This window comes from Lytechinus pictus, chromosome 19, assembly GCF_037042905.1.
Source record: "Lytechinus pictus isolate F3 Inbred chromosome 19, Lp3.0, whole genome shotgun sequence".
Classification (NCBI taxonomy): Eukaryota; Metazoa; Echinodermata; class Echinoidea; order Temnopleuroida; family Toxopneustidae; genus Lytechinus; species Lytechinus pictus.
In genome coordinates, this window is record NC_087263.1 from 9,742,590 (window position 1) to 9,886,768 (window position 144,179).

The 144,179-nt window shown below is 35.5% G+C and overlaps 6 protein-coding genes and 2 long non-coding RNA genes across 8 annotated transcripts in view; all 8 read left to right on the forward strand.

Annotated features, from left to right (window-relative positions):
• The first annotated feature begins 37,331 nt into the window (after positions 1–37,331).
• Positions 37,332–40,806, forward strand: LOC129282719 (ankyrin repeat domain-containing protein 50-like). Its single transcript, XM_064113835.1, has one exon. The coding sequence runs from the start codon at positions 37,377–37,379 to the stop codon at positions 39,477–39,479; it is 2,103 nt and encodes a 700-aa protein (XP_063969905.1). The 5' UTR covers positions 37,332–37,376; the 3' UTR covers positions 39,480–40,806.
• Positions 40,807–43,835: 3,029 nt separating this feature from the next.
• LOC129283140 (putative ankyrin repeat protein RF_0381) lies at positions 43,836–44,454 on the forward strand. Its single transcript, XM_054918979.2, has one exon. The coding sequence runs from the start codon at positions 43,836–43,838 to the stop codon at positions 44,445–44,447; it is 612 nt and encodes a 203-aa protein (XP_054774954.2). The 3' UTR covers positions 44,448–44,454.
• Positions 44,455–44,891: 437 nt separating this feature from the next.
• On the forward strand, positions 44,892–45,608 carry LOC129282707 (protein fem-1 homolog A-like). The gene has a single exon (XM_054918577.2). It carries the CDS (start codon positions 44,892–44,894, stop codon positions 45,606–45,608), a length of 717 nt encoding a protein of 238 aa, XP_054774552.2.
• Positions 45,609–45,710: 102 nt separating this feature from the next.
• Positions 45,711–47,546, forward strand: LOC129282708 (ankyrin-2-like). The gene has a single exon (XM_054918578.2). The coding sequence runs from the start codon at positions 45,711–45,713 to the stop codon at positions 47,544–47,546; it is 1,836 nt and encodes a 611-aa protein (XP_054774553.2).
• A 1,006-nt stretch (positions 47,547–48,552) lies between these two features.
• Positions 48,553–49,428, forward strand: LOC135157637 (uncharacterized). The gene is made up of 3 exons (XR_010296623.1): positions 48,553–48,609; positions 48,945–49,059; positions 49,364–49,428. It is a non-coding gene; the product is annotated as an uncharacterized LOC135157637 (long non-coding RNA).
• A 4,964-nt stretch (positions 49,429–54,392) lies between these two features.
• Positions 54,393–65,109, forward strand: LOC129278366 (uncharacterized). Its single transcript, XM_064113931.1, has one exon. The coding sequence runs from the start codon at positions 56,149–56,151 to the stop codon at positions 57,142–57,144; it is 996 nt and encodes a 331-aa protein (XP_063970001.1). The 5' UTR covers positions 54,393–56,148; the 3' UTR covers positions 57,145–65,109.
• A 15,675-nt stretch (positions 65,110–80,784) lies between these two features.
• Positions 80,785–107,290, forward strand: LOC129282720 (uncharacterized). Its single transcript, XM_064113983.1, has 24 exons — positions 80,785–80,946; positions 84,886–84,961; positions 90,206–90,281; positions 96,030–96,449; positions 96,836–96,950; positions 97,262–97,323; positions 97,710–97,824; positions 98,136–98,197; positions 98,670–98,784; positions 99,096–99,157; positions 99,542–99,656; positions 99,968–100,029; positions 100,502–100,617; positions 100,929–100,990; positions 101,375–101,489; positions 101,801–101,862; positions 102,335–102,449; positions 102,761–102,822; positions 103,207–103,321; positions 103,633–103,694; positions 104,166–104,280; positions 104,591–104,655; positions 105,341–105,455; positions 105,957–107,290. Exons 10-24 carry the CDS (start codon positions 99,136–99,138, stop codon positions 106,905–106,907), a joined length of 2,154 nt encoding a protein of 717 aa, XP_063970053.1. The 5' UTR covers positions 80,785–80,946; positions 84,886–84,961; positions 90,206–90,281; positions 96,030–96,449; positions 96,836–96,950; positions 97,262–97,323; positions 97,710–97,824; positions 98,136–98,197; positions 98,670–98,784; positions 99,096–99,135; the 3' UTR covers positions 106,908–107,290.
• A 30,419-nt stretch (positions 107,291–137,709) lies between these two features.
• The window catches only part of LOC135157584 (uncharacterized), an 8,675-nt gene continuing 2,205 nt past the window's right edge, over positions 137,710–144,179 (forward strand). The window contains exon 1 of the long non-coding RNA XR_010296578.1: positions 137,710–137,834. This is a non-coding gene — a long non-coding RNA (uncharacterized LOC135157584). The remainder of the gene's footprint in view (positions 137,835–144,179) is intronic.

Sequence of the window (144,179 nt, forward strand, 5' to 3'; positions counted from 1 at the left end):
TCCCAGCTGAGGGGGCTCGGGATTCACGATCAAGTTGTCTGATTAACCTTCTGCTCCCCGATCCCTGCTCGGATTGATAACAGAACCTATGTTCACTACCCTGCCCCTCCTCCTCACCCATTTGGCATTCGTATCGCCCTCTCTGACTGACACTCCTTTTTTTTCTTCCCATTCTCTTCGCAACTTTTTTCCTCCTCCTTTTGGAGACGGAGGTGTTAGATCTTTACGCACAACAATGCGGCTGGTTTCCTCATAGTTTTTTAGCTTGCTAGCTGATTTCAGAACAACATCTCTTTCTGCAGCAGTTGATGTGCTGAACCGGAGAGGTCTTGGTTTCCTACTCGCAGACTCTCGCTTATATGGGCCAAGACGCCTGCAATCCACAATGGTGCAGTCCACCTCAATTTGAGCAAGGATTGCCTTCATTTTCTGCAGAAACTTTATTCATTGAAATTAGTGATCGTGATAACAGAAAAACTGTATTGGGAGTTGTTTACAAGCCCCCTCGCAGCAAGAGTGCTGATTTTCTAGACACTATGAATAATAATTCTACATTATCATTCTGTTCAAAACAAAAGATGTATCATAATGGGAGACTTTAACTATGACCTGTTAGCGAGTGATACTAATATTTTTGCAAATGACTTTTCAGAGACATACCTTTCTGCCTCCTTTTTGCCACTTATTTCTAGACCCACTAGAATTACTAATACTTCCGCAACTCTGATTGACAATTTTTTCTCCAATATACGTTCAGAATTTAAAGCTGGTATAATTATCTCAGACATGTCTGATCATTTCCCAATTTTTATGTATTGTTCTAATCAATATCAGCCAAACAACTTTCCCGATTATGTACCTAAGAGGCGTGTATATAGTGATATAAATATATCTCGTTTGAAACAGAGTTTAGAAGAAGAAACTTGGAATGATGTATTTAGTACAGAATGTGTTGACGACTCCTACGAAACATTTATTGATATCTTCATGAGTCATGTTAATGAAAATATCCCTTTCGCAAAGCCCAAGTCCAAAAATTATAAAAGATCACCTAGATTACCTTGGATAACGAATTCAATTCTTCGTTCGATAAATAAAAGAAATTGATTATACTATAGATATATATCAAAACTAACTGAGAATACTCGGAGCCAATATACTAATTATAAGAATATACTAACCATGCTAACAGGGGTCATCCGTACTGCTAAAAAGGCATATTACCGTGATCAATTTAATCAATGCAAGAATGATCTTAAAAAACATGGAAATTGATCAATTCTACCATCAATAATGGACCAAAGTTTTCAAAGATAACTAAGCTTATACATAATGATTCTATTATTGAAGATAAAGTTCAGATGGCAAATATTTTCAATAATTATTTTTCACAAGTTGGATATGAGCTCTCTAGAAGTATACCAACAAATTCCCTTTCATTTCATCAATATCTGGGGGATAGAAATCAAAGTTCTATGTTTTTCTCTCCTACGAACGCACAGGAGATAATTAAAATTATATCTAGCCTAAAATTAAATACAAGTGCAGGATTTGATAACATTGATAACAACCTTCTACAGAAAACTATGAATTATATAATTGACCCTCTTATTTATATATTCAATTTGTCATTATCATCGGGAAATATTCCCAAATCAATGAAAATTTCTAAGATAATACCAGTCTTTAAAAAGGGTGATAGTTCTTTAGCAAGTAACTACAGACACATTTCATTGCTTACAAACTTATCTAAATTTCTTGAAAAATTGGTTCACATACGAACCATATGTTTTTTTTAAAAAGCACAACATCCTATCCGATACTCAATTTGGTTTCAGGGAAAAGGGTAGCACTTCCCATGCAATACTTTCTTTAGTTCAAACAGTTGCCAAAGCTTATGACAAGTCTTCGAATACGATTGGTTTGTTCTTAGATTTTTCAAAAGCATTCGATACAGTTGATCATAACATTCTCCTTTATAAACTTTCTCATTATGGAATAAAGAGGGCAACCACTAAAGTGGTTCAAGAATTATCTAACCGGGCGTTCACAGTTCGTTTCACTTGATCAATGTTGATGGTAATATTTCTGAACGTAAACCTGTCCTTTGTGGAGTTCTACAAGGCAGCATTCTTGGCCCACTTTTGTTCATTACTTATATAAATGATATTGATATGTCATCAAGATTGCTTCAATTTATACTTTTTGCTGATGACTCTAATATATTTCTGTCGCACCCCGACCCAGAGCAATCGACGCAAATATTCAATGACGAATTAAAAAATGTTTCTAATTTGATAACAGCTAACAAACTCTCTCTTAACCTAGAAAAAACTAGCTACATGCTATTTAGCAACAAGATTACGACTGTACCAAAAGATGTAATTTTAAATGATACTGTTATTCAGAGAGTGCGATCTACTAAATTTTTGGGACTGATCATTGACGAAAACCTTTCTTGGAAAACACATATTGATAATATTTGTAAAATCATTGCTCGCAACATTGGTGTCATTAGAAAATTAAGCCACTTCCTACCCCAACATATATTGTTATTATATTCAACGTTAATTTTACCTTATCTGAATTACGGAGTTGTTGCATGGGGTAACGCAGCGAATTCTCAAATTAATAGTCTTTTTATATTACAAAAAAGAGCGATTCGTATTATTAGTCATGCAGAATTCAGGGCACATACAAATATTCTGTTTTTGAAAAATAAAGTCTTGAAGGTTAAAGATTTATATTCTTTTCAACTCGGACAGTTAATGTACAAGTTTATCAATAAACAATGACCTTTACATAATATGTTTGTAAAAAATGATACAATTCATAAGCACTTCACTCGCCAGGCGAGTTCCTTTCATTTACCTCTGTATAGAACATCGTTTGCACAGAAGACATTTGTTTTTACTGGTCCAAAATTATGGAATGTTTTTTCAAAGGATATTATACAATGTAATTCAATACAAAATTTCAAAGGAAAACTTAAAAAATATCTTCTGAATTCATACTAGATTATTGTTTTTTCACAAAGTAATGTAATTCAGAACTTAATATGTAAATGTATTTATTAATTTCTCTTTGTGTATATGTTTAATCGTTTTATGATTTCTGTATACAGTGTATACTGAATCATTTATTTTTATTATTATTATTATTATCATAATTTTTTTTTTAAATTCAAGATATATATATATTGTTTATTTCTTTATTTTATCTTATTTTTTTATTCATAAAATGTACTTCTGAAAGGGGGCCTTCACCCTACAAGCTCTGCTTTTTAGTTGGTCTCCTTCTCTTTCGATTTCATAGTATTATTGTATTATAGAAATGATTTAAATGTTATATTTTGTAAATATGTATTTTGAACTATCATTGTAAATGTATAAAGATTGAAAGAGAAAATAAATGAATTGTATTTTGTCAGTGTCTTCCTGCTTCCTTGTACTGCCGTCGGCGCTATCACTCTCTGCGACGTTAAAAGCAATTGCATTCAGTTTCCTCTCATCCCTTGCTTCCTTCTCTCTCACACACGTGTCTAATTGTTTGTCTATGTCTTGATGTTGTTTAGTTTTAACTAACTCTAGCTCAGACTGAACTTCCTCCAGTTTAGTGGTAAGTGATTCAATTTCAGACCTGTCTGCTTTTTGATCAATTTTCTCTGCCATCACTTTGAAACTATTACTAAACATTTGCATTGCCTGGTCTAACCTTTTTCAATGCTATCAAGCCTAGCTAGCTGCTGGCCATGTCAGATTATCCTTTGTCGGATAAGAAGTCTAAAAACCGGAGGTTTTTTGAGACAATCTGGACACCTCCATTGAACTTCTAGTTTACTTAGTAATTTATTTTCTCTGATCTATTGTATGGCAAGCAGCCAAAACACATTAATCCTTTACAGTCTGGGCCAATGAAGACAAGCGGCTTAGAATGACCAACACTAGCAACAGCACCTCTGCTGATGAAGGCATTTCTTGAAACTTTGAAATATCAGTCATATTTTCAACATCTAACTAAACCTCAAATAACGAATTCAGTGATTAAAATAATCAGAGAAAAGAGAAGTGAAGACAAAATCAAAAGACACACTCAAATACACAACCACAAAAGTACACAACACTCCCGAACCGGATGCCACATGAATAAAAAACACTACAGGAAATTCAATACATGGGACCAGTGTAAAAAAAAAAGATGCTGCCATGTGTAATCACATCCCCATAATGGAGAGTTCAAAGCTTATGAATAAGCTAAAATCCACTGAAATTAGAATAATGACATCACCAACATAAAAAATAGTAATTTATACCAGATATGAGAAACAACTAAAAGCATGAACCTGAGAAATCCGCCTAATACAAACCACAATCTACATGCTAAACTTTCCCACAATCCACATGCTCATTTGAAACAGAAAATAAATCGTCAAACCAATCATCCAACAATTAAATCTATAAAGCAAATTACAAAATTTAGTGACCAGACGTAAGTTTTGTCTTAAAGTTATTTAAAGTTGATGCATTTCTGATGTCTGTAGGCAGTGGCGGACCGTGACCCGAGGAGACAAAGCATTGGAGGGGCACTGTATTGTTTGTGAACAATGCTGTGCCCCTCCAATGCTTTGTCTCCTCGGGGTCACGGTCCGCCACTGTCTGTAGGTAAATTGTTCCACTTTTTTGACATATAAAACGAATATTATGTTGATAAGAACAGGTCCTGTGTCGTGGCAAATGAATTAATACAGAGGAGCGTGTATTGTATTTATATGAATTCTGATTTGTATCAAACAAGTGAGAAGAATTATGAGGCATAAGCCGATTGATATACTGATAAATAAAAATAGATTGCTGGTAGGTTGTAATATCTTCTAAAGTAAGCAGTTTAAACTCAGAGTATAATGTGCTAACTATAGATATTGGGCTTTCTCCAGCTATGATTCTAAACTATTTTATTTTGTTTTGTAACAAGTTTCTTAAGGTTAGACGGAAAAGTACTACCCCAAACTTAGTTACAATAAGACAAATGTGGCAATATAAGTGTGGAATACAACATTCGCAATACATAAGCTGGTAAAAAGTAACTTAATCTGGATATACCAATATTCTTTGATATTTTCTTCTCTATATTTTGTATGTGAAATTTCCGAGTTAATTTTTAATCAATGGTTACTGACACCAAGAAATTTTGTTTTTTCAACCTTATGAATCTCAATGCTATTCATTTGTAATTTAAAACAATCAGTGTCATATTGCTGGTTACGATTACTGAAAACAATGAAGTTACACTTATGGGGGTGACAGATAGCCTATTTGCCTGGAACCATGCACATGCCCAGTTTGAAGAGATTATCATTTACTTGTTCTTCCAAGGAACTTATATATCTTTACCACTAAACAGTATTTGTATCATCCGCATATAATATGAATGATGGGATATTTGACACATTTGCAATATCATTTATGTACAATATAAATAACAAAGGCCCTAACAAGGACCCTTGCGGAACTCCACACACTATTTTCTTAGGTTCTGACAAGCAGGTATTATATTTAGTACATTGAAATCGATTTGAGAGGTAGCTACTAAACCAACTATGTGCTAGTCCTCGTTAAATTAACATGATCTCATGATTAAAAGTGTCAAAAGCCTTTGAAAAATCAACAAAAGCACCAACAAGAAAATAATTACGTTTAAACGTGTCCACAATCTTGTTTACGATATCAGTAAGAGCCATACTTGTTGAATATTTTTTTCGAAAGCCATACTGATAGCTACCCAAAATATTACATCTATCTAGGAGCTTGGCAGTGCGTTTAAAAATAAACAATCTTTTCCAAAACCTTTGAAAAACAAGATAGAACAAATATAGCACGGTAGTAAAAATTCACATTTATCAATATCACCACTCTTAAATATAGGAGTTACCCAAGCAGTTTTTAGTTTATCTGGAAAGATTCCCTTCGAAAGAGATACAAAAAAATCAGTAAAAGAACAGATTTCAAAGAGAGCATTTTATATCTAATACCCCGAAACCAAGGCGACAGGGGGTACCCGCCCCTTTTAGTTTGTAAGTAGTGAAGAAGTTGGGAGGGGGGGGGGGGCTGAAAAAAAAACCTGGGAAAAGAATGGAAGAAAGAAGAAAGAAGACTACGAAATAACTTGTTGATTTTTTGGGGGAGGGGGCGGGGGGGGGGGTGATGTCATCTTTATTAAAGAGTATTTGACGTCTTCTACACATTTCAAACTACCATTGCCATTCTGTCAATATTAGCCATTCTGAGAAAATAAAGTTTTTTTAATTTCATTTTGTGCACTTGTTTCTAAACGTTAAATAACGGAAAATCAACAAGGGAAAATAAAATCAAATTTAGAAAAACCAAATCCACCAGTCTTCAGCTTTTTCTTCTTTTCTAATTGTCATTTCTTTTCACGAAACCTCTTTTGGACATAAACTGGATCAAACCGTTTGTGTGTGTGTGTTTGTGTGTTGGTGAGTGTGGGGGTGATGGTGCGTGCTTGCGCGTGTGTGTAGCTCGAAGGAGTAGCTGAATTACGCATATCATGCTCAGCTGTAATTTAACAGTCATCAGTTTGAACCAATCGATGGAAAGATCTGCGAAATAAGACAGCCAGGAAAGGAGAATAATTTTCGTTAAGGCCTTGTCACATCGTTCCGTGCAAGCCTTTCGGGCGACTTGCGGGTAACTATTTTGGCTACCCGCAGATCGCACGCAAGGCTTGCACGGAACGATGTGACAGGGCCTTTAGTAATGTTTCTATGATTTCATATTGTATGACAAAAACCCCGATGCTTTGATGATTCATGTGTCAATACTGGTAAAGGGATTCCAGGGATCATGGGCACAATAAAGGCAATGCCGTGATGAAAAGGCAACTATAGTATCAAAAGAGTCACATAACTACACGTAGTTATTTTCTTTCACCCTAGCACAAGAAAGCCAGTCGAGAGTAAGTAAATCAACTGGCGCTTAACGTAGTTAGATCCCATCATAGACAATCATTCTTGGCTAATAGGATTCGAAAATTGTGGAGTGTCTTTTCGTTTTCCAAGTTATGTTCAAAGTTATAGTTAAGCTGGTGAGTGAAAATATCATTAGGTTATGGAATAAAGATATGGGCAGATTAGCATGCGCCCTAGTACATCAAAACAAAATTGCAATGTAAGATTCATTCAACCTCCATTTTTGTCATACACTTTTTCATGAACTAAATACCACAGGACAATTCAATTGACGCTATATTATTGGTCATGAAGTTTTTAAAACATTAACACACCAAGGTAACATTCACACAAACACACATCAAACACCCTTCCTCGTAACATGCATTTATACCGTCTATATATACATGTACATTAAGGAACACTGTCCTACTCTCACACTCATGCGCTCACACAAAAAACACACACACGCACACCCTCACACACACACACACTGTCACACATGATTGTATACAGAAGCATACCACACATCCACACGCAATCACACATAATACAGAAACACACGTGTACACTCGCACCAACCCACATGAACGGTAATTTGTCTGTGTACTATACTAGTTTGGGAACTTGGTCATTCATGGAACCAAATGTTACTCCCTTTTATGCGATCCTCATACCACTGGCGTAAATCCCGGGGGGGATGGGGGGATATATCCCCCCCACTTTTCGAGGAGGGGGGGGGGATGGCCTGTACAAACACCCCCCACTTTTTACGAAAGAAATGAAAAAAAAATCACAAGAGATAATTGTTTTATTGGTGAAAATTCTTCCAAAAATACCGCTTAACAAATAAAATAATATTATTGAATCATAAAATGCAAATAAAGAGCCAGTTTACCATTTCCAAACGAAATACTTATGTCATTATTATAACATTGAAGAGAAACCCCCGGTTTCTTCCAATTCATCAATGTTGGGGTCTTTGGGAAGGGATTAAGATGCCAAATGTCAAAATTTTTTGAATGTAATCTCTAATAAAACCATTAAACCATCATGGGGTAAAAAAGATAATAATAATTGGAGGTGTAACTACGGGGGACATGGGGGGCACATCCCCCCCATCAGCTGACCAAAAAAAAAAACGGGGAAAGGGGGAAAAGGAGAAAAGAGGGGGAAAGGAAGAGAAACGTAGTGGGAAAGAACAAAATATTATTCATTACAATGTTATATTATATTATAATTATGTTAAGTTACATTACATAAGAAACATTTTTTATTTTTTATGTTAAGGTCTTCGTATATATGAAATATTTCCTGTCCGTGATTACGTTCGCATTAGTGGATTGGTGAGATATGTCTGCTCTTCATGAATTCCTGAAATCAGTCCTTAAAATGTCCCTTCTTCTGATCTAAATATCAAAAATTTTCAGCTCGCATCATTTGGTTAATGAAATACGTATGGTCCTAGTTAGTTCCTACAAAGAAACCTTAGAATGCCCCAATTCAGGTCTGAATTATCTAAGTTTTCAGCTCGCACTTCGTGCTCGCATTCTTAAGCGAGACAGGTACCTATCATGATTACACAGATTTGATTATAATGTCCCTTTTTATGTGTGAATATAAAAAAATTTCAGCTCGCGCTTCGCGCTCGCATTATTTGATCAGTGAGATACATCCGTTTAATGACATTGTCCTTAAAATGTCTCTATTAGGTCACTCACTCAGTCATTCAAACATTTTGCTGGTGCCCCCCCCCCATGCCGTGACCCACGGTACGCCACTGTGGACATATCAATGACAATTCCTTGCATATCTAAAAACATGATTGCAAAAATATGCCAAAATATTTCAGTCATCCCCCCACCCATCAACACGGACTTACGCCAGTGCCTCATACTGTACCTTCCCTTTCTTAAATCAACTGGTTTCAACTGGTTTCAGAATACAGTGGAATCATCTGTGGGTGCGACAGATGAGTAGATAGAAACTTGCTTTCCCATAAATGCACTGCATAATTTGAAAATCGGTGAAAAAGATTTTTAACGCATATAGCTTACATAGGTTTTAAAGGGATACTCCAGGCTGGAAACTATTATATTTAAATAAATAAGGTAAAATTTACAAAGTTAAATACTGAGAATTACGTCAAAATCTGATATCAAATAAGGAAGTTATTTAATCGTAATCTTTAGCAATATTTTGTGAAAAACAGCTATATGCACGTCGTCTTGAACATTCCCTTTATGATTATTACATGAAATCATTATTATTACATATTTGTTCACTCATGTGTGTATGATATGCATTTCTTGTAATGAATTTAGTTGCAACAATGTGTATCGAATGCATTAAATCAGTTGTCAATTCATCTAATTCTTGAAGGTAAAAATTTGAATAAACATAATTTAATATAAGGAAATACAAAACAACAAGTAGGGATGTGACAATTTATTTGTTATATATTCGTAAAGACATGCGTAGAACTGTTTAATCGAAATAATGCAAATCTTTAAAATATTATAACGTTGTTATTCCTTATCCAATTTGATCAAATTTTCAGTGTTTTGTTTGTCTGATTTTCCTTGATCTATTCAAATCATATTATTTTCAGCTTGGAGTACCCCTTTAGATTTGAGGAGAAGCGAACTAGGTACAAGAAATTTGTTTTTTTTGTTATATTTATATGATTTATTTTTGTTCTATATCATTATGCAATGAAAGCATTCTTTTTATATACATACAATACCTGGGGTGAAATTGATAATGATTAATAAGGTAAAAGTAAAAGCCCATAACATAGGATTGAAACGTAAAGGTGCATATCAATCTAATTTTTACATGATGAGTTTCCCATTGGTTTGGTTACCTTAAAGGAACAGACTAATAATGATTCGATTTGTAAAAAGTCTGAGTTGCAAGGTTCCATTTGTCACCTGAATCTGTAAAAGTTATAAAAAACTAAAGCTCAGAAAAAAAATCGCGTCGCCCAGAGCACTTATTTCGGACATGAAGACGGTGAAATAGAAAAAGACCGGAACTGACATGTGTTAGTAATCTTCCCATCAGGAGATAATGATGATTTTTAAGTCCCAGATATCGAATTTAATTTGTTTCTTCCGTAGTTATAGGCAGGCCCTATCTTTTAAACAAAACATCTGTGATGTTCGCCACAAGCAAAGCGAGTGAGTGCCGCCAGACAGGCTATTCGATTCTATTCTTCCTCGTTTTTTCTTTACATCTCTTTCTTTCTTTCTCCCCCTCTTTTTTAAATACCCGCACTCGCCCCTCCCCCAATACGCCTTAATTTGTGCATGAGCAGATTCAATCCGCTGTAAAGCTCTGAATAGCCAGTTCTTGTATATTTCAACGTCATTTGAATTCGTTTAGGATTAAAAAAGTGACATTTATGGTTCTGTTCATCGATATAAGTCTTATCAGATTTACAATGATTTTTTTTACGATTTAATTTGTCTTTGTTTAAGCTATTCGAAGCAACCCGATATGTACATTGTCATCTGGTCATAAACATGCCTACAAAATTATATTTACCCAACTATTGATTTTCTTTTGCTACAGTAAATTTTTATGAACACATTTTGCTGACTCTGTCGTCATCAATACAACCACATTTGGTATCAGAAAATAAAAAGGACCGTCAGGTTCGCTGTAAAAATAGTGTTTACCAAATCATGTACATTTAAGGATGAATACACACCACCAATTATTTCTCCGCCATGATATCTCGAGACTTGGTTGCACCGGTGAAAAGTATTCTTGGGCAATTAATTAACTCCCTAAAAAGAGACTTGGTTGCACCGGCGATAGGTTTTCTTGGGCAACTAATAAAGTCCCCAACAAAACTCATAGGATCGAATCATACTACAACATTATAATTACCTGGAGCAGTAAGAGTCCCCATTTATGTTCGTGCTTTAAAAGAAATCTTCTAATAAGCATAATTGATTTTGTATCAATTCATTTATCAGTGGAATCTGTGTACGGGTCGGGGGATTCCCCGACAGAGTCAACGACGGAGAAGGACGTTGCGCGAAGTGTTATCTGACTGAAAAGTTGACAAACGTAATAGTACTCCAACGCTGGATGAACATAGGACAAAAGCATTTCCAAAGACCACCTGAGTGCTCCTTAAAAGTAAGTATCATCAGAATTTTATCTTGTAAATTATATACTCACAGATTCTGAAAACAGCAGCTCCATGAAAGGATGCAGAAACATTTTTTTAATTCAATGTTCACCGGTAGAGCCAATGAAAATGGTCGTCAGTAGAAATGATTGCTATCGATACCGATTTCGAATAACATTTATTTATTTGAAGAAGAAAATAATAAGAATAGTTACACATAGCACATATTTCTATGCCATTATTTAATAAAATGAAAACTTCTGAGAATGCCTGATTTATATACTAATTAAGTTGCAATTTTTATGTACTCATTTTATTAAAAAAAAATCCTACCAGGTACTCTGTTACAATATTTGCAATTGAATAAAAATGTTCATGGATATCAAACAGGGTATTCAAATAATTTTCTCATTCCCTTTTAGCAAAAACATCAATTTCTTCAAACAATGTATTTTTGTTGTGTCCCAAAATTTGGAATTCTATACCGTTAGAGATAAAACTATGTCCATCATAACATAGTTTCAAAAGGAAAATGAAATTTTATTTACTTCGAAACTTATACACGTGTGCATTTATTCTTATTCAATAACACGTATGTGGTGTGGGTGTGTTTGTGTGTGTGTGTGAGCTGGTGTGTGTATTTGCGTGTGAAACGTAAATAAGGATGTTTGTAAACTTGTGAAAAGGTGTTCATTATTGCATACATGCATTACCCAAATTTTATATTTTTGTCTATTTCTGTTATAATCTATTTTAATGTACATGATTTAGTTTATTTTTTGGAGCTTGGCTTCTAATAAGGCACAGCATTCCTGCCTCGCCTTTCTCCACTCTTGTTTTTTGCTCATTCGCTTGCTTTTATCATAACATAATTGTTCGTAGGATAATTATGTATTTGTGTCTTGTGATTTTTAATGAAAGTTTTAAATATTAGGTGAACTGAACTGATTATAAATTGTTAAAACAATGTGCACAGTTTTTATTGCATTCCACTTATTCTGAAAGAAACATATTGTAATAATTCGAATTAGTTTAGTCTATAGCAGGGATTCTCAAACTACGGCCCGCGGGCCGGATCCGGCCCGCGGAGCTTCTCAATCCGGCCCGCGAGACTCTGCTGGGTTTTTTTAATAACTTTTAAGTCACAATATGAAACATAGCCATGATAGCTCAATATGATTACAATGTGTATCCGTGTAGACCTAACCGTAATAAAAGTAATGGCAATCAAATTAATTTGACTTTTAAACAAAGTTTAGTGTCTTTTAGAGTATTTTCTGTCTGTTCGATCTACTATTTTATTAGATTACCAGCGCTGTTCTCACCATATGTTTGGACAAGAATTAACTCATATCGAAGTACCTTGACAGGGGCCGCGGAACGGTTTTCAAAGTGGAGGGGGGGGGGGGGCTGACCATGCAAGAAATCACAATCATATTGTCATTTTACGTTTTTGTACATGGTTTTGAAAAAAAGTGGGGGGCTTAAACCTCCCTGTTACACCCACAAATGTAATAATCGCCCACAAATGTAATAACGCCCACAAATGTAATAACACTTTACCCACAAATGTAATAACGCCCACAAATGTAATAACACTTTACCCACAAATGTAATAATTTTGATCGCCCACAAATGTAATAATGACTTTACCCACAAATGTAATAATGACTTTACCCACAAATGTAATAAATTTGAAGGGATTTTTGGCGAATTCGTTCTAAACTGAAATCCTATAGTAATACGTTCATATAGCACAAAAGTGCAAAGTCTTTTTTTCCAGACCCGGTTAATAAAGAAAGTATAATATAATCCAAAGTCTTTTCTTCCAGACCCGGTTGTTTCAATAATTATAATATAAGTTCAAAGTCTTTTTTCCAGACCAAGTTGTTTAAAAAATTATAATATAAGTCCAAAGTCTTTTTTTCCAGACCCGGTTGTTTCAAAAATTATAATATAAGTTCAAAGTCTTTTTTTCCAGACCTGGTTGCTTAAAAAATTATAATATAAGTCCAAAGTCTTTTTTCCAGACCCGGTTGTTTCAAAAATTATAATATAAGTTCAAAGTCTTTTTTCCAAACCCAGTTGTTAAAAAAATTATAATATAAGTCCAAACTAAGATATGATAATGATATTCCAGTGGAATAATAATGAGAATCAAGCTTAGTCTTTTTCCAGACCCAGTTAATTAAAACTAGTGGAATTAGTGTCTTTGTTGTTGTTTTCACTTATACGGCGCAAATTGTGAATATATGCGCTAAGAGTAAATTGAGAATCAAGCATAGTCTTTTCTCCAGACCCAGTGACTAAAAACTAAACCCTATAGTAATGTGTTCGTATAGCACAAATGTGCAAAGTCTTTTTTCCAGACCCGGTTAATTCAAAAATTATTATAAGTCCAATGTCTTTTTTCCAGACCCGGTTGTTTCAAAAATTATACTGTAAGTTCAAAGTTTAAAGTTTCGCTTAATTTGTATTTTTCAGAGAACTGGGTGTGGGGTACAGACAACACTCTAAACCCAAGCATTTTAACTGGGCTTAGTTTTGAAATTTGGTCTTATTTTTTTTTTTCTTCAATATTTCTTTATTTTTTAAATAACCGGGTCTAGACGAAAGACTAAGCATAATACTCGTGTTATTCCACAGGAATAAGAATATGACAAAGTCTTGTGTTTTTAAGACTGTTTGAATTATTTTTTAAATGACTGGGTCTGGAATAAAGACAACGCTCTAAACATGTGCTTTTCTACATGGTCTTAATTTGGAGGATTGTTGGTTCTTAGATTCGTTGTTGGGGTTGGGTTTTATTGCTTTTTTATTCTTGAAATAACTGTGTCTGGAGGAAAGTCTACAATCGATCTTCATGTTATTCCACAGTAATTAGATTATTGGGTATTCGTTTTAGAATATTTGTAAAAACTATCTTTTTTTTCAAATAATAACCAAGTCTGGAGAAAGGATGTTTGCTTTACCCATGCATTATTACAATGTTTTGTAGGGGTCTTAGTATTATTAAAAAAAAAACTGGCCTGGGTGCGGAGTAAATACATATTTTTAAAACCAGTAAGGGTGTAGCTTTTGAAGATTGGTCTTAGATTTGAACTGTTGAAATTTTTTTTATTCATTTTTTTTAAATAACCGGGTCTGGAGAAAAGAGTACGTTTTAAAACTTGTGTTATTCCAGAAAAATTAGAATATGATATAGTCTTACGTTAGAAGATTTTTTTTTTGTAATTTTTTTTTATGATTAGGTCTGGAATAAAGACAATGCTCTAAACCTCTTTTTAAAACAGGTTCTTAGGTTGAAGGATTGTTTGGTCTTAGATTTGGAATTTTCTTCTTATTACTGTTAGCGTTATTTTGAAAAAAAAATAACTGGGTCTGGCTGAAAGACTATGCTATATGTCCATGTTATCCAGCATTAATAAGATTATGGGGTCTTTATACTGTTTTTGTTGTTGTTGTATTGTTATTTATAATTTTCGAATAACAGGGTTTGGAGAAAAGACTAAGCTCGATTTTTATTTTTATTCCACTGGAATATCATTATGGTATCTTAGTTTGGACTTATGTCATAAATATTTAATTAACCAGGTCTGGAAAAAAGACTTTGCACTTTTGTGCTATATGAACGCATTACTATAAGGATTTAGTTTTTAGTTTTAAGTAACCGGGTGTGAAGAAAGACTACGCTTGATTCTCAATTTACTCTTAGCGCATATATTCACAATACGCACCGTGTAAGTTCAAACAACAACAAAGACATTGATTCCATCAGTTTTAATTAACTGGGTCTGGAGAAAAGACTAAGCTCGATTCTCATTTTCATTCCACTGGAATATCATTATCGAATCCTAGTTTGGATTTATTTTATATTTTTTTCAATAACCGTGTCTGGAAAAAAAAGACTTTGGACTTATATTATAATTTTTGAAATAACCGGGTCTGGAAAAAAGACTTTAAATTATATTATAATTTTTGAATTAATCGGGTCTGGAAAAAAGACTTTGCACTTTTGTGCTATATGAACGCATTACTATAGGATTTTAGTTTAGAACGGATTCGCCAAAAATCCCTTCAAATTTATTACATTTGTGGGTAAAGTCATTATTACATTTGTGGGCGATCAAAAATTATTACATTTGTGGGTAAAGTGTTATTACATTTGTGGGCGTTATTACATTTGTGGGTAAAGTGTTATTACATTTGTGGGCGTTATTACATTTGTGGGTGCAACACTCCCCCGCTTCCGCGGCCCCTGCTTGACCAGTAAACATTTGCACCAGTGCCTTCGTCTGGCAATTACACCTTTTGTGCCAATGTTCAAACACCTTGTTGCTGACAGACTGTCACTTTTTCCACATTGATATTGACTAGGAGACTGACACCCTTGTTAGAGTCTACAACAGACATGCTCTATTATTCATTCTACTTTGACTACACAAAATATTGATACTTCAAGACATTATCTGTTTCCCCAATACCAGGTATGTATAGGTACAATCTAGATTCCTTTTAACAAAGTACTACATTTTTTATCATTAATAATGACTCTCGCAGTATTTTGATTTTTTTCTAATTTTGCCTACGTTCCATATGAAACTGTTATAAATTTGTTGGATTAAATGCTCCAAAAATAAGACCAGATTGTACATGAGGGCATCCAGGACCCCAACCGCATGGGTCTTTGCGCTTCGCGCACATTTTATTTTCTAAGTATCCACTTCACCCTGGCCCTTTCAGGTTTACTTGGAGTCTCATCTGGCCCTTCAAAGAAAAAGTTTGAGAACCCCTGGTCTATAGTATTAGTACTACTACTACTTCTACTACTACTACTACTACTACTACTACTACTACTACTACCACTACTTCTACTACAATTACTACTAATCATAATAGGGGAAGGCGAGGTAAGTTTTTACACGTTTAGCTTTTTGCATGTTATAATTGATAAGATTAACAATCTTGTCGTAATAAGTACCTTGTCTAAAAATTTAACTCTTCTGAAATATTTTTCACCTATATATAACTTTCTACCCCCACACTGAAAGTCATTGTCACCTTTATAAAAAAAGATGTCAAATGGCTCAAGTTGCCCATCTGTGGGGGTCAGTTGAGCCACCCTCTGTGGTAAGTTGAGCCACAAAAACTATGTACAAAATGTATGGGGGAAACAACGGAATGTCATTTTTTATTTAAAGTCTGTTCACTTGCTAATTCTCTATAGGCCTAAATACTAACATCCTCTAAAAGTAAAAGATCAGTTTGGTAAATTTGCTCCTTTCTTCCTGCATATCGATGGCCTTTTAAAGTTTTTTCAATATTCATTACCATAGGATCTACCATGGCTCAACTTTCCCTATGTTGGCTGGCTCAACTTACCCCAGTTCGAATTTAATGCGATAATTTCGCATCCACACATTTCTTATGCGTCCATCATGTAAAAGACTATGACAAGAATGAAGATCCATACCTGGATTTACAATGTTGTTCCTATGTCTTTAATTATATTTAAAGACGTGTGTGTGTAAAAATCAATTTTAGGTTTTAACGTCAATTATTCATAAATCTTTTTATACTAATTGTAGGTTTGCGATTGATTGACTGTTGGCTTGCTTCTTGTGTTGACGGAAATTAATGGACTCGCATTGGTTGAGGTTTATCTGCCACTTGTGAATTTTACAACTGAATTTTGCATTTCGGGTTGCAGATACTTTCTTGCAACGCCCCCCCCCGCAAATAAATCAAAGTGCATTTGTGTAACTTGTACCCTTGACAGGGATCTGAATTACCTCAGTATGTTCAACCTTTAATAGATTCCATCATTTACATGTATTATTTTTCAGGCATTATGCTTCTGCGGTTCCTGGCATCTATACGTCGTGGAACGGAGTTCAGGTGCGGTGCGGGTAGGCTCGGCCGCTGAAGTGCTGCGTTTTGCTGTGTCGCTGGGCACTGTCTTGGTCGGTTCGGCGTCGCCCTCTCTTCTGGCTCTGCAGGGTCCCCTACGGCGATAATTCTTTTTCGGAGTCCTGATGCTTGCCGAAGGCTGTGGGCGATGTATACCTGAGGTTGTCGGTGGGGTCTGGGGTCCGGGAGTGTGTCGTTGTTGGGGGTTCTGTTCGGTCGGCTGGGGGTGCGGTGTTGGGCTGGTGGAGGCGGTGGTCGGGGTGGGCTGTTGGACGTGGTACTTTGCGGACCGGGCTTGCCTTAGCGCTCTGGTCTCCGTCCCTGGCGCATCGGGGCCGTTAACCGCGAAGGAATGTATTACCCCCTGGTTTAGATTATTGCACAGTACACTGTACATATGGCTTGGTCCACCATACTTGATCATTACCACTTTTTATATATACTTTAATGTAGATCTATTTGTATGCATGCACATTACTTATTGATTTACCAATTTATATATGTTTATTTATTATTTATTACAAAGTATAGGAAGTTACAGTGTCATAAATACCCCCTCTCTCTCTCTCTCTCTCTCTCACTTCCTTGCTCTCCTACCTCAGCCGCGCAGCTTTTGATTTTTTTACTACAGTATTACATAGGTGTTTTTATTGCTATACAATGGATGATTTATTGTCTCTATGTCTCCATCTAAGCATCCTCACACCAGGGTGCCCTTCATATTGACTTATGTTTGAGTGGATGTACGGTGTGAGCCTGTGTCCGAGCGTATGATTGACATATTTGTAGAGGAGTGTACATGGGGGGGGGGGGGGGGGGTTTGTGTGTAGAATGTGAGGAAATGTGCGTGGTTCTTTTGACCACTGGGTAGCTGTTGCATGGTGATTACGGTCACGACAGAAGGGTACTCTGGTGTGGGGGTTGCAGGGTGGAGGTACAGTGCCATTCGTACGTCCTTGACACCCGTTTGCCTGTTTCGGTCAGAGAGCATTAAATAATCTATCGTTCTCTGGTAGGACGGTTACGCGGGTGTTGAGATGTGTGACTGGTACTGTGCAAGTAGGTTGCACAATTGCATTGTCCTATTTCTCTCTGACTTCTCTTTTATTATCTTCTATTTTTCTCATCTATCCACTATGATCTCATTCTCCCCCTTACCTTCTCTCTCTTTTCTTCTCGTACAGTTGTGCAATACATATTTTAACAGTTATGATTGTTTGTTAAATGTATTATTTATGGCATTGTTTATTGTATTCATGTTTGTAACTTGCCCGAAAGCGAATTTTGTGTATTTTATGCAGGACAATAAATTATCTTGAATCTTGAATCAGGAATATGTATTGGGATAATGGGTTTGGGGGACATTTTTATAGTACCCGGGTGGATTATATCCGTCGTCACATCGGTGGGTGATGGTATCAAGAATTTCCGCCCAGATTATAATAAAGGGCACATTGTATTAAAGGCAAATACTCATGAAAGAACCATGGAGATTGGTTAATAAGGAAATAGTGCACTTTTATCATCAAATCAGAGGAGATTTTCTTTGTTATAGTGATGTCCGAAGAGCAAACCTACACTCGACGTGCATTCAACATATAGGGCTGGACAGACCTTTTGTGTACGTCAGTGTATTGTTCGAACCACAGCGGTTTTCTAGCTCTTTCCATTGCAGTGCTGAAAATTTATTAGGAATATATAAATATATATACATTGTCAGTCCGAACTATAGATATTAATTTATCAGATACCGTTATTTTTGCCAACAAAAATCAATTTTATTCTCTGAAAGTTGGATATGTCTCTGAAAACTGTGACGGGTCAATTATGTATACGAGGGGTGCATCCTAGATTACCACTGCATAGGTAAGGCTGAAAATTAAGTTTTGTTTATTCCTTTCACTTTATAATGATGTTTTAAGTGTTCAACAACGATAATTTATGAAATCGACACAAAATATTGCGAATCAACGCTGAAACATTATTTGTGTATACATTTTATCCCTCTGCAATACCAGTTCCCCCCATAAAGCCACAATGGCACATTCTGCACCACTAGTCATACAATGATCGCGAAGTCTGCAAACGTCGTCTGCTATGTTTTTACATGTCCGGTACACTGTGTGCAAGTTTTATATATGGGGTGTGGGTGGGTGTGTGTTGGTGTGTAAGGGAGGATGGACATATATCTTTCTGCCTTTCATTCTTTAATAAGGCAACTTAGGGCAACTTAGATTTTAAGACCTACTGGAAAATGTCTCGTATTTATACTTCAGACGAGACAACTTCAAACTGATGGCTTTTTTTTCTGACTCACTCTGTAGTATTACACGAGTCACATAACAACACACACAGTAGTTATTTTCTTTTTTTTTCCAAGGCCAAGTAAGCTAGTTTAAAGTAAGCCATTAAAATCACGCCGAATTGTTAAGGGGTATGGTTCTACTTTATTTTCAATGAATTTTCCAAGTTCTTCTTCAAATTATATTTAGGCAGATAAAAGAAAATATCGAAAAATTACACATAAAGATGAATTTATGTCACAAAATCATGCGCCCAATATATGTCATATATATGCCCCATAAATTGCCAAATGATATAATAATAGCAATAATAATAATAAAAACAAGAAAAATAAAAAGAATAATAGTAAAAGAATTAATAATGATAGTCCATATACCAATAATGAAAAAAAAGATGATCGTGATGAGTGATTGCCATAAAAAAGTGTGTGTGTGTGTGTGTGGGGGGGGGGGGGTGATAACTCAGATTTTCTTGCACTGTCTTGTTTGCACTAAAGACATAAACCTTTCTCAATTTTTTCTTGATTATATTTGTAAAGAATTTTTTTTTTCTTCAACGCCCGGGAAATGAATGAAAATAAATCACATCATATTGGCTCGTATTCTCAAATAGGGATTAATCAAAACCTTGGCTTAAAGTTGTGGTTTAACTATAGTATGGACAGCTAATACAAACATACGTCTTATAGTACAAGGTAGGGGCTTCAGCCCCATTCAACTTTAAAAAATTAAACATGTTAATTGTTAAAATGTTGAATAGCCATCTGATTGTCCTTTTTGCATGGTCAGCCCCACACTTCTCAACTTAGCCCCTCCTTCACTTTCAAACCAGTTCCGCTGTCCTTATATACATTAAATAATACTGAAATTGTTTTGTTTATTTCTGTATCACTTCACACCCAGCAGGGATCTGTCCACATATAAACTATAGTGAGAGCATGAGGATCACAGCGAGCAGATATCGTGGCTATTAGTCAATGAGGTAAGTAAACTATAATCATATTTACATAAGGTCGAAGAAGAGACCTTCGTCATAGCAAGTTGACATAAAACGCGATGAATTTTCCTGATTTTATTTGTGTCTCGCCTGCGTAGCGGAGCGATACTATAGGCGCGCTTTTCCGACGGCGGCGTCGTCAACATTGAAATCTTAACCAAGGTTAAATTTCTGAGATATCATCATAACTTAAGAAGTATATAGACCAAGAAAATGAAACTGGAACATAAGGGCAATCAAGTATTATCTAACATCCTCTTTGAGTTTCAGGTCACATGATGAAGGTCAAAGGTTATTTAGGGTCAATGAACTTAGACCTTGTTGGGGGAATCAACATCAAATCTTAACCTAGGTTCAGTTTCTGAAACGTCGTTATAACTTTGAAAGTTTATGGATCTAGTTACTGAAACTTGGACATAAGGGTAAATGGGTAATGGCATTACACTGAACACCTTATCTGAGTTTCAAGTCACATGACCAAGTTCAAATGTCATCTTGGGTCAACGAACTTTGGCCATATTGGGGGTATTTACTGAATTGCCATTATAACTGTGTGAGTTTCAGGCCACATGACCAAGGTCAATTAGAGTCAATGAACTTTGCCAATGTTGGGGAAACTTTTTTAATTTGCCATCATTGCCATCATAACTTTAAAAGTTTATAGATCTAGTTAATATATGAGACCAATCAAGTATCAGATCAATGTGATGGCGCTCTCGTAACAAGAACAGCAAATTATCCGTCTCTCCTGATTTTCACATTGTTTTGAGGTCTAAATTGCAGTTATATGCAGGATTACCAACCAAGGACAACTACATAACGTTTCTAATCTTATATTGGATAAGATGTCTTACGACCTAAGAAAATCTCAGAAGGGAAAGCCTACAAAAAACACTGGATCTGTACCAACGAAAAGGCAAAACCCGTTCTCGCACAACATGTACAGAGCTCTACCGGATCAGCTTACCCCCAGCCAGAGACCTGGGGAGCCAAGCCAGGTAAGCAGTCCTGACAACACATCCGTGATTACACCTGTTAACGGAACTAACACCTCTACGCCTGACCGCACATTCCAAGATCAAGACTTCGAACAATCTAAATTGGATTTATTCCTAACAAAGAAATTCGAAGCTATGCTTGAAAGGGCTGTTGATCGGCTTGTTATGAAGATTGAAGCTGTTGAGTCACTACTAGGGGCTTCCCTGGAGTTCGAGCGACAAAGGGTCAATGACCTTCAGGTCAAACAAAATCATCTAGAGACCAGGATCAAGAACTTGGAAGAAGAAGTGGCAAAGAACGGAGCTGCTACTAACAAATCGGAACGATTCTCCAGGAGAAATAACATTCGTCTGGTTGGGATCGACGAGTATCGGCAACCAACATCTCTTCTCGCCGAAAGCGCATCTTCATCCGAGATTTCATCAGCTTCTGAACCTCACCAGGAAGATTGTATCACGCTAGCCGAAGACAAACTACGATCTTTCTTCGATATTACGTCGAAGGTTGAACGAGCTCATCGTGACGGTAGGAAAACCAACGGAAGACCTCGCCACATTCTTGTGAGGTAACCCGACACATGCTCCGGCGACGATTGCTCCGGTGACAAATGCTCCCCAAAATGTGACATTTGCTCCGCGACATTTGCTCCTCGACATTTGCTCCACCGACATTTGCTCCGCCGATATTTGCTCCGCCGACTGTTGCTCCGCCGACAGTTGCTCCGCCGACAATTGCTCCGCCGACAGTTACTCCGCCGACAGTTGCTCCACATTCAGCGACAAATGCTCCGGCGACAAATGCTACCCGAACGACACATGCTCCGGCGACATTTGCTCCGCCGAAATTTGCTCCGCATGTAGGGACAAATGCTCCGCTGATAATAGCTCCGCCGAAAATGCCATCCACCGAAAATTATTAATTTTTTTGTTGTTGTAAAACTAACAATGCTTCTTCTCCAAAGCTGTATGGTCATTATCATTATTCTATATATTTTTAACATTCCTAATTGAATTGCTCAGCGGCAAAAATAGTTTGGCTCAAATTAAATTTCCCATCAGCGCTTTTATCTCGATTATTTCTCCCTTTCTTTCCTTGAAAACCACCCCGGGAAAACCACCTTCTCCCATTCCTTTCTCTCCCGTTTAAATTTTTTTTTGTCTCTCTGCATTCCTAGTTACTTCTATTCCTATTTCTTTTACAACCTCTCCCTTCTTCTCTTATCTCTTTCTTCTCGCTCTTATGCTATTTTGGTCTGTTTTCACTGTTATTCTTCTAACTTTTTCCTACCCCTCTAATGGAATTGAAAACTAATGAAGTTTTTACAATCTTGTTAGAAAGGTGTTTCATGTCACTTTCACTCCATTTTCTTTTATTATTTTTTCCCTTCAATTACGTGCAGTGTAAAAAGAACTCTCCTCTAAAAGGACATGTCCACCACAAGAAAAAGTTGATTTGAATAAAAAGAGAAAAATCAAACAAGCGTAACACTGAAAATTTCATCGAAATCAGATGTAAAATAAGAAAGTTATGATATTTTAAAGTTTCGCTTAATTTCACAAAATAGTTACATTATATGCACATCCTGGTCGGTATGCAAATGAAAGAACTGATGACATCACTCACTCACAATTTCTTTTGTATTTCATTCTAAGAAATATACAATATTCAAATTTTCTCCTCATTTTCCCGTGAAAAAAAGTTTTATTTCTCCCTGAACATGTGGAATTATCATTGTTTAACATTTCTTTGAAGAGGTAGTCCTAATAGTCACTTCTTAGCTTTATTCTTATAAATCAACATAAATATATGATATCATAATCCTTATTTGAATAATGCAATCGCGAGCGAGAACAATTTTTTTTTAATTTTATGTGTTTTGTCCTAAAATTTGAATATTCTGGGCAATGTTATCATGAAAAGATGTGTATGCAACTGGATAAAAAAACTACGAATGCGAAGCGCGAGCAGAAATTGTTAATACACGCTTTAAACTGATGGAAAAGGTACTACTAAGGTTTGCCTGCAGGTTAGCCATAAAGGAGTTACATATCAAATAATGCGAGCGCGAGCTGAACATTTTTACCTTTCTACATAAAGAATGAAAAAAATTCAATCAATTTCTTTAATCGTGAACAGGATAGCTATATAACTAAACGATTGATGCGAGCGCGAAGAGCGAGCGACAAAATTCGAAATTTAGTCCTAAAAACGGGACACTCTATTCTTGTTTTGTAAATCATTAATAGGATGAGTAAATAGGGGATCTTCCTATATTAATAATGCAAGAACAGAGCACGAGCAGAAAACTGTTGATATTGCAATCTGAAACTGGATAATGATTTAAATAAAGAACAAGTTGCGTATCTGATGAAACATGCTTGCGTGTGTTTCATATTTAGACCTAGAAACTAGGCATTCTAAATATATCTTTTATCATGAAAATCAATAAAAAAGGGTGTATTTCAGCTCTATATTTCAAACAATTTGTAGGAAAATTGTGAGGTGGATATGGATCGTACTTAAAAAACAGCTAAAATTTTTCATTATTATTACTTTATGTTTTGACAAGAGACCGGGACATCATTAGGACAAGTCATCACATGATCTTCCTATTCCTCTTGCTAAGTGTGAGATGAAACAAAAGGGACAATCTAATTATACAATTATTTATCTTATTTATACAATTATTTATCTTCAAAGCGCCTTGAGGATTTAATCAAAATGGAAAAGACGCTATATAAATCATATGTATTATTATTATTATTATTAAGCTAATATGCCTTAGTAGGGCACGAAAATCATGGCCTGAAAACTGGATATTTCAAGAACTTTGGTAATTATTAATAAGATGCATGAGTAAATAAATTTTTAACAATTAATGCAAGCGCAAATCGCGAGCCGAAACTTTTGATAGACTGTCACGAAATGTGGATTTTAAGAAGTATGTTGAATGATTAATATCGAGACATACATTACTTGCCAATCAAAATGCGAGCGTGCAGCGCTAGCTGATACGTTTTGACAATCAGACCTGCAAAGGGATATTTTGAAAACTTTATGGAATGCACGAGAATAATAAAGGTAACTGATATAAGATAACATTTGCAAGCGTGCAGAACGAGCAGAAAATATTGATGTTCAGATCGTAAAACTAACATTTTAAAAAATCTCTTTAAAACAATCAATTTGTAAATCAAACAAAATAATGAAAGTTCGATTTCCGCGGCAAAATATCTTTTGCATATTGACTTCCAAACTTGATATTTAAGCTCCATATTGAACAAGATATGTAAATCAACTGAAAGGCAATGCAAGCACGAAGTGCGAGCGAAAATTTAATATAGTGAAATATGAAAGATTCTTTTTATTTTCCAAGTCTTTCTCTTTTTTTTCTCTCTTTTCCCTGTTTTTTTCTCCCCCCCCCATTTTTCTATGTTTTTGCTCCGCCAATAGGGGGGACCTGGGCCCCTCGCCCCCTGGATCCGCCTATGATATAAAGTGGCACAACTACTTGAATGATAAAACCAAACAATACAAAAAAGTATGTAACGCAAAAGGATGTAACAAATATTTCCGTCAGATCAAGTGTCTTGTCTTCCTTTAGGCCTAGTAACTGTTTTTTAAAGCAACATGCCGAGAAACTGTCGATGGAGCAATTGTGGACGGAGCTATTATTGGCGGAGCATTTGTCCCTACATGCGGAGCAAATTTCGGCGGAGCAACTGTCCCTACATGCGGAGCAAATATTGACGGAGCAATTGTCGCCGGAGCATTTGTCGCTTAACGTGGAGCAATTGTCGGTGGAGCAAAAGTCGGCGGAGCAAAAGTCGGCGGAGCAAATTTCGGCGGAGCAATAGTCGGCGGAGCAAACTTCGGCGGAGCAATAGTCGGCGGAGCCAATGTCGGCGGAGCAAATGTCGAGGAGCAAATGTCGCAGAGCAAATGTCGTATTTTGGGGAGCATTTGTCACCGGAGCAATCGTCGCCGGAGCATGTGTCATGGATTCTCTTGTGAAGCTTTTGTCATATCGCGATAAAGTTGATGTAATGAAAAGAGGCCCGCTCCGTTCTGAAAAATCAGAGCTTCTTCGTCATCGACGACCTTACCAGCGCTGACCTCCAGGAAAAACGTAAATGGTCCAAACAGGTCCAGGCCCTTTACGCCCAAGGAATCAAATTGCGTTTTTATGCAGGAAAATGGCGACTCCGTGGAGGTGACCCTTTTAATTTCGAGTCTTCATCCGACGACACCTCTCGCGTCACAACCATTGGTCACGCTGGAGTAGAGTTCTAATTTTCTCAACCGCTGTATGAACCAAGGTCAGTTTCAATTTCCCTGTGACGGCAACATTCCTTCTTCTTTTTTGCAAATATAGACATAAAGAGATCAACGTTTTCACCATCGTTTTTTTCCTTTTTTATCGCTATTCATTTCGATAATGAGATATCATCCTTCTCAAGTGATTAATTTTAGTCTTCGAATCATCTGAAGACCTGTGGTTTTGATTTTTTGTGGGATATTTACAACTTGGCAACTGAGATTTCGGACTATTATCATGATTATACAATTATTATTATCAATAACTTCATCGATCATTCTCAAGACGGCATGAATGAATTCTACTTTTTAGCATGTTTAAGGTGTTTTCGCATTCATGATTTTCCTCCAGGTCAAGCCTCAAGTACTTTTTTTGCAACAATGATGTCGACTCTTTAACGAGAGAAAATTTACAAATTTGATGTTCATTTTTATTTTGATTCAACTATAATTATGTCGAGAAGAAATAACTCGATGTTCGTTATAATTTTACTATGACAATATGCATCTCCTCGATCTGGATATCAAGGTTATTATTCGTATATATGCTAAAAAGGGGAAACTCTTTTATTATCTTTCACTCTCTATAACATCTAAGTGCTGTTAGTGGATATTTCAATTAAAGTAGGCCTACCATGTACTAAATCATTCTTATCTCGTCTATATACGATGCATTCAATTGGCACCCATTCACTCACAGGCTCCACTTTTATATTTCCCAACATTGATCCGTTTATGCATCTAGATACCTTATTCGTTTGTATATTATGTGTTCACCTAGCTTTAGGTCCAAGCCTGAGGCAAACCATAAATTTATAAATCGAAATCATAACTGGATCGCACAAAAAATCTCGTTCATCAAAAGTAGATTATGTTGCTTATTAATTATAATCCATGTATAAATCACTTACACGGATGTTTGTGTGATGTGCTTTTAAGTCTTATAGCATGTACCAATTCTAAACAATCTAGCTACCCTACTTTAGTTATCAAGCAGTTAAGGGTGGATGCAGCAGGATCTTACACACTCTGATTTACCGGCCATCAATCATTTGTATCTATTTAATGCAGAATCGTTATCCCACATGATATTGGCACCTGTTTTTTTTTTGTTCTTTTTGTAATATGTGCAATCCAATCACTTATATATACTGGTTTTATTGTTTTCCTTTCTCGTACGTTCATGATTTTCTCAAAATGAGTTGACTAGAAACCACATGCGCTTTAGCACCATGTTTACAAAACACATTGACATGATAGAGGCATTTACTTTCTTGTACCATAATTTCTCACAAATAAGTCTCCCTACCAAATTTGAGAAATCACAACGTTGAAGCTTACAGGGTATGATTGTCTCTTTTTCATGTTCATCCAATCAAAGTGTCAACGAGATCCAATGTATAAACAGTGTTTACTTTCTGATTGATAACAATTGCCATCTATTTTGAACAGAATCATGCATTTCCTTTTCACGTTGGTCATCAGTATTTGATTTCTGTTCTATTGTTACAGTTTTCCCCACTTCGAACATGCTGCTTTGTAATTTCTCTTCCCTGTTATATATCTGAATTGATCAGTAGCTATTTTAGCTATTTGCTATATACTACGTTTTATTTTCCTAAAATCATACTCAATTTCAGTAAAATCAAACTCATGGCTACGCGCCTCTCGTTACTTCTATCAAGATACCTATACTGTTTTATCGCCCAAGGTGTGCTTGACGTTAAGCTTAATGTTCATCCAATTTCAAGTTTATCAGGAACCAAATTTGCAAATTTGTTATGTAAGGTTAATACGACTAATTGAAGTACATTTCATTGCTAATTTACTTATTACTCCTTGATACGGATAACACATTTTGCAGATGTCTCCTTTTGTATTCTTTACGCACCAGCAAACTTGACAGTAGGCTACATCAGAAATGGAACTTTACTGAATTAAGCGCGCTTGGAGCGCAAAGCCTTATCATTGTCTTGCTAATGACCTCCTTTTCTCTTTTGTTTGGAAATGACTCATTAAAGGGTTAAATACAGTGAATTGTTGTTTTATTTGTCGATTCAATATCAGTGACGAAGGGAAACTCCCTGGTATATTTGGACTTATCGAATTTACCGCGTAGATGCCCCCTGCATCGCGCCGGTTCCTTGGGGTGCAGTTTGGGTCGCGGTGGGGAGCTGTGAGGCTTTTTGCCGGGGGTTGGTGGACCGGGACAGCACCGGAATCCCCAATTCTGGGTGGCGACATGTTTGCGTCTGTTCGTGTGGTGCAAATATTCGAGTTTTCTGCTGTCCCGGTCCACCGGCTTTCGGCGGGAGCCTCGGGCTCTCCGCTGCAACTATGGCTGCATTTTCGGAGGACTCGGTGCGTTTCGCGAGCGTCCCTACAGTGAATTTGAGAACAACCTAGATCTTGCATCGTTAACACAACCTTTAATCATTGCAATGTTTTGGGTATTTTTTTAATATTATGCTTCTTGTCCCCTGAGAAGCACTTACCACTGACGCATATTTACGCAATGATTTCTTGTATGTATATTCATATGAATTTTTCTTGTAGTGCTTTTCTGCATATGTTTTGTGTAATCTTGCGTTAATTTGTCAAAAACTCTGCAAAAGGCCTATATTTGTGCCTTATTGAGTATTATGCGGCTCTTTTTTTTTGGGGGGGGGGATAATTTTTCTCACTCGGGCAAACTATTTTTTTATTTATTTATTTTATTTTTTTTTAATCCAGCATCCTTGAATAAAAATGTCATTAGAGGTTTCATAGAGTGTTTTTGCTCTCCGGCATTTTTTTTTCTTCTCTCTTTCAAAACACACAAAAAATGCCAATCGCATGACTATCTTTTTTTGTCAATTCTTAAATAACTTAGCAATTGTACTATAAAAATTTAGCATGTACATTTTTTTTATTGAACCATGGGGTATTGTGTCTGTAGCCATTCATGTGTATATTGGGTACACTACATTTAATGCTGAATTAGCAGATCTGCAAGCATATACAAGTTACGGGTTCTTTCTTTTCTTTGTAACCATCATTCGGACTGCAGAATCTTCTTTGCTTTTGTGTTGTATACACATATCACGACATGTATTTGCGGATAGACCACTAGATTACATTCATTGATCGATCTTTCTTATTCTACAGATCACATATGCTTTCTGCTTTCCTTTTTTTTAAAATTACTATTTAGCTTTCTCCATTTGATATGACCTCGTTTGCGATTTTTTTAAATAGATTTTATCACGCTTCAGGAGAGACGGACACAGTATGATTATTTTTTTCTGTCCTTGCCTTATTTTGCTTACTTACGTTCTTTTTTGATATTTGTTGCTTGTTTTTTTACATTAGGCCTATTCTTAGCAATTCACTAAGGATCGGTCAAGTTTGTTTTGTTTTCTTTTTTGTCCTGTTTTTCATCACCTTTATTTCCAACCCCCCCCCCTCTCCAAATTTTGCACTGCACAAGGTCATTATATATCTTACACTAGTTTTCGATTCCCCTGCTTTATTTTTGTTCTTTCTTCTTTTACTCCTCTTATATTGCCTTCTCACTGACACACATTTTTTTCTCCTTCTCTTCTACACATACTCGGGAACAGGCACGTAGCACAGTGTATCGTTTCCTTTAGGTTTTATTTAACCATAGAGCTATTTAACCACCATCTCCCCTGTTAATGACGGATTTTTCTAGGTTTCCATTTAGCTCTTTAAATAACGATGACTTGTTGTCTCTCTCAGCGCAACATGGCGTTACCCGCACACTAGATAATCATGATAACTCCAACTATAATGCACACATACAGAATTTCATGGACAATAATACATCAGATCTTAATTACAACTTGGATGCAAATGATCACTTCGGACAGCTCACTACATCACATTATTTCACAGAACAACATTTCAAATCATACATTACATCAGATAACACTGGCGAAAGTTTTTTTTTCTTCTCCATTTTAATTTCAGAAGTGCCAGTAAAAACTTTGATAAACTTAAACTATTTCTAGATAAAAACCGGTTTCCGAAATCTTCATTTATTGGTTTAACCGAAACATGGTTCTCTGATAATCCATGTTCCCTCTTCACACTCCCTGATTTCGATTTGATTGTTAACAATAGAACGCTAAGACCTGGTGGTGTTGTCGCTCTTTACATACCGCAACAATACGACCACACTCTTATAGCTAACATGACCATATCAAACGACGTTCTAGAAACCTTATTTGTTGAAGTCACAAACCCCAGAGGCAAAAACTTAGTACTTGGTGTTTTTTATAGACCCCCTCAATCTAATGTTAATACTTTTTTAGAATCTCTTAATGAAATTTTATCAAATCCTGTTTTGAAAAATAAAGATAGCTTTTTTATGGGTGACTTTAATATTAACTTAGTAGATTGTAATTCAAATAGCACCTCACATGAGTTTCTTGAAATGTCTCTTTCATATTCTTTTTTACCGCTTATCACTAAACCCACAAGAGTGACAGATAACTCGGCCACTTTAATTGATAATATTTTTAGTAATATAACTCAACAAATTCCCAAAGCCGGTATTATCCTAAGTGACATTACTGATCACTTTCCAATTTTTGCTAAATTATCTACAAATAAAATTATCATGAAAGAAACATTCAATACTCCATTTCGAAAGATAACCGATGACAACATAAACAATCTGATTAATACTTTAAATACAACAGACTGGTCAACTGTTTTTGAATCCACAGATGTTGATGACGCTTATAACTTTTTCATTTCCAAATTAACCTCTTCTCTAGATACCCACGTTCCTTTTACCACTAACAGAAAATCAAATTATAAAAAGGTTCCACTCCACCCTTTGATTACTAAATCACTTTTGAGATCAATCAACCGAAAGAACAACCTTTACTATAAATACATAACTAAACAAAGTAACGAATCTCGCTCTAAATATACTTCATACAAAAACACACTTACTACTTTATTACGCATTGCAAAAAGAGAATATTATACCTCCCAACTCAATTTGTTAAAAAACGATATGAGGAACACATGGAAAATCATTAATGGAGCATTAAATAAAAACAAAAAAAGTACTCCTATAACAAAAATAGAAGTAAACAATACAATTACTGACGAAAACATATCAATAGCACAATAATTTAATTCATATTTTTCAAACATTGGCAACAATCTGGCAAGCAAAGTTCCTCAAACTCCTAAATCTTTCAACAGTTTTCTTGACAACCCAAATCCAAACTCTATATTTTTTAATCCTACTAACACAATAGAAATTATTAATATTGTTAATAATCTACATACCAAGAAGAGCCCAGGTTTCGATGGTATTCCTAACTTCTTACTTAAGAAAATTATTTTAACTATCGTCGATCCTCTGGTCCACATATTTAATGTTTCTATGAACACAGGAAAGGTACCTAACCTAATAAAAATAGCCAAAGTCATCCCCCTTTACAAAAAAGGTGATAATCAACTTGCTTCTAATTACCGTCCTATTTCATTGCTCACTTCGTTATCTAAAATTCTCGAAAAACTTATACATACTCGTACAACTACCTTCTTTAATAAATACAATACTTTTTCGAATTCGCAATTTGGTTTCCGCGAAAATCATAGCACCTCGCATGCAATTTTGACTTTTATCAATAAAATTACTTCTTCCATAGATAAAGGTTGTCATACTGTTGGTATTTTCCTGGACTTCTCCAAGACCTTCGATACCATTAACCACGAAATACTTCTTCATAAACTTTCTTTTTATGGTATCAGGGGAAAGGCCTTGGAGTGGTTCAAGAGCTACCTAACAGACAGATCTCAATTTGTGTCAGTCAACAACATTGTTTCTTCTACTCTTCTTATTACATGTGGTGTACCACATGGTAGTTTACTTGGTCCTCTTACTTTATTACATATATTAATGACATCCAAAAAAGTTCTAATTTACTAACATTTGCATTGTTTGCTGACGATTCGAACATTTTCTTTTCTCATGATAACGTAAACCAACTTGTAAGAATTGTAAACTCAGAATTTATACATGTCACTGACTGGATTAAGGCGAACAAACTATCACTTAACTTACAAAAGACAAATTTTATGCTTTTTAGTAACAGAATAAATACAATACCTGATAACATAATTTTTGATAATACTGTTCTTGAAAATGTTTCAGACACCAGATTTTTGGGGGTTACTATTGATAATAAGCTATCATGGAAACCACACATCAATAATATATGCAAAACAATTTCAAGAAACATCGGAATTATCAACAAACTCAAATATTTTCTCCCATCTCACACTTTACTTACACTGTATCATACATTAATACTACCATACATTAATTATGGCATTTTGGCATGGGGCTGTGCGATCCAAGCACAATTACAAAGAATACTGTTGCTGCAGATGAAGGCTCTTAGAATAATTTTTCAAACCCAATTTAGATCACACACAGATATACTATTCTTCCAAAATAATATTCTTAAAGTGAGCGATTTATATATTTTCCAACTCGCCCAATTTATGTATAAACTAAACAAAGATGATCTCCCAACATTTTTTTCAAATATGTTCTGTAAAAACTCCTCTATACACGATTACCCAACGAGACAACGTAACTGTTATCACCTACCCCCTACCCGTACTATATTAGCGAAAAACTCTTTTATATTTTTTGGACCTGTGTATTGGAATTCTCTGCCCGACGACTTTAAAGAATCTACAAACCTTAATATTTTTAAACGCAAACTTAAAAAGATGCTCATTTGTCAATACTCCACACCAACAAGTCAAGCTAACACATAACCTAAACTAAAACTACATAATAACTTAAACTTTAACTACCAATAAATTTGTCAAACTTTACTTATAAAAAAAACACTACAACATGATACAATACATTACGACCTGTGCACCTGCCATGTTCCTCTGTTCATTTGCACTTTTTATTTGCACCTCCCTTTCTCCCTCTTTCTTTCCTTTGCCACTTTTCCCTCCCTACTATGATTTCGTAAGTACTTTTTTTTTGTGTTACCACTTTAATTATTACTATTTGAATTACTTTCTCTTATTGTTTGTTGTCGCTCATTCGTTTTATTTTTTATACTTGTGGATTGCTTGTTTTAAGTTTGTCTTCTGTGTCCGTCTCGATTTATGTATAGAGTTGTATATATAGTTTGTTTATAATTAGTATTGAAACTAAGTTTAGGGGCTTGCCTTCTCTACAAGCTTTTGCTTTTCTTGGCAAGTCCCTCCGTTCATTTCTTGTTTGTCTTCATTGATAAAATTACTGTAACAAATTGTAGTTTTAATTTAAATTCGTTACGAAATTTCATTGATTTGTCTGTATTACCGATTATATTGTATATGTATTGTTATTTTGTTTATATTTTGAAAAAAATTTGAACGGAAGTAAATAAATCTAAATCTAAATCAGCAAACATATGTGCAAGTTTTAGGTCACATGACCAAGGTCAAAATTTCTTAAGGGTCAACAAACTTTGGCCATGTTGGAGGTTTTTGCTGAATTGCCATAACTTTGAAACTTGATAGATGTAGTTCATGAAACTTAGACATAAGAGTAATATCATTGAACATCCTGTGTGAGATTTAGTTAATATATGAGACCAATCAAGTATCAGCAAACATCTGTGCAAGTTTTAGGTCACATAACCAAGGTCATATAGGTCATTAAGGGTCAATGAGCGTAATATTTTATCATAATATGAATTGTGTTAAAAAAATAACTATTCAATATTTGTTTTTTCAAAGTCAGCACTGCTGCTATATTGAATGGCGTAAGGCAGGCAAAACTGCCAGAGACACTCTACTTCTTTTTACTCTTTGAATAAAACTGACTCATCCGCCCTTAATTATTTGTTTAATTACTTCATATAACAATTATACACGTTTTATTTTGTTGTCATCTAGTTAATGTTGTTTGGGTCGCTATAAACACACCGTACAAACAAAATACAATGAGATCTCAGTGTCGATTCTAATTGGTAAATTATTTTGGAATTTAAGTAATTGATGATTTATTTAAACGTTCTCACTCTGCTAGAATTTGATTTATTTTTGAGTTTTAGTTCCTGTGTCAGGTCCGTATATACGGCGGTGATATCCGGGGTTAGCTGCAAGAATTGAAAATGATTAAAGAAAACAAAACAGTCCCATTATTATTCACACACGCCATCGCCCTGTCATGGCACCCAAATAATTCATTAAAATAAACTAATTTTCACAATATCAAAGTAATGAGCATTTCTCGTTTCACTCACTCGTAAATTATATGTACCACCAAGGCACCGAACATCTCTTTACTCCATTTTATAAAATTACTTACATAATGCTAATGCTAAAGATAAATAAATACCATTATCACTTATGTGTTTACGTCTTGCTTTTTTTATGTTTCGGCTTTATTATTGTGCTTGTTCGTATAATCTAGGATCCCGTAGTTGTCAGTATTTATATTTGACTTCATATTTTACCAACCCGAGTCTATACGACCTTTTTGAAATAATTTTAATGTACTTTTCAACATCATGATTTCCGAAGATTTACAAAATGTGTATAGATAGATATTAACTCCTAAACAGAAGAAGAATTAGAAAGTATTGGAAACTTGTATATTTTTAGGGGTGGAGGCCAGCTGTTTTAGACGCTCACTATGTTTCAAGAATAGTTCTGCGCTATACTAGTCAGTATATTGTTTAAGAATAAGACGCAGTATTCAAACCTCTGCCCCTCAATAATATTTCTAACCTCTTTACGTTTATTTTATGGATACGTTCCTAAACATGTAAGCCCTTATGGGCATTTTCACGGTAACTGACGTTACATGACACAATTTTATACACTTTTCATTGTGTGTAATATATGATTATTTCTAAAACAACAAATGATGGGAGTTTGCTTTTAAGCAAATTCCCATTATTTGTTGTTTTAGAGATAATCATACACACAATGAAAAGTGTGTAAAATTATGCCATGTAACGTCAGTTACCGTGAAAATGCCCTTATACTCAATCGCTTTGCTTGCACAAACATACTCAGATCTACCTTTTTTCATAATGTTATTAACCCCGAATCAAATAAAATATTAGCCACCGACGATTTTGCCTCGTCGGATCGCGCTCGACTCATGGGACACTGATGTAGATGGTTTCAAAGATTTACAACAATATGGCCATGCTGATAACCTTGCCATTATTGTAGCTAGCATGGAATTGATTATCATTGGCTGTTGATCATGTAACTTCGTACGTGACGGGCCCCCGAGAGTTGAACAACACGAATCTCATGTTGCGATGGCTTTCATGGGTGACATAAAAATCCCTTTTTGACGAGTATCTGATGAACAAGAAAGTTTTTTAGAAAATGTGTACTGGAAACAAATTTTGTTGTGTAGTGCAGGCGTTTTTTTTATTTATTTTTTTTAACTCTAACGAGAAGAAGAAATAATAACAGATTGGGAATAAAATGATACTGTTGGGTCATTTCCATAGTCTCTTATTTTCCGCTTATAGAATGGTCCAATGTATTTCTTTTCAGTTCTCATGTTAATAATTATAATCTGACTTCATTTAAGAATTTATTTGTCTTTTTTCCAATCTAGTACAGGAAGGTATAGAAAAAGAAAGAGATAGAGTGTGTGTGTGTGAGAGAGAAGGGGGGGGGGGTGGGGGGTCTTGAATGAGATTAAGGATTGAGAAGCGAGAAATAGCAGTGTATTAATAATTCTAAATCAAATTTCTTTATTCTAAAACTGAATGTAATGATGAGTGTCCCAGCTTACCAGGCATTGGCATGAAATTTAAGTACATAGAAGTATCGTCATTTGACATTTTAAAAATCAGGATTTTAAAGTAAAGATAACTGGAGACACTGACGAAACTGCACGTACAAGAATAATTCATGTTACATCGTCATCGCTGGGAAGTATTTGGAGCGTGACTATTGAACATGTTGAATGAGAAACCTTTGAAATGTACAAATAGGAAAAATGCGTCCCATTGCCTGAACAGAAAAAAGTGAAAAACCCATTTTTTTTCAATAACAATTGTGTGATCTTAGAAAAAAACGGTACTTAATGAGTACAAAATAATAACATTTGACTTTGCAGGGGTTGTGTGTCTTTCCACCTTTAGACTTGTGTCCATAAAGATAAGCAGTTAATAAAGAAATGAATAACAAAAGATTAGTTTTAAAATTAATTAATTGGTTTGCTTAATTATGGCAAATTATAAATTATTAGACAACTCTTTCATTCCGTAAATTGCAGTTTGACATAGTTTTCTCCAGCTTTGCTGTTAATAATAATTCCAAATGTATTATTTCACTTTAAGAATTCTAGCCTGGGTCCCTCACCAAACCCACTGATAAGAGTAAAAATGATTAGGTTTTCAATTAAAGTGTTTGATATTAGAGTTAAAACCCAATTCACTGCAACAGCCTATTAACCCAGTTATGTATTCAAAGTTTTGTCCTAACTGTTAAGTTTTATTAATCGTTATTTTAACTCCTAATACTCATTGGACGCATCCAAGAATGAATCAACAATGCTACTCCGGGCTTTGCGTTCCTACATGAGGGTTGGTAGATCATGTAGCAAGTTTTTTGTTCCCCTACATGTGCAATAAAATAATAAAGGTATACGTCCTGTGATTTTTTTGAGGGAGGCTCGACAAAAGTACATTCTTACTACGGAAACAGCGACCATGCAGCAAATCTTATTTTACGTTTAATTACAGAGGTGGAGATGGGTGGAAGATCTCCATAAATTTGAGCTTTTGTTTTGTGATATATCCTAGTAATATTTTGTACCCTCATTAAAATTCGTGTATATGGGCCATCTAATCTATCTTTCCTAGACTTCTTGACAGTCCATGTTTCTATATCATACAAAAGGATACTTTCTACTCATGCCCTAAACAGGGAGAATTTTGTTGATAGAGAAATATTTGATTTTAAAATCAAGTGCAGTTTTTTAAAGTATTCCATGCAAGAGCTTTTCTTAAAAGTCTTGAGTAGCATATGTATGACCCTAAATATTTAAAATCAACTTCTTTAAGCTCGGTCCCTTTTCTTGTATAGATGCATGGTCATGTTCTTCATTGAATGTCATATACTCGGTCTCTTGGAAGTTTAAGTACATACCAAATTTGTTGTTTTAAAATTGGCCCTTTTTTATTAAAATTCTTTACATCTATCTTGTAAAGCGATGTGGCAGAACCTGGCTATTATGTATAGAGATAAAATGCTTATAAAAGGCGTTCTTAAACAGTTGGAATGAAATTTCTTCACGGTCGCTACGTTTCCTAGCATTACATCTGAAATTATTTTATAATCGGGTTGAGGTTAGAAACATTCTTACCCATCTGCCTAGTGAATAGTTTCCAATCCCCATGCTGTCATTTTCCTTCTTCGTATGTGGCCAACGTCACATATTTTTCAAACCACCCGAAACCCCAAACCTTCTCGAAACATTGCATAAACATTTGCATCTGATTTGAATGATATTTCAACAATTCAGCTTACATGATTCTATCACTACTGATTTGAACAATTTCTAGCCCTTTAAAATTATCAGGGGGTAATTCAATTCAAATACCACAATTCAAATTATGATTAATGTAGTGATGATTACAAGTATTGTTTTCTTACTCTTTTCCTTACAGATGAAAAGGAAACAATGGGGAATTTATAAAAACCCATTAGAACACAACTATGCAACCAATATTAGGAGTTGGGAATACTGGGCAAAGTGGCAGGAACGCGTACACCCCTAATGGAGGAGATACTCTTTCGTGTAACCTCCCTACATCACAACGACCTGATGCAGATGTAGACGACATGATGTCGACACTGTCTCAGGGCAGCGATAACGCTCCAATATCTCCAAAGGCCAACGATGGGAACACCATCTCTAAGGAAGAATGCATCATTGAGAATCAGGTTGCCCTTCCAAGCGTTACTTTGCAGCATAGCGATGACTCAAAACGCGGGTCTACAGAACAGAGCGAATCTCTTCTTTCGGTCTCACCAGAACGATCGCTCAACCCTGACATAGACCAGGCAGATGAGGAAGGATGCAATTCGCTCTACAAAGCGGCTTCGAGAGGTCACATCGATGGGGTTGAAATCCTCGTTGAAAAAGGAGCAGACCCAAATAAAGCAAATAAAGACGGACGCAGGGCTCTCCATGTAGCTGCTGAAGAAGGACATGGAGCTATCGTAAATTTCCTCTTGGATCAGGGAGCAGACATAAATGCCCAATGTGATCTGGGTCAGACGGCTCTCCATGCTGCAATACACAAAAATCAATGCTACTCTTCATTAATTCTTATTAGGAGCGGAGCAGATGTTCACAGACGAGATAATGATGGAAGAAACCCTTTACACATGGCAGCAGCAGCTGGGTACACCCACATCTTTCAAAACCTCAGAGATGAAACATGTGACATAAATGTGAAAGATGACATGGGTCTAACAGTTCTTCATCATGCAGTGATAAATGGACATTCCAATGTTGTCCATCATCTTCTCAAGACAGGGGTTAAGGAGAGACCTTATGAAGGAGATAGTCTAAGCTTTGCGTTAACATCGTTTGGCAAGTTAGATTTGCTCCAACTTTTTATTTCCAGAGGCGGTAGTGTGAACAAGGAAAACAGCATCGGACAGAATCATCTCCACGTAGCAGCTTTGAATGGATACTTTGACATTACTAGATGTCTCGTTCAAGAAGGATGTGACATGAATAAGGAGGATTGTAAAAATTTCACACCAGTCCACGGGGCAGTGTTAAACGGACATTTGGATGTACTTCATTATCTCATAACACAGGGAGCCAAGATCACCATGTATGATGGAAAGAGTGTTCTGCACTTGGCAGCTATCTATGGTCACCTCGACATACTCCAATACTTCATGAAGATGGGAGCTGATGCCAATGAGCTCGACGACATTGGACAAACTCCTCTTCATGTGGCAGCAGGTGTGGGTCACTTTGACGTCGTGAAATATCTCACTAAACAAGGATCAAAGACTGACAAACAAGATCACCTTGGTTACACTCCTCTCCACATTGCAGCCGCAAAAGGTCAACCTGAAATCGTCAAATATCTTGCAGATCAAAACTGCTACGTGGAACATTTCGATATCGAAGGTTTGACACCTTTAACTCTAGCAGCTAAACATGACCATTTAGATACTGTCAAGTGTCGTGCGGATGGAAAAGCTGATGAAGCGAACTCACTCTGTGAAGCAACATTATCTGGTCATTTGGATATTGTCAAGTTTTTAATGGAGGAAGTCGGTCGTCTAAAAAACAGAGTCGAGTCGCTAGAAGCTGCAGCTGATGAGGCGGAGCAGTATTCACGCCGCAATTGCCTGATTTTCAGTGGTATTGCTGAATCTGCAAACGAAGATACTGATGCCAAGATCATAGAGGTGTGCCAGAGGAATCTGGGTGTTACAGTGAAACAAGAGGACATCGATCGTTCCCACCGCCTCTCCAGCCATGCTGCGCTTGAGAACAAGCTGAAGGATCCACGTAAGCCCCGGAATATCATCATCAAATTTTCCAACTACAGGGCAAGAGAGGCTGTATACGCATCTAGGGCTAAGCTGAAAGGCCTTTCAATTTACATCAATGAAAATCTAACACGGAAGCGATCTCAGCTGTTCTGGCAAGTGAAGAAGGGAAACCTCCCGCAAGTCCACAAAGTCTGGACTCAAGACAGAAGAGTAATAGCGATGAATAAGAGTGGGAAAAGAGTTGCTATTTCAAGTGTAAAGGACCTCGGAAAACTTGATCAATTGAAGGAATGAGACAACAATATCAATCAAATTCACTGAACTGTAATACTTGGTCTGCTTGAGCACACAGGCGTTCCTGTTTACTATTTGCTTTTAAATTGCACTATTAAATATACGATTTGTTTTTAATAACGTTAATCACTAGAACTTGGTTCTTATTTTATTGAATATTTGTATAAAATTACATTCATTACTTACACGTAATACTTTTCACTTGTTTTAACCTATTTTCAACATAAGATTTAATGATTAAATACCCATGTTCAATTTGTAATAAATCTGTTAAAATAAATCAAAAGGCTTTGTTATGCACTGTATGTTCACAGTGGGTGCATATAGTTTGTGGCGGGGTCTCAAGAGAGACCTATGATTCAGATGAACTGTTTGAAAATTGGCAGTGCCCGAAATGTATTCTCCAAAGTGTATTACCTTTTTGGAATGATCCTGATCTATCTACTGAAGGCATGTATAACTAATAATATTTCTGTCGACGCACATGATGATAGGTCAACCGAAACTAATGATTTTGCTCTAAAAGATATTAAAGGTATAAAATTAGCTCATCTTAATGTCAGAAGCATTGTTAATAAAGTTGCTGATTTACAATGTTGGCTGAATAATAACCCTTATGATCTACTAGGAGTGTCAGAAACATGGTTAACAAAAGAACATTCTGATAGCTTGATTTCTGTTAAAGGTTATAAGTTTGAGAGGAAGGATAGATGTACTCATGGAGGTGGAGTGAGATGTTTTATATCAGAAAATCTATCGTATATAAGGAGATTGGATCTTGAATATGTTGCCTTAGAAAAAAATTTGGTTGGAGTTGCAACGTAGCAATAGTAGCTCATTATTAATTGGTATATTGTATAGAAAACCGGATAATCATTTAGATTTTTTTTACAGTCTTGAAAGTAATCTTGAGAAATTGTATAGAGTTACAAACAACGTCATCCTTCTTGGTGATTTTAACTGTAATATGCAAACCGTAAATAATCTTTCTAGAAAAGTTTCCAGTCTCCTTACTACAGTGCAAATGACACAGGTTATATCTGCACCCACTAGAATTTCACCACATAGCCAGTCAGTAATCGATTTGGTATGTATTTCTGATGCGCTTGTTGACAATATTATTAAGTCAGGAGTGCAGTAAGCTGGACTTAGTGATCACTCTGTGATTTTTACTGCAATTAAAGGGAAACATCAATCCCTTTCTCCGAAAATAACTAAATGTCGTTCATTCAAGTACTTTGACAGTGAGAAATTTAAAGATGATGTAAGGAAAGTTGATTGGCATGAGTTTTATTCCTGTGGGACTGACGTTGAAAAATTGTGGCACTACTTTAAAGGACAAGTCCACCCCATCAAAAACTTGATTTGAATAAAAAGAGAAAAACTCAACAAGCAAAATACTGAAAATTTTATCAAAATCGGGTGTAAAATAAGAAAGTTATGGCATTTTAAAGTTTCGCTTCATTTCACAAAACAGTGATATGCACATCTCGGTCGGTATGCAAATGAGGAACTGATGACATCACTCACTCACTATTTCTTTTGTATTTTATTATATGAAATATGAAATATTTTTATTTTCTCGTCATTGTCATGTGAAATGAAGTTTCATTCCTCCCTGAACATGTGGAATTCCATTATTTCAACATTTTGTGCTTCAGGCAAGGAGGTCCTAATTGTCAAATTCGTAAAAATTGAAATATTGTATAATTCAAACAATAAAAAACAAAAGAAATAGTGAGTGAGTGACATCATCGACTCTCTCATTTGGATGTAACTGGCTCATTCATATAACTATTTTGTTAAAAATAAGCGAAACTTTGAAATGTCATAACTTCCTTATTTTACATCCGATTTAGATGAAATTTTCAGCATTGTGCTTGTCTGATTTTTCTCGATTGATTCAAATCAACATTTTTCTGAGGTGGACTTGACCTTTAAAAACACACTCCTGGACATTTGTGACAGGCATGCCCCCGTGATATCAGTGCGGCAAAAACAAAGAGGGGTACCTTGGATAAATGATGATTTTTTGGTGTTACCACGCGAAAGGGATTATTATCGAAAGCAATTTAGAAAAACAAGATTAATTTATTGGTGGAATAAATTTCAGTTTTCCCGTAACAGAGCTAATAACTTGATTAAAAATTTGAAAAAGAAGTATTATCAGGACAAATTTAAGGACTGCGAAAATGACATAAAAAAGAACTGGAACATTTTATCGAAGTTTATACCTAAGAAAAATAAAACCACGAGTCATGATGTTAAATTAACAATTGATAATGATCAAATACCTAACAATGAAATAGCTCACGTTCTAAACAAAGCCTTTAATGAAGTCGGAGAGCAATACATGATAAATTGTATAAGTACTTAAATGTAAATGATCTACTTGCAAATTGTCAGTCTGGCTTCAGACCGTCTTATTCTACTGCCACTTGTCTAACTGAGATTACAGATTTTTTGTATTATAAATTGGACTGAAAACATGTTACTGGTTGTATTTTTTTGGACTTACGCAAAGCTTTTGATGTTATTCCTCACAATTTTATACTTGCAAAACTTAAGTACTATGGTATTACTGGCAATGAATACAACTGCATGGAATCGTATTTAACAGACAGAAGGCAATTTGTAATGATTAACAGTTGTCGCAGTGAATTTTTGAAGATAAAATCAGGTGTCCCACAAGGATCTATACTGGGTCCACTGATATTTTGTATTTTTATTAATGACATGTGTAATTTGAAATTGCATGTACATTATAAAATGTCTCTTTACGCTGATGATACCGCCATTTTTTAATCACGGTGAATCAATTAAGGAGGTACAAAAGTATCTGCAAGATGATTTTGATTCAATAAGTAAATGGCTAGACTTAAATAATATGCATTTACACCCGCAAAAAACAAAAGCCATGGTATTTGGTCAAAAGAAAAAGTTGAGGGGTGCTCATTTGTCAGTGAAATTCAGGAACGTACAATTAGAAAATGTAAAAAAGATTAAATACTTAGGTGTCATGCTCGATACGGGCTTGACTTGGTGCGAACATATTACTAATATCGTTTGTAAAATATATCGGGCAATAGGTTGTGTAAGGCGGATTAAGCACTTAATGTCCTTTGATATCATGAAGAAGCTGTACTTTTCTATGATTTTACCTTACATTGATTACTGTATTACATCTTGGGGAAGCAGTGCAAAAATACATTTAGATAAGACACAAAAACTTCAAAATAAATATGCCAGAATGCTTTTGAAAAAAAGATTATAATACATCACAAATTTCTTTGTTGCAGTCACTGAAGTGGCAATCAGTAGATCAGCGTATAAAATATAAGTATTGTGTACTTGTATATAAAATAATGAATGATTTAGTTCCAAATTATTTAAAACCTTTAGTATGTAAACGGCCCGTGAAATACAGGACACGGTTTTCTTTACGATGCCCGCTTCAGCTTCCCAAAGCTAGAATTGAACATAAAAGAAAATCTTTCGCATATGTCGGACCCAAATTTTTTAATGTACTTCCTTCAAATTTACAAGTTTGTACCTCCTTGTTAGTTTTTAAAAAAATATGCAAAGCCTTTCATATGAATTGATATAGAGCGAAATGATATTCTATTGATTTACAATGCTATGTATGTTAAAATTGTCACTTCCCACTCTATATTTTGGTGTTAATTGTTTCTGATGTTAGATATTTTGTATTTTGTATTTTTGATGTTGTTTGTTGTTGTTGTAGTTGTTCATAGTTATCTTGACATGTATTTTAAACTGCAGGGCGCCTTTGTAAAGCATTTTTAAAAACTGAACAGGCCTACCCTGCAGTATAATATAAATAAAACAAAAATTAATAAATAAATATAAATCGCTTTGAACTTCGTCTTGCAGCTTCTAATGGGAACTTAGATACCGTGAAGTATCTCGTGCAACAAGGAGTTGATATAAACAGCAACGATGAGAAAGGCTGGACATCGTTGGAGTGTGCAATCCAGAATAACAATTGTGAGGTCATAGACTATCTGCTTACGAATGGAGCTAAAGCGAACCAAGGAAATGAAGAGAGTCCACTCTACATGGCATCTAGACTTGGCCACTTCGATGCAGTAAACGTTCTTATTTCAAGAGGGATTTCGGTAAATGCTGAGAGTCACAGAGGACAGATTCCTCTTCACGCTGCTGCTACCACCGGCAGAATTCAAGTCGTTGAAACCCTCATTCAAAGGGGATCAGATTTGAACAAGACTGACATCGACGGTTGCACACCACTTCACGCAGCGGTCCAAAAACGGCCACCTCGAAGTCGTTAGGTATCTCATATGGAAAGGAGCGATCGACATCAAATATAGAGGAATGACCTCTCTACATTGCAGCTCAAATTGGTCACCTATATACATAGTCGATCTCCTCCTTTCTAATGGCGCTGATGTAAATGAGGAAAATGACACTGGGTGTATTCCTCTTCATGCTGCAGCAGCCAATGGTTCACTTGAGATAGTCCAAAAGCTCATCAATCAAGAATCAGACGTGAACAAGATGGCCGACAATGGATGGACTCCATTACACGCTGCAGTCCAGAGTGGCAGGTTAGATGTCGTACGTAATATGATTTCCCATGGAGCTACAAAAACGAGGTTCGAAGGAATGACTGTTCTCTACATTGCTGCCCAGCGTGGTCACATAGACTTAATCGAGTACTTTGGCACCACAGGCTGTGATGTAAATGACGGAACAGATAGCGGCAAAACTCCTCTTTTGGCTGCCTGTTATAATGGTGCATTAGATTCTGTGGAGATGCTGGTCACCCAGGATGCCTGTATTAATCATGCTGACAGAAACAAAAGGACACCAGTCCATGCAGCGGCAAAAGAAGGACACTTGCCTGTCGTTACCTACCTGGTAGAAAATGGAGCAGACACAAATGCTAAAGATACAGATGGAATAACTCCACTTCAAGCAGCATAAGATGGAGACAATGAAGATGTCAAACAATGTCTCCTCCGGTTAACAGCAAAAGCGCAAGATGAACGGCATAACGATATTAAGAAGACAGATGGAATGACACCCCTTCAAGCAGCAGAAGATGCAGGTCTTCAAGATGTCCAACAATGTCTCATTCAGTTCAGAGGAGGAGTGCAAGATGAACGGCATAAAGGTACAGAGAAGACAGATGGAATGACACCACTTCAAGCCGCAGAAGATACAGGTCATTAAGATGTCCAAAAATGTCTCATTTAGTTCAGAGGAGGAGTGCAAGATGAACGGCATAATGGTACAGAGAAGACAGATTGAATGACACCACTTCAAGCCGCAGAAGATGCAGGTTATCAAGATGTCCAGCAATGTCTCATTCAGTTCAGAGGAGGAGTGCAAGATGAACGGCATAAAGGTACAGAGAAGACAGATTGAATGACATCACTTCAAGCCGCAGAAGATGCAGGTCATCAAGATGTCCAAAGATGTCTCATTCATTTCAGAGGAGGAGTGCAAGATGAACGGCATAAAGGTACAGAGAAGACAGATGGAATGACACCACTTCAAGCCACAGAAGATACATGTCATCAAGATGTCCAAAAATGTCTCATTCAGTTCAGAGGAGGAGTGCAAGATGAACGGCATAATGATACAGAGAAGACAGATGGAATGACATCACTTCAAGCCGCAGAAGATACAGGTCATCAAGATGTCCAAAAATGTCTCATTCAGTTCAGATCAAAAGTGCAAGATGAAGAGCATAAAGGTACAGAGAAGACAGATGGAATGACATCACTTCAAGCCGCAAAAGATACAGGTCATCAAGATGTCAAAAAATGTCTCATTCAGTTCAGAGGAGGAGTGCAAGATGAACGGCATAATGGTACAGAGAAGACAGATGGAATGACATCACTTCAAGCCGCAGAAGATGCAGGTCATCAAGATGTCCAACAATGTCTCATTCAGTTCAGAGGAGGAGTGCAAAATGAAGGGCATAAATGTACAGAGAAGACAGATGGAATGACACCACTTCAAGCCGCAGAAGATACAGGTCATCAAGATGTCCAAAAATGTCTCATTCAGTTCAGAGGAGGAGTGCAAGATGAACGGCATCATGGTACAGAGAAGACAGATGGAATGACATCACTTTAAGCCGCAGAAGATACAGGTCATCAAGATGTCCAAAAATGTCTCATTCATTTCAGAGGAGGAGTGCAAGAAGAACGGCATAAAGGTACAGAGAAGACAGTTGAAATGACATCACTTCAATCAGGAGAAGGTGCAGGTCATCAAAATGTCCAAAAATGTCTCATTCAGTTCAGATCAAAAGTGCAAGATGAAGAGCATAAAGGTACAGGGAAGACGGATGGAATGACATCACTTCAAGCCGCAGAAGATACAGGTCATCAAGATGTCCAAAAATATCTCATTCAGTTCAGAGGAGGAGTGCAAGATGAACGGCATAATGGTACAGAGAAGACAGATGGAATGACATCACTTCAAGCCGCAGAAGATGCAGGTCATCAAGATGTCCAGCAATGTCTCATTCAGTTCAGAGGAGGAGTGCAAAATGAAGGGCATAAATGTACAGAGAAGACAGATGGAATGACACCACTTCAAGCCGCAGAAGATACAGGTCATCAAGATGTCCAAAAATATCTCATACATTTCAGAGGAGGAGTGCAAGAAGAACGGCATAAAGGTACAGAGAAGACGGATGGAATGACATCACTTCAAGCCGCAGAAGATACAGGTCATCAAGATGTCCAAAAATGTCTCATTCAGTTCAGAGGAGGAGTGCAAGATGAACGGCATAAATGTACAGAGAAGACAGATGGAATGACACCACTTCAAGCCGCAGAAGATACAGGTCATCAAGATGTCAAAAAATGTCTCATTCAGTTTAGAGGAGGAGTGCAAGATGAACGGCATAAAGGTACAGAGAAGACAGATGAAATGACATCACTTCAAGCAGGAGAAGGTGCAGGTCATCAAGATCTCCAACAATTTCTCTTTCAGTTCAGAGGAGGAGTGCAAGAAGAACGGCATAAAGGTACAAAGACAGATGAAATGACATCACTTCAAGCCGCAGAAGATGCAGGTCATCAAGATGTCCAACAATGTCTCATTCAGTTCAGAGGAGGAGTGCAAGATGAAGAGCATAAAGGTACAGAGAAGACGGATGGAATGACATCACTTCAAGCCGCAGAAGATACAGGTCATCAAGATGTCCAAAAATGTCTCATTCAGTTCAGAGGAGGAGTGCAAGATGAACGGCATAATGGTACAGAGAAGACAGATGGAATGACATCACTTCAAGCCGCAGAAGATGCAGGTCATCAAGATGTCCAGCAATGTCTCATTCAGTTCAGAGGAGGAGTGCAAAATGAAGGGCATAAATGTACAGAGAAGACAGATGGAATGACACCACTTCAAGCCGCAGAAGATACAGGTCATCAAGATGTCAAAAAATGTCTCATTCAGTTCAGAGGAGGAGTGCAAGATGAACGGCATAAAGGTACAGAGAAGACAGATGAAATGACATCACTTCAAGCAGGAGAAGGTGCAGGTCATCAAGATCTCCAACAATTTCTCTTTCAGTTCAGAGGAGGAGTGCAAGAAGAACGGCATAAAGGTACAAAGACAGATGAAATGACATCACTTCAAGCAGGAGAAGATGCAGGTCATAAAGATCTCCAACAATTTATCTTGCAGTTCAGAGGAGGAGTGCAAGATGAACGGCATAAATATGCTAAGAAGACAGATCGAATGACATCACTTCAAGCCGCAGACGATGCAGGTCATGATGATGTCCAAAAATGTCTCATTCATTTCAGAGGAGGAGTGCAAGATGAACGGCATAAAGGTACAGAGAAGACAGATGGAATGACATCACTTCAAGCAGCAGAAGATACAGGTCATCAAGATGTCCAAAAATGTCTCATTCAGTTCATTACAGAGAAGACAGATGGAATGACATCACTTAAAGCCGCAGAAGATGCAGGTCATCAAGATGTCCAAAAATGTCTCATTCAGTTCAGAGGAGGAGCGCAAGATGAACGGCATAAAGGTACAGATAAGACAGGTTGAATGACGTCACTTCAAGCAGCAGAAGATACAGGTCATCAAGATGTCCAAAAATGTCCCATTCAGTTCAGTGCAAGATGAAAGGCATAAAGGTACAGAGAAGACAGATGGAATTACACCACTTCAAGCCGCAGAAGTTGCAGGTCATCAAGATGCCCAAAAATGTCTCTTTCAGTTGAGAGGAGTGCAAGATGAACGGCATAAAGATACTAAGAAGACAGATGGAATGACACCTCTTCAAGCAGCAGGAGATGCAGGTCATGAAGATGTCCAACAATGTCTCATTCAGTTAAGAACAGAAGTGCACGATGGACGGTATGATGATACAGATGACAGCTTTAGATCTGACGGAAACTGCCCAGAGATGGTCCGAGGTTCTGGGATGTCCAAAGTGTCCGCTTATGATAGATTGTCTGGTATTAACGGAGAGTCCGACTACCCAATGCCCTTAAATGTCACGACGGCTTCTATTCCTATGTAAGTAAGTATACTTAACGCTTGCTTAAAATGATCTTCACACCCTACAAGAATACCGTAACAGAATAAAAAGCAAGGCATTAGAAATATAAAATCATTGTAATCTCAAAGTGTTGATTACATTTAGTCTCTTTTAGTGATAAAACTAAATGTAAATACATTTTCCGAATATAAATGCAGCATTCTTAAATCATATTCGAACAAGCAGCCAAGTCACACTACATCAAGTCCTCAACTACTTACATCTGGTCCGGTTCCTAACCCATAATGCAGTATTATGAGCAGTGTAAACTTGTAATATGTAACCACGTGAATGATAAATTCGCTACTCAATACTCTATACAGCAAAAACTATTCAACCTGCAAAAAATTTAGTACCTTTCATTTCAACAAAATGTTCCATCTTCGCAATCTAGTTACTTAGACAATTTTATTAGATTAAATCCATTAGTCCTAGTTTTTAAAAGACAACTACAAAATATCATACTTGAACATGACATGTCATGTTTATGTTTCACCCACAGAATCCCTGGCGAACGAACCCTGATAGCCTTTCCCGACATATCAAGACAACTATTCGGCCTCCTCGGTAAGAGCCAGTACTTTGAGGCTTTTTGTGTTGAGACATAAATATACCACCTTACATTATCTTACATATAGAAGTTGAAATTGAATGAATTCATATACAAGCAAGAAAATAAAATGTTTGATAAAAGGGGATCACCAAAATAGCAATAGCTGCTAATAGTGTGACGCACCCTGTACATAATAATATGTAGCTCTTCCAAATAAACAGATACATACTTATTACCTAATGTATTCCCAATGAGTACATTCAATATACTGACAAATAATTATATTAGTACATTCACGAAAATCACCCTAATTTGCATATAACCTATGCTATTTCGTACTATGTTTCAGTGAGTCATGTATCGCCAAACCAAAAACACAACTCCATGGAGGTGAGGTACCAGCTACTGATGATTTTGCTATCAACATAGAAAACGGCGCAGGAGATCCAAAATCCGTAATAAAGGTAGCCTTTTATACGATTACCGGGAATAGGGCAGCCACAAAGATCTCCGTGTTGTATAAATCGTTATGATCCATTGTAATTAAGGAATTAAGGGCATGTCCTAATATATTATAGTTTCACTATACAAATGAAGTAATGACACTCTTGGCTCCTCCGCTAGGATCTATTATCCATGTTTTCGTGTAATCTAATGTCATTTAATTAAATATAACTTTAACAGATTTAATAATTCGTTAGGCCTATTTTTAAAAGACAGCTACGCAATACCATTCTTGAACATGATATTCTTACGTTTCACCCACAGAATCCCCGGCGAACGAACCGTGATAGCCTTTCCCGACAAATCAAGACAGCTATTCGTCCTACAAGGTAAGAGCCTGTGGGTTGAGGCCTTTTGTGTTTAAGACATAAATAAACCACCTTACATTATCTTACCTGATGAAGTAGAAATAGAAACTTTATTACCGAAAATATTGTTGTACAAGCAAGAAAATAAAATATTTGATAAAAGGGGATCACAAAATAACAATACCTGCTAATAGGATGTGGCACCTTGTATATGATAATGTAAAATAAACAGATATACACCTAAATGAATTACTTAAGGGGTACATTCAATATACTGACAACTAATTCATAACAGTGCATTTAGGAATGTCTTCGTCAAACGTGTTTTTAAGACATTCACCTCAGAAATGAAATTCACCCCAATTTGTATTTAACCTATTCTATTTCGTATTATGTTTTAGTGAGTCATGTGTCGCCAAACCAAAAACACAACTTCATGGCGGTGATGTACCAGCTACGGATGATTTCCCTGTTATCCGCATGACCGATGAAAACGACGCAGTAGATCCAAAACCGGAAATAAAGGTAACCTTTTATAGGATTACCTGAAATAGGACAGCCACGCAGATCACTGTGTTGCATAAATTGTTGTCATCAAATGAAATTAGGAAAGCAAGGCCATCCCCTAAAACATTTCTAAAGTACGCCCCTGACTTTTTAAAACCCAAGATGCATTTTATTGCCAATTTTATGCAATACTCTACCATACATGTAGCTTTGTTGGTTTATTGTTAAGTTTAGTTCTGATTAAATGAGAATCCAACCCAAACAAAAGCTTGTTTTTAAAGAGAAATGAAAAATGAGACAAGTTGATATGTGAAAGTTTGAACAATATCGGACAAACAATAAAAAAGTTATCATTTTACCAATGAAGACTTCAAATTGGCCGCATATGTGATGTCATAGCGATGTAAGGCAAGGACTACTCTTCCATGTACTCCAATACAGAAATATTTCTGAGATAACATTTTATCCGAAGTTTGTACTTCATATTATATTTTCTTTCATGAGGATATAAAATGATATACTACCTGGGTTATATTTAGATTACTGCCCCTGGGGAATGGGTACTACAGCGAAAACCATAAATACCTGATAATTAAGGTAGGAAAGTTGTCCTTGCTCAGTGCCAAAATTTATTTACCCAGTTACCAATTTGGAATATACACCGTATCCGTATATCAATTTTGCCCGATTTCTTTCAAACTTCCAGCATTCTGTTTTATTTATTTTTCTTCTTCCCAACACAGCATTTTATGACCAAGGCTGGATTCTGATGTTCATGTTGCATTTATTTATTGCAAATTTATCAGTGACATGGAACAATGAAATTCGTTTACTCTCTTGTTTGACTTATGTTCAGATCCCTCGATCCTTTGCAACATGTCATCAATTAGATATCGTTTGATTAACAAAGTAACATATCGTAATACAAGATGACGACATGTGAAAAAAAAAAATAAATGAACCTCCGATCCAAGTTCACCACATGGCATGAATAATTCCTATTGTTACTTTTGACCATTGTATACTCTTCTTGCAGAGCGAACGACGGAACATTGAGAATGGCCATTCGATCCCGACCCTCCTCTGTTGGCATTATTGGGCGATTCTCGCTTTGGCCTTCTTCTCTGCTTGTCCAATACTTGTAGCAGGCAACTCAAGGTGGACCGAACCGGTTACGTTGGATGTGGGTACTCGTGGCGTAGTCACATTCCATCTTCAGCGACCATCCAGTACACTACAGTTTTCTCTTTTCTACACGATTCAGTTCGGATCAAAGGGTCGTCCTTTCTGCATAGATGGACAATATGATGTTGATGGCTTCAAAAATCCTCAAATATCAAGATTCACTACCACTGTCATAGACATAGGTACATCTCCCTGTGTGAATATGACAATAGATGACGTTGATACCATAGACGGAGATCAGTACATACTCACGGCTGTGTGGCGTAATTTGGAGAACGTTCTGTATGATACTCAAAAGAAGGAGGTAGTTGTACAGCGTCCTCCCGGTCCGGCAGATTGCTTCATCACTTTGATTGATAGTGAGTATCCGTATGAAGTACATTGTTGGGCCAAGACTGGACGTATGCCAACCAAACTGACGTGCTTCCAGAACGACCGAGAGCTCGTCAAAGTGCAGATCAGTACAGGTAAGAGGCACACCACCACAGCTATCTTCCTCCTACCCCATACGACACATTTCTCCTGCTGTTCAAATGCCAAAACATCTACCGTAGATGCTGCAACCTGCAACGACTTTGAGTGGCCCTCTGGTTATTCTGGTATTTCTAGTACAGAGGCTACCAGTAGGAGCATGCTTGCCGATGAACAATATGATTGGCCTACTGATCCGACAACTAATACCGATACAATAGGGTCTGGAGCTTGTAGACCATTCATGATTCCATCACAATGGCACTTTCTGTACCTGCTCATTTATCTTCTTGTCTTTGTTAAAACTATAATTTGTTAGTCATTAATGAATTCTTATGTCACTGCATCACGATTTCTACTATCAATACAATCAGGAATAGTCTAATGATTATACACAGTTTGTTAAACCTGCTCCACAAAGGAGAAAGAAACTAAAATACTGTAAGAATTCTCACCAAACGACCATTCAACAATTTGATTGACAGGAAATCGGACAAGATATACAGATTTAAGATATTGAAGAGCTTTCGTGGGATTGGCATATTGGTAAAGCTCTCTCTTAATTCAATTTTAATAATGATTTACATATCACGTTATCACTTTAGCCAGTTTTAGGGCTCCAATTTGGAGAGTTAAAACCTGATCATCTTGCAGGCATGCTATTCTAGTTTGCTATAAGTCTGGTTAGTTCGTGTACAGGCCTACAGTCACTTTGTTTTAATTTGTTTTAGAGAATTGTGTATATCTGAATATATTTTACAAATCACAATTTAAGTTATTCGGATTGTCCAGTGCTTACGAAGTAATTTCCTCAAATTTACAAGATTCAAGGTTTGAAACTGACGAATTCAATGTTATTTCAATAGTACATATGTATATATAGTTATAATATGAAGCCAAATTTATGTTTAATTATCTGTGGTAGACTATGAAGTAAGATCAGACAAACAAAACACTTGATCTTGATCAATATCAGACAAGGAATAACGAAGTTATGACAGTTTAAAGATTTGCATTATTTCGGTAAAATGATCCAGTGCATGTCTTCAATTTAAAAGAAAGCTGATAATATCATAGTCCCATTCATCCTTGTGTATTTTATTTCATGGAACTGTATTTATTCAAATTCTGTCCTCCAAGAATTAAAAAAAATCTTTAAAAGGGCCGATAAATTAATAGGGATGGAAAACGCGGTAACTCCTCGCCCCCTTCTCACCCATTTCGCATTCTGTATTTGTAGAGTGTACTGATTTAATGAGTAAAATATTATTGCATCTTATCTTATTACATGGGTTGAATATACACAAAAGTACGATAATATGAAATGATCAGTATTTCATGTGAATTCTATTGCATATTCATAAGTTAATCACTAATTATCAGTCGGGAGTACATGTTTTACAAGGTGTGTCGAAAATTTTCATATTCGCATCTCATTCGCTGCAATGTCACAAAGGTAGATTATTAAAATCATAGGTTCAAGTGTGATGGTAGTAATGCATATTGAAATGTAGCATGTAATGTCAGATTAGATTATTTTCATTTTATTTGAAACAAAATGTTCCCGTTTTATTCACGAGATGCCATACTTTGTGTGTGTGTGTGTATGTGTGTGTGTGTGTGTGTGTTTATATATATATTTCATATTTGTATGTGTTTATATGTATGAAAAATATCTATTCGTAAATGTAGTCTTACTCTTTTGTTTGAAAATTATATGAAGCGTACACAATGCGTGCATACTAAGAAAATATACACCAGTTAATCGTTTACCGTATGCATAATGATAGCCTTTTTAATAAAGTATTCTATTCTGCAGTAACTTTTTTTGGTAAATAACGTATCGTACACAGTTGATTTACTATCCTCTCGTATAATTCGCTTCACTTCGCGTAATTGCGTAACTTTGATAGGCATCCTAGAGCGAAATGTGAACATAATTTTCATTTCTTAGTTGTATAAACTGATATGCAGATCGGTACTGTGTTTGAAGACACTACATACCAGAGGGGTTTTTCTCAAAAAGGATGAAAATTGAAATTTGAGAGAGCGTTAAGAACAAGATTTTATATGTTCTCGTGTACATGCATGGCATGTATATCTTGTGAAAACTGTATTTATTATGTTTATTTATATGAAATAATATTTTCGATGTTTCTAATGTGTATATATAATAACCATTCAAGTACCCATGGTAATATATTTAGATTGAATATCTGCACTTTATTTTTGATTGCTTTGATATTCAAGTATAATATATTGTCAAATTGTATTTAATGTTTGATGTTGCGGATTAAAGATTTGTGTAGACAAGTAAAAAGTCTATACTCTAATTGGTTACGATAAAGGGATCTCGAAATATTTGGATCTGTAAAGATATAGTTTTGGTTATGTAAACGTCAAAACTAGATTTTCTCTTGTTTACATTGCATTTAGAAATATACGGAAACTATTTTGTAACTACATTTTCGATTTGACGTGCATGAATTTTGTTCAGAATAATGTTATTTGAGAATAAGATATTTTGTAGATGGCTTATAAAAGGCTTGCTTATAAAGTTTATTCAATCTAAGATCTGTAAGTGTTCATAAAAACTGATCGCGTTCTAATCTCAAAATATTTTTCGCTTCCATGTACTTTTTTTTCCCGTCATACTCAGATGTGTACATACTACATAGTGCGAATCTTTGATTTTGAAGAAAATTGGTACTAGTGTTTGTTTTAGATGAAATATAAGTGTAAACATTCGCAAGACCTGCGAAAATTTATTCATACAGAAACCTAGCTGTAAATACATTTTCGATTCAAGATTCCGCTGAAAATTAATTTAATTTCCATCATGTATATCAATTATACCAAATATATGTGTCATGCACGGATTGCACGAAAATCAACATTATTTGGGAATTGCTCACATTCTTGTTTTGTTTCCTGAATAGAGAAATATACCTTTTTCCATTATTCATAATATATTTGCTTGAAAACTTGAGTCAAAATTATCTTTCGATAATTTATAATCATAACCAATTATCAGGTCTCAGTCTGTATTTACTAATTTCCATTAATTTCCATTCATTGTTTTTGCTCATACACAGATTTGTACATAGTGTGAAGCTTTTATTCTTTGTTTAGAAGACATTTCATTTGTTCATTGTTTTAGAGAAAATTATGGTGTGAACATTTACAAAAGCTGCGAAAAATTTGTAGTTTTCATATGTGATATGTATGCTAAGAATACTTAACTCTACTCACGTAGGTTGTGCAGAATTAGAGGAGCAACGTTATGAATAAGGGCCTAGGAAAGTTTTTTTTACCGGGGGTGCTGATGTAGATTTTAAAAGCAAAAAAAGTTTCAATTTAAAATGGAGGGTATTTTGGTTTCCACTGAGAAAGTTGAAATCCTCCCCACCCCCAAAAAGGGGGATTTCACCACAAAATATAGGTCATTTGTTACATTTCGCCATGTTTTAATTTGGGATGCTTCAGCCCCTCCAACACACCTGCTTACCAGGGCCATGACTAAAATAACACATAATTAAGATCAATCAATATTTAGTGATGGTTTACTAATTAAACAGTTATATATGTGCAGGGACACGAACAATTCCCTGGTTTGTGTAAAAAAAGACTTAAACTTCCTTCAGGGAGTGGTCTGTCAATGTGAGCGGAATATTATATATTTATTATTAATACACATATATGTATGTATATTGAATATGTGAACGTTATTTTCGATTGCTTCGATATTCAAGTAATATATTGTCAGATTGTATGTAATGTTTGAGGTTGCGGATTAAAGAATTTGTAAACTAGTACATAGTCTTTACTCAAATTGGTTACGATAAAGGGATCTCGAAATATTCCAATCTGAAAAGGTATACTTTTATTTGTTGTTCTTTAAATATATATAGGATGAGGTAAAATAAGCATTCTAATTGCTTGCAAATTATATATTATATATATTGCAAACGAGTATACCATGCAAACGTCAAAACAAGATTTTCTCTCGCTTACATTGTATTTAGAAATATACGGAAACTATTTTGTAAATACATTCTTGATGTGACGTGCATGAATTTCGTGCAGAATAATATTATTTGAAAATGATAATATAACAGTAATAATAATATATTTGATTTTTAATGCGCCAAATCCACTCGGCAGAGTTTTGTATATTGCCAATAAAAGGATTGCTTATAAAGTTTATTCAAAATCTATCTTTGAATGATCATAAAACCTGAGCGCGTTCTAATCTCAAAATATTTTTTGCTTCCATTTTATTTTTTTCGTCATGCTCAGATGTGTACATACTAAATAGTGCGAATCTTTGATTTTGAAGAAAATTGATACTAGTGTCTTTTTTAGATGATATGAAAGTGTAAACATTCACAAGACCTGCGAAAATTTATTTATACAGGAACTTAGCTGTAAATACATACGATGGCGCTCTCGTAACAAGAACAGCAAATTATCCGTCTCTCCTGATTTTCACATTGTTTTGAGGTCTAAATTGCAGTTATATGCAGGATTACCAACCAAGGACAACTACATAACGTTCCTAATCTTATATTGGATAAGATGTCTTACGACCTAAGAAAATCTCAGAAGGGAAAGCATACAAAAACCACTGGATCTGTACCAACGAAAAGGCCAAACCCGTTCTCGCACAACATGTACAAAGCTCTACCGGATCAGCTTACCCCCAGCCAGAGACCTGGGGAGCCAAGCCAGGTAAGCAGCCCTGCCAACACATCCGTGATTACACCTGTTAACGGAACTAACACCTCTACGCCTGACCGCACATTCCAAGATCAAGACTTCGAACAATCTAAATTGGATTTATTCCTAACAAAGAAATTCGAAGCTATGCTTGAAAGGGCTGTTGATCGGCTTGCTAAGAAGATTGAAGCTGTTGAGTCACTTCTAGGGGATTCCCTGGAGTTCGAGCGACAAAGGGTCAATGACCTTCAGGTCAAACAAAATCATCTAGAGACCAGGATCAAGAACTTGGAAGAAGAAGTGGCAAAGAACGGAGCCGCTACTAACAAATCGGAACGATTCTCCAGGAGAAATAACATTCGTCTGGTTGGGATCGACGAGTATCAGCAACCAACATCTCTTCCCGCCGATAGCGCATCTTCATCCGATAGTTCATCAGCTTCTGAACCTCACCAGGAAGATTGTATCACGCTAGCCGAAGACAAACTACGATCTTTCTTTGGTATTACGTCGAAGGTTGAACGAGCTCATCGTGACGGTAGGAAAACCAACGGAAGACCTCGTCACATTCTTGTGAAGCTTTTGTCATATCGCGATAAAGTTGATGTAATGAAAAGAGCTCGCTCCGTTCTGAAAAACCAGAGTTTCTTCATCATCGATGACCTTACCAGCGCTGACCTCCAGGAAAAACGTAAATGGTCCAAACAGGTCCAGGCCCTTTACGCCCAAGGAACCAAATTGCGTTTTTATGCAGGAAAATGGCGACTCCGTGGAGGTGACCCTTTCAATTTCGAGTCTTCATCCGACGACACCTCTCGCATCACAACCATTGGTCACGCTGGAGTAGTGTTCTAATTTTCTCAACCCGCTGTATGAACCAAGGTCAGTTTCAATCTCCCTGTGACGGCAACGTTCCTTCTTCTTTTTTGCAAATATACATAAAGAGATTAACGTTTTCACCTTCGTTTTTTCCTTTTTTTTATCGCTATTCATTTCGATAATGAAATATCATCCTTCTCAAGTAATTAATTTTAGTCTCCGAATCATCTGAAGACCTGTGGTTTTGATTTTTCGTGGGATGTTTACAACTTGGTCACTGAGATCTCGGACTATTATCATGATTATACAATTATTATCAATAACTTCCTCGATCGTTCTTAAGACGGCATGATTGAATTTTATCTTTTCGCATGATTCATGTGTTTTCGCATTCATGATTTTCCTCCAGGTCAATTAAGCCTCAAGTACTTTTTTTTGCAACAATGATGTCGACTCCTTGAGAGAAAATTTGATGTTCATTTTTATTTTGATTCAACTATAATTATGTCGAGAAGAAATAACTCGATGTTCGTTATAATTTTGCTATGACAATATGCATCTCCTCGATCTGGATATCAATGTTATTATTCGTATAAATGGTAAAAAGGGGAAACTGCTTTTTTATACTTCACTCTCTATAACATCTAAGTGCTGTTAGTGGATATTTCAATTAAAGAAGGCCTACCATGTACTAAATCATTCTTATCTCGCCTATATACGATCTATTTAATTGGCACCCTTTCACCCATAGGCTCTACTTTTATATTTCCCAACATTGATCCGTTTTTTATGCATCTAGATACCTTATTCGTTTGCATGTTGTGTGTTCACCTAGCTTTAGGTTCAAGCCTGAGGCAAACCATAAATTTATAAATCGAAATCATAACTGAATCGCACAAAAATCTCGTTCATCAAAAGTAGATTATTAATATGATTCATGTATAAATCACTTACACGGATGTTTGTGTGAGTGTGCTTATAAGTCCTAGTATGCACCAATTCTAAACAATCTAGCTACACTACTTTAGTCTTATTAAGCAGTTAAGGGTGGATGCAGGATCTTACACACTCTGATTTACCGGCCATCAATCATTTGTATTCATTTAATGTAGAATCGTTATCCCACATGATGTTGGCATCTGTTTTTTGTTTGTTCTTTTTGTAATATGTGCAATATAATCACTTATATACACTGGTTTTATTGTTTTCCTTTCTCGTACGTTCATGATTTTCTTAAAATGAGTCGATTAGAAACCACATGCGCTTTAGCACCGTGTTTACAAAAGACATTGACACGATAGAGGCATTTACTTTATTGTATCATAATTTCTCACAACTTGAAAAGTCTCCCTACCAAATTTGAAAAATCACAATGTTGAAGCTTACAGGGTATGATTGTCTCTTTTTCATGTTCATCCAATCAAAGTGTCAACGAGATCCAATATATAAAAAGAGTTTACTTTCTGATTGATATCAATTGCCATCTATTTTGAACAGAATCACGCATCTCCTTTTCACGTTGGTCATCAGTATTTGATTTATGTTCTATTGGTACAGTTTTCCCCACTTCGAACATGCTGCTTTGTAATTTCTCTTCCCCGTAATAATATATCTGAATTGATCAGTAGCAAATAGCTATTTGCTATATACTACGTTTTATTTTCCTAAAATCATACTCAATTTCAGTAAAATCAAACTCATGGCTACGCGCCTCTTGTTACTTCTATCAAGACACCTATACTGTTTTATCGCCCAAGGTGTGCTTGACGTTAAGCTTGATGTTCATCCAATTTCAAGTTTTATCAGGAACAAAATTTTCAAATTTGTTATATAAGGTTAATACGACTAATTGAAGTACACTTCATTGCTAATTTGCTTACTACTCCTTGATACGGATAACACATTTTGCAGATGTCTCATTTTGTATTCATTACGCTCCAGCAAACTTGACAATATAGGCTACATCAGAAATTGAACTTTACTTAATTAAGCGTGCTTGGAGCGCGAAGCCTTATCATTGGCTTGCTAATGACCTCCTTTTCTCTTTTGTTTGGAAATGACTCATTAAAGGGTTAAATGCAGTGAATTGTTATTTTATTTGTCAATTCAATATCAGTGACGAAGGGAAACTCCCTGGTATATTTTGGACATATCGAATTTACCGCGTAGAGGCTCCCTGCATCGCGCCGGTTCCTTGGGGTGCAGTTCGGGTCGCGGTGGGGAGCTGTGAGGCTTTTGCCGGGGGTTGGTGGACCGGGACAGCACCGGAATCTCCAATTCTGGGTGGCGACATGTTTGCGTCTGTTCGTGTGGTGCAAATATTCGAATTTTCTGCTGTCCCGGTCCGCCGGCTTTCGGCGGGAGCCTTGGGGCTCTCCGCTGCGACTCTGGCTGCATTTTCAGAAGAATCGGTGCGTTAATGAGTTTCGCCAGCGTCCCTGCAGTGAATTTGAGAACTACCTAGCTCTCGCATCGTAAACACAATCTTTAATCATTGCAATGTTTTGGGTCTTTTTAATATTTTGCCTCTTGTTTTTTCCCTGAGAACCACTTACCACTGACGTATATTTACGCAATGATTTTTTGTATGTATATTCATATGATCGATCTTTCTTATTCTACATATCACACAGGCTTAAATCCAGCTTCCTGCTTTTTTTTTTTTAATTACTATTTTTTTTAAATTACTATTTAGCTCTCTCCATTTGATATGACCTCGTGTGTTATTTTTGATAGATTTCATCACGCTTCAGGAGAGACGGACACAGTATGATTATTTTTTTTTCTGTCCTTGCCTTAGTTTGCTTACTTACGTTCTTGTTGATATTTGTTGCTTGTTTGTTTACATTTGGCCTATTTTAAGTTATTCACTAAGGATCAGTCAAGTTTGCTTTGTTTTCATTTTTGTCCTGTTTTTCATCACCTTTATTTCCAACCCCCCCCCCCTCCAAACTTTGCACTGCACAAGGTCATTATATATCTTACACTAGTGTTCAATTCCCCTGCTTTATTTTTGTTCTTTCTTCTTTTACTCCTCTTTTATTGCCTTTTCACTGACACACATTTTTTTCTTCTCCTCTTCTACACATACTCGGGAACAGGCACATAGCACAGTGTATTGCTTCCTTTAGGTTTCGTTTAACCACCATCTCCCCTGCTAATGACGGATTTTTCTAGGTTTCCATTTAGCTCTCTAAATAACGATGACTTGTTGTCTCTCTCGGCGCAACATGGCGTTACTCGCACACTAGATAATCATGATAACTCCAACTATGATGCACATATACAGAATTTTATGGACAATAATACATCCGATCTTAATTACAATTTGGATGCAAATGATCACTTCGGACAGCTCACTACATCACATTATTTCACAGAACAACATTTCAAATCATACATTACATCAGATAACACTGGCGAAAGTTTTTTTCTTCTCCATTTCAATATCAGAAGTGCCAGTAAAAACTTTGATAAACTTAGACTATTTCTAGATAAAAACCGGTTTCCGAAATCTTCATTTATTGGTTTAACCGAAACATGGTTCTCTGATAATCCATGTTCCCTCTTCACACTCCCTGATTTTGATTTGATTGTTAACAATAGAACGCTAAGACCTGGGGGTGGTGTAGCTCTTTACATACCGCAACAATACGACCATACTCTTATAGCTAACATGACCATATCTAACGACGTTCTAGAAACCTTATTTGTTGAAGTCACAAACCCCAAAGGTAAAAACTTAGTACTTGGTGTTTTTTATAGACCCCCTCAATCTAATATAAATACTTTTTTAGAATCTCTTAATGAAATTTTATCAAATCCTGTTTTGAAAAATAAAGATTGCTTTTTTATGGGTGACTTTAATATTAACTTAGTACATTGTAATTCAAACAGCACCTCACATGAGTTTCTTGAAATGTTTCTTTCATATTCTTTTTTACCGCTTATCACTAAACCGACAAGAGTGACAGATAACTCGGCCACTTTAATTGATAACATTTTTAGTAATATAACTCAACAAATTCCCAAAGCCGGTATTATCCTTAGTGACATTACTGATCACTTTCCAATTTTTGCTAAATTATCTACAAATAAAATTATCATGAAAGAAGCATTCAATACTCCATTTCGAAAGATAACTGATGACAACATAAACAATCTAGTTAATAATTTAAATACAACAGACTGGTCAACTGTTTTTGAATCCACAGACGTTGATGACGCATATAACTTTTTCATTTCCAAATTAAACTCTTCTCTAGATACTCACGTTCCTTTTACCACTAACAGAAAATCAAATTATAAAAAGGTTCCACTCCACCCTTGGATTACTAAATCACTTTTGAGATCAATCAACCGAAAGAACAACCTTTACTATAAATACATAACTAAACAAAGTAACGAATCTCGCTTTAAATATACTTCATACAAAAACACACTCACTACTTTATTACGCATTGCAAAAAGAGAATATTATACCTCCCAACTCAATTTGTTCAAAAACGATATGAGGAACACATGGAAAATCATTAATGGAGCATTAAACAAAAACAAAAAAAGTACTTCTATAACAAAAATAAAAGTAAACAATACAACTACCGACGACAACATCTCAATAGCACAAGAATTTAATTCATATTTTTCAAACATTGGCAACAATCTGGCAAGCAAAGTCCCTCAAACTCATAAATCTTTCAACAGTTTTCTTGACAACCCAAATCCAAACTCTATATTTTTTAATCCTACGAACACAAGAGAAATTATTAATATTGTTAATAATCTACAGACCAAGAAGAGCCCAGGTTTCGATGGTATTCCTAACTTCCTACTTAAGAAAATTATGTTAACTATCGTCGATCCTCTGGTCCACATATTTAATGTTTCTATGAACACAGGGAAGGTACCTAACCTAATGAAAATAGCCAAAGTCATCCCCCTTTACAAAAAAGGTGATAATCAACTTGTTTCTAATTACCGTCCTATTTCATTGCTCACTTCGTTATCTAAAATTCTCGAAAAACTTATACATACTCGTACAATTACGTTCTTTAATAAATTCAATACTTTTTCGAACTCGCAATTTGGTTTCCGCGAAAATCATAGCACCTCGCATGCAATTTTGACTTTTATTAATAAAATTACTTCTTCCATAGATATAGGTTGTCATACTGTTGGTATTTTCCTGGACTTCTCCAAGGCCTTCGATACCATTAACCACGATATACTTCTTCATAAACTTTCTTTTTATGGTATCAGGGGGAAGGCCTTGGAGTGGTTCAAGAGCTACCTAACAGACAGGTCTCAATTTGTGTCAGTCAACAACGTTGTTTCTTCTACTCTTCCTATTACATGTGGAGTACCACAGGGTAGTTTACTTGGTCCTCTTCTTTTTATTACATATATTAATGACATTAAAAAAAGTTCAAATTTACTAACATTTGTATTGTTTGCTGACGATTCGAACATTTTCTTTTCTCATGATAACGTAAACCAACTTGTAAGAATTGTAAACTCAGAACTTATACATGTCACTGACTGGATTAAGGCGAATAAACTATCACTTAACTTACAAAAGACGAATTTTATGCTTTTTAGTAACAGAATAAATACAATACCTGATAACATAATTTTTGATAATACTGTTCTTGAAAATGTTTCAGAGACAAGATTTTTGGGGGTTACTATTGATAATAAGCTATCATGGAAACCACACATCAATAATATATGCAAAACAATTTCAAGAAACATCGGAATTATCAACAAACTCAAATATTTTCTCCCATCTCACACTTTACTTACACTGTATCATACATTAATATTACCATACATTAATTATGGCATTTTGGCATGGGGTTGTGCGATCCAAGCACAATTACAAAGAATACTGTTGCTGCAGAAGAAGGCTCTTAGAATAATTTTTCAAACCCAATTCAGATCACACACAGATATACTATTCTTCCAAAATAATATTCTTAAAGTGAGTGATTTATATCTTTTCCAACTCGCCCAATTTATGTATAAACTAAACAAAGATGATATCCCAACAATTTTTTCAAATATGTTCTGTAAAAACTCCTCTATACACGATTACCCAACGAGACAACGTAATTGTTATCACCTACCCCCTACCCGTACTATATTAGCGAAAAACTCTTTTACCTTTTTTGGACCTGTGTATTGGAATTCCCTGCCCAACGACTTTAAAGAATCTACAAACCTTAATATTTTTAAACGCAAACTTAAAAAGATGCTCATTTGTCAATACTCCACACCAACAAGTCAAGCTAACACATAACCTAAACTAAAACTACATAATGACTTAACCTTTAACTGCCAATAAATTTGTCAAACTTTACTTATAAAAAAAAACGACACTACAACACGATACAATACATTACGACCTGTGCACCTGCCATGTTCCTCCTTTCATTTGCACTTTTTATTTGCACCTCCCTTATCTCCCTCTTTCTTTCCTTTGCCACTTTTCCCTCCCTATTATGATTTTGTAAGTACTTTTTTTGTGTGTGTTACCACTGTAATTATTATTATTTGAATTACTTTCTCTTATTTTTGTTGTCGCTTATTCGTTTTATTTTGATATTTGTGGATTACTTGTTTTAAGTTTGTCTTCTGTGTCCGTCTCGATTTTTGTATAGAGTTGTATATATAGTTTGTTTATAATTAGTATTGAAACTAAGTTTAGGGGCTTGCCTTCTCTACAAGCTTTTGCTTTTCTTGGCAAGTCCCTCCGTTCATTTCTTGTTTCTTTTTATTGATAATATTACTGCAACAAATTGTAGTTTTGTTTAATTTATATTCAACATTTGTTACGAAATTTCATTGATTTGTCTGTATTATCGATTATATTGAATATGTATTGTTACTTTGATTATATTTTGAAAAAATTGTTGAACGGAAATAAAATCTAAATCTAAATCTAAATCTACATTTTCGAATCAAGATTTCGCTGAAAATTCATTTAATTTCCATCATGTATATCAAATACATCAAATAGATGTGTAATGCACGGATTGCACTAAAATTAAAATTGTTTGAGAATTGCTTACTATCTTGCTATGTTTACTAAATTGAGAAAAGTATCTTTTTCAGTTATTAATAATAAATATAAGTTGCTTGAAAATCTTATTCAATATCATCTTTCAATAATTATTCATCTTAAGCAATCATCAGGTTCCAGTCTGTATTTGCTCATTTCCATTAATTTTTTTTTCATACGCAGATTTGTACATAGTGTGAAGCTTTCATTCTTTATTTAGAAGACATTTTATTTCCTCATCATTTTAGTCGAAAATAAGGTGTGAACATTTGCAAAAGCAGAGAAAAATTACTTAACACCTATCTAGTAGGGTGTGTAAAGTAGATGAATACTTTATCCTTTACTAACGGACAACAATCTAGTACTGTTACATACATAACTAGTTATTAACATTAATTAATAATTAGTGATGATTTATTCATTAAACAGTTATGTCTGTGCAGGGACATGAAAATTTCCCTGGGTGTGTTGTGTAAAAAAAGGACTTAAACTTCCTCGGTAGGGAGTGGTCTGTCACCGTGAGCGGAATGTCATATGGTTTATATATTTACCGATACTTTATATTTTCTGCTATTTTCACATACAGTTTTCCATAATTTTAGTGGAAGCTGTTCTGAAAAGGTGATTTATTACAACTATCTTATCAGTCTAACAGAAGCCATGATTGCCTTGCATATGACGAGCTTGGTTCCCAAAGGGGCTAAATTCTCTTTTGACCAAAATTGATTTTTTTTATACAAATATATATTTATTTTAGGTTATACTTTGTAATTCCGAAGGTTCTTTATTCCGAAGGTTCGTAATTCCGAAACACGTAAATTGCCTATATATCGATGTCCGTTAATCCGAAAACGCAAAAGGGTTTGTTAATCCGAACATTTGTGGCGTTATTCCGAAGGTTCCTTATTCCGAAGGTTCGATAATCCGGAAACGAAATAAGGTTTGTTGTTCCGAAGGTCCGTTAATCCGAAAACGAAATAAGGTTCGTTGTTCCAAAGGTTCGTTAGTCCGAAAACGAAATAAGGTTAGTTAATCATTTCATTTTCGGATTAACGAACCTTCGGAACTACGAACCTCACTTCGTTTTCGGACTAACGAACCTTCGGAACAACGAACCTTATTTCGTTTTCGGACTAACGAGCCTTCAGAATTACGAACCTTTGGAAATACGAACCCTCGGAATAACGAAGCTTCGGAATTACGAATGTATGCGGTATTTTAGACATGGGAATCAAATGCAACATATCGCATTTGAATTTTTTTTTAAAGGTTGGTACAAATTGATTGCAAATTTGAGTTTTGTTCCGAAAGGAGCTAAATCCAAAACAGTTTGTTCCAAAGTGAGCAACATTCAGTATACGCTTTTTCCCTATTTTGCATAAAGTTATGCATTCACTTTTTAGGTACATATTGTGGCTATATGTTCACACCTCTAGTGCAAATTGTGATGGAAATTACAGAATTTTACAATTTTTATGAATATTTTTGAACTTAGCTCCTTTTTGGATTAGATATCGAAAATTCACCGTCCTTAGAGAAGATGACAAAATATATTTTTTCTTTCTTTTTGTAATTTTCAGTAAATAAACATCAGAAAAGCTGTGAAATGTACTCTGTTATCCATATTTATGTGTTTGATGTTCAATTTCAATAACAAACATGTTCAAATTAGAAAAAAAATGTAATTTTACTAAGGTTTTGTTCCAAAAGGAGCTAAATCCATGAATAATAATATTTAAAAAAATATATTGAAAATGATAATGAATGCTAGATTTAAAAAAACATGATTTAATTAATCTAAGATGATAGTGCCATCAAATAAAAACAGCTGTGGCTAAGGGAAAGTGATGAATTAAAAACCTTGATTTAAAGAAAAATACCAAAAGTGGATGTAGCCCATTTGGAACAAATTTCTTCATATGTCTCTAATATTAGTTTATGTTATCATGATTGTCATTGTATATATTGTAGAAAAGATTATGTACACAGAAACGAAATTTATAATTCCTTTCTTTAATATCAGTGTCGCGTACTATTGTTTACTTATTATCATCAATGAAAAAATATTTTTTCTCTCTCGCTCTTTATCTTGTAAGTGGTACACGGGGCGTATCATACTTTCTACAATAATTCTTATTGAATGTATAACCATTGATTTCACTTGCATGTTTTACTCGGTCATTTGTTGGTACTTTTACAAGGAAAGGTGAATGTAATATCTACAGATATGTCTACAGATAATAGTTTGCAAATAAAGTGAGGTGATGGTCTAATATTACTTGAGTGGTGCATATGTTCTTATTTGAATGAGAGAATCATATATATACATTATATTTATATGTTACAGTGAACTAGTGAACCCCACCACAAAATGCACTCCTGCATGCTGAATGCAGACATCAACACTACAATATTTGGCGAGCCCAGAGAAACAAACGTTATTACATGGAATATTTATATTACCTGACTTCACAATTAAATATCTAAAACATAACAAAATTGGAACATTTTCATACTTGTTGATTTTGAGGCAGGGCTCAACAATATACCGTGTGAGTAAAAACACAACTTCACACCTCACAAATCCCCAGTTTAATAAAAAGTATGTCATGAACGAATAAACATTTTTGTGTCTGGAAAGAGTATCTTCTCCCAAATAATTTGATACCATATACATGTGGTACTTCTTCACGTTTGGATAATCAGTAGGTATTCTTTGCAGTGATGTAAATTCTTATTTGCGCCAAAGTAAGGCATGACTGCAATGATTGAACCCCAGATGCCAATGATGTCATAATCTTACATGAGTTCGTAAACATAATTGCACATACCTTTTCAATAAAATTTAACTCAAGAATAATTGATACTAAAAGGTGTTTATTAAACAACTCTAATGCAAATTACAGAAAAAGATAATTTGAAATGGATCTTAATGCAACCCTTGTAGGATTATGACATCATTGACATTTTGATTTTGAAACTCCTAGAAAAGCATTTCAAAAATTGGCCTAGAAAATTGAATTCATTTTAAAAAGCGGTGAGTTCGTTTGATTTTTTTTCAAAAGGGTGTTCACTACACTTTTAGCAATTGTGATAAAACGTATGTCTTCTAATTGACTTTTTAACATTGCAGTGTTTACAAATGTAAAAAAAAAATCAAATAATAACCAACCATGTGAATATAATTTCAAATTTGGCAAAAAAAAAGAATCTATGGGTCTCCTTTTTTTAATTCTTAAATTTTCATTTTATTGATCTAACCCCCTTTTTAGAATTAAAATATTGAGACTCATGGGAATGTTATGTCTACTGTAATAATTTTTTATTTATAAATGTCGGAACTCGATGTCAGATTGTCAGAAGTGATTCCATACAAGCAATAAGAAACGCACACGCTCACCCTTATACACACACACACACACACGCACACACACACCCTCACATGCACGCAAGCAAAGAAGGGGTTAGATCCACTATATTTCCAGTTGGTGTTTATCAGTATGGGGAGGGACAGTGCAGAATTTGAGACCTCGTGATAGTTGGATAGAATTATAATTGTGGTTGCTGGTGGATTAGCTGTACATGTATATGGTATTGGGGGGGGGAGGGGGTGGAAGTGGGAGTGGTCATTGGTGCGTTTTTCTCTCGTCTGCAGTGCAAACACAGACTCATATTTGACACTTTAACCAATTATACCATTCTAAAGACAAGACTAGACTTGATAGCCACAGTATATAGTGAATCCAGTCTCCCTATTTCAGAATCTGTATTATGCACTTGTTAACGAATTGCGAAATCCAAGGGTCTGTTCATGCAGACTACGTTTTCTAGTTGAAGTCGTTGTGTTATATGATGTAGGGTTTAGTTAATTGGGTGCTGGTGGTGTCGCAGTGTTACATGATATTTGTGTGTTGATATCTCGATGGAGTTCATTTGTCTTTAAAGGGGAATCCAACCGAAATAAAAACATGTTTTAGAGGAAAAATAAAATTCAGACAAGTTGATAGGTGAAAGTTTGAAAAATATCGGACGAATAATAAGAAAGAAAGAAAAATGTATTGGTAATCATTATACCTATGGAGACTTCAAATTGGCCACATAGTGACGTCATAATGATGTAAGGGAAGGACTACTCTCCCATGTACTCCAATACATAACATGGCTAAAATGTCATTTTTCAAGTTTTACTTCAAATTATATTTTCTTTCATGAGGACATAAAACAATATACTACCTGGGTTATATATAGATGACAGCCAAAGGGGAAAGGAAACTTAGGAGAAAAACCACAAACCCCTGATAATTAAGTATATGGCCTATGGGAAAGTTGTCCTTGCCCATTGTCTTATTTTGCTTACCCAGTTGCCAATTTAAAATCTTCATAGTTTTAGGCATCTCAATATTTTAAAGCAGCCGTAACTTTCTTATTGCTTGTCTGATTTGTTTCAAGCTTTCACCATTCTGTTTTATTTTTTTATCCTTTCCAACAAAACACTTTATGACAAAGTCTGGATTCCTCTTTAATGCGTGTAAAGTGTGCTTATACGTCTCCAAGGTTTCGCCTGTGTGGTGCAGATGATGTCATATTTTATAGTGTGATTTTCGTAAAGTTCTCTTTTCACTGATTCAATTTTGGGTTCAAGTGACTCTATTCTTTGTTGATCACTGCTTATGGCGATGTTTCGTAGTTGGCGAGGTGCCTCTAAAAGTGTGCAATGCTATTGCCCAGTGTTAGGGCCAAGAAAACATTTCTTTTGTGCAACGAGAGTCCTTCAGGTACATTATTCGTATTCTATTCTTTAGGGGTACTTCTTATGGAGCTGATATATTTGAATAATTTGCCATTATTAGTCCTTTCAATCCTAGATGTGAGTCGAAGTTGGAGGTGACGACATCGTCGGAAGAGGGCGTTGTTAATAGGCTCGTCATGTTCGTTTCCAGTCTGTTTCGATGGCAGGTATCAAGACTGGTGTAGTGAGCCAAAACTTTATGGGGGGGGGGGCAGATATGGCGTATCAACAGAATTAAAAAGAAAGTTGCGAGCGAGGGAAGAAAGTGAGCAAAATTGCATTTTTTTCATTAAAAATCTAATTTTGTGATAGATTTTTACAAAATATTCAGAAAATAATCACTATTCTCTCTCTTTCCTTCCTTTTCCATTTCTCCTTTTTCTTGGTCGTGTATTAAAATCATTGTTGTTAGCATGATTATTTTCATTGTTACTATCATCATTTTATTATTACTGTTATGATTATTATTATCGTATTATTTTTGTCGGGGGCAAGCGCCCCCAAAGCCCCCCTCCCCACCCTGTACGTCACTGGGTACTGGGTAAGGAAACGGGAAAGCAGTCTGTACTACCACGGATCCACAAAAGCGAGTTAAGAAACATGCTCTTCAGGACATGAAAATGAAAGGGGGCCCTCAACGTACCGTGTGCAGTGACTCGTTGTTTGATGAAATCGACACGTGAAAGAAATGATAATGAGATAGGGGTAGCTCTTCCAGGTAATGTTTCTTTTTATTCCGGCAAGCTTTCCGCCATATTTATGGCCTTCATCAGGCCTATAAAACAAAGTGATAACTTCTGTAATGTATTTATTTTGACCATCATTATCATTATGAGCAACAGGATCTATATCAATCATCAAAGTCATGGTTATCAGTTATCAGTATAATTTATAATAAATTTCAAATAACGATTTCACTTATATCAGATAGCTCCCCCCGAAATTTTATAAGCATTTAAGAAGGGGAAGGTACTGGCTGCTAGGAATGTTTCGTCGCCAAAGGGGGATTTAGGAGTTCGGATTTCAGAGCCATTAATAATATAGAGTTCCTTCGTTTTAATGGGTCCATGGTTCGGGCAACCCGGTTTCAATAGGTTACCAACATAGTTCAATTTCTTTTGAATTGGGCTTGCCTAACAGAAACCGGGTTGGCCGTACCCTCACTATTCATAGATTTTTGGCTCTGTACCAAGTCCATGGGGGTTATCTGTGAGGAGGCATTATAAAAATACAATATAAAATACTAACAATATTAATCTCATTATCACCATCGTCACCCATCGGTCATCACTATCATGACCATCGTCATCATTAAAATCTTAATAATCGGGAGTATGAACATCATATTATGATCAATTTTATTATTATCTTCATTATTATGTCAATGAGCAAATCATTATAATCATAATCGTAATCGGCGTCATCATTAAAACCTTGGGTTTCACTTATCAATTTAGTCTATAATTACTTTTTAATAGTGATTTGCGTTGTAGCAAGGAATACAAGAAACAATGGCCTATTCATATTTGTAAAACTTATTTAGAACAACCTTAGCATTCAACTTGGGGAATTTTACTAGGAGGGTTTCGTCGCCAGGGGGCGGTGTAGGAGTTAGAATTACATAGTCCGTGGGAGGTAATCTATCATGGGGAGGCAGTGATATAATAATACTGTATAGAAATGAAGACTAACAATACTTCGTCGATCATTACTAACATGTTATGATCAACATCATTATAATCCTCGCGATATGTATGGGCGGGTATCGGTTATCAATCTAATGTACAATTACTTAATTTGTGTAGAACCGTCGCGTCGCAGTCACTTTGTAATTATTAGGGCATTTTAGCAACCACTTCGCAGACGCTTTTTCTAACGCAGAAAATCTTTTTTTTTTTCAAAAACCATTGATAACAAGGCAGCCTTTGTCGGAAATCGGTGAATTAAAACAGCAGTGTCATCCTGGACTCGGGATAAAAGATATATTGCGATTTTTTGTTCTGTTTGAATCGTAAGACGATGTACCTGTCCCGGTCTACCAACTTTCGACAATGACAATCACGAAAATTATTTTCAATGTTCTATTAATCATTATTATTATAATAGACCGGTTCTGGTTTTGTAGCTTGGTCGGGGAAGGGAAACCTTGTTACGGCACATTTTGGTAATTTACCAAAATACCAAAATGAGCAATTTACCAATATGTGCCATGTCTTGAGTAAGTCTTCTATTCTGCCGTGAGGTTCAATGTCATTTCGATCAATAGTCATTTCGTCCAATAGCCAGTTAGTCTAAGAGCCACTTCGTCCAAAAAGAACTTCGTCGGAGAGCCACTTCCTCCAAAGCCACCTTGTCAAAGAGCAATTGTGTACAATAGCTACTTCGTCTCAACTCAATGTCACTTCGTTTAATAGACACTTCATCCAATAGCCATTTCGTCTAACATCATTGCAATTTGGTCCAATTGCCATTTCGGTCCAATACTCACTTGGTCCAATTGCCATTTTGGTCAAACACCCACTTGGTCCAATCGACAATTGTTCCAATACCCACTTGGTCGAATTCCCACTACTGGCGACAGGCACGTGAATGGGTCCCTCCATGAGAAAGGGTCAAATAAAAACAAACACAACACATTATAGGATATAAACACATTATAGGATGAAAAACTATAATTTAGACACAGAATAGCGATTCAGTAGTCTGGTAGTGTGATTTTGATCACCGTCTCTGCGAAGCATTTACCTTAAACGCAGTTTTCCCAAATTTTTAAGTGCTTAAAAGCACTCTTGGTGGTGCAATTTAGTTTCCTCATGAACATAAAGTTATGTGAAATTTGTCCATTAAGTAATATGAAACAAAATATCATGCTTTTGCGAATAATACACTTCGAGGCATAACTCAATTTTTAATTGATTCAAGGTACTTAATTTTCTTTAACCTAATTTTTAAGAACAAGTACAAAACAAAACAAAAATACGTGTATATCTTTAATTTCTCCCCCTCCCTTTCCCCCTTTATTTTCATTTATTTCTTGTTATCTAGTGAATGCATTCATGGACTTTCCATTATTTGTTTCACCCCATTTGATTTTGTAACCATGGTAACTAGGGGTGTATTTTATGACTTTGATATTGAAATTACGACCGATGAAATTCGGCAGAGTAATATTAATTAAATATTCAATATTTTTTAGGAGTTGTGTTTTTTGAGGTCTAGTTTTTTTCGGGGGGGGGGGGGGAGGGGGGGGGGGGTGATCGAGGCCTTTTAAAAAGTATTTGTGTCTTGTTCTCTATCACCTGCCTTTTCTCCCCCGCTCTTGCACAAGGCGTGAGTTGATTTTGACAAGGAATAAATAGTATTCATGTGTTTGCAATCCATGGAATTGTAACCTTTTTGTTCTTGCTTGGTGTTTTTTTTTTGTTGTTGTTGTTGCTTTTGAAACAAATGGCAAGCGAGAAACAATTTAATGAAAACAAACTTTCAATTTTGAAGTCTGAAGAGAAAACTAATGCATATCTGACATTGGAAACGTCAATAGTTTTCGCAAAAAGGTTGAATGTTTGCAAGGGTGTAACTGGCAAATGGACGAAGTGGAAATCGAATAAAGTGATATAGGACCAAACTGCGTCAGACGACAAGGTCATTTGGCGTAGTTAACATTAACCGACCAAGTGAGTATTAGACCAGTTAGATATCTTAGACCATTTGCTGCTGGTCAGAAAAAAAAAATCGTAAACCAAATGGGTTTAGCCGATGTGGAGTTAGAAATTAGAGACCAACTGATAAGATCTCCTCTTGGTATTGAGGAATGACCCTAAAAGTTACCAAAATATGTCGTTTCTGTCATGCACATTTTGGCAACTGTTACGGCACATTTTGGTAATTTACTAAATTGTGCCACAACGGGTTACTATAAAACAAATTATTATAATTATTATTATTTTGTTTGGCGTCACCCTTGCCTGGGAGGCGAAAAGCGAACTGAATCACTATGACCCGCAGGTCTCTCCTCCCGATATAACTGATATGGGGGGGGGGGGGGAGTGTAGGTTGACCACTATACCGGGCTCTCCCCCTACTCTTATACAAATAGTGCAGTGGGTACTTAACGTGCAAAGGTGGTGGCTCTCCTCTACAAGGGGCCTCCATTTAACGTCCTATCCGAGGAACGGAGTGTTTTCCATTGTAACATAGCCTGCATCTATGAAACATGGGAGAGCACGCAACGCACTGGCTTCAGTCATCCGCCCGGGGTGGACTCGAACCCACAATCTTTGCCATCTTTGGTTCTACGGGCATATAAAGGGATATAAAGTACAAAAATATGACTCCGTATTCATATTTTGATATATTTACAAATTACTTAGAAAAGGACATAAAAATACGTGTATGAGATTCACAGACTACAAAAGTAAAACGGCAGTATATATATATATATATATATATATATATGCAGCAATGGAGATACACACCTGAAAGTTGACCCTGAGTCAACCGACTTGAAGTCAATTTACTCAGAGTCATGTTTAGGGGGGCGTTTCATCAACATTTTTGTCCGACAAGTTGTCAAATCTGACAACTTTTCTGGATTTTGATTGGCTGAGAAGCACTGTTACTATGGTAACTGTCGGATAAAATGGGACTTGTCGGATAAAACGTCTGACAAGTCCTTTCATGAAACGCTCCCCAGGACTTAGAATTTTTTCGAGCTCAGAGAGTGTACTGCGGGCGGCAACGGAGTGCTTTATCACGATTGCAGTTTCTTTCACTTGATTTTTCTAACATGTTGTCTGTTTTCTTGATAACTATTCAACTGGTTTGAGTTATTGCTTGGTTATTCATCTCTATTTGCGTTTCCTGTATTAATTATAATGCCTTAATAACAAAATAATGAGTCTAGATTTGTCATTTTAATGTTCCACGCCGAGCGATCAATGTGGGGTTGTGGTCGCTTATTAGAACAGCCACTATACGTACGTGCATATACCTACTGCGTACTCTGCGGAGCGAGAGCCGATTTTGAGTAATTGTGTAGTCTTATTTCAGGAATAAATAAATAAGTAAAATAATAATTATAACAATGCTCTAAGATTGTTTGGTTTTGTTTTTGTTGTTCAAACTGTGGTGTGATATTATGGTTCGACGCTTATTTTCCAAGATTCGTCAATTTTGACATCCAATAAAGTGTACTGACAGTGGCGTAGGCCTACTTCTGGTAGGGTTTGTGTCTTTGTGGGGCGCGCTGCTGTTCCCCCAACCCCCCCCCCCCCACACACACATACTCAATGATGGCACACACACAGATGTATACACAAACACATACACACCCAGACACAAACACATACACACAGACAGACACACAGGCACATATGCACACACACAAGCTTTAAGTTTACGTTTTGGAGAAAATATGGGGTAACTGCAGCCCTGGAAACCCTACTAATCTAGGCCTCAGTACACTTAATTGGATGTAATCCAAATTGAATTGAATGAACAAATATTTTGGTCATTAATCTTGGAACCATATTATTCAACTACAAAAAAAAAATCAAAATTTTACTCTTTTTTTTCTTAGTTATTTATTCGTTCCTGGAATAAGACTACACTATTTCACAAAATCAGCTCTCGCTCCGCAGAACACACAGCAGGTCTATGAATGTACGTAGTGGCTGTTCTAATAAGCGATCACACCCCAACTGTGTTTCCCATCGTGAAAGCACTCCATTGCCGCCCGTAGTACACTCTCCGAGCTCAAAAAAATGTCTAAGTTCTGAACATGATCCTGAGTCAATTGACTTCAAGTCGGTTGACTCAGGGTCGACTTTCAGGTGACTGTGTATCTCCATTGCTGCATATATATATATATATATATATATATATATATTAACTCCTCAAAAAAAAGTTTGGAAATCTGACTTTGATCGAAAATCCCTCCTTGGTTTTAGTAAATATAAATGTGTAATTAATTTTAATGAATAAAGCATTTAATTCTCTTTAAAGTGATACCCTACTGGATATGACTGTGATTCACATGGAGGTGCAGTGCCTTGAAATAAAGGGGCAAGGTCAAAATTCAACAGTTGCAAAATGACACAATATTGAAAGTCACTGTTTTTCTTTCAGTGGTGATGAGTGAGTTTCTCAGCGTTTTTTTTTTATGTTTCATGCACCTTAACATCACCATTAACATGGAATCAAACACAACTCTGCACAAGCAAAAACATAACAAAGAAAGAAACAAACATGCACGGGTATTTCAAACCACGACTCAAACCATGTTATCTCACAGAACCATCACTACAGAAGCAGGGGCTTGCCTTGATTTGAATGGATTTTCATCTCTATTGACACAGACAAAGAATCATGTTCTGTATTGACCCAGCATAATGACTATTTCTGCTCGTTTTGCAGCTTTTCAATTCAGACCTCATCCAACACTTTTGAATCCTGCTCTTTTCCTGATGGCATGATCATAACAAGCATGGTATAATTTTAAAGAAAATTAAATGATCTTTTGAATAATATCAAATATGCATTGTATCAAATTGGGAGTTAGGAGAAATTAATGGTCAAACTCAGATTTCCAAACCTTTTTTGCTCGTTTTGCAGCTTTTCAATTCAGACATCATCCAACACTTTTGAATCATGTTCTTTTTGTGATGACATGATCATAGCAAGCATGGTATAATTTTAAAGAGAATTAAATGATCTTTTGAATATTAATGTAATGGCCAAACACAGATTTCCAAAAAAAATTCGAGGGGTATACGTATATATATATATATACAGTGCGTCCCAGAAAAACTATACACTTTTGAAATGAAAGAAAGAAGAAAGAAGACTACAAAGAAACTTACTTTATTATTATTATCATCATTATATGGTGGAAAGATCCGCAAAAATTAGACGGCCAGGAAATAAAGGTGGATAATTTTCTTTAGTAATGTTTTTATGATTGCATGTATAGTATGGAAAACCCCTGATGCTTTGATGAATCATGTGTCGATATTGGTAAAAGGATTCCAGGGATTCTTTTCAAAATAAGGTTAAAGCTGCGATGAAAAGCAACTATAGTTACGAGTCACATGACTGCACTCGAAGTTATTTTTTCCCCCTAGGATAAGAAAGCCGGTCCAGAGTAAGTAAATCAACTGACGCTTAAAGTGGTTAGATCCCATCATAGACAATCAATCTTGGCTAATAGGATTCGAAAATTGTGGAGTGTCTTTTCCTTTTCCAAATCATGTTCAAAGTTATATTTGAGCAGGTGAGTGAAAATATCATAAGGTTAGGCATAAAGATATGGGCAGATTAGCATGCGCCCTATTATATCAAAACAAAATTGCAAAATAAGATTCATTCAACCTCCATTTTCGTCATAAACTCTTTCTAAATAAGGACAATTCAATTTACAATATTTTGGTCATGACAATTTTTTGACACGATCAACACACCAAGGTAACATGTATACCGTCTATATATACATGCACATTAAGGAACACTGTCCTACTCTCACACTCAAGCGCTCACACAAAAAAAAAACACACACACGCACTTACCACCCACACACACCCATGCACATGATTGTTTACAGAAATATACCACACACTATATATCACACATAATACAGAAACACACAAGTACACCGCACCAACCCACATGTCATATGTATACGGTAATTTGTGTGTGTACTAGTTGTAATTTGGGAACTTGGGTCATTTAGGGAACCAAAGTTATTTCCTATAATGCAATTCTCATATACTAGTTTACTTTACTGTATCTTTCCTCTCCTGGAATAATAAATTGGATCTAGCCGTTTGTGAGTGTGTATGTGTGTGTTGTGGGTGTGTGTGTGTGTAAGAGGGTGTGTGGGAGGGTGTGTGGGTGAGTGTTGGGGTGATGGTGCGTGCATGCCCGTGTGTGTAGCTCGAAGTTGTAGTGGAATTACACATTATCATGCTCTGCTGTAATTTAACAGTCATCTTTTGAACCAATCGATGGAAAGATCTGCAAAAATAAGGCACGCAGGAAATAAAGATGAATTCGGTAGTAACGTTTCTATAATTGCATATGGTATGAAAAAAACCCCGATGCTTTGATGATTCATCTGTCAATATAATTGTTAAAAGGAATCCATGGATCCTTTTCAAAATAAAGTCAATGCTGTGATGAAAAGGCAACTGTCAAACGAGTCACATAACTGCACGTAGTTATTTTCTTTCACCCTAGGATAAGAAAGCCGGTCCAGAGTAAGTAAATCAACTGACGCTTAAAGTTGTTAGATCCCATCATAGACAATCAATCTTGGCTAATAGGATAGTGTCTTTTCGTTTTCCAAATCATGTTCAAAGTTATATTTGAGCAGGTGAGTGAACATATCATAAGGTTGGGCATAAAGATGAATTGAGGGCAGATTAGCATGCGTCCTATTATATCAAAACAAAATTGCAATATGAGATTCATTCAACCTCCATTTTCGTCATACACTCTTTCCTGAACTCATTACCACAGGACAATTCAATTGACGGTATATTATTGGTCATGCCGTTTTTAAAACATTAACACACCAAGGTAACATTCACACAAACACACATCAAACACCCTTCCTCGTAACATGCATTTATACCGTCTATATACACATGTACATTAATGAACACTGTCCTACTCTCACACTCATGCGCTCACACAAAAAACGGTTACACTTCGTAATTCCGAAGGTTCGTAATTACGAAGGTTCTTTATTCCGAAGGTTCGTAATTCCGAAACACCTAAATTGCCTATACCTCGATGTTCGTTAATCCGAAAACGTAAAAGGGTTCGTTAATCCGAACATTTGAGGCGTTATTCCGATGGTTCGAAAATCCGAAAACGAAATAAGGTTCGATGTTCCGAAGGTTCGTTAATCCGAAAACGAAATAAGGTTCGTTGTTCCGAAGGTTCGTTAATCCGAAAACGAAATAAGGTTCGTTGTTCCGAAGGTTCGTTAGTCCGAAAACGAAATTAGGTTAGTTAATCGTTTAGTTTTCGGACTAACGAACCTTCGGAATTACGAACCTCATTTCTTTTTCGGATTAACGAACCTTCGGAATTACGAACCTCACTTCGTTTTCAGACTAACGAACCTTCGGAAATACGAACCTTCGGAATAACGAACCTTCGGAATATCCGAACCTTCGGAATAACGAAGCTTCGGAATAACGAATGTATGCGACAAAAAACACACACACACATACTATCACACATGATTGTATACAGAAGTATACCACACATCCACACGCAATCACACATAATACAGAAACACACGTGTACACTCGCAACAACCCACATGTACGGTAATTTTTGTGTGTACTATACTAGTTGTAAGTTGGGAACTTAATTGTCATTCGTGGAACCAAATGTTACTCCCTTTTATGCGATCCTCATACTGTACTTATTTCCCCACTTTCCCTCTCCTGAAATCAACTGGTTTCAACTGGTTTCAGCATGCAGTGGAATCTTCTGTCGGTGCGACCATGGACCTACTCAGAGTAGTAGGTCCATGGTGCGACAGATGAGTAGGCAGAAACTTGCCTTACCATAAATGCAATGTATAATATGAACATCGTGAGATTATTAACGCATGTAGCTTACATAGCTTTTAAGGGGATACTCCAGGCTGAAAATAATTATATCTAAATAAATAGGGTAAAATTCACAAAGTAAAATACTGAAAATTACCTCAAAATCTAATATCAAATAAGGAAGTTATTTAATCGTAATCTTTAGCAATATTTTGTGAAAAACAGCTGTATGCACTTTGTCAGGAATATTCCCTTTCTTATAACTATTACATGAAATCATAATTATCACGTATTTGTTTATGCATTTGTGTATGATATGCCTCTCTTGTAATAAATTAAGTTGCAACAATGTGTATCTAATGCATTCAATCATTTGTCAGTTCATTTAATTCTTGAAGGGAAAATTTGAATAAATATAATTTCATATAAAGAAAAACAAAATAACAATTGGGGATGTGACATCATCAATTTATGTGTTGAATATTCGTGAAGACATGCGTAGAACTGTTTAACCGAAATAATACAAATCTTTAAAATGTTATAACGTTGTTATTCCTTATCCTATTTGATCAAATTTTCATTTTTGTGTGTGTCTGATTTTCCTTTATCTGTTCAAATCATATTATTTTCAACTTGGAGCACCCCTTTAAATTCGTGTCGAAACGATTAAGGGACCAGAAAATTGTATTTTTTTTCTATTTATTTCACTTTGACTTTTTTTTAGTTCTATATCATTATGCAATGAAAGCAGCCTTTTTATATACATAAGAATCTTGGGGTGAAATCGAAAATGATAATAATTATGATCTTAATAGTGGAAAAGTGACAACCCATAAGATAGAATTGAAACATAAAGGTGCATATTAATCTAATTTTTATATGGCTGGTTTCCAATTTGTTTATTCACCTAAAAGGAACAGATTAATAGTGATTCGACTTTTAAAATGTCTGAGCTGCAAGGTTCCATTTGTCACCTGAGTCTGTAAAAGTTATAAAAATAAAGCTCAGAAAAAAAATCAAAACAGTGAAATAGAAAGTGACTGGAATTGACATGTGTTAGTAATCTACCCATCAGAAGATTTAGTAAATGAGGATTTTAAGTCACAGATATCTTGAAAGTGTCTCCACGAATTTGATTTGTTTTTTTTTCCATAATTCAGTATTTTTTTAACGAAAACATCTGTGATGTTCGCCACAAGCAATGCGAGTGAGTGCCGCCAGATATGAAGCCAGACAGGCCTATTCAATTATATTCTTCCTCGCTTTCTTTTCTTTATATCTTTTTCCTTCTCCCCCTCTTTTTTAAATACCCGCCCTCGCCCCTCCCCCGATACGCCTTAATTTGTGCATGAACACATTCAGTCGGTTATAAAGTTCTCAATTGCCATCTCACGTATACATTTCGACTTCATTTTGAATTCCTTGAGGATTAAAAAAGTGACATTTTTGGTTCTGTTCATCGATATTAGTCTTATCAGATTTACAATGATTTTTTTTTATGATTTAATTTTTCTTTGGTCAAGCTATTCCAGGTAACCCGAAATGTACATTGTTATCTGGTCATAAACATGCCATGTGTTTTTTTTTACCCATGTTCTTACCCTCCAGCACTAGCGTACCTACGGGGGGGGGGGGGGGGGGCAGGGGCCCCCCTGACGAGTCACAACCAATGCAAAAAGCGTATACATGCCCCCCCCCTGACGAGCTTGAAAAACCTTTTTTGCCCCCCCTGACGAGGTTGAAGAACTTCTTTGCCTCCCCTGACGAGGTTGAAGACCTTTTTTTTGCCCCCCTGTGGAAAATCCTGCGCTCCAGTAAATGTTATGAACACATTTTGCTGACTCTTTTGTCATTAATAGAACCACATAGTGGTATCAGAAAATAAAAGAACCGTGCGTCAGATGCTTATAAATTGCGCCTTTTTACCATGGAGTAGGTCCATGGTTTAACAAATCATGTTCATTCAAGGATGAATACACACCACCAATTATTTCTCCGCCATGACATCTCTAGACCTTGTTGCCCCGGTGATAGATATTCCTGGGCAATTAATTAAGGCCCCAATAAAACTCAAATATCAAAACATACTACTACATTATCATTACCTGGAGTAGTATTAGTCTCTATTTATGTTCGTGCTTTAAAAAAAAATCTTCAAATACGCATAACTATATCAATTTATAATTCATTTATAAATAAAGTTGGTTACGCAGGTCGGCCCCTGGGAATTCCCTGACGTGCATGATATGACCGGAACTATAATTATTGATGTGGTTGCTCATGGACCTACATTACTGTTTTCCTCAAATCACATCAAACGCATTACGACAAATCTGACTGAAAAGTGGACCAACGTAATAGTACTCCAACGCTGGATGAACATAGGAAAAAAACATTTCCACAGACCATTTTGAGTGCTGTTAAAAGTAAGTATCATCAGAATTTTTATCTTGTTAATTATTTACTCATAGACTCTGTAAACAACAGCTCAATGAAACGATTTATTCAATGTTCACCAGGATAGCCACTGAAAAATGGTCGTCAGTTGAAATGATAGCTAGCGATACTGATTTCGAATAAAATTTATTTATATGAATAAGAAGAAAACAATACGAATAGTTCCACATAGCCAATATTACTATGGCTCTCTTTAATAAAATGAAAACTCTGACAATGCCAGATTTATATACTTATCAAGTTGCATTTTTTTTGGGGGGGGGGTCCAATATTTGGAATTAAATACCGTTAGAGATTAAACTAAGTCCATCAAGACAGTTTCAAAAGGAAAATGAAATTTTATTTACTTCAAAACTATTTACAGGTGCATTAATTCTTACTCAATAACATACATGTAGTGTGTGTGAGTATTTGCGTGTGAGACGTAAATAAGGATGTTTGTAAACTTGCGAATAGGTTTTCATTATTTCATATATGCATGTACCCAAGTTTTTTTTTTCTATTTTGGTGATAATTTATTTTAATGCACATGATTTGGTTTATTTTTTGGAGCTTGGTTTCTAATAAGGCACAGCCTTCCTGCCCCTCCCTTCTTCACTCTTTTTTTTATATTTTTTTTGCTCCGAGCTCGCTTGCTTTTATCATGTTTATCAACATAAATATTTGTAGGATAGCTATGTATTTATGTCTTTATAATGTGTAATTTTTAATGAAAGTATTGAATATTAGATGAACTGAACTGATCAGGAATTGTTTAAACAATGTGTACAGTTTTTATTGCATTCCACTTATTTTGAAAAACATATTGTAATAATTCGAATTATTTTAGTCTGTAGCATTTAATGATAAATTCATCATTTTATTTTATAACAATTTTATATTTACCCTTTTAACGTTTTCCTATGATTATGAGAGATAAAGAAGAAAAACAACTTTCAAATTGTCCAAAAGAATGTGTTACAAAGGATAGGAATGTACCAGTCTGCGTTAACCCCATGTGACGAGCCGACGACAACTTGAAATAATGGGTTTCAAACAATTGTTTCAACAATGCCATTCAGGTGTTTCAATAATAGGAATATGTTTTTGGCGACAATTTTTCGGAGCAACACGAATAAGTCAGATTCCAGTTGGCTTGTCAAGATCTTAATGAAGTATTAAAGTACGTTTTGTGAGCATAACGAGTATCGATGAACAGAAATGACCATAATTGCAGTAATATTTTAGCTAATTATCTAGATTCACACAAGAACGCGCATAAATTACCAGACAAAATATGTTCATAATTATACATTTTTCATAATAAGCGAGCTCTGGAATAGCGCACATTGTTGGAAAATGCTGAAATTGGTCAATTTTTTAGAATTTTTACAATTGTATATCTTTTTTCACGAATCTTTAATATTATGTTGGCATGCAAATATCAAAAGGTCTTTTCTTGCTGTTGTCTATAACATATTTTGAAATTTGCTAAAGAAATTGATACAAACCAATTAATGCTTCTAGAAGCAAAAGTAGTCAATACTGCTATTTAGCTTCTGCAGAAGCCAGTCGGCTCCGAAGGGTTATCATCGGCAAGACATATGAAATATAAACCCCCATGGAATGCTGTCAGCGATTGGGATGCTTTTATACTCTTAACGATTTTAAAATGTATTGTGTTTGAGATTCTCTACCCTCTTTAACACGCCCTTGATTGGAATAATAACTTAAACAGACAGATGTCTCAATAACATTGAATCATTATTAACAAGTGTGAATTTAGCTTCATGAGGATAATGCACACATTTATGATCATTTGAGTCTTTCTCAGTAAACGCATTACAACTATAGCGTAATTTATGAATAAAATCTGTATAATCCGTGGCTTAAAACTTCTACTACTACTACTACTACTTCTGTTACTACAACTACTACTTCTACTACTACTACTACTACTACTACTACTACTACTACTACTACTACTACTTCTACTTCTACTACTACTACTACTACTACTACTACTACTTCTACTACTACTACTACTAGTACTACTACTACTACTTCTACTACTACTACTACTACTACTACTACTACTACTACTACTACTACTACTACAAGAACAACAACTACTACTACTACTACTACTACTACTACTACTACTACTACAAGAACAACAACTACTACTACTACTACTACTACTACTACTACAGAAGAGATTAGTAAGGATATCATCCTCATCTACATATCTTGCACATACAAAACCATTGTTGGAGGATTTATTCATATTGAACATTTATAATTTGAATGATTAGTGTAATATAATATTTCTTTTTAAACAAAGGTTAGGAATATAACATCATAACTTACGTATATGTAACATATTATAATAAATTGTACAGTGCATAGTTATAATAACATAAAAAATTGAAGTATATACTCCGCCAGTATGGAACTCTCTGCCATCAGATATAACTTATATAAAATGTATGAATTTACTCTAACAAAAACTTTTTATTTCTAAGGACTCAAAAGTGTTAACAATGATATAAGTTTATATTCCATAATTTTTGCTGCTTTTTCTATACTAATTTATTCAATGTTGTGGGGGGAAGGGGGGGGGGGGGTCAGGACAAACCATCTAGGGTTTTATATAATCGAGTCCAATCTTGGATTTTGTTCCCCTTCTGTTACCACTTGAGGATCACCGTCAATCAAGAAAATATTCTTCCATTTTCATGTCAAAATATGTAAAATGCCAAAATGTCCCGTTTGACACAGCATGGATTCGCCCATTTAGGGAACAATCTTCTGGTCTCTATTCATTTTTTCCTTTCCTTCTATGCGTGAGATTGTGTGTGTGTGTGTGTGTGTGCATGTGTGCAGCTGAATAGGTTCGCTTAGTATGCACTGCTGCAATTTAACAATCAATATTTCGAACCAACCGATGAAAAGATTTGGAAAATGAATCAGGAACTAAAGGTTCCTCGTCGCTGATTCATGTCATGTGCAATCATAGAAATATCACATGACATTGTCAATGTTTTGATGACACACAAGAATTGTCAATAATAAAAGAAATTGAGGAGCTCTATGCCGAACCCCGGTGCAAAACTTAGACCATAGAGCTGTGCTTACACAATGCCGTGATGAAAGGCAGAGGGAGGTAAAAAAAAATCTCATGAGTTTGAAGTTATCTTGTTTGAAGTATGAACATGTAATCATCGATTTATTGAGATGTGCTGGGGCCGTAACACAAAACTTAGCAATGATCGAAGAACATTTTTCTACGATTGATTGCATTGACTACAATGTACAATCAATCGTGAAAATCAAGCGTACAATTAATCTCTGACCTTTGTGTTACGGTGTCCTGGTAGAATTATCCTTCTTGGATATTTTGATACTTTTTTTTCATATGCATCTCTGCACGTACAAGACAGTCCCCAGAAGGTCGTTTATCTGAGTTTTGCCAGGTTGCTGGGTGAAGAATGAACCAGAGTGTGAAATAGTAATTGTGTGCACGCAGAAAGACACCACCCATCATATTACACACAACACACACCACACACCCTGCACATCACGCACGCCCCTTACACATAAACATCGCATCACTCACACACACACCCTCCCACTTACACACACCTCACACACACCCACACCGGTGCACACCCTTCACACAAACCTCTCCTGCAAACTTCCTCACACCAACATATCCTTCCCCCAACACCCACACTTTGTAATCCCTTCATAAACACTTCAAAAAGTACACTGCAAAATCTCCGTTGTTGATTTAACACCAGCCCAGAAACTATATATGTCCACACAAGAAAAATGTGAATCAACATCAGTTTGGTTTTGGTCTAACACCAGATAGGTGTTTATACAACACCAATTGGGTTATTACTTTATCACTTTACTCCCAACAGGGATCTGACCCTATATGAAATGCAATAGGAGCAAGAGGATCACAGGGAGCAAATATCGTGGATATTAGTTAATGAGGTAAGTACACTATAATCATATTTATCTAAGGTTGAGGAAGAGACATTCTTCATAGCAAGTTAACATCATAAAAAGCTATGATTTATGCTTATTTCATTTGTGTCTCGCCTGTGTAGCAAAGCGATACTATAGGCGCGCTTTTCCGACGGCGGCGTCGTCAACATTGAAAGGTTACGTTTCTGAGATGTTATCATAACTTAAGAAGTATATAAACCCAGTTAATGAAGCTAGAACATAAGGGCAATCAAGTATTATCTAACATCCTGTTTGATTTTCAGGTCACATGATCAAGGTCAAAGGTCATTTAGGGTCAATGAACTTAGACCATGTTGGGGGAATCAACATCGAAATCTTAACCTACGTTAAGTTTTTGAAACTTCGTCATAACTTTGAAAGTTTATGGATCTAGTTTATGAAACTTGGATATAAGGGTAAATGGGTAATGGCATAACACTGAACATCTCTGATTTTCAAGTCAGATGACCAATGTCAAAAGTCATCTTGCGTCAACGAACTTTGGCCATATTGGGGTATTTGCTGAATTGCCATCATAACTGCGGCAATTTTTAGGCCACATGACCAAGGCCAAATAGACTCAATGAACTTTGCCAATGTTGGGTAAACTTGTTGAATTGCCATCATAACTTTAAAAGTCTATGGATCTAGTTAATGAAACTTGAATATTACAGCAATAAAGTATCAGCAAACATTCCGTACAAGTTTTAGGTCACATGATCAAGGTCAAAGGTCATTAACGGTCAACCAACATGGCCATGTTGGAGATATTTGCTGAATTGCCATCATAACTTTGAAAGTTTATAGATCTAGTTCATGAAACTCAGACAGAAGTGTATCAAAGTATCATTGAACATCCTGCATGATATTTAGATCTTATGACCAAGGTCAAAGGTCATTAAGGGTCAATGAGCGTAATATTTGATTATCATATGAATTGCGTTAAAAAAATTCAATAGTTGTGTTTTCAAAGTTAGCACTGCTGCTATATTGAATTGCGTAATGCAGGCGAGACTGTCAGAGGCACCCCATTTCTTCTTAATCTTCGAATGAAACTGACTCATCCGCCCTTATTTTTTTTTTATTAAGAAGAAGAAATAGTAACGAACAGGGAATAAAATGGTACTGTTGGGTCATTTACTTAGTCTCTCTCTTTCTACTTGTAGAATAGTCCAATGAATTTCTTTTCAGTTCTCATGTGAATATTTATAATCTGACTTCATTTCAGAATTTATTTGTCTTTCCTCCCATCTAGTACAGGAAGGTATAGAAAAAGAAAGAGAGATAGAATGAGAGACAGACAGAGAGAGAGAGAAATGGGTGGGGGGGGGGGTCGTGAATAAGATTAAGGATTGAGAAGAGAGAAATAGCAGTGTATTAATAATTCTAAATGAAATTTATTTATTCTACAAATGAATGTAGTGATGAGTGTCCCAACTTACCAGACATTGGCATTAAATTTAACTACATAGAAGTATTGTAATTCGACATTTTTAAAATCAAGATTTTATAGTCAAAATAACTGGAGAAACTGACGAAACTACACGTTCAAGAATAATTCATGTTACATCGTCATCGCTGGGAAACATTTGGAGCGTGACTATTGAACATGTTGAATGAAAAACCTTTGAAATGTACAATAGGAAAAATGCGTCCCATTGCCTGAACAAAAGGAAGTGGAAAAACCCCAATTTTTTCAATGGCATGTCATGACGAGAATAACAACTGTGTGATCTCGTCATCGATAGTCCTTCACTATACGGTTTTGCACCAACCAGAGCTAACCCCCGGCTTTACCCTTCTGGATCCTGGCGACATGCAGAACTGTTGAATGTTATTTATCCATTACGTACCATATTTGTTAATTCTAGATCAAATAAATGATAATGAATGATGATATATTAGAATAAATGGATTTTAGACCAAGTGTGAATTAGACCAAATGAAAACTAGACCAAGTGTCAATTAACCCAACTGGGCATGAGACCAATTGGCGATTAGACCAAGTGGTCATTAGACCATTCGGCTATTAGACCATTCGGCTATTAACACCAAGTGGTCATTAGACCATTTGGCTATTAGACCAAGTGGTCATTAGACCAATTGGATATTAGACCATGTGAAAATTAAACGAAATGAGAATTAGACTAAGTGCAAATTAGCCAAAGTAGAAATTCGACCAAGATAAGATTAGCCCAACTGGTTATTAGCCCAAATGGAAATTAGACGAATTGGATATTATACAAAGTGTGAATTAGACGGATTGGATGTTAGACGAACTGGATGTAGACAAAATGAGTTTAGACTAGGTGAAGTTGGACGAACTGATAAGTAGACCAAGTGGTATTAGGCCATCCGATAATTCACCCCTGTGGTGGTGGTGGTGGTAGTAGTAGTAGCAGTAGTAGAAGAGATCGAAATGAGGGACTCCGCTGATATTCCATAAACAATACCACAAGTCGTAAGCTTACGATTATCATAATAATATTAGTAATAATAGAAATAATTGAAATAATGATAAAAATGGTGATGATGATGATGATTTTTATTAGGTGATGGTGATGATGATAATAATAATAGAAATGATAATAACGATAACAATAATGATAATAATAATAATAATGATAGTAATAATAGTAGGGATAATGATAAACGGTTTCACACAATTCTGAATATAATAATTGAAAAGAAGAGTTTTGAAAGAATTTATTTCATGTCGAATGGCCCAAAACCAAGGTGGCATAGGAGCGGCCACCCTTTAAATATTCTAAGTACTGAAGAAGGTGGAGCTGAGGATAGAAGAAAATGGAAGATAGAAGGAAAATACTATAAAGAAGAGGTTTAAGGTAAAGGGAACGTAATAGGGCGAAGAATGCTTTTGTTATTTTTCTTTCTTTGCATATTATGTTATTTTTGTGCCCCGTATGACTGTGCTATTTTTCATTTCAATTGTAATGGATATGTAATCGACTTGAGTTTAGTTATGGTTCTTGAGCCCCTTCTGGAACTCTTTGAGGATCACCATCAACTACAAAAAATATTCTTTTATTTCATATAAAAATGTAATATTCCCGTACGACACAATGAAATTGCCATTTAGTAAAAATCTGCGGGAAATCATTTTTCTTTTATTTATTTATTACTTATACCCTATTTATAGTTCAAATACACTGGATCTAACCCCTTCTATTTACGAAGGAGGGCCTGTGCAGGTGTGAGTGTGTGAGTGCATGAACAGGTATGCATATATGCTCTGGTACAATTCAATAGAGTTGAGTAAACATTTCGAACCAACGGATGGAAAGATTTTGCAAAATGAACCAGGAACTAAATGTAAATAATTTTCGCTGGTAATGTTTCTATGAGTGCACATCACCTGTCAAAGCCAATGTATTGATGACACACAAGAGCCGTCATTAACAAAAGAAATCGAGGAATATTGTTAAAAATATATTCAATGCCATGATGAAAGGCCAGTTGACAGAGTGTATCGAAAAAAAATTGTTTGAAGTTGTCTTGTTTAAAGTATGAATATGTAATCATCGATTTATTAATATATCCTGGTAGAGTCATTCTTCTTGGATATTTTGGTACTATTGCCGTATGCATCTAAGTACCTACGAGATAATCTCCAGAAGGTATTATAATCTCAGTTGTGCCAAGTTGCTGGGTGAAGAATGAATTAAAGTCTTGAAAGTGATTGTGTGCACGCAGAAAGAAACATCCCATTATAACACACACACCCCTTCTCCCTCATATACACACCCACACATACGCACACCCCTCACTCATACACATCGCATCCCTTGCACACAGACACACACACCCTCCCAGTCACACACACCTCACACCTCACATACACCCACACGTTATGTTGAGTCCTTCACAAGTGTGTGTGGGTGGTGGTGGTGGTGTATGTGTGGGATAGGTTATGTGTATTGCGTGTATAGAGGATGGACGGATATCATTCTGCTTTTCATTCTTCACCCAGGAAACTTGGGGCAACTAAGATTTTAGGACCTACTGGAAAATGTCTCGTATTCATACTTCAGACGAGACAACTTCATATTAATGGGTTATTTTTTTTCTGACTAACTCTGTAGTATCAAACGAGTCAAATAACAGCACATAGTGATATTTTTTATCCACGGCCAAGTAAGCCAGTTTAAAGTTTGACAGCTGGGAGCCGTATGCTTCGAGGAGTTTTTAAACATTTTTAAATTTTGTTTATTTCTCCTCGTAATTGGGGACTGGAACCAATGGAGTTCAGCGGAACAACAAATGTAACAGAGACCGAAGCTTTTGGTCTAGTTTAAAGTAAGACATCAAATGACGCCGATATATGAAGGGATTTGATAGTCAATTAGTTTTGTTTGATATGATTCTTGTTCATTATCAATCAATCTTCCAAGATCTTCTTAAAATTATATTTCAGGTGGATACGTCATAATAATAATGAAAATGAAAATCTTTTGTTTTAACGGCCAGGAAATAAATGAAAATTTAGATAAAGACATTGGCTCGTATTCAAAACTCTGGTATAAATTTGTGGTTTAACTTTGGATAGCCAATTGTGAAACATATGTGCTGCACTCAACCCAGGTGAGGTGAATGGGTACCTGGCAAGAATTTATTCCTTGAAATGCCCCAGCGCTGTAAGAGGCTGCGGGGCTAAAGCCAGGGTAATAATATCCAAGTCCTTTGGAAGTGCATAGAGATGTTATTTATAATGTGTTATGCGCTATACAAGAACTGTCTATTATTATTATTATTATATGTCCTATTATACAGAGTGGTGGCTTAACACCCAACTCGACGTCTTTAAAATAAACGTTTTCAAAAAAAATGTCAAAATGGCCATTTAATTTTCCTTTTTTGCATGGTCAGCCCCACACTTCCTACTTAACAGTTCCACGGTCCCTATATATATATATCAACTAATACTTATAATTATGCACTGTAAAAACTGTGGTGTTAAAACTGACACCAAATGGTTTTAATAGAGGACCACACACTGAGGTGTTAAAATAACACCCTAGAGATTGAACATAACACCAAAGAGTGTAAATGTAACAACCATAGGTGTTGTAATAACACCTATCGGTGTAGAACTAACACCACCAATTTAACACCGGTGTAAAATAACTGGTGTGGTCCTCTATGTACACCGGTTAACACCACAGTTTTTGCTGTATGGTATTTATTACTTTATCACTTTACTCCTAGCAGGGATCTGACCACATAGGAAATATAGTGAAAGCATGAGGATCACAATGAGCAGATATCGTGCCTATTAGTTAATGAGGTAAGTACACTATAAATCACATTTCTATAAGATCGAGAAAGTTACCTTCGCCATAGCGAGTTGACATCAGGGAAAACAATGGATTTTGCTCAATATATTTATTTCCTGTTTTTCATCTTCGAATGGAGCGCCAAGGAAACTTCACCGCATATACAGCGCGTCCCCCAAAAAATGTCCCTCTAATATGAGGCTAAATTACTTCAAAAAAAAAAATTATTCTCAATGAAATGTATAGAACTAGGAAGCTCATCCCATGTTCTAACTTCTATAAAAATGTCATTGGTCTCGCTTCAGTGGTTTTGAATACACAGTCTATTATGTAACAGTGGTGCTTTTCAGCCCATTCCAAGTTTGCATCATATGCATGCAGAACTGCTGTGTGTTCTGCATATTGTAGCATATTAACCCCCTTTGAACAATCTCACCAAGGAATTCCCTGATCTGACCAGGGAAATCTCCATGATTTAACCACACTCATTAAATCACAACCTTGAGCATGTTCAGAAGGGCAAAAACAGTATATGACAGTTCATTTCATGTTTGATAACGTGAGATGCAGATTGATTGAGACAATGGGTCATGTCTGTTTCATGCCTAATTCCAACAATACTGCATTTTATTTCATTACTTTCTTAGTCAATAAGCTACTGAGGTCAAGTTGATTCAATGTTACTTTTTAAAATAAAATAAAAAAAAAAATCGGCAAAATCTTTCTCTTGTAAAATTCCTTTTCGCAAAGGGTGATTATTAAACTTGTGGATTCCCCTTTATTTTTCAGCTTATTTTACTCATCCATCATTCAAATTTTCTTTCAAGTTGCTGCACTGATTCCCCTTATGAATCACCAAACAAACTTAATTTTTTATGCTTCTTGTCCTTCTGAAGTTTATGAAATGATGAGCCTGGATATGATTAGGGTAATGCCCCTGCTCAGAACCTGGATGTAACAATGGGGGTTAACAATGCGGAAATGCCTCAATGCTGCAAACTTGGAATGGGCTAAAATGCACCACTGTTACGTAACATAGTTTGTATTCAAAACCGCTGAAGCGCAACCAATGAAATTTTCATAGAAGTTAGATCATGTAATGAGCTTTATACTCATTAACATTTATTTGAGAATACCACCACATTTTAGAATTAATTTTAGCCCTACGTCAGAGGGACTTTTTTGGGACGCGCTGTACATAATGAAATGAGATCTCAGTGTCGATTTCAATAGTCATGTATCCTCAGCATCGAATTTTCTATCCGGTAAATAGGACATATGCGATGCGTGGGTGTGAGGCAAAGTGGTATGCTACCATTGAAGGAGGACTTTGAGTTCACATATTGTTCAATCATGGCATGATTTGATAATCATGAATATAAGAATAGATGGTAGTATGTGTATAATGGCGTTATTGATAATGTGCGGCCCTTAACGCCCCTCCTTATTACACCTTGCCAATGCAGTTCTCTGGCATTTACACCCGTTTTCACTGACCTACCCGTTCGTACCTGCTCCTAAGCCCCTATTTTAGATGTCAGTTGTCGAAGACGCTCATTTCAGGTTCAATTCTAGCTCCAAAGTACCCGTTTTGCAGAGGGCCATCCTAAACCCCCCATTTCACAGCAATTTCATATTTGCTGTACATTTTTAATTATATGCAGTGACAAATTTATTTCACACATATATCCCACTCTAATTTAGAAATTTTGATTAAGTATGCTTTAGATGAGATAATGATAATAATGATGATAAAAAAAAACAATAATGATAATACCAATAATGGCTTCAGCACGGCTACCCTTGATCGGGCGCACCGAGCATTCAAGGCATTCCTTTTAACCGGGTACCCATTTACTAGACCTGGGTGGAGAGTGGCAAATGTAGATAAAAATGACGCTAGTGCTGCGGTGGTATTTGAACCCAGGACCTTGTTGTTCAAAGTCCGAAGACTGATATTAATATCAGCTTTAACGGAACAAACCTGGATTAATCTCCTGCATTTATATTTCTCCAGATATTTATAAACCCCTCCAAAAAGTTTGGAAATCTGAGTTTGGCCATTTCTTTCTCACAACTCCAAATTTACACAATGCATATTTGATATCATTCAAAAGATCATTTTTTTTAGGATGATACCATGCTTGTTATGATCTTGCAATCACGAAAAGAGCAGGATTCAAAAGTGCTGGATGAGGCAAAACCCCGGGGGGGGCACTCAGTATATAATGCATAGTGGGTATGTGCCGCGGAGGGGACCCCCATTTTTACACTCAAATTTCCGTTCCGAGGCATAGCATTTTTGTCTTATAGAGAAAAAGAACAAAGAAAGCCGCTCCAAAGCATATCATTTTCTTCTTCTCGAGAAAAAAAAAGAAAAAAATCCGCTCCAGGGCTTCGCATATTTTCCGTTACGCCGTTCCGGTCGCAATTTTGGTGAAAAGCGGCCGCAGCTCGTTGTCTGACCATCGCCTCTGCGCTAGCGCGCCCGGAAGTCGTGCCGCCGGGCTAGCTGCATGCACGTTCCATAGGGATGCATATACGTACTCGCACGCAGGCGACCCGTTCCAAGGACCCCCGTTTTCACAAACATTTGTAGTTCCGTGCCCGTTCCGAGGACCCTCCTTTTTACAATACGCCCGCTCCAAGGCCCCCGTTTTTTGTCTCGCCCGCGGCACATACCTACTACTTTTTTGGTCGAGTGCCCCCCCCGGGGGCAAAACATGATTCTTTTGTCTGCGTCAATAGAAACGAAAACCTATTCAAATCAAGCCCCTGCTTCTTCATTTTCGATATTTTTTTTGTGGTTAATGTAGTGTTAGTTTTGTGAGATAACATGGTTTGAGTCGTGGCTTGAAATACCCATGCATGGTTGTTCGTTTGTTATGTGTTTGCTTGTGCAGAGGTGTGTTTGATTCCATGTTAATATTAATGTTAACGTGCATGAAAACAAAAGGAACCGCTGAGAAATTCACTCATCACCACGAAAAAAAAAGAACAGCGACTTTCAATATTGTGTCATTTTGCAACTTTTGAATGAATTTTGACCTTGCCCCATATTTCAAGGCACTGCACCTCCATGTGAACCATAATCATGTCATGTAGGGTATCATTTTAAAGAGAATTAAATGATCCATTTATTAATATCAATGAAACATGAATATTTGCTAAAAACGATTTCTAAACTTTTTTAGGAGTTTATATTGGTATGTATTATTTCAGTTTATATCAATGTTTTGTTTTGTAACCCATGTAGATATTTTGACCTGCCATTCGTTTGGCATGAAACTATGGACCTGGTCTCTAATTGAGATGCATATACCTAATTGAGATACATTTGTTGTCATGATGAAACAACATTCTGAGTGCCCCCGGATTTTCCATTAAGGCTGCACCGAAAATGTTAACATAGATGAAGTATAGAAGAATCAGAATTATGACAGTGATCTTTTAAATGTCTTTAATTATGTTGCATTACTGTAGAGCGCTTAGAGACAGACCTCTGATAAAGTATTTTATCTTTTTTTAAATACGTAGAGTATAAGTGGGTGATTCTCCTCGAACTCTCTGGTTTTACAACCCAATCGGACTATTTATTTGGCTAAAGCAGTGTAGATGTAAAATATAAGGAGAGTATTCAAAAATCAAGGAGAGTGAAACTATTGAAACCAAGAAATACTTAAGTATTTTAAGTAAAATAAAATAACTTAGTTAATGCGAATGATTTCTAGAAACAATATAAATGGATACCAAATATCACTCATGTGTTTACATTTTACATTTAGTATGTTTTGATTTTGTTCTGCTTGTTTGTATCATTTAGAACCTCGTAGTTCATGTAGTTACCAGTAGTTATATTTTACCAACCCTTTCTCCAGTAGGCCTTATTAATAGGTGTCGTGGTCTAGTGGTTACGAATCTCGTCTTTCAATCTGATGGACGTAGGTTCGATTCCCAACCATGGCGTGTTTTCCTTTAGGGAAAAATTGACCCACATTGTGCTGCACTCAACCTAGGCATGCTAGATGAGGTTAGTGGGTACCCGGTAGGAAGAAATTCTTCAATGCTTGAGCGCCTATATGGCGGCTTGGCTACAATCAGGGTGATTATGTGATAAAGCTCAGTAGAGTATATTAATAAAATAGCTGCACTACATAAATGGTCAATATTATCATTATCATTTCATAATTTATCTGTATACCCTCTAATCTAGCAGAGGTCATACAAATAGAAAAAAATAGAGTGATTGTGTGTGTGTGTGCATGGACCTATGTGTGAGCATGAACCTCAGAAGAGAGTCCATGGTGTGTGTGGGTGTGTGTGTGTGTGTGTGTGTGAGAGAGAGAGAGAGAGAGAGAGAGAGAGAGAGAGAGAGAGAGGAGGGGAGTGGATGAGAGAAAGGTTTGAGTACAGTGAAATAGCGGTGTGTCTAAGTTAAATTTCCTGATGTCTAAAAAATACAATGAGTGTCCCTCCCAACTTACAGGATAAGCATAAAATTATAAGACATAGAAGTCTTGTACTTCGACATCATTTCTTTTTATCAAAATAACTGAAAACACTTTGTATGAAAAAGCTGCACAAAAATAAGCCATGTAATATCGTCAGCGCAGGGTACAGAGTTCTCTTCCTGTTCATCTCATATGTTATTTGCTCAACTATTCGGAGTGTGACAATATAATTTTTTTGAATTAGTCGTGTGAGAAACCCTTTGAAATGTAATTTCAATAGGAAAAATGCCTTCCAAAAGAAGTAGCGTAAACCCGCATTTTTTCATTGGCATTTCGTGACGAGAATATCAATTGTGCTATCTTATAAAAAACCGTACTTTACAGGTTTTGGTAAGAATAATAATAATAATACAACATGATAAAAAGTGTACAATATAATGCTATCGAAATTTATTTTTAGTGAAAAAACAAAAGATTAGTTGTTAAAATCTTCTAATTGGTTTGCTCCGTTATGGCAAAATGTAGATCATTCGACAACTCTTTTATTTTAAAGTCGATTGAGCTACAGCCGTTTTGATGCTAATAAATTGCTTCAAATGCGTAGTTTTACTTTTCTTTTCGAATTTTTTTACTCGATCACCACAATCCCTCGTATACAGGTTCTATTTTTTTAATTGGAAGGGCTGGCAATGAATTTAAAACCCCATTCCTTGCAATTGCCTATAATACCAATTATATGTTTATAGTTTTCTCAAATATAAACTATTGATAAAGGTTGATTTAAAAATGTACTTTCTGTTAATTTTTTTTTAAATTGTTAAACGAATTGACAAGCCCTAGGTATATAGGAAATTCTTATAACTACATTATTGAACAGTTGGAATGAGTAAGATATATTTTCACACGGGCACTACTCTCAGTCACTGAAATGAATTCCTATCTGGCCGAGGTCGGGGAAGACGGGCTGATATAAGAGACATCGATACCTAGCTGCCTGATAAATAGTTTCCCATCCCCATGTTGACCACGATAGGTATTGCTCTTCGTTCGTTTGTGCCCGATGTCACATGTTTTCAAGTCACCCGAAGCCCTCAACCTTTGCGAAACATTGCACATACACTTTGCATCTGATTCGAATGCTATTATAAGATTTTGTTACTACTAATTCGAAAAAAAAACAATGTACTAAACTTTCTGATAGAATTGTCCTTTGAAATTTTCAGTGGGTAATTAAAATCAAATGCCGCAATTAAAATTAGGATTAATTTATTGATGATGCAAAATATTGTTTTCTTCTTTTGTTTACAGATCAAAAAGAATCAACATGTCGCGTTTCAAAACCTATCGAAACGAAGATATTCAATCAATATTAGGAGATGTGAATACTAGGCAAAGGTGCAGCATTGCGTATGCCACCAATGAAGGAGATGATTTTTCATGTAACCTCCCCACATCGCAACAACCAGATGGGATGACAATACTTCAAGCCGCAGAAGATTCTGGTCATCAAGATGTCCTACAGAGTTTCATTCGCTTGAGAGCAAACGTGCAAGATAAACGGCATATCGATACAGAGAAGATAGATGGGATGACACCACTTCAAGCCGCGGAAGATATATGTCATCAAGATGTCCGACAATGTTTCATTCGGTTGAGAGCAAACGTGCAAGATAAACGGCATAACCCTGGTAGCCTTTTATATATCGAGATAACTATTCGCCCTACGAGGTAAGAGCCGGTAGTTTGAGGCTTTTTGTGTTGAGACATAAATATACCACCTTGCATTATCTCACGTGTAGAAGTTGAAATTGAATCTTTAATACCGGAAATAAATTATGAATTCATATACAAGCAAGAAAATATGATCTTTGATAAAAGGGGATCACAAAAATAGCAATAGCTGCTAATAGAGTGAGGCATCCTGTGTACATAAACGTGAGTAACTCTCTCATATAAACAGATACATACTTAAATGCATTATGTAAGGAGTACATTGAATATACCGACAACTAATTATATTGATATATTACGAGTGTTTTTTAAGACATTTACCTCAGAAAATGTATATCACCCCAATTTGCATATAACCTATGGTATTTTGTATCATGTTTCAGTGAGTCATGTGTCGCCAAACCAAAAACCCAACTTTATAGAGGTGAGGTACCGGCTGTTATTGATTCAGCTATCACCAGTGAAAACGGCGCAGGAGATCCAAAACCCGGATCAAAGGTATATAGCCTTTTATAGGATTGCCGGGAATAGGGCAGCCACACAGATTTCCGTGTTGTGTAAATCGTAGTGATCCATTGTTATTAAGGAATTAAGGGCATGTCCTAAACTATTATAGTTTTACTCTAGAAATGAAATAATGGCACTTTTTGCTCCTCCGCAAAGGTTTATTATTCATCTTTTTATGTAATCTAATGTCATTTAATTAAATATAACTTGATCAGATAATTGAACAATCCATTAGGCCTAATTTTTAAAGACAGCTATGCAATACCATACTTGAACATGATATTTTAATGTTTCACCCACAGAATCGCCGGCCAGGGAACCCTGGTAGACTTTTATATATCGATGTCACTATACGCCCTACGAGGTAAGAGCCGGTAGTTTGAGGCTTTTTGTGTTGAGACATAAATATACAACTTTACATTATCTCACGTGTAGAAGTTGAAATTGAATCTTTAATACCGGAAATAAATTATGAATTCATATACAAGCAAGAAAATATGATCTTTGATAAAAGGGGATCACAAAAATAGCAATAGCTGCTAATAGAGTGAGGCATCCTGTGTACATAAACGTGAGTAACTCTCTCATATAAACAGATACATACTTAAATGCATTATGTAAGGAGTACATTGAATATACCGACAACTAATTATATTGATATATTACGAGTGTTTTTTAAGACATTTACCTCAGAAAATGTATATCACCCCAATTTGCATATAACCTATGGTATTTTGTATTATGTTTCAGTGAGTCACGTATCGCCAAACCAAAAACCCAACTTTATAGAGGTGAGGTACCGGCTGTTAATGATACGACTATCACCAGTGAAAACGGCGCAGGAGATCCAAAACCCGGAATAAAGGTATATAGCTTTTTATAGGATTGCCGGGAATAGGGCAGCCACACAGATTTCCGCGTTGCATAAATCGTTGTGATCCATTGTAATTAAGGAATTAAGGGCATGTCCAAAACTATTATAGTTTTACTATAGAAATGAAATAATGGCACTTTTTGCTCCTCCGCAAAGGTTTATTATTCATCTTTTTATGTAATCTAATGTCATTTAATTAAATATAACTTGATCAGATAATTGAACAATCCATTAGGCCTAATTTTTAAAGACAGCTACACAATACCATACTTGAACATGATATTTTAATGTTTCACCCACAGAATCGCCAGCGAGGAAACCCTGGTAGCCTTTTATATATCGATGTCACTATACGCCCTACGAGGTAAGAGCCGGTAGTTTGAGGCTTTTTGTGTTGAGATATCAATATACCACCTGACATTATCTCACGTGTAGAAGTTGAAATTGAATCTTTATTACCGGAAATAAATTATGAATTCATATACAAGCAAGAAAATATGATCTTTGATAATAATGATAATCATGATAATGGTTATTTATCTGCACTATACACAAAAAGTATCACAGCGCTTACAATTGTCAGAAATGAAATAGATTAAAAAGGAATCACAAAAATAGCAATAGCTGCTAATAGAGTGAGGCATCCTGTACATACAAATATGTAACTCTTCCAAATAAACAGATACATACTTAAATGTATTATCTAAGGAGTACATTGAATATACTGACAACTAATTATATTAGTACATTACGAGTGTGTTTTAAGACATTTACCTCAGAAAATGTAAATCACCCCAATTTGCATATAACATATGGTATTTTGTATTATGTTTCAGTGAGTCACGTATCGCCAAACCAAAAACCCAACTTTATAGAGGTGAGGTACCGGCTGTTAATGATACGACTATCACCAGTGAAAACGGCGCAGGAGATCCAAAACCCGGAATAAAGGTATATAGCTTTTTATAGGATTGCCGGGAATAGGGCAGCCACACAGATTTCCGCGTTGCATAAATCGTTGTGATCCATTGTAATTAAGGAATTAAGGGCATGTCCTAAACTATTATAGTTTTACTATAGAAATGAAATAATGGCACTTTTTGCTCCTCCGCAAAGGTTTATTATTCATCTTTTTATGTAATCTAATGTCATTTAATTAAATATAACTTGATCAGATAATTGAACAATCCATTAGACCTAATTTTTAAAGACAGCTATGCAATACCATACTTGAACATGATATTTTAATGTTTCACCCACAGAATCGCCGGCCAGGGAACCCTGGTAGACTTTTATATATCGATGTCACTATACGCCCTACGAGGTAAGAGCCGGTAGTTTGAGGCTTTTTGTGTTGAGACATAAATATACAACCTTACATTATCTCACGTGTAGAAGTTGAAATTGAATCTTTGTTACCGGAAATAAATTATGAATTCATATACAAGCAAGAAAATATGATCTTTGATAAAAGGGGATCACAAAAATAGCAATAGCTGCTAATAGAGTGAGGCATCCTGTACATAAACGTGAGTAACTCTCTCATATAAACAGATATATACTTAAATGCATTATCTAAGGAGTACATTGAATATACTGACAACTAATTATATTGATACATTACGAGTTTGTTTCAAGACATTTACCTCAGAAAATGTAAATCACCCCAATTTGCATATAACCTATGGTATTTTGTATTATGTTTCAGTGAGTCACGTATCGCCAAACCAAAAACCCAACTTTATAGAGGTGAGGTACCGGATGTTAATGATACGACTATCACCAGTGAAAACCGCGCAGGAGATCCAAAACCCGGATCAAAGGTATATAGCCTTTTATAGGATTGCCGGGAATAGGGCAGCCACACAGATTTCCGTGTTGTGTAAATCGTAGTGATCCATTGTTATTAAGGAATTAAGGGCATGTCCTAAACTATTATAGTTTTACTCTAGAAATGAAATAATGGCACTTTTTGCTCCTCCGCAAAGGTTTATTATTCATCTTTTTATGTAATCTAATGTCATTTAATTAAATATAACTTGATCAGATAATTGAACAATCCATTAGACCTAATTTTTAAAGACAGCTATGCAATACCATACTTGAACATGATATTTTAATGTTTCACCCACAGAATCGCCGGCCAGGGAACCCTGGTAGACTTTTATATATCGATGTCACTATACGCCCTACGAGGTAAGAGCCGGTAGTTTGAGGCTTTTTGTGTTGAGACATAAATATACAACCTTACATTATCTCACGTGTAGAAGTTGAAATTGAATCTTTATTACCGGAAATAAATTATGAATTCATATACAAGCAAGAAAATATGATCTTTGATAATAATGATAATCATGATAATGGTTATTTATCTGCGCTATACACAAAAAGTATCACAGCGCTTACAATTGTCAGAAATGAAATAGATTAAAAAGGAATCACAAAAATAGCAATAGCTGCTAATAGAGTGAGGCATCCTGTACATACAAATATGTAACTCTTCCAAATAAACAGATACATACTTAAATGTATTATCTAAGGAGTACATTGAATATACTGACAACTAATTATATTGATACATTACGAGTTTGTTTTAAGACATTTACCTCAGAAAATGTAAATCACCCCAATTTGCATATAACATATGGTATTTTGTATTATGTTTCAGTGAGTCACGTATCGCCAAACCAAAAACCCAACTTTATAGAGGTGAGGTACCGGCTGTTAATGATACGACTATCACCAGTGAAAACGGCGCAGGAGATCCAAAAACCCGGAATAAAGGTATATAGCTTTTTATAGGATTGCCGGGAATAGGGCAGCCACACAGATTTCCGCGTTGCATAAATCGTTGTGATCCATTGTAATTAAGGAATTAAGGGCATGTCCTAAACTATTATAGTTTTACTATAGAAATGAAATAATGGCACTTTTTGCTCCTCCGCAAAGGTTTATTATTCATCTTTTTATGTAATCTAATGTCATTTAATTAAATATAACTTGATCAGATAATTGAACAATCCATTAGACCTAATTTTTAAAGACAGCTATGCAATACCATACTTGAACATGATATTTTAATGTTTCACCCACAGAATCGCCGGCCAGGGAACCCTGGTAGACTTTTATATATCGATGTCACTATACGCCCTACGAGGTAAGAGCCGGTAGTTTGAGGCTTTTTGTGTTGAGACATAAATATACAACCTTACATTATCTCACGTGTAGAAGTTGAAATTGAATCTTTGTTACCGGAAATAAATTATGAATTCATATACAAGCAAGAAAATATGATCTTTGATAAAAGGGGATCACAAAAATAGCAATAGCTGCTAATAGAGTGAGGCATCCTGTACATAAACGTGAGTAACTCTCTCATATAAACAGATACATACTTAAATGCATTATCTAAGGAGTACATTGAATATACTGACAACTAATTATATTGATACATTACGAGTTTGTTTCAAGACATTTACCTCAGAAAATGTAAATCACCCCAATTTGCATATAACCTATGGTATTTTGTATTATGTTTCAGTGAGTCATGTGTCGCCAAACCAAAAACCCAACTTTATAGAGGTGAGGTACCGGATGTTAATGATACGACTATCACCAGTGAAAACCGCGCAGGAGATCCAAAACCCGGATCAAAGGTATATAGCCTTTTATAGGATTGCCGGGAATAGGGCAGCCACACAGATTTCCGTGTTGTGTAAATCGTAGTGATCCATTGTTATTAAGGAATTAAGGGCATGTCCTAAACTATTATAGTTTTACTCTAGAAATGAAATAATGGCACTTTTTGCTCCTCCGCAAAGGTTTATTATTCATCTTTTTATGTAATCTAATGTCATTTAATTAAATATAACTTGATCAGATAATTGAACAATCCATTAGACCTAATTTTTAAAGACAGCTATGCAATACCATACTTGAACATGATATTTTAATGTTTCACCCACAGAATCGCCGGCCAGGGAACCCTGGTAGACTTTTATATATCGATGTCACTATACGCCCTACGAGGTAAGAGCCGGTAGTTTGAGGCTTTTTGTGTTGAGACATAAATATAAAACCTTACATTATCTCACGTGTAGAAGTTGAAATTGAATCTTTATTACCGGAAATAAATTATGAATTCATATACAAGCAAGAAAATATGATCTTTGATAATAATGATAATCCTGATAATGGTTATTTATCTGCACTATACACAAAAAGTATCACAGCGCTTACAATTGTCAGAAATGAAATAGATTAAAAAGGAATCACAAAAATAGCAATAGCTGCTAATAGAGTGAGGCATCCTGTACATACAAATATGTAACTCTTCCAAATAAACAGATACATACTTAAATGTATTATCTAAGGAGTACATTGAATATACTGACAACTAATTATATTGATACATTACGAGTTTGTTTCAAGACATTTACCTCAGAAAATGTAAATCACCCCAATTTGCATATAACCTATGGTATTTTGTATTATGTTTCAGTGAGTCATGTGTCGCCAAACCAAAAACCCAACTTTATAGAGGTGAGGTACCGGATGTTAATGATACGACTATCACCAGTGAAAACCGCGCAGGAGATCCAAAACCCGGATCAAAGGTATATAGCCTTTTATAGGATTGCCGGGAATAGGGCAGCCACACAGATTTCCGTGTTGTGTAAATCGTAGTGATCCATTGTTATTAAGGAATTAAGGGCATGTCCTAAACTATTATAGTTTTACTATAGAAATGAAATAATGGCACTTTTTGCTCCTCCGCAAAGGTTTATTATTCATCTTTTTATGTAATCTAATGTCATTTAATTAAATATAACTTGATCAGATAATTGAACAATCCATTAGACCTAATTTTTAAAGACAGCTATGCAATACCATACTTGAACATGATATTTTAATGTTTCACCCACAGAATCGCCGGCCAGGGAACCCTGGTAGACTTTTATATATCGATGTCACTATACGCCCTACGAGGTAAGAGCCGGTAGTTTGAGGCTTTTTGTGTTGAGACATAAATATACAACCTTACATTATCTCACGTGTAGAAGTTGAAATTGAATCTTTGTTACCGGAAATAAATTATGAATTCATATACAAGCAAGAAAATATGATCTTTGATAAAAGGGGATCACAAAAATAGCAATAGCTGCTAATAGAGTGAGGCATCCTGTACATAAACGTGAGTAACTCTCTCATATAAACAGATACATACTTAAATGCATTATCTAAGGAGTACATTGAATATACTGACAACTAATTATATTGATACATTACGAGTTTGTTTCAAGACATTTACCTCAGAAAATGTAAATCACCCCAATTTGCATATAACCTATGGTATTTTGTATTATGTTTCAGTGAGTCATGTGTCGCCAAACCAAAAACCCAACTTTATAGAGGTGAGGTACCGGATGTTAATGATACGACTATCACCAGTGAAAACCGCGCAGGAGATCCAAAACCCGGATCAAAGGTATATAGCCTTTTATAGGATTGCCGGGAATAGGGCAGCCACACAGATTTCCGTGTTGTGTAAATCGTAGTGATCCATTGTTATTAAGGAATTAAGGGCATGTCCTAAACTATTATAGTTTTACTATAGAAATGAAATAATGGCACTTTTGGCTCCTCCGCAAAAGTTTATTATTCGTCTTTTTATGTAATCTAATGTCATTTAATTAAATATAACTTGATCAGATTATTAAATAATCCATTAGACCTAATTTTTAAAGACAGCTACACAATACCATACTTGAACATGATATTTTAATGTTTCACCCACAGAATCGCCGGCCAGGGAACCCTGGTAGACTTTTATATATCGATGTCACTATACGCCCTACGAGGTAAGAGCCGGTAGTTTGAGGCTTTTTGTGTTGAGACATAAATATACAACCTTACATTATCTCACGTGTAGAAGTTGAAATTGAATCTTTATTACCGGAAATAAATTATGAATTCATATACAAGCAAGAAAATATGATCTTTGATAATAATGATAATCATGATAATGGTTATTTATCTGCGCTATACACAAAAAGTATCACAGCGCTTACAATTGTCAGAAATAAAATAGATTAAAAAGGAATCACAAAAATAGCAATAGCTGCTAATAGAGTGAGGCATCCTGTACTTACAAATATGTACCTCTTCCAAATAAACAGATGCATCCTTAATGTATTATCTAAGGAGTACATTGAATATACTGACAACTAATTATATTAGTACATTACGAGTGTGTTTTAAGACATTTACCTCAGAAAATGTAAATCATGCCAATTTGCATATAACCTATGCTATTTTGCATTATGTTTCAGTGAGTCACGTATCGCCAAACCAAAAACCCAACTTTATAGAGGTGAGGGACCGACTGTTGACGATTCGGCTATCAACATCGAAAACGGCGCAGTAGATCCAAAACACGAAATGAAGGTAGTCTTTTATAGGATTGCCGGGAATTCGGCAGCCACACAGATTTCCGTGTTGCATAAATCGTTGTGATCCATTGTAATTTAGGAATTAAGGGCATGTCCTCCCTAAAATATTATAGTTTCACTATAGAAAAGAAATAATGGCACTTTTGGCTCCTCCGCAAGGGTTTATTGTTCCTCTTTTCATGTAATCTAATGTCATTTAAATAAATATAACTTGATCAGACTATTAAATAATCCATTAGGCCTAATTTTATAAGACAGCTACACAATACCTCTTTGAACATGATATTTTTATATTTCACCCACAGAATCTTCGGCGAACGAACCGTAATATTCTTTCCCGACATAAGAATACAACTATTCGTCCTACGCGGTAAGAGTATAATACATAAATATACCACAATACCATGTCTTACAAATAGTTGAAACTGAAAAAAAATATATAAAGACAATATTACTGATGTACAAGCAAGAAAATAGCATCTTTGTTAAGAGGGGACACAAAATGGCAATAGCTGCTAATCGCGTCTAATATACCCTGAAGGCACGAACATACTACTGTTAACTCTTCCAAATGAATGAATGAATGTACACACAAACATGTAAATGTATTATTGATTGATTATTTTATTCCCATGCAACAGTTAATTATACAACAAAAAATGAATTGACAACATTCAACGGTAAAATAACAATAAATAACAGTCATTTCATGGGACGAGACAGTCATAAGCATAAAGGCCTGAAAAAAGACACCCCTCAAGAAAAGACTACGGCCCTTCATATACATCAATAAAAGTAGATATATAAAAATTAAACAAAAAGCAGGGCCAGATGAAAAAATCAAGCATGTGACGAAAAATATTAGCAAAATACTAGTCCAATGATAATAATCCGCCATGAATATCTAAGGAGTACATTCAATATACCGACAACTAATTTAATTACACTACATTTACGAATGTCTTCGTCTAACGTGTTTTTAAGATAATCACCTCAGACAAAAGACAACCACCCAAATGTACATATTACCTATTGTATTTCTACTTATTTTTCAGTTTGTCTTGTGTCTCCAAACCAAAAACACAACTTTATGGAGGTGAGGTACCAGCTACGAAGAATTTGACTATCACCAATGAAAACGACGCAGTAAATCCAAAACCGCGAATAAAGGTAACCTTTCACAAGATAGCCGGGAATAGTAGGACCACAAAGACCCGGGTTTTAAGTAAATCTTTGTGATCCAATGCAATTAAGAAATCAATTGCATGTCCTAAAACATTTGTAATAGTACGTCGTGTTTATTTCAAACTCAAGGTGCATTTAATTTCAAGTTTTATGCAATCTTCTGTCCTAACTGTCTGGGTTTATTGATACGTTTTGTTTTGATTAAGATATTTTGACAGGGGTTTTGAACTATTTGATGATTAAACTATTGCGGATTTATAAGTAACATGGAACAATGAAATCCTTTATCTGTTTTCATTGACTTTATTCAAATCGCTCGATCCTTTGCAGCACGACATGGATTATATACCGTTTCATTTACAAAATAACAGATCATAATAGAAAAGAGTACGACTCGTGAAAAACGGTGTAATTTGAATGGCTCTCTGAAATCACCACATGACTTATTATCTTGTTCTTTTTTACAATTTCATACTCTTCTTGCAGAGCAAACGACGAAACATTGAGAATGGTCTTTCGATCCTGACCCTCCTCCATAGGGCGATTCTAGCTTTGGCCTTCTACTTTGCTTGTTGTCCAATACTCGTGGCAGGCAACTTAAGGTGGACCGAACCGGTTACGTTGGATGTGGGTACACGTGGCGTAGTCGCATTCTATCTCCAGCGGCCATCCAGTACACTGCAGTTTTCTCTTTTCTACACGATTCAGTTCGGATCGAAGGGTCGTCCTTTTTGTATCGATGGACGATATGATGTTGATGGCTTCAAAGATCCTTCTCAAATATCAAGATTCACTTTCACTTTCATAGACAGAGATGCATCTCCCAGTGTGACTATGACAATAGATGACGTTCATACCATAGACGGAGATCAGTACATATTTATCGGAGTGTGGCGTAGTTTGGAGTACGTTCAGTATGATAATCAGAAGAAGGAGGTTATTGTACAACGTCCTCCCAGTCCGGCAGATTGCTTCATCACTTTACGTGATAGTGAGTATCCGTATGAAGTACATTGTTGGGCCAAGACCGGAAGTATACCAACCACACTGGCATGCTACCAAAACGACAGGGATCTCGTCAAAGTGCATAACATTACACATAATGGGCACACCACCAGAGCTATCTTTCTCCTACCCGATACGACCCATTTCTCCTGCTGTTCACATTACATAACATCCACCGTAGATGCAGCAACCTGCAACGACTTTGAGTGGCCTCCTGGTTATTCTGGTATTTCCAGTACAGAGAAGACAACCAGTATGTCTGCCGGTGAACAATCCAATTGGCCTACTGATCCGACACCTACAACCGATACAGTACATGTAGGTTCTGGAGCTTGTAGATCATACATGATTCCATCAAAATGGCACTTTTTGTACATGATCTTATATCTTTGTGCCTTTTACATCATGTGTTATGAATTATTATATAACTAGTTCGTGTAATTTGATTGGTTTGAAAGCCAATCATTCAAATGATCTTGCATAATTATGAAGAGCTTGTTTCCAAAACGGGCTAAATCCTCTTTTAGACCAAAATTGATTTATATATATATATATATATATATCTTGGGAATCAAATGCAACATATCGTATTTGAATTAAAAACCTTGATTTACAGAAAAATACCAAAAGTGGATTTAGACTCCTTTGGAACAAACTTCTTCATATGTCTCTAATATCAGTTTATGCTATCATGATTATCATTGTATATATCGGAGAAATAGTACTGTACACAGAAACGAAATTTATAGTTCCTTTATTTACTTTCAGTGTCGCGTACTATATATTGCGAGAATAAATACAGATCGAACATGAAATTGCCGTTTCTCGACTTTTATTGCCTCTGGGGGATTTTCCCAGAATCATTAAAACGACATTTACAATTTGTTAACAAGTACACAGTTTCTAAACAATATTCATCAAGCCACAATCAACCAGATTTTAAGGGGGAAACCGGGTCACGTGACCTCCCAGAAGGAAGAGATCGAACGGAATCCCAGGACAGGTATTTCCTGGGGTGCGGATTCCCCTCTTTACATTTATCATCTATTCAATACAAGATTATCTCATGTGTGAAATAAAATTGGGAGAGAGGCTTCAAGACCAGAACATTAATTCTTGGAAGGGGAACCTGCCGGACTTCCAAACCAGGAGACTTTGGAAAGTTGGGTTCCCCTGTCCCGAGTTCTTGACATAATTAGTATACAGTGCCTCCCCCTGGTGTTGAAATTTGACCGATATAAGAAAAATACCCACCAAAAAGCGAAAGCCCCCAATTTATTTTCATTTTTATTTTTTTTGCCGTGACAACTTGGCAAACACTATTGGATTTTGGGAGTCCCTTCATGTCAAGGCCATCCCTCCCATACCATTGCATCTCGTTTCCTGGTTGCAACTCATGGTTTCGGAAACCCATACATTGTGCTCTCTCTCTCACACATGTCCTCTGCACTAGGACCAAAATATATACTATGAGCGTCATCTTCTTTTGTCATGTAATTATACTCGTACATCAATAATGTCGCCATTATACTAATATAAGAATTCTATTTTGTGCATTTTATCGTATAATAATACTCGATAAAATAGGGGCTACCCTTCCAACGCGCCCCCGATATCATGACTAAGGTAGGATTTGGTCCCATATCCTGCCTCCTCGGCGGCGACCCTAAATGGTAGAATAGAGGGCCATGCACCGGTGCCGTCGACTTTAAATTATCAAACCATTGCCTCCCCTGGACAGCTGATGTCAAAGCTACCGATAATAAACAGTCGGTAATTCTGTAACCAAGCCCAACCAAGCCATAAGTTCGAAAGTTAGTTTTCACGCTCGACAACCAGCCAATTCAATATCAAGGACAACATAAGTTAATGATCAATAAATCATGCAAGCCATCGGAATGGATAGTCATCAATCAACAAATTATTCAATACAAAGCAACTTCATGCGGTCAACGAATGGACGCATCATATACCATACTCTTCGTCTATACCTCCAAGTGGTTATAAATATCTCTACATCAATTGGACATTGTCCAACCATTCTCACTCTAAACCATTAACATGCTTGACAACATTGCGTCCTTGCTTATTTCATTCCCCCCTGCGAGTGAATGTTGTTTCGTAAGTTTAAGCCCTCGTTGCACTAAACACAACTCATGCAACGAGAGCTGAAACTAATTCCACGTCAAGTAGGTCCAGGGTAAACAACAGAGATAAAACTTGGTGAGAAGAAACTCTGGAAAACCTTCGGATCCACTTTTGCGGAAATGTGAAACAAACCAACAAATGTCTTGGCACACCTTAAAAACGTGTACCCTTCTTTCAACTAATTTCAACTTAATGTCAATTAGGGGTCATCAAAGTGACTCTAACATAAAAATAATTTGAGGCCAAAGAATATATCAAATTAATGTATAGCCAAACCATGCTAGTAATTGTACAACTCAATTGTTTGATGAAATGCCATACAAAATCAATCTCCACAACTATTGATAGTATCGTTTTGTTTCCAATACTTGTTAAGGGGTGCATTTTCAGAATATGGAAAATACATCGCTGTACTTGTTTAGGGGCTCAATTCTGGGAAGACTTGCCAATAGTATTTGTTTCCAATACTTGTTAAGGGTAGGGTTTCACACGACAATACTTGTTAAGGGGTGCATTTTCAGAATATGAAAATACGTGTTTAGGGTGCTTTTCAAGACCCCGTGGTCGCGCATGGTATCCACTCGTCAATGGAAGTGGCCCCTCCGGGATTACTTTTCAAGAGAACAAACTGTGGCCTCCATATCCGTTAAATAAGACCATTGGATTTTATCATCCCTGGTAACAAGTTCATGCATTAGGAAATTTTACACGATTTTCTCATGTGTAATGTTTATGTAGGAATGCCTTCCTTTAAGCTAAGAACCGGGAATTTTTTTCTCTCTCTCTTCCTCTCTCTCTCTCTCTCTCTCTTTTCCCCCTATTTTGGTCAGCAGTGTGAATCGAAACAAATAATATCCATTCCACATCGATTAATTAAGTTAAATGGGGGCACAAAAATCAAGGCGTGCATTCCCACATTCAAGTTGGCATCATTATGAGATCGCCTCTTACAACAGGTGAGGTTATGTCTTAAGGAAGATACATATGTTATAAGCACATAAATGCACCAGAGGGACATGCCTCATAGTTTTTGTTTATATTCTTGGTTATCGATGCTTCAACCGACTTTGCTGGCTGGCCAGAATTGCAAATAGATACGAACTGAAGGTGTTCCTATAATATCCCTTTTTTTCCAAGGTATATTTAGTTTTTTCCGAAAGGGTTATACTTCTCAACAACTTCGAGATTATTCATGTTTCCTCTTCAAGTCTGGACTTAAGGATTTTGATCACTGCATTTCTCAACCTCTCGTCTATTTAGATTATTACGTTAAACCATAAATCCGGCTCGGTGTAAAAATGGCAGAGGTAAAAATGGCAAAGGAAAAATGGCAGAGGAATAAATGGCAGCGGTAATAATGGCAGAGGTAATAATAGCAGAGGTAAAAATGGCTGAGGTAAAAATGATAACACTTGAGTTGGTATTCCTTATTTTTTCCTGGATTTACATGCAAGGCCTTCCCACGTCAAATCGCTATTCTTTTTTTTCTTTTAAACCACTACTGGTCTTCTTTATTTGAATAAAAATATACACATATATATGTACACAAACAAAAGTTTTACAAGTTATTCAGTATTAGATTCCATTTGCTCATATTCATATACAAATTTTCCTTTCGTTTACCTTTCTCATTATCATATCTTTTTTCCACAAAATATATGAACATAATTTTCAAATCATAAAACTTCATCCTTTTCATTGTAACTAATGTTATCTTGTAACATTTGTAAATAGAATATAATGCATAATTCAAAATAAAATTAATTTCTTTTCCTTTTCCTTTTCTTAGACCGTAAACAATATGCTGAGGCTTCAAACGAAAATTTTGAATTAAACCTTTTCTTGTAAGTGCTTCGACGTATTTCCAAAACTTATCAACCTCTGTACACAACCAAAACAAATGAAATAAATCACTCAACTTATTGCACTCACTACAAATATCTGTGTTTCTTAAATTCCATTTTTTAAAGTTACAGAGAGTAGGTAATAAATTATACATAAAATTGAAATTAAAGTGGGCTATGGCATTATCTTGAATACTTTTGAGTTTCAGTGTCCATGTAAACAACCAAGAATTCTTATTTTCTTCATCAAAAATTTCACTCCAAAATGATTCGGCCCTTGATCTATCAACATTTAATTGCAACATCTCTTGATAAATTTGTTTTACTCTAGAGTTACAATTAAGCAATGTATTTACAGATGGCATACAGGATTCATCATTCAAAATTGAATTAAACAAAGCAAGGTTATTTTCTTTTAGTTGTTCTCTCCACATTTTTGGTATTGACATTATACAAACTGCTTATTCTGACAACCATTGTCCATCAAGATTGACTAACTTTTCTTTTAACTCATTTACAGTAAGAAAGGTACTCTTAGATACCAGATCACCAACGAACAAAATATTTGACCGTATCCAGTTCCTAAATAACAACATCCTTCCATTATGTCTGATATTGTTGTTAAACCATAACAATTCTTTGCAGATCTCTGCACTTCAGATTATTTTTTTCTGTTTCCTTAAGCAATTTTTCTTTTTTAAAAGTAAAATAGACATATAATATTTCACGATAAAACTTTGGAATCGTTTTCAATGACGGGATATATTGTGGATCACACTTACAATTTCTTAAAATAAAGCTTCCACCTAATTTATCAAACCAATAATCAAACATCCATTTCCATTTTGATTTAGTGTCATCGAATTATTTGAAAAGCCATCTTAACTTAAAACTGTTTAACTGTAGGCTATACCTAGATCTAACATATTTAATCCACCATTTGACAAATCACTGATTACCATAGTTCTTTTTACTTTGTGAATTTTGGATCCCCAAAGAAAGTTCATCATTAATTTGTCTATTTTTTTAACCAGGTCGTTAGGACAAAAAATAATTTGAGCAGTGTATACAAATTTAGACAATATTTATGTTTTTAAGACAATTATCTTACCTTTATAAGTAAGATTTCGTTGTTTGCAAATGTTAAACAATCTTTCTATTTTATTAATTTTGTCCTTTGACCAATTAAGCTCGCAGCTCATAGATTCATGTCTGGTAAAAAATAAAAATATACCAAGGGCTTTAACATAATTCTCAGCCCATGGAATATTACTTATCATTTCTAAAGGTTTATCTTTCCCCGCCCACATAACTTTTTTCCCTTGTTTAAAATAACACCTGAAACTTTTCCAAAATCTATTATATGCTCTATGGCCTTATTTCCTGAATAATTATTTTGCATAAAAAGTGTCAGGTCGTCAGCTAGCTGACATAACTTTATTTCTTTAGATTTTTCTCCAACACAAATTCCCTTTATATCCTTATCACTGTTGCTGACAAACTCAACCGCTAAGATAAAAAGTAACGCAGATAACGGACAACCTTGCCTTATCCCTATAGTGGGGTAAAATGTTTCTGTAAAATGTCCATTCAAAAGAACGGAATTCGATATTTGTGTATATAGAATCGAAACCCATTTTCTGAACATTATTTTGAAACCATATTTTTCTAAACATTCATCTATAAAATTCCATTCCAGACTGTCGAATGTTTTGTATAAATCTACAAATATAAGACGACCATCAACCTTTTCAAGTTGTGTGTAGTCAATAATATCCTGAATCACTTTTGCATTACAATACCCAATTCTACCTTTTATATAACCACCTTGATCTTCATTTATCAGTAATGTTAATATATTTTGCAATCTATTAGCTAAGACCATTGCAGCCAGCTTGTAGTCAACGTTGAGTAACGTTATTGGCCACCAATTTCTGATATCCTCTTTATCTCCCTTTTTATACAATAATGTTATAATACCCTGCCGTTGGGTGTACGATAAACGTCCTTTCTCAAAACCGGCATTCAAACTAAACAAAACTAAATCTTGTATATCTTCCCAGAATTCGATGTAAAATTATACCGTCAGTCCATCTCCGCCCGTTGTTTTATTTCGTTTCATATTTTTCAGTGCCTGTGTTATTTCTAACTTTGATATTTTACCTTCACATGTATTCGCTTCTCCACTTTTCAATTGTGGTCCATCTATGTCTTGAACGTAATCTCTAACCTCACATATAACGAAGTATATAATTTCGAGTAGAATTTATGCACATAGTTCAAAATTTTACTCATGCTATGCTCATTTTTCCTTCCTATCTTCAAAGACGTTATAGTCTTTTTAACTGCATTCTGCCTTTCTTTTTCAACAAAATATTTCATATTTGTCTCTCCTTCTTCATAATACTGCACTCTTGACCTGATTTGTGCACCGGCACATTGTTTTGAGTAAAATTGATCTATTTTCCTTCTCAATTCTACTATATCTTTTTCATTGTTATCGTTTTCAGTGCTCTTAATGAACTCTTCATATTTCTTTTCTAAAGTTCTTATATTAACATCCTCTTTTATTTTTAATCGTTTAGCAAAACGAAGGGAGTTTTCTTTTGTCTTGATTTTACATAAATCCCAAACATATGACACATCCTTTTCGCCTTTCATCTCTTCTTCCATTCCACGTATTATATTTCTAATTAGTAATTTATATTCTTCATTCATTAAAAGGGAATTATTCAACTTCCAAAACCCTCTGCCTCGATTGACATTTTCACAAATCAGTGTAAATGTAACTGCACAATGATCATGATCGGGACATAAAGCTACTGGTTTTATGCATGCCTGCCTGACGTAATTGCATAAACAATCTGCTACAAGCCAAAAGTCTATTCTAGAGGCCATTTTAAGAAATGTATTTCTGTACGTAAATTGTCTACTTTCTGGATGTAATTTTCTCCAAATGTCGACTAATTTGTAATTTTTAATCAACTGATTATATTCAGGTAGCTTTTTATAAATAGACTTTGTTATTAAGGTATCCAGCTCAGCCTTGTTTACACAATTGAAATCACCTCCAAACACTAAGGCATACGACTTTATGTCCGTACGGCACTGAACCCAGTTGCTCAGACGATGCAAAAACTTTATCTTTTCTTTCTTTTCTGTCGGAACATATACATTTACCATGCATATTTTCTTATCACCAATGTTCATATTAAGCAATATTATTCGTCCATTGCTGTCTATAGCACTAGAATCAATACAAAAATCTAGTTTTTCTTTACACAGTATCGAAACACCTTTTCCATGATTACTACCGTATGAATGAGATGACAGTCCTTTCCATTCTAACTTAATTCTTCTTCCATATCCTGTGTTAAAAAAGTTTCCTGTAAAAACAAGATATCTGCATTTTGATTTCTGAGCCATTGAAATAACATGTTTCTTTTTCTACTGTTCCTTATTCCCCGCACATTAAATGAAAGGAGTGTGATACATTTTGTCCGCGTAAGTATCGGTTTCAAACTTTTTTTGTTTTGTTATTTATTTCTTATTTGATCCCTTTCTTCTCCTCTTTCTTTCTTGTCTGCCTTTGCGTTTCTTCTCTTTGTCACTCACTACATTTTCTGATCGGCAATCAGTGGTTTCATAGCCATCAGTATTGTCGCTGTTCTCAGCTTCCGAGCTTTGACTTACATTATCAGCGTGACTGCTTCTCAACCAAAGATCTGGCAAGCTCCGTTGTGTAGAACGCTCTTCACGCATGGTCCGAGTGTTTACATCTGTATGCTTCAACGGACTTCTATGGACAACGGCATTGACCTTGATTGTATTGGCACGATCACTTGACGCACGATCTTTCTCATTAGTACCAAATGGGCGTTCCCCCAATCCTGGAATATCTTCACCAATGACGCCAACAAGATCGGTTTGATCACGTGGCTCATCACATTCGAAGCTTTTGTGGCCAGGTCGTTTACATCGTTTGCATAAGAATGGCTTGACGCAAGTTGAGGCGTGGTGACCAGTATCCAGGCACCTCGAACACGTTGCTACGGACGCTCCCTTTGATTGCGCTCGCCCATCATTGAAAATTCTCGCCTTGAAAGAGGCGAGCCTGGTATGGCGATCAAGCGGCTTATCTAGCTTCTCCACGTATGCAACCCTGTCGCCATTTAGACATGATGTAAGCTGACCATTTACACGTAATCTTTGCCTCGTTATCTTCCCTTTCACTTTACATTTCATCTCCTCTAACTCCTGTGCTATCACTTCGTCACTCACTGATAATGGTATATCCTTTACTGTAATTCTCAGTAGATTTTCACTCCTCTCCTTTAAAAAGAGGTTTGTGTCGAAGATGGGTATGTTTCACCCAAGGGTTCATTACATGCCGCCGCGCACAGAAAAATCAAGCCATTGAAGTCGTGTGTTGTGGACCCAAGAAGTGAGATCCCAGCACGCGCGACCCACTAGTTAGAAATCCACTGCCAAACGCGGTTCGTGGTGCGAGGTTCTCTCTCTCTTTCAAGTAAATTCTCCATAATCCACCCACCTTTTGTATACCCATGATGTTTTCAGGAGCAATCGACTTAGAAATGGCAAGATAGATCTCCTCTCCTGTGGGCTGGTTCAGTTCCGCATTAGGTATATCTGCTTGACGCATGAATACGGGTTTCGAACCGGCATCTCGTCGGAATTGGGTTATCGGCCGTTGCTTCATCAGCATAGGTACTACCTATATCCTTCCTAAATCCATCTCTATCTCTTCCATCACCCTTCGAGTGATTTTCAATGTCCACTGAAGATCATGTTGGTACCTCCACTGTGGTGTAGACAAATACGTTTTCAAGATAAGATTTCCGAAAATGTGAAATTTAAGGTACAAATCAGAGAGGTGTTTCTGCGATCGTAATCGTATGAAAGCGCCCTCTCAGAAATCGCTATTCTAATATTCAAATTTGAAGCACACTTTGGATCTCAAGTATTGTACTTAATTTATTACAAGGGAAATTCAGACTGACATAAAATTTATTGTAAAAATAACACAAAATAGTTAAAATGCTATCCATCAAAGAATTTAAAAGCTATTAGAATTGTGCATTTTTATTGGGACGTCATTTGCGAGCAGTTTTCCCCATATATGGTGTGATAAAAAAATATCAATGAAATTTTATTTTATATAAAAAAATGTAAATGGTGTTTATTGTACCTTAAGTATAGTAACGTACAAATAATTTCACATCTGCTCCTGAAAGATTTTTGTTAGCAATCATGAACCACTGATTAAGAAAAATGAAAAGTTTACATTTTGGTGCATAAAATACGGGGCAGTTGCTGGTACAATGTATATGACGTCACAAAACTCAAACTTCGAATAAATTTCTTAGTCTTTGATGGATTTTCTGCAAACATACACCATGCAGTAACCGTTACCATAGAAACTAGTCAAGGAACCTGACATCCACTTGGACTAACTGCAATGAGGTACTGCTGTGAAAAAATCAACACTGGTTGCTATTATTATATAATTTACATTAAATTACACTTTATATACGTATCACATCAATATCTATTCGGATCCATAATGATTTAGAAATATGAAAAATTACTTTTATTACAGAACGTTATATTATTTTTTCCTGTTATCCAAATTATGCAAGTGGTTAAAAGAAATCCCGAACTCGTCTATTTCAGTGTGTTAATGGTAGCGCACATTGGTGTTTACATTAAAATTCGTTTAAAATGTATGTGATGAAGTGTTGTTCTACTATACGAACTGGCCAAGATTAATCCTTTCATCACTCACTAATTGAAATCATTTTGGCATTAAAATGTTTGATTTTAATCATATCAACGATAAAGTATAGACCTAAAATGATTAGAAACAATCCGAATAATATATCATCAGTTCATAATACTCATTTTGTCGATAGGAGTTCATTCAAGGTCAATGATTATGACTGATATTAACCGGAAAGGCTCTATCTTTTCCTTGCTGATGTAGTTGTGATGAAGTGCTTTTTTACTATACGAACAGGCCAAGATAAATCATTTCATCACTCACTAATTGAAGTCATTTTGGCATTAAAATGTTTGATGTAGCATGTCATGATCTTTACCTCTGCCATTATTACCTCTGCCATTATTACCTCTGCCATTTTTACCTCTGCCATTTTTACCTCCGCCATTTTTACCTCTGCCATTTTTACCTCTGCCATTATTACCTCTGCCATTTTTACCTCTGCCATTATTACCTCTGCCATTTTTACATCTGCCATTTATACCTCCGCTATTTTTACCCCCGCCATTTATACCTCCGCCATATTTACCCCCGCCATTATTACCTCTGCCATTTTTACCCGGCACCATAAATCCGGCATCTTCAAATAAATCCAGATTTCTATCTTGCACTGTGAAGACCTTTGCAACCACTGTCATCAAATGTGAACCATTGCAAGCCAAGTCCAAGCCCTGTCCCTTCGTACACCAGTCGGTGAATTATCGGATGGTCTAATACAACATGGTCTAATATCAGTTCGTCCAACTTCACATAGTCTAAACTCATTTCGTCTACAACCAGTTCGTCTAATATCCAATTCGTCTTATTCCCACTTGGTCTAATATCCAATTCGTCTAATTTCCATTTGGGCTAATAACCAGTTGGGCTAATTTCCGCTTGGTCTAATATCCAATTCGTCTAATTCCCACTTGGTCTAATATCCAATTCGCCTAATGAGCAGTTGGGCTAAAACCATTTAGTCTAATTTCCAGTTGGTCTAACACCACTTGGTCTAATTTCCACTTCGGCTAATTTCCACTTGGTCTAATTATCATTTTGTCTAATTGCCACATGGTGTAATTCCGTTTGGTCTAATTTCCATTTGGTCTAATTTCCATTTAGTCTAATTTCCACTTGGGCTAATATCCAATTGGTCTAATGACCACTTGGTCTAATCGCCAATTGGTCTAATGACCAGTTGGACTAATCGTCACTTGGTCCAATTTTCATTTGGTCTAATTCACACTTGGTCTAATGTCCATTTATTCTATAGGTTTTCCAGGTCAAATGTCCGCAGATTGGAACCAGTCGTCCATATAGGTATTTCAAATGTCCGTGTACATGGACAAATGTCCGCATAAGAATATGGATGTCCGATTAGGGAGTTCAAATGTCCACGTAGGTTCAAAGTGTCCATATAGCTATATCAAATATCCGATTAGGGAAATCAAAAGTCACATAGGGAACTAAATGTCCAACTAGAGAGTGTAATATCCCACTTGGGAAAACAAATGTTGTATAGGGATCTCAATTGTCCACGGTTTGAAATTATGATCACTCGAACATGATAACTTTATTTTTTCATCCTTCGCTTTTTAATTTTCTGTCACTCAGCTTTCCCTTTCCCTTCCTGCTCGATCTATCCATTTGTCAGGCAAGGGAATCCCCCCCCTCATTTCACAAATTTGCTGACCTCCTTGATTTTTGTCCTTATTTTTATTGATTGAATTATTCATTTTTTGGTCAATTTTTTTTCGAGGGGGGGGGGGGTGCGGAGTCTTAGCCCTGTATGTTGTATTTGTCTTCTTTATTTATTTTTATACACATTAATATATTTCTTCCCTTTTCATTCTACCCCGCCCCTCTTTTGGAGCCGTTTATCTCTTGGTGGAGATGGAGCGCCTTTTTGTATCAGGCTCTTTTCTCTTCCTTCCATTCATTCCACCTTTTCAACTTTTCCTTTTCTACTAATTTGTTATAGGCAAACAAATAAAATGTCATATAGTGTTTTTAATAGTCTCTATGGGTGTAAAATGTTATGTTTCTTACATATTCTGTTTTTTTTTTTAACCAAATTATTATATATATTCCTTCCACTAAATATCGAACGCCACACAACATGATCTACGGACAAACTACGGATATTATTTACAATATTTTTTAGTCAAACCCATAACATATATATAAATCTTAACATGGCATTTAATTTCATAATTCATATGAAAAACTCATTATTTGTAAAAATGTTTGTTCCTTACAGTTATGAAACCTATTTAAGTCATCAAATAATTATTGTTTAATTCTTCTTAAGCATCAATTTATTACAAATAATGAGTTTTTTATATGAATTATGAAATTAATGCCATGTTAAGATTTATATATTTCATTCTTTCAGTTTTTGAGAGGCGAGTCCCTTGGAACTTACAAACTTGAGGGTGTTGTGATGAATTAAAAATCATTCATTATCAATTCAAATTGTTAGAGCAAATTTCATGAATTCTCAAATTAAAATTCCATGCATGAGTGAACGTGAATTGCAATCTTTAGTGCAGTGTGGGTCTCGGCAGTGTGTTCATTGGAGTCAGGAGAATAGGGGTAAGATAGGACTTCAGTGGGTGAAGTAGGCAGAGATGGGAAAGGGGTCAATTTGATAATAAATTTTGAAAATTAGGTCATCAACGTTTCAGTGGGCAGTGCTCGCTCAAGCATGAATAGTTTTCCAACTTTTTGGTGTCATTTGTAATGAAAATTTGAAAATACATGTTAATTCATAACGGTTACATTTTATACACTCATTTGCATTACCTGAGGCAAAAGGTGCAATGCTGTCAGAAATCCACTTAATTATATTTTGGTAATGCAGATAAACGTCTTATATATAATATAGCATCATTCATGAATTTATTTTATCTAGAATTAGCAAATATGGTACGTAATGGATAAATACCATGCATCAGTTAATACATATCACTAGGATCCGGGGGGTAGAGGCTAGAGCCGGGGTAAGGCTGGTGGACGCAAAACCTCACCGTGAAGGACTATCGATGACGAGATATTCGCTCATCGAATGAATTATTCTAACCAAATAACATACTCATAATCATTACATCACCGCATGCACATTTACAGAACAATAAGTTGGGGACCTTGTAGCTTATAATAGTCGAATGGCGGGGTTTCGTCAGAATAAAATTACTATGAAGAAAGGAACGAAAATATAATGTAATTGATTGTGTAGATACGTATTTGGTAAACATGTTTATATGAGGCGCCGAATGTACCAATATTATTTGTTATATAATCATTATTTATTAAATAATAACTATTATTTATATATAATTTACATTTTATTTGTAAATAACTACTATTATATAAAATATCATTTCTAATTATTTATATATAATTCCAAGTAATACTTCATTATTTGTAAATAATAATAGTTCGACATTCCATTATTTATAAATAATGATTATTTGTTTTTCATTATTTATAAATAATGATTATTCGTTTTTCATTATTTATAAATAATGATTATTTGTTTTTCATTATTTACAAATAATGATTATTTGTTTTTCATTATTTATAAATAATGATTATTTGTTTTTCATTATTTACAAATAATGATTATTTGTTTTTCATTATTTATAAATAATGATTATTTGTTTTTCATTATTTATAAATAATGATTATTTGTTTTTCATTATTTACAAATAATGATTATTTGTTTTTCATTATTTATAAATAATGATTATTTGTTTTTCATTATTTATAAATAATGATTATTTGTTTTTCATTATTTATAAATAATGATTATTTGTTTTTCATTATTTATAAATAATTTGTTGAGTTTTCCATTATTTATAAATAATGATTATTTGTTAAATAATGAAAACGTCTACTTCATTATTTATAAATAATTTTTTCGAGTGCACCATTATTCTCATTATTTATAAATAATCATTATTTAATGTTCGAGTTTTCCATTATTTATAAATAAAGATTATTTGTTAAATAATGAAATATCTACTTCATTATCTATAAATAATAATTTAGTTTCAATATCCCATTATTTATAAATAATCATTATTTATAAACAATTTTTACAGTTTGCCATTATATACAAATAATCATTATTTATATACAAATAACCATTATTTATTAAATAATGCCATTATTTATTAAATAATGCCATTATTTATTAAATAATGGAAAACTCGCTATAACATGCAAATGTGGGACCGCCCATGATATGAATATTCATGATGCGATTTCCTTTTTCGTGATTTTTCTTCACAAATTTTTGTCCATTTCCTCTTCATAATGAAATTTCTTGAAGCAATTTTCTAGGGATATGGTCTGATTGTAATATTCCTCATTTTCTATATAACTTCGTCTTCGTAGAAATATCAAAAAGTGTAATTTTATACGATTTTTCCTACAGTTCACAATCCCCACAGGCGCGCGTGTATCGTAGGGACAACCGGTGAATCGACGGAGTGCTCTTCATCGAAATACTACGTTGGTTGGTCCCCAGAAGTGGCGGGCGGAATTTAGCCTGAATCCTCGATGGAAGTCGATCAAGTGCATATGAGCTGAGAGAGTGAAATATCAGTGTACTAACTTGTACAGGCCCTTCTACTTTTTATAAATATTTCTTGTTGCTTTTTTTGTTAAGTTAATTTTTCCTGGTGTAGAGATAAGTTTCAGTTCTAATAATGCACTTCAAATACATTTTGGAGTGTCTGTTTGAGGCGTTTGGGGCGATTTCACCCTGGCCCCTAAATGCTCGCAACGACAATACCTGAATACGGGGGCATGATGACCCCTAAATTTTTAAAAACTTATTTTTCTATTGAAAATTATCACAAAATTCACCAAAAGTGTGCACGAAAGCCTTCGTATTTCACTTTTAAAACTCCAAAAAGTGCCCAAATGACAAGCTTGGTCGCTTCGCTGTGTCGCTTTCAACTTGAGAACGTTTACGCGTCTGCTTCCCCCCCCCCCTCCTCCGAAAGAAATTCTGTATACGGCCATGCTCTAAAGAGCCTGGCACATTGATTTATGTATACTTTCATTTTCATTATTTTTATCTCATTATCAACATGGCCTTACGCATAATTTTTTCCAGGGGGGCCGGGGCCGGAGCATGACGCGCGTAAAGTTTCTCAAAAAAATCTTGAAAGCGAGACAGCGACGCGACCAAGCTCAAATGATAAGCTTGGTCGCTTCGCTTTTTCAAGATTTTTATGAGAAAGTTTACGCGCGTCCTGCTACCCCCACCCCCCCCCCCCGGAAAAAATTCTGCGTAAGGCCATGATGATAATGAGATAAAAATAATGAAAATGAAGTATACATAAATCAATGTGCCAGGCTCTTTAGAGCATGGCCGTATACAGAATTTCTTTCGGAGGAGGGGGGGGGGGGGGGAAAGCAGACGCGTAAACTTTCTCAAGTTGAAAGCGACACAGCGAAGCGACCAAGCTTGTCATTTGGGCACTTTTTGGTGTTTTAAAAGTGAAATACGAAGGCTTTCGTGCACACTTTTGGTGAATTTTGTGATAATTTTCAATAGAAAAATAAGTTTTTTAAAAATTAGGGGTCATCATGCCCCCGTATTGTCGTTGCGAGCATTTTGGGGCCAGGGTGAAATCGCCCCAAACGCCTCAAACAGACACTCCAAAATGTATTTGAAGTGCATTATTAGAACTGAAACTTATCTCTACACCAGGAAAAATTAACTTAACCAAAAAAGCAACAAGAAATATTTATAAAAAGTAGAAGGGCCTGTACAAGTACACTGATATTTCACTCTCTCAGCTCATAAGCACTTGATCGACTTCCATCGAGGATTCAGGCTAAATTCCGCCCGCCACTTCCGGGGACCAACCAACGTAGTATTTCGATGAAGAGCACTCCGTCGATTCACCAGTTGTCCCTACGATACACGCGCGCCTATGGGGATTGTGAACTGTAGGAAAAATCGTATAAAATTACACTTTTTGATATTTCTACGAAGACGAAGTTATATAGAAAATGAAGAATATTACAATCAGACCATATCCCTAGAAAATTGCTTCAACTTCAAGAAATTTCATTATGAAGAGGAAATGGACAAAAATTTGTGAAGAAAAATCACGAAAAAGGAAATCGCATCATGAATATTCATATCATGGGCGGTCCCACATTTGCATGTTATAGCGAGTTTTCCATTATTTAATAAATAATGGCATTATTTAATAAATAATGGTTATTTGTATATAAATAATGATTATTTGTATATAATGGCAAACTGTAAAAATTGTTTATAAATAATGATTATTTATAAATAATGGGATATTGAAACTAAATTATTATTTATAAATAATGAAGTAGATATTTCATTATTTAACAAATAATCTTTATTTATAAGTAATGGAAAACTCGAACATTAAATAATGATTATTTATAAATAATGAGAATAATGGTGCACTCGAACAAATTATTTATAAATAATGAAGTAGACGTTTTCATTATTTAACAAATAATCATTATTTATAAATAATGGAAAACTCAACAAATTATTTATAAATAATGAAAAACAAATAATCATTATTTATAAATAATGAAAAACAAATAATCATTATTTATAAATAATGAAAAACAAATAATCATTATTTATAAATAATGAAAAACAAATAATCATTATTTGTAAATAATGAAAAACAAATAATCATTATTTATAAATAATGAAAAACAAATAATCATTATTTATAAATAATGAAAAACAAATAATCATTATTTGTAAATAATGAAAAACAAATAATCATTATTTATAAATAATGAAAAACGAATAATAATTATTTATAAATAATGAAAAACAAATAATCATTATTTATAAATAATGGAATGTCGAACTATTATTATTTACAAATAATGAAGTATTACTTGGAATTATATATAAATAATTAGAAATGATATTTTATATAATAGTAGTTATTTACAAATAAAATGTAAATTATATATAAATAATAGTTATTATTTAATAAATAATGATTATATAACAAATAATTGTTCTATATAATATTGGTACATTCGGCGCCTCATATGTTTATGCCTCTTTTAAATCATTGTGATGCACCATTACGGACGATACTTGAACTTGACGGCCTAGTTATGCAGTCCAAAACTACAAAGCAATTAGATCATTAATTTTGTTATGAATAATCTGTTTAGTTATTTCAATAGTTAGTTTGGATGCAAATAACAGACCAGTTAGATATAGTTTGATAGCACTATATACAGGTCTATCGGGTTAGCTGCAACAACATCACTGCGACCATCTGGGTAGCAGCCACATCATTCTGAAGGGTAATAACATTGTATAGTCTACGCTTGCAGACCTTTATCAGTTATCACCACAGTAGTCGTTCATCTTATATATCTTCTCATTCTGTTTTTGTTCTACTTCTTCGCCTCCTTAAAATGGATTGGCAAGGTTCCCACCCTATCAGGGAAATCAAGGAAATCAGGGATTTTTAAAAACTTTTCTCCTGTCAGGGATTGCCTCAAATCCGGCGAAAATGCTTCAATTGAGGGCAAAATCAGCCGGGAATTTTGATCGGCCCAAAACAAAAGTCGAAAGCACGATAGTCAGTCACGACAGTCAGACTGTTATATTTTGTTGTATATTAAAACAGCATTCATTGAATGACATGATATGTTTTTTTTTAGTGTAGCCTCTTTTACTACAATACAAGTAGGCTATAGGCCTCCTGGTACATTAGACATGCATAACTAAAAAAAAATAATTATTAATGTAATTCACTGCAGCAACTTTAGAAAACATGAGAAATCGGAAATGGGTTTGAATAATTTGGGAATTTTTGAACTTCATCAGAGAAAAATCAGGGATTTGTTTTTTTTGAAAAGTTGGGAACCATGATTGGGTTAAGCCAGCGTTAACTATCTACAATAGATTGTATACATAGAGGTGGATAAATAAATATCAAATTTTTTACATATTTTACAGAAAAATAACAAATTTGTTTTTTTATACCAAAACCTTCAAAAATCCCCTGAAACAGAAAAAAAAAATCCCCACATTTTTTTCGTCCCCACAGGCTTTCGAAAATCCCCATATTTTCAAAATTCAGTTTAGGACGAAATATATGTCACTCTAACTGTACTCCAATATCGAGGGGCGCGCGTGTGAAGATTCGAAGCTGGCGCGCGGAAAATGAGTTTAAATATTTAACCAGAAAATTGAAAACTAGTCACCATGCAGACCATCCGACCATCCGACTATTAAACGAACTGGTATTAAACCAAATGCAATTACAACAAGTGACAATGAAATACATTAGACGAAATGGCAATTAGACCAAGTGACTATTAGCCCAACTGGGCATTAGACCAAGTGGCTATTATGCATTGTATATGGGCATACAAGGATCCGATGACCGGGGTAATGATATATCTGTAAAGCGCTTAGAGACGTCGTTCCGATGTGTTAAGCGCTATATAAATGCGGAATATTATTATTATTAGACCAAGTGGTCATTAGACCAAGTGACTATTAGACCAAGTGTTCATTAGACCAAGTGGCTATTAGACGAAGTGGTCATTAGACTAATTGGCTATTAGACCAAGTGGTCATTAGACCAAAAGAAAATTGGACTAAGTGGGTTTAGCCCGAATGTCGTTAGCAGTAGGTCAGTAGGTATCAGTAGGTATTCTTTTGCACTGATTTAAATTCTTATTTGCACCAAAGTAAGGCATGACTGCAATGAGACATAATTGCACATACCTTTCAATCAAATTTAACTTGCGAATTGATACTAAAAAGTATTTATTAAACAAACCTAATGTAAATTCCGGTAAAGGTGTTTTGAAATGGAAATTAATGCAACCCTGACATCATTGACATCTGGATTCGTTAATTGCAGTCATGTCTTACTTTGGCGCAAATGAAAATTTACATCACTGCTAAGAATACCTACTAATAATTATCCAAGCGTGAAGAGATACAATATAAATATGGTATCAAATTATTTGATAATCACACATTTATTTCCTTCAAACAGATACAAAATAATATTTGACATAGTAACAAATACAGTATATATTTCGACACCATTTTGAAGGAGGCGAAAACCCGGAAAGCAGAGCTTGAGTTGGGGTCGCCAAATACAAATAAATAACAAGTTACGTACTGTAATGACATCATATGTAATATTTGGGAGAAGATACTAATTTTAGCAATATATATATATATATAATGATTATGTGTTCATTACGTTATTTTTTTCTTGAATTTGGGATTTGTTAAGTGTTAATTTCTTTTTCACTCACATGGTATATGTTTATAAATATTTTATTAAAGTTATTCAGATTAAGAAATTCGGCGTGTGGGATAAAAAAGAACAAAAAGAATATATCTTTACGAAGTAGGAAATTTAGGTTCAAATTTCATGGAGCTAATGTATTACCACCTAAAGATGTAATTGTGATTTTTTTATGAAGAGCTTACTTCCAAAAGGGATTAGATCAATTTTTCATAAAATTTAATTCAATTCCCATCATCTATTCAATTTTGTAGCTGTGCAAGATTACACTAAGCAAAATTTCAAATTCTCAAGAAAACCACTTAAAAATTGGCCAAGAAAATTTAATTTATTTTAAAAAGCGGTGAGTTCATTTGATTTTTTCCAAAAGGGCGTTCGCTCCACTTTTAGCAATTGTGATAAAACTAATTTTATTTCACTTTTTTTTTAAATATGGCAGTATTTCTAAATGTAACAAACATGAATTAAAACCCAACCATGTGAAGATAATATCACATTTTGGAAAAACAAATTTGTGGATCTTCTTTTTTTTTTTTTAAATTTTAATTTCATTGATCTAACCCCTTTTTAGAATTTTAAAAATGAGACTCCTGAGAATGTTGGTGTTATGTATGCGTTAATAATTTCCATTTTTTAAATGTTGGAACTATATATCTGAAGTGATTCCCTACAAGCAAAACAAAACGCACATGCACACCTTTATACACACGCACACCCACCCTCTAACACACACCCACACACTCACAAACACACACAAATACCTGAAAGCGAAGATAGGAATAGATCGAGTTTATTTTCAGTTTGTGTTCATTCTGCATGGGGAGGGACAGGGTAGAATTTGAGTCCCCGCGATAAGGGAAATGATTCTGCTGATATGTGAGAGTGTAGTTGGATAGAATGATAACTGTGGTGGCTGGTGGTTTGGGTGTATTGGGAGGGGGGGGGGGTGGAAGTGGGAGCTGTCATTGGTGCGTTTTTCTCTCGTCTGCAAACACAGACTCATATTTGACACTTTAAACAATTAAACCATTCTAGAGAGAAGACTAGACTAGAAAGCCACAGTATATAGTGAATCCAGTCTACTATTTATGCACTTGTTAACGAATTGCGGAAACCAATGGTCTGTACATGCAGACTACGTTTTCTAGTAGAAGTCGTTATTAGACGGTGTAGGGTTTAGTTAATTGGGTGCTGGTTGTGTTGCAGTGTTGCATGATATTTGTGTGTTGATATCTCGATGGAGTTTATTTGTCTTTAAAGGGGAATCCAACAGAAATAAAAACATGTTTTTAGAGGATAAATAAAATTCAGACAAGTTGATAGGTGAAAGTTTGAAAAATATCAGACGAACAATAAGAAAGTTATGATTTTTTTATATTGGTAATCATTATACCTATGGAGACTTCCAGTTGGTCGCGTAGTGACGTCATAATGATGCAAGGGAAGGACTACTCTTCCATATGTACTCAAGTACATAACATGGCTAAAATGTCATTTTTTTCAAGTTTTACTTCAAATTATATTTCTTTTATGAGGACAATATACTACCTGGGTTATATATAGATGACAGCCAAAGCGGAATGGGAACTTAGGAGAAAACCACAAATCCCTGATAATTAAGTATATGGTCTATGGGAAAGTTGTCCTTGCCCCTAATTGTCTTATTGTGCTTCCCCAGTTGCCAATTTAAGATCTACATAGTCTTAGGGATCTCAATATTTTAAAGCAGCCGTAACTTTCTTATTGCTTGTCTGATTTCTTTCAAGCTTTCACCGTTCTGTTTTATTTTTTTCTCCTTTCCAACAAAACATTTTATGCCACAATCTGGATTCCTCTTTAATGTGTGAAAAGTGTGCTTATACGTCTCCAAGGTTTCGCCTGTATGGTGCGGATGAAGTGATATCTTTGGTGTGATTTTCGATCGAAGTTCACTTTTAACTGATTCAATTTTGGGTTCAAGTGACTCTATTTTTTGTTGAGCAACGTCTATGGCAATGTCTCGTAGTTGGCATAGATTTGGTGTGTAATGCTATTGTCTAGTGTTAAGGCCAAGATATCATTTGTGTGTGTGTGTGTGTGTGCAACGAGAGTCCTTTGGGTACATTATTCGTATTCTATTCTTTACGGGTACTTCTTATGGAGCTGATATATTTGAATAATTCGCTAGTATAGTCCTTTCAATCCTAGATAGCATATGTGAGACGAAGTTGGAGGTGACGACATCGTCGGAAGAGGGCGCTGTTGATAGGCTCGTCATGTTCGTTTCCAGTCTGTTTTGATAGCAGGTATCAACAGTTGTGTAGTGAGCCAAAACTTTATGAGGGGACCAGGTATGGCGTATCAACATAATACAAAATAAAGTTGCGAATGAGGGAGGAAGTGAGCAAAATTTAGTTTTTTTTTCATAAAAAAAATATAATTTTCTGATAGATTTTTACAAAATATTCAGAAAATAAACACCCTTCTCTTTCTCTTTCCTTTTCTCCTTTTTTCTTGGTCGTGTATTAAAATCATTGTTGTTATCATTATTATTTTCATTGTAATTATCATCATTATTATTATTATTACTATCATGATTATTATTATCGTATTATTTTTGTCGGGGGCAAGCTCCCCACCCTGTACACCACTGGGTATCAAGGAAACGGGAAAGCAGTCTGTACTACCACGGATCCACAAAAGCAAGTTAAGAAACATGCTCTTCAGGACATGAAAATGAAAGGGGGCCCTCAACGTACCGTGTGCAGTGACTCGTTGTTTGATGAAATCGACACGTCAAAGAAATAATAATGAGATAGGGGTAGCTCTTCCAGGTAATGTTTCTTTTTATTCCGGCAAGCTTTCCGCCATATTTATGGCCTTCATCAGGCCTATAAAACAAAGTGATAACTTCTGTAATGTATTTATTTTGACCATCATTATCATTATGAGCAACAGGATCTATATCAATCATCAAAGTCATGGTTATCAGTTATCAGTATAATTTGTAATAAATTTCAAATAACGATTTCACTTATATCAGATAGCTCCCCCGAAATCTTATTTAAAATATGATAAGCATTCAAGAAGGGGAAGGTACTGGTTGCTAGGAATGTTTCGTCGCCAAAGGGGGATTTAGGAGTTCGGATTTCAGAGCAATTAATAATATAGAGTTCCTTCGTTTTAATGGGTCCATGGTTCGGGCAACCCGGTTTCAATAGGTTACCAACATAGCTCAATTTCTTTTGAATTGGGCTTGCCTAACAGAAACCGGGTTGGCCGTACCCTCACTATTCATAGATTTTTGGCTCTGTACCAAGTCCATGGGGGTTATCTGTGAGGGGGCATTATAAAAATACAATATAAAATACTAACAATATTAATCTCATTATCACCATCGTCACCCATCGGTCATCACTATCATGACCATCGTCATCATTAAAATCTTAATAATCGGGAGTATGAACATCATATTATGATCAATGTTATCATTATCTTTATTATTATGTCAATGAGCAATATATAACCATAATCGTAATCGGCGTCATCATTAAAACCTTGGGTTTCACTTATCAATTTTGTCTATAATTACTTTTTATTATTGAGTGATTTGCGTTGTAGCAAGGAATACAAGAAACAATGGCCTATTCATATTTGTAAAACTTATTTAGAACAACCTTAGCATTCAACTTGGGGAATTTTACTAGTAGAGTTTCGTCGCAAGGGGGCGGTGTAGGAGTTAGAATTACATAGTCCGTGGGAGGTAATCTATCATGGGAGGCATTGACATAACAATATTGTATAAAATTAATACTAACAATACTTCGTCGATCATCACTAATATGACCATTATCGTCATTATAAGCAACATTTTAATTATCATCAGAGTGTATATAAAGTCTATAACGTCACTGTCATCTTCGACGTTAACATTATGATGATCATCACAATGTACAAAGGTATCAATATAATCACTATCATCATTATCTTTATCAATATCATAATCATCGGCGTCATCGTTATGATCATCGCGATATGTATGGGCGGGTATCGGTTATCAATCCAATCTACAATTACTTCTCAGTCGTGAATTAATTATAGCAAGTGTCACAATCAACGGATGTGATATAGTCAGTGTGATTACGGTAACTTAGTTTACCATAGGTTATTAACAAAGAAGACAATAATTATGAAACGATAAAATATTAATGAAACGAAAACATATACCTTGGGTGTGTGTGTGGGGGGGGGGGGGAGAGTGGCCGTGTTTTGAGGTGTAGAACCGTCATAGTCAGTTTGTTATTATTAGGGCATTTTAGCAATCACTTCGGAGACGCTTTCTCTAACGCGGAAAATCTTTTTTCAAAACCAATGATAACAAGGCAGCCTTTGTTGAAAATCGGTGAATCAAAACAACTGTGCCGTCCTGGACTCTGGACAAACGATATATTTGCGATTTGTTCGTCCTCTCCGAATCTTAAAACAATGTGCTTGTCCCGTTCCGTCATCTTTCGACAATTACCTCTAATTTGATCATTGTGATTCAACGTGCATTTCGAATAGATTCTGAATTAGCATTCAACATTATTTCATGATTATTAGGATATTTATATGTACTTATCTTCTTTGAATGTACTATTAGTTATTATTACAGACCGGTCTTGAATTTGTAGCTTGGTCGGGGAGGGAAACCATGTTACGACACATTTTGGTAATTTACCAAAATACCAAAATGAGCAATTTACCAATATGTGCCAAGTCTTGACTAAGTCTTTTATTCTGCCGTGAGGTTCAATGTCATTTCGATCAATAGTAATTTCCTCCAATAGCCAGTTAGTCTAAGAGCAACTTCGTCCAAAAACAACTTTGTCTGAGAGCCACTTCCTCCAAAGCCACCTTGTCTAAGAGCAATTTCGTACAATAGCTACTTAGTCTCAATGCCACTTCGTTCAATAGACACTTCATCCAATAGCCATTTCGTCTAACATCATTGCATGTTGGTCCAATTGCCATTTTGGTCCAATACTCATTTGGTCCAATCGACAGTTGTTCCAATACCTACTTGATCTAATTCCCACTTGGCCGTTACTGGGGACAGGCACGTGAATGGGTCCCCGTGAGAAAGGGGCAAATAAACATAAACACAACACAATATAGGATGAATAACTATAATTCAGACACAGATACCGATATAGTAGCGTAATTTTGATTACCGTCTTTGCGAAGTATTTACCTTAGGCGCAGTTTTCTCAAATTTTTAAGTGCTCCAAAGCACTCTTGGTGCTGCAATTTAGTTTCCTCATGAATATAAAATCATGTGAAATTTGTTCATTAAGTAATGTAAAACAAAATATCATGCTTTTGGAAATTTTACACTTCGAGGCATAACTCAATTTATAATTGATTCAAGGTACTTAATTTTAATTAACTTAATTTTTAAGAACAAATACAGAACAAAACAAAAATACGTGTATATCTGTAGTTTCTCCCTTCCCTTTCCCCCTTTATATTTACTTATTTCTTGGTATCCAATGAATGCATTCATGGACTTTCCATTGTTTGTGTCACCCATTTAATTTTGTAACTAGGGATGTATTTTATGACTTTGATATTGAAATAACTGAAATAACTTGCTCTTGCACAAGGCGTGAGTTGATTTGGATAATGAATTAATAGTATTCATGTGTTTGCAGTCCATGGAGTTGTAGCTTTTTTGTTCTTGCTTTGTGTTTTTTTGTTTTTGCCTTTGAAACAATTGGCAAGCGAGAAATAATTGTATGAAAACAATTAAACTTTCAATGTTGAAGTCTGAAGAAAAAAACAATGCATATCTGACACTGAAAAGGTCAATATTTTCGCAAAAAGGTTGAATGTTTGCATGTGTGTAACTGGCAATTGGACGAAGTGGAAATTGAATAAAATGATATATAGGACCAAACGGCGTAAGACGACAAGGTCGTTTGGCGTATTTAACATTAACCGACCAAGTGGGTACACTGTATTATACCAGTTAGATATCTTAGACCATCTGCTGGTGGTTAGACAAAATTAATGGTAAACCAAATGGGTTTCGCCGATGTGGAGTTAGAAATTAGAGACCAACTAATAAGATCTCCTCTTGGTAATGAGCGAATGACCCTAAATAGGGAGAGTGCAGGTGGACCACTACACCAGGGATTCCCCAGGCCTACTCTTATACGAATAGTGCAGTGGGTTCTTAACGTGCAAAGGTGGTGACTCTCCTCTACACGGGTCCTCCATTTAACGTCCTATCCGAGGGACGGAGTGTATTCCATTGCAACATAGCTTGCATCTATGAAACATGGGAGAGACGTTTACACACAACGCACTGGCTTCAGCCATCCGCCCGGGGCGGAGTCGAACCCACGATCTTTGGTTCGACGGGCATATAAAGGATTATAAAGTACAAAAATATAACTCCGTATTCATATTTCGATATATTTACAAATTATTTAGAAAAGGACATAGAAATACGTGTATGAGATTCACAGACTACAAAAGGTAAAACGGCAGTATATATATGTATATACAATTGTGAAGAGCAAGGACCTATATATATATATATATATATATATATATATATATATATATATATATATATATAGACATAATCTTCCGAATTTTCGGTCATAGACCTTCTTCAGGGATGATTTTATTAGCCAAAACATGTTGCATCATTTGTACCGTGTTTACACTTAATCGGCATTTGAATCGGCTCGCGGTTCTGAACCGCGAGCCGATTCAGCATCGGCTTTTTCATAGCGTGTAAACGCGAGCAACTTGAATCGGCTCGCGGTTCAGAACCGGCAATTTGCACCACCAAAGTAGTAGGTTCTGAACCGCGAGCCGATGCAGAATCGGCTTTTTTACTACGTGTAAACAGAAAGCCGATTCTGCACCGGCAATTTGTGCGCATTTCAATTACTTTACCATTGTGACGTAATTGTAAGCGCACTGATCCAGCGTTGTCTTTATTATGACGTATATTGTAGGTATGCGTATCATTTCAGGTTTTTGCATCGGCTCGCGGTTCTGAACCGCGAGCTGTAACAACGTGTAAACGCAATCCAAATGCCGATTCTGCATCGGCATTTGGTTCAGAACCAATTGCCGATTAAGTGTAAACACGGTATTGGTGATGTTACCAACGCGCAATAAATACAATGCGCAACAACATAACGCGACAGGTGCATTGTTAAAAGATATTGTGACGTAATGAGTAAAGTCAAGGCAACTATTATGACGTAGAGTTAAATCAGCAAAAGAGTCTATTGATTCATCGGTAAGAAAGAAAAGTGCACTTGGTTTCAGGCATTGGGAAGGCGCGGAAAGACACATTCATTCCGTGGGGGGGGGGGGGGGGGAGGGTCCCGAGACTGTAGATCAGCTTCTCTTCTTTGAGTTTGCGATCCGTCTCACGTTCGCAAGAGATGGCAACGCATACCTGTAGATCGTTGATGACATGTCCAGGTTGGTTGAAATGCGTTGCTACTGGCAGGCCAGGTGTGTTAAGTCGGATCGAACGAAAATGCTCTGTTACTTTGTCAGCCAGACGTCGTTTAGTCTCCCCGATGTAAAGCTTATTGCAGCGGGAGCATCGTATAGCATATACGACGTTTCTGGTGGTGCACTTGAAGGAGGCCTTGACGCACTGGGTGCTTTGATGACATCTCCCCTGATGACGTAGGGATAGGTATTGCATCTCGGCCTGCCGCATTGAGATGTGCCAGGATCATCTGCGGGTTGACTAGGCGGCAATTTGGAACGAACGAAATGGTCACGTAGAGAACGGTCTTTCCTATATGCCAGAAGTACAGGGTTATCTCCAAATTTCTCCTTGCAAGAAGGAGATGACAGGAACAGCTTGGCATTGTTTTTGATAGATCTTGTAATTAGTGCAGACGTGGGATGATAAGTCATCACTAGTGGAACTCGACGACTCTTGTTGTTGTTTTTCTTCCCAGTCAAAGCTTAGTCCTGCGAGATCAAACTATACCTTGAATGGAGTGTTGAATGAGCTCCTGAGGGTAGCCTCTCTTCACGAAAAAATCACCCATCTCGGCAGCCCGTTGTGTAAAGCGAGCATAATCTGCAGATTCTACGTAGCCTGGTCACCTGGGAGTAGGGGATCGCCTTCTTACAAGCCGCTGGATGGGAGGAGTCATATTTCAAGTAGGAGTGAGAAGAAGTAGGTTTGTAGAAGACATCAGTAGAAAGACCTAAATCTTTGATAGAGATGGAGATGTCCAAGAAATCCACACTGGTGCTAGAGATACAATGCGTGAACTTAAGAGATGGGTGGTAGTTGTTAACATATGCGATGAAATCCTCCTCAGGGCCGGTGCTAATTCCAAGATGGTCATGTATGTATCGCTTAAACAAGACTGGTTTAGGCCCATGATATGATTGCAGCATCTGTTCCTCCACGAACCCAACAAAAAAAAAAGCATAAGAAGGGCCCATTTTCGTTCCCAAAGCCACACCTTTATGTTGCTTGTAGTAGCGTCCATCGAATTCGAAAACTGACAAACGGAGTGCTAGTTCAGCCAACCTTAGAAGGGTTTCCATACTCGGGGCATCTTCGTGGGCATTGCGTTCAAAGAAGTAGCGGATAGCCCTCAAACCGTCGTCTATGGGTATGTTAGTTTAAAGAGATAAAATATCCATCGTGAAGAGGAGATGCTTACTTCTTTCAGCTAGAGTAACATCCCTTATGAGGCGAACAGCATCAAGGGAGTCTTTGACGTACGTAGGAAGCTGAGTGACAAGGGGGCTAGGATACTGTCTAAGTACTGACTGACGAGTTCAGTGGGGCAATTACACGTTGATACAATCCGTTTTCCAGGTGTGTTAGCTTTATGGATCTCAGGTAGTAAGTGGAAAGTAGAGCACCGTGGATTATCTTGAATGAGATTAGATGCATTTGATTATATATGCAAATATATATACAGTGCGTCCCCCAAAAAACTATACTCCTTTGAAATGAAAGAAAGAAGAAGATTATTATTATCATTATAATTGTCATCATAATTTTTTTTGAGGGGGGGGGGGGGGGTGGGGAGTGGGGTCATGTCACCTCTATTAACGGGTATTGGACATTTTCTATGCTTATTAAAATATCATTGCCATTTTGTCAATATTAGCCATTCTAAATGTAATTATCTGATAAAACGGAAAATCCCATCGAGGGAAAATAAAATCATTTTTAGAAAAAAAAAATCACCAGTCTTCAGCTTTTTCTTCTTATCATTTCTTTTGACGAAACATCTTTTGGGCATAAAGTGGATCTAACCGTTTGTGTGTGTGTGTGTAGGGGGGTGTGAGGGTGTTTGTGCGGGTGAGTTTGGGGGTGAGGGTGCCTATATAGGGTGTATATAGCGGAATTACGCATATCATGCTCTGCTGTAATTTAATAGTCATCATTTCGAACAAATCGATGGAAAGATCTGCAAAAATTAGACGGCCAGGAAATAAAGGTGGATAATTTTCTTTAGTAATGTTTTTATGATTGCATGTATCGTATGGAAAAAAATCCTGATGCTTTGATGAATCACGTGTCAATATTGGTAAAAGGAATCCAGGGATCCTTTTCAAAATAAGGTCAATGCTGTGATTAAAAGCAACTATAGTTACGAGTCACATGACTGCACTCGTAGTTATTTTTTCCCCTAGGATAAGAAAGCCGGTCCAGAGTAAGTAAATCAACTGATGCTTAAAGTTGTTAGATCACATCATAGACAATCAATCTTGGCTAATTGGATTCGAAAATTGTGGAGTGTCTTTTCGTTTTCCAAATCATGTTCAAAGTTATATTTGAGCAGGTGAGTGAAAATATCATAAGGTTAGGCATAAAGATGAGGGCAGATTAGCATTCGCCCTATTATATCATAACAAAATTGCAATATGAGATTCATTCAACCTCCATTTTCGTCATACACTCTTTCCTGAACTCAGTACCACAGGACAATTCAATTGACGGTATATTATTGGTCATGACGTTTGTAAAACATTAACACTCCAAGGTAACATGCACAAACACACACCAACACACCCTTCCTCGTAACATGCATTTATACCGATATACATGTACATTGAGGAACAATGTCCTACTCTCACACTCATGCGCTCACACAAAACACACACACACTATCACACATGATTGTATACAGAAGCATACCACACATCCACACGCAATCACACATAATACAGAAACACACGTGTACACTCGCACCAACCCACATGTACGGTAATTTTTGTGTGTACTATACAAGTTGTAATTTGGGAACTTTGTGATTCGTGAAACCAAATGTTACTCCCTTTAATATGCGATCCTCATTCTGTTCCTTCCCTCTCCTGAAATCAACTGGTTTCAACTGGTTTTAGCATGCAGTGGAATCTTCTGTCGGTGCGACATATGAGTAGGCAGAAACTTGCCTTCCCATAAATGCAATGTATAATATGAACATCGTGATATTATTAACGCATATAGCTTACATAGCTTTTAAGGGGATACTCCAGGCTGAAAATAATTATATCTAAATAGATTCACAAAGTAAAATACTGAAAATTACCTCAAAATCTGATATCAAATAAGAAAGTTATTCAATCGTAATCTTTAGCAATATTTTGTGAAAAACAGCTTTATGCACTTTGTCATGAATATTCCCTTTCTTTTACCTATTACATGAAATCATAATTATCACGTATTTGTTCACGCATTTGTGTATGATATGCCTCTCTTGTAATAAATTAAGTTGCAACAACGTGTATCTAATGCTTTAAATCATTTGTCAATTCATTTCATTTTTGGAAGTAAAAATTTGAATCAACATAATTTCATATAAAAAACAGAATAACAAGTGGGGATGTGACATCATCAATTAATGTGTTGAATATTCGTGAAGACATGCGTAGAACTGTTTAACCGAAATAATGCAAATCTTTAAAATGTTGTAACGTTGTTATTCGTTATCCAATTTGATCAAATTTTCAGTTTTTTGTTTGTCTGATATTCAAATCATATTATTCTCAACTTGGAGTACCCCTTTATCATGTTTAAATTCGAAGAGAGCGAACTAGGTACAAGGAAATCGGTCTTTTTGCTTTATTTATATGATGTTTTGGTTCTACATCATTATGCAGTGAAAGCAGCTTTATATACATAAAGTTCTTGGGGTGAAATTGAAAATGATTATAATCATGTCTTAATCACGATCTTAATAGTGGAAAAGTGATAACCCATAATATTGGATTGAAACATAAAGGTGCATATTAATCTAATTTTTATATGGCTAGTTTCCAATTTGTTCATTTACCTAAAAGAAACAAATTAATAGTGATTCGACTTGTAAAATGTCTGAGCTGCTAGGTTCCATTTGTCACCTGAGTCTGTAAAAGTTATAAAAATAAAGCTCAGAAAAAAAATTGCGTCCCCCAAAGCACTTATTTCGGACTTCAAAACAGTGAAATAGAAAGTGACCGGAACTGTTAATTTTTAAGTCACAGATATCTTGAAAGTGTCTCCACGAATTTGATTGGTTTCTTCCATATTTAATATAAGTAGGCCCTATTATTTAAACAAACATCTGTGATGTTCGCCACAAGCAAAGCGAGTAAGTGCCGCCAGACAGGCTATTCAATTACATTCTCCCTCGTTTTTCTTTTCTTTATATCACTTTCCTTCTTCCCCTCTTTTTTTAGATACTCGCCTTCTCTCCTCCCCCTTCCGCCTTAATTTGTGCATGAACACGTTCAATCGGTTATAAAGTTCTGACTAGCCAATTTACGTATACATTCCGACGTCATTTTGAATTCCTTGAGGATGAAAAAGTGTCATTTATGGTTCTGTTCATCGATAATTATCAGATTTACAATGATTTTTTATATGAATTAATCTTCCTTTGTTCAAGCTATTCCAAGCAACCCGAATGTACATTGTTATCTGGTCATAAACATGCCACAAGTTCTTTCTTTTCTCCCGCGATTGGCCCGAAGTGCTACAAAACAAAAATCCCCCAGATTCTGATGTTCTCATGCTCCAGTAAATCTTTTGAACACACTTTGCTGCTTCTTTCGTCATTAATAGAACCACAAAGTTGTATCAGAAAATAAAACTACCTTGCGTCGGGTTCATTATAAATTGCACCGTTTTACCGTAGAGTAGGTCCATGGTTTAACAAATCAAGAGGATAAACGTCATAGTACTCCAACGCTGGATAAACATAGGACAAATCATTTCCACTGACCATTTTGAGTAGTGTTAAAAGTAAGTATGATCATAATTTTAATCTTATTATTTTTTTTACTCACAGACTCTGAAAACAACAGCTCCATGAAAGGATGCATAAACTTTTTTTTTAATTCAATGTTCACGAGGATAGCCAATGAAAAATAGTCGTCAGTAGAAATGATAGCTAGCGACACTTCGAATAAAATGTATTTATTTGAAGAAGAAAATAATAAGAAAAGTTACACATAGCCAATATTACTATGCCTCTCTTTCGTAGAATGAAAACTCTGAAAATGCCTGATTTATATACTTATCAAGTTGCAACTTATGTTATATAAAAAAAATCCTACTAGGTTCTCTGTTACAATATTTTCAATTGAATAAATAATCTGTATGGACATCAAACCGGGTATTAAGATAATTCTTACATTCCCTTTAAGCAAGAATATCAATTTCTTAAAACAATGTATTTTTGTGGGGTTCCAAAATTTTGAATTTTACACCGTTAAAGATAAAACTAAATCCACCATAACATAGTTTCAAAAGGAAAATAAAATTTTATTTATTTCGAAACGATACACGTGTGCATTTATTCTTATTCAATAACATGTATGTGGTGTGTGTGTGTGTGAGCTGGTGTTTGTATTTATATGCGTGTGAGACGTAATTCAGGATGTTTGTAAACTTGTGAATAGGTGTTCATTATTGCACATATGCATGTACCCAAGTTTTATTTTTTGTCTATTTTTGTGATAATTTTATTTTAATGTACATGATTTGGTTTAATTTTTGGAGCTTGGCTTCTAATAAAGCGCATTCTTCTTGTCTCTCCTTTGTTTACTCTGTTTTTGCTCATTCGCTTACTTTTATGAAAATAATTATTTGTAGGATTTGTATTTGCGTCTTTATAATATGTGATCTTTGATTGAAATTGAAATTGAAACTTAAAGCTAAAAAGATATATATCTTGTAAATTCTACGCAATGTTGCGTTGAATTTTACCCTTCAAACATGAGTTTTGCCCAATATGGGGTAAACAAATATCAAGCAAACATTTCATTTCATTTATTTTTCCATTTCCAACAATCATTTACCATAAGTTTTGTTACATACATCTTGACATAATCAATCAAACAAAGAAACTTATTATATGTAATAATTAATATAACAGGTCGGAAACGGAGGAAGCTGCTAAAAAAGCGAAGCTTGTAGAATGCAGCCTCCTATTACATATTATTTTGTATGAACAATGTAAACTAAACACAAATACAACATGTAGAAATTTGAGCATAAATCTATTTAAATAAATAGTTTAAAAAGAAAAAAGAAAAAAAGAAAGAAATAGAAAATGAGAGAAAAAACGAGTTCAATGGTCTCCAGATTCTTGCCCCGGCACTTACAGCGAATATTACGGATCAACAGGAAAACGAAAATATCATATTTCACACTTAGTAGTGCTAAGTATATATGAAAAATATAATGGATGAGTGATGAAGAGTTAAACAAACTAACGAGTATCTTGGAGAAACTTTTTGAACTTAAATTTAAAAGAATTTAGACTTGGGGAATCTTTGATAGTATTATTAAGAGTGCACCAAAGTCGAGGGCCTTCGAAAGTAAAGATAGATTTGGCAAGAATTGTCCGGGATAAAGGAAAATGAAATTCGTCGGATTCACGTGTAGGGTATTTATGGATAGTTTTGTTTTTGTTAAATGAAGAATTGAAGATTGTTGGTAGCATATCATTATTTAATTGATACATAAATTGACCCAAGTTATATTGATATAATGTTTTTACTTTCAAGATTTTATTGTCAATAAACAATTGGTCTGTATGGGATCTCCAGGACATATTAAAAATAACGCGCAATGCCTTTTTTCTGTAAAAGTAATATTCTTTCTAGATATGATGTATGTGTATTTCCCCAGGCAATTATCACGTAGTTTAGATAAGGTAAAATTAATGTTGAATAAAGCATTTTTAGGGAGGAAGTTGGAAGAAAAAAACTTGACCTTATTTATAACACCGATATTACGTGAAATTGTACGGCATATAGAATCAATGTGTGTTTTCCAAGACAAATTGTTGTCTACTATCAGGCCTAAAAATTTTGTTGAAGCGACCACTTCAATGTCAGCGTTATCCAATTTAACATCGTATGGTACTTTATCTAAATAATTGCTGAAAAGCATACATTTCGTTTTTTGTACATTGATTGACAATTTATTAGATCTTATCCATTGTACTAGCTTCTCCAGTTCAATGTTCAATATATTGACTAAAATATCGGGATTAGGATGAGAATAAAGTACATTTGAATCATCTGCGAAAAGAATATAAGATAATATTGTCGAAGAATTGTGGATGTCATTTATATAGATCGAAAATAAAAGTGGGCTCAGTATGCTACCTTGAGGAACACCCCAATTGACCTTTAGTAGAGAAGAATTTCGTTCACTTATGTTAACAAACTGTTTACGATTTATTAGGTAATTCCTGAACCACTCCAAGGCCTTTCCACGGATTCCGTAATTTTCAAGTTTGTTTAGTAGTATTTCATGATTTATAGTGTCAAAGGCCTTGGAGAGGTCCAGAAAAACACCTACTGTACGTTGAAAGTTATCAATAGCTTTTGTGATTTTTTCAACAAATGAAAGAGTAGCATGAGATGTACTATGATTTTGGCGGAATCCAAATTGAAAGTCAGAAATTATATTATATTTATTCAAAAAGTCTACTAGTATTGTATATATCACTCTTTCTATAACTGATAACCTTTGATAGAGTAGGCAATAAAGATATGGGTCTATAGTTACATACATTATTATTATCTCCTTTTTTATACACTGGTATTACCTTAGATATTTTCATATTGTCAGGCACGACGCCATTAATTAAGGAAAGATTAAATATGTGTACTAATGGATCAACAATATATTCTATGACATTCTTTAATAAAATATTATCAATACCAGCATGACCACAACTCTTTTTGTTTTTTAAGTTGTTCACTGTATCTATTATTTAATTCCTATGTACTGGTAATAGAAAAAGAGAATTAGGATTTGGTCGGTGAGTAAAATCAGTAAATTTCTTTTGTGTTAATGGTATATTGTCGGCAAGATTTTTTCCGATCTGTGAAAAATATTGATTGAATATGTCAGCTATCCGAAAAGAATCATGAATTTCGATATCATTGTGTTTTATTATTTTTATGTTCGATTTTATGCTATACTTATTTAAGGCACTGTTTATAGTTTTCCATGTTTTTCTTATATCATGCTTGAAACGAATTAATTGGTTTGTGAAGTATTTTCGTTTTTCGCTGCGCAAAAATTTTGTGAGGTTATTTTTATACATAGTGTAGTTGCGATGCGACTTCTCTGAACGATTTATTTTGTCGGCATAGTATAAATTGTTTTTACGATTTATTGACCGTAATATTGATTTCGATATCCAAGGAAGTCTTGGACTCTTTTTATAATTATAACATTTATTGACTAATGGTACGTGTCTATCTAAGTGTGTGGTCAAAATTTTAATGAATATATCATATGCAGTATTGGTATCTTGCGAACTAAACACCTCAGGCCAGTCGGCGTCTTCTAGACCTTCTTTCAACCTCGCTATATTATTTGGCGTTACTTTTCGGAACTTTTGCTGCGGGGAATAATTTTTTGTTAACCTAAACGGGACTCTTGAAAATATCGGAAAATGGTCTGAGATATCAGATAAAATAATGCCCGACTCGGGTAAAGGAGTAACATTACAGAAAATATTATCAATAAGGGTTGCAGATTGGTTAGTAACCCGGGTTGGTTTTGTAATCAATGGTAAAAAAGATGAGGATATCATTATGTCCAGAAATTCTTGTGAGGCATTATGGTTAGAATTAGATATGTCTATATTGAAATCTCCTGCTATATAACAATCTTTATTGATAAAAACTTGATTTTGTAGAAAATCCTGTAAGTAGTCAAAAAAATTATGTGTATTGGAGTTGGGAGGTCTATAAAATACCGCGATAATAATGTTTTTAGATTTTTGGATTTGAATTTAAATAACGATAGATTCAGCAAAATCATTCATACAATTAAGATCACTATGTATGAAATAGTCTAACTTTTCATTGATATAGAGACCTACCCCTCCTCCTCTTCTATTACCTCTATTATTTTCTACGAAGGTATAACCAGGAAGTGAGTATAAAGTATTCAATTGAAATATCATGTTAAAAAGAAATGATAGGAAGATGACAGAATGAGAAGAAACATGCATGTTCCCTTTCCACCAAATACCCGATAAAGTTTTTCCCGGTATTTTTAGAATGTAGTAGTAATGGAATTGATGAACTTAGTCCTTCTGTTGTGAAATTATGGGGTTATCAAGCCTTCATGTTTTATTTTCGATTTATCACTCACATTCGAATAGTTCCCCAGTTACAGAAAATAGCCAAAGCTACACCAGTATACAAAAAATGATGTTTCCGACATATCAAACTATAGACCAATAACTGTTCTTATTTTCTCTAAAATATTAGAAAGACTAGTCTATAATAGAGTTCATAAATGTTTATTAACAAACCAGATATTAAATTCATATGAGTATGGCTTTTAGAAGAAAAAAAATCCACTGAAATTGCACTTATTGGCCCTTCATGATTATATTGTTAATTCTTAAAAAAATAACTTACATACTGTTGGTATCTTCCTTGATCTCATAAAAGCATTTGATTTGATGCATCATTCAATTTTATTACATAAAGTACATTATCATGATTCTTAATGGTATTAGAGGTATCCCTTATTCTTGGTTTAAGCGTTATTTACAAGACTGAACTCAAGTTATTTCATAATAATGATGTCATTTCAGATTCTCTCAATATTTCATTCTGAGTTCCTCAAGGATTAATCCTCTGTCTATTGATTTTCCTTTGTTAATAATCTTAAAAAAAAAAAATGAAATTCATATTGTTTGCTGATGACACCAATATCTTGTATTCAACTGACAATACATTATCATTGTCAACTAGTTTGAATAAAGAATTGTCAAATGTTTCCAAATGGTTTAATGCCAATAAACTTACATTAAATATAGAAAAAAATCTAATCATATATTATTTTATCCTTTAAAACAGAGGACAAAAATAACTTTTTGCAAAACATGATAATTAAAATCAATAATACTCAAATTAAACGTGTAAATTGTACATAATATCTTGGTATTTATTTCGGAATACTCACATCTCTTTTGTCAGAGATAAGTTATCACATAACATTGGTGTCATCAGCAAGATTCGCTACATCATGCCAAAGTATCTACTTATAACATTGTGCAATACCTTTGTCTTGCCATTTGTAAAATCTTACTGTAACACTGTATAGGCTAATATACCTTCTTATAAATTTGAAGCACTCTATTTAGTGCGGAAGAGAATAGTAAGAATATTATCCTCATGTACATAATCTTGCACATACAAAACCTTTTTTTAGAGGATTAATTTATATTGAACATTTATAATTTTAATGATTACTGTAATATAATATTTCTTTTTTAACAAATGTTAAGAATATAACCTCATAACTAATGCTATAATTAAGTTGTTTAGTAGAAAGTCATAATACCATAAATAAAATGAAGTATCATTTATATGCTATCACAAAACAATGTGAAATGCATATACTCCGTCAGTATGGATCTCTCTATCATCCGATATAACTTATATAAAATGTTTGAAGTTACTCTAACAAAAACTTAAAAAATATCCTATTTCTAATGACTCAAAAGTGTTAACAATTATATAAATTTATATTCCATAATTTTGGCTGCTTTTTATATACTAATTTATTCAATGTTGTTGGGGAGGGGGGGGGGGGGGGGGGTCAGGACAAATCATCTAAGGTTTTATACAATCGAGTCCAGTCTTGGATCTTGTTCCCCTTCTGTTACCACCTGAGGATCACCGTCAATCAAGAAAATATTCTTCCATTTTCATGTCAAAAGATGTAAAATGCCAAAATGTCCCGATCAACACAGCATGGATTCGCCCATTAAGGACACAATCTGCTAGTCTCTATTCATGTTTTCCCTTTCCTTCTATGCGTGAGATTGTGTGTGTGTGTGTTTGTGTATGTGTGTAGCTGAATAGGTTCGCATATTATGCACTGCTGAAATTTACCAATCAACATTTCGAACCAATCGATGAAAAAAAAATGGAAAATGAATCAGGAACTAAAGGTTCCTCGTCGCTGATTCATGTCATGTGCAATCATAGAAATAACGCATGACATGTCAGTGCCGATGTTTTGATGACACACAAGAATTGTCAATAATAAAAGAAATCGAGGAGTTCTATGCAAAACTCCGGTGCAAAACTTAGA

Coding starts and splice junctions, on each gene's coding strand:
- LOC129282719 (XM_064113835.1), top strand. CDS start 37,377: ATGCAACCAATATTAGGAGTTGGGAATACTGGGCAAAGTGGCAGGAAC.
- LOC129283140 (XM_054918979.2), top strand. CDS start 43,836: ATGACCTCTCTACATTGCAGCTCAAATTGGTCACCTATATACATAGTC.
- LOC129282707 (XM_054918577.2), top strand. CDS start 44,892: ATGACATCACTTCAAGCCGCAGAAGATGCAGGTCATCAAGATGTCCAA.
- LOC129282708 (XM_054918578.2), top strand. CDS start 45,711: ATGACATCACTTCAATCAGGAGAAGGTGCAGGTCATCAAAATGTCCAA.
- LOC129278366 (XM_064113931.1), top strand. CDS start 56,149: ATGTCTTACGACCTAAGAAAATCTCAGAAGGGAAAGCATACAAAAACC.
- LOC129282720 (XM_064113983.1), top strand. CDS start 99,136: ATGTCACTATACGCCCTACGAG. Junction 99,158..99,541: donor GTCACTATACGCCCTACGAG/GTAAGAGCCGGT, acceptor ATTATGTTTCAG/TGAGTCACGTATCGCCAAAC. Junction 102,823..103,206: donor GTCACTATACGCCCTACGAG/GTAAGAGCCGGT, acceptor ATTATGTTTCAG/TGAGTCATGTGTCGCCAAAC.